We start from the raw sequence: 144,179 nt of genomic DNA on the forward strand, positions 1-144,179 counted from the left end.
TTTTGATCAATCGAAGGTCTAGGAACTGCAACTCTCCTTCATTTGGAACCTCGTGCGTGAACTTGAGGCCCATACCACAATCCTTAAACAATTTTACTATGTCTATTATCCTGCGTACGGAGCTGTCACAGTTGTCCAGAATGATTAAGTAGTCGTCAACGTAACGAAAAGCCTTCCGAAACAGGCCAGCTGAATTCAGAAATACCTTCTTGTTAACACTGCCTAAGAACATACTACTAAGAGCGGGAGCTTCCCTAGACCCAATGCACACCCCTGCGCGCTGCACGAAAAAACGGTCACCAAACCCAATTACCGTAGACTTCAAATAAAATGACAGAATTTCTAGGAAGGTCTCAATGGACACACCACACCTTTCAATAAACACCTTTTCATCATTGTCACCAGTAATGCATGAATGGACGGCCCTCATCAACTTATTGTGCGGCATCGAATAATAGAGGTCCTCTACATCGATTCTGAAGAAATGGCACTGTCCCGGGTTGTCATCCATCAGGTACTTGACCACGGCTTCTGAGTTCTTGATACTGTATGGGTCATCTACCTTCAAAGATCCTAAATTTGTCTGTAAATACTTTGCGACGGTATCCTGCCACGATTTCTTCTCCGAAACAATGCAACGGAAGGGCATACATTCCTTATGCGTCTTTACGCTGAAGAAGGCTTCCAGATGGGTTGCCGAGGCTGCCTTCACTGAAGACGCTAGGCATAGAAGGTTGTGGCTCTGAAGAAGTGTCACTGCCTGCTTCTTTACTGCGTTCGCTCTGAACTGTACTTCTTTAAAATTCTTGTGTACCGCTGCACTTGCCTTTTCCTTGAACGTGCCGGTTGGCATGACGACGAACACTCCATCCTTGTCCGCTACCAGCAGCCGCAGGCCGTGTTCCAGCATATACTCAACCAGCTGGTCTGTACTCCCGTGCTTCTTTTGCTTCTCTTCAGTCCTCTGGAGCACAGATAGGCATTCGTCCGCGCATCTTGGACGAAAGTCGCTAGAGACGCGCCCATACACGGACTTTGAGAAAGCAGCCGACTTTAAACACGAGACCGTGATCCCATCCTTGATGAGCTTCGAGTTTGCTGACGCATAATTTAACAGGCCTTTCGCGGAACGCGGACGGTAACTCCAGCAAACATGGTCTGGGTTTTTAATCAATCGAAGGTCTAGGAACTGCAACTCTCCTTCATTTGGAACCTCGTGCGTGAACTTGAGGCCCATACCACAATCCTTAAACAATTTTACTATGTCTATTATCCTGCGTACGGAGCTGTCACAGTTGTCCAGAATGATTAAGTAGTCGTCAACGTAACGAAAAGCCTTCCGAAACAGGCCAGCTGAATTCAGAAATACCTTCTTGTTAACACTGCCTAAGAACATACTACTAAGAGCGGGAGCTTCCCTAGACCCAATGCACACCCCTGCGCGCTGCACGAAAAAACGGTCACCAAACCCAATTACCGTAGACTTCAAATAAAATGACAGAATTTCTAGGAAGGTCTCAATGGACACACCACACCTTTCAATAAACACCTTTTCATCATTGTCACCAGTAATGCATGAATGGACGGCCCTCATCAACTTATTGTGCGGCATCGAATAATAGAGGTCCTCTACATCGATTCTGAAGAAATGGCACTGTCCCGGGTTGTCATCCATCAGGTACTTGACCACGGCTTCTGAGTTCTTGATACTGTATGGGTCATCTACCTTCAAAGATCCTAAATTTGTCTGTAAATACTTTGCGACGGTATCCTGCCACGATTTCTTCTCCGAAACAATGCAACAGAAGGGCATACACTCCTTATGCGTCTTTACGCTGAAGAAGGCTTCCAGATGGGTTGCCGAGGCTGCCTTCACTGAAGACGCTAGGCATAGAAGGTTGTGGCTCTGAAGAAGTGTCACTGCCTGCTTCTTTACTGCGTTCGCTCTGAACTGTACTTCTTTAAAATTCTTGTGTACCGCTGCACTTGCCTTTTCCTTGAACGTGCCGGTTGGCATGAAGACGAACACTCCATCCTTGTCCGCTACCAGCAGCCGCAGGCCGTGTTCCAGCATATACTCAACCAGCTGGTCTGTACTCCCGTGCTTCTTTTGCTTCTCTTCAGTCCTCTGGAGCACAGATAGCCATTCGTCCGCGCATCTTGGACGAAAGTCGCTAGAGACGCGCCCATACACGGACTTTGAGAAAGCAAGCTTCTCCGCGGGATGAAGAACGGGTTCAAAACCAAACTTCGGTCCCAACTGTAACACCTTCCTGTGTTCCGCTGTGTTCCGATAATAGACATAGTAAAATTGTTTAAGGATAGTGGTATGGGCCTCAAGTTCACGCACGAGGTTCCAAATGAAGGAGAGTTGCAGTTCCTAGACCTTCTATTGATTAAAAACCCAGACCATGTTTGCTGGAGTTACCGTCCGCGTTCCGCGAAAGGCCTGTTAAATTATGCGTCAGCACACTCGAAGCTCATCAAGGATGGGATCACGGTCTCGTGTTTAAAGTCGGCTGCATCAAAGTCTTGTCACCATCGCATCAAGGAAAGCATCGAGTATCAGGTGGAAAGACTGAGTGATAGTGGTTATCCAGGTCACGTGATCGGCAGAGCCAGCGAGAAAGTTATTCGCTGGGTGAAAGGCCAGGGAAAGAACGACACAAAAGAAGAGCACAGCAAACCCGTTGTAGTACCGTACGTTCATCGCCTTTCACACGGGATTAAGAAAGTTGCCAGCAGGTATGGAATCCCTGTCATGTTTTCGGCTCCCAAAAAACTTTCAACGGTATGCCCTGCGATTGCAGCTAGGGCGGAGCAGAGTGCAAAGAAAAGAAAAGGAGGATGTGCTGTCAGACATTTATCACCATACGTCGCTTGCAAAGTGGGCACAGTGTACAAAGTCCCTTTGTCGTGCGGAAAGGTGTATATAGGCCAGAGTGGTCGATGTTTGAATGTGCGGCTGATGGAGCATGCTGGAGCTTTGGAAAGAGGTGACACTTCAAATAGTATGGTTATCCATTGTCGTGACTGCAGCAAGCGCAAGAAGAAATGTTCTCCCATTTTTTCCAAAACGTGTGTTCTTTTTCGTCACCGAGATCGTGTTACGCGGGAGATTGTTGAAGCCTATCATATCGCGGAAACAGGGCATACATGTGTCAGTGACCCTTCAGTTGGATTGTCTGAAGGAGAGATAAGTTATTTGAAAGAGCGATTGAAATCCGTGTGTTAATCTCTTCCTGTACATCGGTCGGCAAGTGGCGTGCGATTACTTTGGGTTGTTTTGGTTTTTGTTGTATATATAGAAGCTTCTGAATAAAATTTCTTGTAGTTGCGAGTAGCGCTGTGTCCCCTCTGTGTCGTCGTTTGATAGCGCCAGGTTTTTTCATAATTTAGACTATTGCCAATTCGCCACACCACCTGATCATATGGGATCCAGCTGTTAATTGAAGAATGAAGTCAGAGGGTTTTCCAAAAGTTCATTTTTCTCGTTGAGCTCCGATAATATACTCTGCGATTCTTACACTACTACCAACTCCTCTTCACTTGTTTCGTCACCCTTGTTCAGAGTAGAGATGGCATGTGAGTGTGGTTGGAAAGTTCGCGGTTTATCACAAGGACACCATCAAATATACATGTTTTTCTCAAATGTTAGTAGTTAAGTTGATAATACATATCAAAAGCACCGGCAAATACACATGTTTTACTTGAATATTGGTAGTTAAGTTAATAATACATACCAGAAACAAAAAGCGACCAGGAGAGATTGCTCAGGGACGCCTGAACCCACAAGAGTTGAAAAGTTAGATTCATTACATAAACAACGTGAACGCCTAATCTAAATAACTACACATGCAGTAATGTAGTGGAAGATTTGCACTTCAAATGCTTAGCTTTCGTAAGAACAGTGAGTGACATGTTGTCAAATGCCTTAGCGAAATCAAGAATTCTACTGTCCGCCAGAGAACCTGCGAGGAGGCTTGCATGTAAAGTATTCGTCAATGTGAGAAGCTGAGTTTCGTAAGAGAAGAGTTCTCGAAATCTAAGCTGGTTACAAGTATGCAAATTATCCTCGTCAAAAAATTTAATGAGATGTGCGTAGATTTCGTGTTCTATTATTTTAGAGCGTACTAAAGAGCCGCCATGGTCACTCAGTGTATGAGGAGCTCGGCTGCGTACCCGGAAGATGCGCGTTCGATCCTAACAGCGGCGCTCGCATTTCGACGGCTGCAAGAGGTTAAAGGACCGTGCACTACGCGACGTCAATGCGCTTTAATGAATCCCAGGCCGTCGAAATTATCCAGAGGCTTCGCCTACGGTGTCCCTCATAACATGAGAAGCTTTAGAACGTTAAATCTTAAAAACCAAACCAAATAGACTACTCAAATATGACAAATTAGTTTGTGATCAAAAGGAGTATGAGTACTATCGGAGTGGCGTACAGGGATTTTCTGTTCCTACTTTCCAACTCAAGGGAAGATTCCAAGGTTATATGGCTGCAAAAATGGGTATTGCGTAGAAATGGACGAGCGTTCAGCAGTGTTAAGTAACAATGCAGTGGTGATTTCATCAACACCTTTGGAAGTTGTAAGTTAAAAACTTTCTTTGACACTTCCGACGTCCATTGAGTCACAGAAATGTGGCGTCCAAAGGATTAAAATTGCTGCGTCGTAGAACGGGTTAGTAATCGTTTGATGCAGAAGCTGGAAGTGATTGCACAAGCGCGCTATTCAGAACGCACCTGGTCGCCTAGCTATGTTAACGTGATCTTATTTTCAGGATTACACTTTACTACGCTTAGAAATTATTCGGACCGAGTTCAGTAAAAACGCCAGTGCTTTGTTTAGTAGTCTTTATTTAATAATTTCTTTACAGCGCTTCAGTGAGCAGCAGAAGTACTCTGATATGTAATCCAGAAGTACTTGCGCCCTCTTATGAGCCTCGCTTATCCGTATTGACTCCGCAAGCGCAAGCACGCTATGTATACATCTAGTAGCTCTTTATAAACACTCGGCCTTTCTCTTGATAGGCCACATTCTTCGGCCCAAGGAAGAACGTCCATGTCTTCGCTATTGTTACCAGTCAAGAAGCGCGACCTGCTTATTTCTGTTGGCAACGGTTGCAGTTTAAAATGTGCGCGCTTCTGTCTTGATTAACAGAAAATAGCTAGGCCGCAGCGTTCATTTGGTGATGAATCTCTCGCGATCAACCATTAACTGCATGCCACCTCCCAGGGTGGCAGGGAGGGCGCGCTGCCTATCCAGTGTGCGGAACGCAATCAAAGCAGGTTTTTGCAGTTCAACACCAACACCACGTACATGAAAGCGATATTGAGGTCTCCACTGGCCCATTGAGCCGGTTGTGCGCCTTTCCTTTCGTGTAAATGAACGGCCTTTGCAATGTTGTCAACGCCAATGAACTCTATAAACGCCGTCGGCTCACTCGTTTTCTTTGGTTTTTGAGGAAAGGAAATGGCGCAGTAACCATATCACATATCTCGGCGGACACCGCACCGCGCCGCAAAGGAAGGGATAAAAAAGTAAGGGAAAGAAGAAAGAGAAAAATGAAAATTGAAAGTTGCATTTTGAGGAAAGGCGCGGCGATGCGCAGCGACGGAACACTTATGGCTCGGTGCTACTAGTAGTGACTAGGGAGCGAGAGAGGGAGAGAAATATCGGCGGTGAGGCGCGCGTCGTGACGTCATGTGCTTCCTCGAAGCACCGCCAGGGCGAAATCTCTAGTTTGCGGCCAGTAAAGCTTTCGCTTTAAAAGCAAAAATGCGCCTACTGTGTTAGTGTACATAACTCGCACTCGGCCTAACAAGGCAAATCGACCGTCATTTTCGTAGGCACGTACTTCGAAGACATTTGTCTTATTCGGAGGAAGCGCGCTGAAAATAACTGTACTCACAGTGCTGCATTTGAATGGACAGTGGGAGTGCACTATTGGAAAGGAAAGCTGCGTGCTCGTTTACAGATTTATAGCCGGCACAACTGCTGCTTAAAGTTGCGGAAAGTAGACACTTTTGTTAGCTTTTCTAACACTCAAGGAACGTTTATATTCCGACTTAATGCGCGCGTGCGCACTAACCCGGCTCGGTGACGTCACGTTGGCCAAAACAAGACTCTCAACACTGCAACAGCGCTTGACCGCCGACGCGTTCGGCGGTTTCGGCGCACTCCGACCGCACTGGCGGAGACTTGTACCATGTGTGTATTTGGTGCTGAGTGCGCCCGCCGCCGCACGACCAACCAGACCTGTCCCACCTCTTGTCGGGGCCGCGCTGCTTCGTGAATCTACGACAGATGGCGCGTCTAAGGTACTGCGCATCATCTGCGCATGCGCTTCTCCAGACGCAGCCACTACGCCGCGTCGGAGCGGTCAGACTGTTCGAGGGCCGGATTTTCCCTTGACGCTGCGTGACCAGGCTGACGTGACTGACCATCAGTGGCGCTCGCCCGCGTGCCGACGACGTCGGAGTATAAACGCGCCTTCAAGCTACGCCGAATAAAAAAACGCGGGCTATATTTGTAACTCTAACAATACAAAAACCGCACTAACAACCGGTGTTGTGGATGAATCGCCTGAGAGGAAACATCACACGAATGCAATTTATGCTGTGTACTTATCGCTCAGTGCCAAAGCAATAATTTTGTGCCACTCGCAGAGACTGCGTCTATAACCGCCTAATAGAACTAACCTGAAGTCGAGTCCGTAAATCATCGTAATCAATATGAAAATCATTTATAACCTCCGCAAAGAGGCATTTTGCCTCATGGTTTCAGAGGTATTGTACATGCATGCACTGCCCAAATGTTCTTGCCTAAAGCCGCTCAGCCCTCTTTTTGGCCATGGCTATATTCGCGATTAGGAATTCCGCTACTAGCGTCCAGTTTCACGACAGCACAAAATTCTTAGCGACAGCAAATGTGATATGCGACACACAAAACACAGCCAGCATCATTTCTCTGTGCAAGGAGTACATTGCATAAAACACCTCCTCTCACTAATGCTAAGGCTTTTATTTGGGCTAGTTGGTTGTAGTTTTGAAACATACTGACTAGCACATACACAGACAGAGACCAAAGTAAAAGAGGCAAGACACGCTTGGAAAATGTATAAATACTGTTTCAAGTAAACTATTTAGTTGCAAGTCTAGCGTGTGTCCTGTCTCTTACTCTTACTTTGATCCCTGTCTGTGTATGCGCTAGTCAATATGCTTCTCACTAATGATTGTATGAAATTTGAGCTTCTGGATTCTGCTTTTGTTAAGCAACCATACCTGCATCTTGAACATTTGTTTTCTTTTGGAGGTGGGCTCGCTGCTAAGCAGACACTTCTACAAGGGAGCCTGTCCGGGTCCGTAGTGAGAGAAATTTAAAAAAAAAGCCGAGATAAAAGTGAGAAACACACCATGTGTGCTGCATATCAACAGAATGTACTTTATTGAACTACATGCACGCAAGTGTCCTGGCAGGAAAAATAAGACAAACACATAAAATAAAACAAAGACAAAGATAGATAAGTTTCTTCAATGAGTGACAAAGAAATGAAGTTTTTCGATTCAATATTAAGTGCTTCAATGATTCGGCGTGAGTATCAGAGCTTTATCTCCAAGTAAAAAGTTGATGGCAAACGGTAAAACGTGTGGTTACCATATATTCCAACGTGCGCGCAAAAGCAGTCATTGAATCAAGCGTGCTATCAAGACGGCGTTCAATCTGAGTGCCACTTTTTCCTCGTCTGGATCTGTTTCGCACACTTATTTCCTGCAAGTCTCCCGACTTGCAGATCTGCTTTCCAGCAGCAGTTGCACAGTGAAAAGCGTGATCCCATCGCCACAAACTGTTTTTTGTGTCATACATTGTGCGGGCTAGTCATCAGGAAACTACGTAATTATCAAGCCAATCGTTCGGGCACCTTTTGGCGTTCCAACCAGGGACTTTTTGATGCATCCGCTATGGAATGAGGTGCTGGAAGCAATTCGTGACGTACATAGAAAGCTGCAAGGTTTCCAATGTCAGTGCTGTCCGGGGTCTGGTGAAAAAAGGTTGCTCCCAGGAGAGATTTTCACGGAGAGGTATACGCTGCAATTACGGTAGGGCCTGTGTGTGATTTAGTCTTTGAAAGGAAAATATGCGGGTAATTAATTTTTATGCTTGCGTCTTCAGCAACACTAAGCGGAAGCCTGGCTCTGAATTTTGTCCGTGTGAGGCGGTGAGCTGGCAGTGTCAACGCCCGGTTTGGTGCCTATGCTGAAACTTCTCACATGCCGGATTTCGTGTAAGTCCTTCTCAACTTAGAGATATCCACATATTTCATTGACAGAATATTTATTACAGCATAGTTTGTGCAGGTAAAACCCTAAATGAAGCTGTTAGAAATATGTGCAGGGCCAACTCGGCAACCCTAGTCTATGTTCCATAGGTGGACAAATCTCTTGACTTCTATTTTGCACGGGTTTACAACAGATATAACAAAAGTTAATTGAGGAAATCTTAGTAACATTTTAATATCTTTTACATGCAAGTCCTTTCAGTGCCCTCATTAATATATAGTCACAAGGCTTCAATCACTGCATGGACACAGACTGGCTTATGAATCAATCTGTTCGCCACATTTCTCTATTCTTGACAAATATATACTATTCGCTCTTGCGGATGCAACGATACTGGCATATCGCACAGCCACCTGTGCTGACTCCGTACCTCCATCCTGAAATCAAAGAAAATATTCCATATTTTTCAGGGGCACTGTGGGTGAGGCACCTCTAGCCTGAGTTATACACTCACTCTCTGGTTCTGTTTGTAGGGTGGTAAGTCATTACTTGAAGCTAGCGCCTTTATATTCTGGGTAGCGCAATAATTTGGTTCAGCTGGGCCTCCGCCATTACATCTAAGTGTTTGGGGGAATGTAGCCAAGAAAATATCTGAGTCTGGGTTGAAGTTCTAGCACATAGGGATTCAAGAGGACGAATCCATCAAAGGTACCGCCGTTTTCTTCCCGCTGGAGAATGGAAAACGTGGGAATGTTCAGGGAGCGCACCGCATCTTCAGAAAGTTATTCAGTTGAAGATGTTTATATAGTAAAATGTATAGGTTTATTAACATGCGGGTGTCGACAAAGTCTTTGATTATACGCGATGGAAGTCGCAGTGGCACTATGGGACTAATATGGGCTCTCACCAGCTGCTCTGATTTTTTTTTGCTCACTCGTCCTGCGTCACAGCCATACGTCGACTGAGTCTCCTTTCACTCAAGGCACCAGCAGGAGGGCCTGCTGCGTCAGGTTCCTTCTTAAGCATGCAGAGCAGACTGCCGACCATCACAGCGACCCCACCGCCCACGAGAAGCACGGCCGCTATCTTCCACAGCCCGCCGCCAAACAAACCGCCAGCTTCTGCGGAATCGCCGATGCCATCAGGGTCGCCCGGTGTGTGCTGCACGACGAAGAAATTGTTTCTATAATTAAACAGAGGAAAAATGTGGACACAACAACACGCTATTTATGTGTGTCTTCTTGGTTGCGCATATTTTAGTACGTGTAAAATAATGAACGGGGTGTCGAGTCACTCTCGGTTTTAATACAGCACATTGGGAAGTTATTTTGCGCATCCCTGAGTAAGCTTTTTGCACATTTTTATTAAGGATTCCTATTATCATTACCAAAAGTGCACTCGAAGCAAAGTGATGTTTCACTTATCATCAGCGGTTTCAACAGCCATACATTGACGGTTCACCATTCAGTTCTATTGAAGTCTCGGGGTTTGCTTGTACTGCTGTGCCAGCTTCATCTAATGTATAATTCGTATCAGATTTATTGCGTGAGTCTGTGTAGTTCCAGCAACAAATTTTACTTTGAAAAAGGTAATTGAAATATGAAAAGCAGCCTTTTATCTCTGCCGGCGAAAGCTCAGTACTACAGCAGACGGACAACACTTCGGAAGTGATAATCGACCTCACTTGTACTTCCTATCAAGGAGCTAACATTTCTGCGTTCATGGAATTGCATTTCAGTCGTCTTGTTCGCGTATGACCTGTTACTGATAGTAAACAGTAGTAATGGAAGCACCATAAGTACATCATTCTCTTCTGTCCTAAAGAAACATGTACCAGCCGGCCAATACCCGTGCTGAAGCTTTAACCTTTCGAGTATCCTACAAATGCCCACCTAGGCCATTACAAGGGATCATTAAATATGGTGAGTAGTGCCAAGTATGCAAAGGACTAACTTAATCAGGAACTCTAGGAGAAGGCCGCTGGCATCACTTTCTCGTTTCCCTAACACGCCTTTGATAAACAGCTATGTAGTGATTGACGTCCCGACGCTGCAGGTCAGAACCGAGACACACCGTGGGGAATCATTACTGTAACCAAACGTTATTAGAATCAAAAGAAGGCTCTTCCATATCTCGTCTTACATCGACATCGCTCCCTCCTACTGATACACCACGTCTTCACGCTCGTCTCCTGGATAGTGCAAATGCATAGTCGATAAGCGATTCGCTGTGCCGGTCTGTTTATTTGCATATCGCTGGCTCAGATATTTCTTCGGGTGACCTATACGACGTTCGAAACTCAGTTTGATTTCTTCACTTCTCAAAGTTCAGGTGAAGAATTTACGTAAAACATTTACCGGTCATGGGGTAAATGCGGTTGGCATGTTAAGCTGACACTAGCCTAACCAGTAATTCAAGAGAAAGGGGCTCATGCTGCATTTTTGAGCTCCTTTCACTAAGGAGTTCATTCTGACTGAATAAAGCTGGTACTCTATTCTTCAGAACTTTCGCCTGTGGCACGTAGCCTGCGATGATGACGGCGGCCACTTTTTTGCTTGGTTCTCCCCTGGTCCAAATACACAGTGGGGCGCGGCTTGTATCGCACCGGTAAGGGTCAGCCATCGGGGTGTTCGACTGAGGACTGCACCCAAAGTAGACGGCAAAAACTAAGCAAATGTTTGTACCACTACGACCATGCAAAATGGTGCTTCGAGAATTCTTCCGCAGTTGCATTCAGAATAACAAGATCCGAAGTACCAAAATACTAAAAAAAGAAAACGCCAGAAAATTGCAAGTATTCTAGAAACTGCTACCACGAAAATGTGACCATAGATCTAATTTTTCCGACCAAAAAATAGTAGTATTATTACTTCAGACAGCATCACTGATGCGGCCAATTCACAGGAAGACTATGCGTCCGAGAGCTACCTCAAGGAGCCTGCACAAGGCGGACTACGGCAATATTTAAGTTATTCTTATCAATTCTGGCATTCGGTTAATATTGTTGTAGTCTCACGATTAAGTACCCCTTTTGGGAAGATTTGGCGTGCTGCTAGTGATAGAAGGTTATTTGCTGTTCATTTCACAGCCTGTTTTTTCCAGAAAAGCTGGCATTCCTTCCAATAATTCTTGTTGTTTTGTTGGAATGATCGTTCCCCGATTTCTCTGTGCTATCCGCCGAGTTAGTATTGTCTCTGCATATTCAGAAGCGCCTTTTCATTTTTGCTTCGCGTAGTACGCAATTCTTTGTTTCGCTGAAAAATACATTGTAATGAAAACGTGAAACTATATTCAGCATATGTTACTGCTCCACTCGGGTAACAGGAACATTAAAGACAGCTTCAAATTCTTCGATATGCAAAACAGCAATTTCCAATGTGCCTACAAATACGATCTCGTGTAACAGCGACTTGTTTGGAGCTATGGTGCATTCTGCCTGACCACAGATTGGGTTTCTTAGCCGGCTAGTGCTGCAGTTTCTTGAATAAAACGAATTCACCCTCATGCAAACCTAACAGATCTTTACGCATGCTGGTTGGGTTAACGCCTTATGTGTTTCAATGCCCAGGTGGTCTCTACAACTTCGTTTCTAAGGACTTAAAAAGATGCTTCTAGAAGTCATAGATCGGGCATGTTCTGAAGTGTTTTCTGTCTACATTAAGGCACAGATGATGTCACTTGATGATTTAGAGACGATTTTTTTATCACTTCAAGATAACAGGGTAACAGCCCACGGAACTCCATGCTGGAGGAGATTCTTATCGGCAGTTTTCTAGACTGCAGGGGGAGGGGGGGGGGAGAGGTAGGGCACACAAATTAATCGAATATGGCGGCGGTATAGAGGAATGCTGCTGAAGTCACCTGAGGTCAGTGGCTCGGTGGTTTTGGCGCTCGGCTGCTGACCGCAAGGGCGCGGGTTCGGTACCGGTCATGGCGGTCGCATTTTGATGGAAGAGAAATGGTATTACCCCGCGTACTGTGTGACGTCAGTGCACGTTAAAGAACCCCAGATGTTCGAAATTGTCCAGAGCCCTGAACTACGGCGTCCCCATAGCCTCAGTCGCTTTGGGAAGCTAAGCCCCATTAAATCAAACAAATAAACCAAGTAACTTGCACACTGTATGTTCCTCCACTATGATAAGATGTCACCACGCATCCTCACTTCCTACCTCTATGCTCCTTCTCTTTCCTACTGTGGAACAACAGGCGAATGCATTTTTACCTAGCCGACCTATCCACCCTTCCTCACATGAAACATTTCTCCCTTGCAAGGAACATTGCTGCACTGTACTTGATCAGAGAAAGAAAGCAGCTGCCTGATGCAAAACCCTATAAACTAAACTATGCAAAATAGTGCTTCCTTTACACTTTCGCACAAAACACACCCTTGGGTTTTCATGGAAGCAGCACCGAGTGAGTCAAACCGTCCTTATTCTTTAGGGCGCAAAAGAATAAACGAGAAAGAAAGCATAAATCGCTGTCCAGATTTTTTTGTAAGAGGCCGACGTAAAGGCGATCCGCCAGGCCGGTGGCTTGCGCTTTGAAGACAAATCCAAACAAATAAGATGAACAAAGAGGTTTGCATAGCGTGGGAATTAAGAAACCAGAAGACCAGGTAGCGAAAACAACCAGATATTAATTTGTCAAGCTGATTCACCGAAAACACGCTAGAAAAAAATGCAATTCGCTGTCGCTTTGATTTTGCTTGATATAGCCGCGCCATTTTTCCTTTTTTTCGTGTAATGTATTTTAATAACTAGGTGAAACAATAATAGACTACATTTTGAATTATGTGCACAGATGGAAAGCAGGACTATCGAGATTACCTTTTTTCACGCGCTGCTTTCTCGAAGCAATTACCGCGCTTTGTAGCGTCAGTTTATTCGTGTGCGGTGAAAAAAACGCGCACAATAAATTTAAGCTCGTCATAATGCGAATATTTGTGTTCAATTCCATTCGATTATTCTCATCCGCTCGGGTATCTTACTGATTCCTGCTAGAGCGAGTGCGCTAGGCAACCTAAGTGCAAAAATAACAAAATAATACCGAATTCGAATGCTATCATCAGCAAGCTCATCTTTCTCAGGCAAAAAGTTTGAAAATGGGACAATTGTAAGACACTGCTATGAAACTATAGAAAGCAATTGTGCATTATTCTGGTATGTAGGAAAATCTCTCTTCTAAAGTGTTTCAAGCGATCGCATCGAACACGTGAGACTGCCAGAGAAAACTAATTGGGAACGGTTTTGACGATAGCAAAACTTGAATAGAAAAAAAAATAGAAGACTGCCATCGGGTGATGTGCGGATAAATTCATTGTTGTAGTGAAATATCAGGAGAAAAAACAGCGTTCCTAAAACGTTTCCCGCTCAAAAATGCTTTTGTCCAGAATTGCTGGGTATGAGGCCCATCCGTTGAGTAGCGAGCACCTCGTCACCTACACGAGGTATAACGCCCGCGGTGCAACGCCTGCCCTGCAAAAAAATGCTTGGCACCGTACATGTGCGTGTTAGGCATTTTCGCTTGGGGATGTTGCTTTAACGTATAGAGCTTCGCGATTACATGAGCCCTTCAAGTGAGGACAAATGACCTTTCTAGGAATATAGGTTGAGTGCCGGAGAAGAACTGTACTGCCATGGTCACGAAACCGTTTCCCTGCATCGCGGAAATCTCGTGCGCTTATGCTCTTCCTACTGATGGAACCACGAAAGTCAAGTCTCGCAACTACATTTGGCGGCTGTCTTCTCTCTGTAACTGGCAGATATGCCAAGAAATATTTATACAGAAAACTTCTGAAAACATAGTCTAAATGTGCCGAGGTACCACTCAGGCAACTCAGCAAACGACGCGGTTCCGCGGGCCAAGAATTCTTTTAACTCCTTCGCCGGGCCGCAGCAAACGTGCAATCAACTTACACACAAACCGGTTGCCTCATCGCAGGTTGTGTCTGATGGACATTCACTGCAGGTCTTGCCTACCTTGTACATAGATGTTCGCAGTACGTTCCCGCTAAAAGAGAGAAGAACAATCCTATATGCGGATCAATTGCTTCAAAACTACATTTTTTAAACCAAATTTGAATTACACGTGTACCAAGTCTACTGAAGAGTAAAGGCACACGCTACAGTCGAGAACCACAATTAGTTCCATTTCTTAAATGAACCTTCAGTCCGTATACCCGTGCAACACTGCAAAGATGGAGCTTGAAAAAGAATGAGTATAGCACATGTGCGAATTCCTTTGCAGCAGTAGAAGTAGTGGAAATAAGACTTAACTATTAGTTCAGCTCAGTTTAATTTATTACATTAATGTTCACCCGTAAGCGGGAATTGTACAGGGTTAGCTCTTACAGAGAGAATATTACATGTCGCGAAAAGTAATCACTGAGCAAGGGTTGTCAAAAAATTAGGGGCACTTTGGTGATCTAAAGTGCGATGAGGCGAAAGCTTTTTGCGCGGTGTTGCTGCCCCTGTCGCTGTTTCTGTGCTGAAACTACTAATATAAGACTACGCGATTGTTACTCATCATTGTGCTGTCTTTATTCGAGTCCATTGTCTTCGGTTAGGTCCATTCTTAGTTCCAGGCCACATTCAACATGTCCTGCGTTTGCAGTTACAAAATTCTACACCAAATAATTATCTTCCGCAGATCATCAGTTAAGCGACTGATCAACTAATTACCAATTAAGTATCAACTAATTACTAATTATGTGAGTTAATAACTGGTTACTAGTACTAATCAGGCAACTTATTACCGAATTTTAATGCGCTGAATAACTAATTGCTAATGAACTGCACTGTTACTATACATATAGTCAGTGATGATTTTGTGGTACGGCATACTACACCAATGATGACGTCATCAACGACGCCATCAGTTAGATTGACAGCTATAGTCTGACAAACGCGACCGAATACGATGGCGAGTCATGAGCCTATAAATGCTTTCGCCTTAGTAAATGCTGGGAAGACAAATATGGGCAAGTGGTACTAGCGATGTAACTGGCGAAGGCAGTTCCAGTCCGCGGAGGTTGCGAAGTAAAAAGAGGCAGGGAAGGCAGTGGGTGAAGGACGCGGACATGCAATTTCAAACGGATGGTTGCCACAGTGAATTGTGATGTAGGGGGCTGAATGCGGGGAGAACTTTCCGTAGAGGTACAGGCTGGCAGTGTGGCGTCGACCAGGGGACGTTGGCATACCGGATTACGATTTTAAAGATGGAACGCTGACGTCATACAGTTAAATGCATAGAATGAATCTTGAAGCAAGATTTTGAACGTATTCTAATGAGTCGATGATATATAATATTTATGTTCATACAAAAGAGGTGGCGGTTTGAAACGATTCTGTGTGCAAACTCTCTTCAGCGCAGCCCTTAATCAAAAGTTCCATTACCCTTTCTAATTGATGCTTTTTCTGAGGAAAATCTCTAAGCTCAGCGCCAGGACATGCCGAGAGCCGGCACTAAGTGCGCGAAGTAGTTTTTCATAGAAAAGCGGGGGCTCGGGTAATTTTCTCGCGGCACGAACATAGCCTATGCATGGACATAGGGGGAATCCCGCAGTAGCAGACTACACCAATGAAACTTCTGTTTTTCACGACGCAAAAAAAATAACCTTCTAAAAGTGGTATTTAGAAAATCAACGATTTTGTTTTGCAAAAATATTTGCTCTGAAACGCGTGTATGTTAAAGTAAAAGAAAAAAATATTTTCCACTTTTGGCTTAGTTTGGCGGCATGAAGAGAAAGCCTTCTCTCGCATGGGCGAAATCTGTGCTTGTCTGCTTTTCTGCTCATTTAGAGCGATATACAGTTACCATATTTCATTACAGGACATAATAATTGCAAAACCATGCTTCCTTGCAACACATAATTTCTAAGATTTTGTATTTCTGCAGTCGTACTGATGTCTTAGGGCCAAGCCAAGTGCGCCTTGCTCTCTTCTCGGCAGTCCTACGGTGGATGAAGTGCTCTTTCATGGCTCCTTCGGAAACTCGCATACACGGTGGCGCCAGCGTTCCCTTTAGGTAATATTTAGAAAACCTATGGGTTTTGGGGTCTACTATAGGCCCTCGGTTGGCAGCGTTAGGGAACTCTTATCTGGAGTAATATGCGATGCGTTCGAAGCCACATCAGGGGCCGTACAGGGGATATATCGGGTGGGGTGAGAGATATGCTTCAGCGAGACAAAAAAGGAACGAGTGCGTTTGGACTTCATGCCATTTGGGGTCCTGCTCTAGGGCCACTTTGTTGTGCAGGTGTTGAATCTAGCAGCACAGATTCGACAGCCGAACATGTGCTGCACCAAAATGTGGGCATAAGTGTAGGGAACCTGTCCAGCGTCATCCGGGCTCGACGGCCTTCCACCGATGCGCGACTGGTGCACCAATGAAATCCTGAATGAGGTTAATAAAACGGCCGACCAGGGTTCCAGACTATATATGTCTGCTTTAATGATGGCTTCCTACCATGTTTCTTATAGAAGGCTGCAGGTGGACAAGTGAAGATTAATCCATGCGTAAACTTTCGACACGCTTCCTGGCAGTGCATGACGTTTATTGAACCAGGTCTTTCTGGTTTTTGCCATCGCAGGGGCGCTGGTGCACCTCAGTACAAATGTACTTTCTGAGAGCTCTTACAACAATTCTATGACTTTCCTAGTTCGGTTAATCTTCGGCCACGGCCCATCGTGCAGGCTTCTTTCTGCGTCCTTATATGCGTTATTTGTGTCTTGATTGTAGGAGCGTGCAAACGCTTTAACTTGGGCTCCGTGTTTTCCCGCGTGACACTCTGGGTGCATGCAACGATTACGGATGCGCGAACACGTGCTCGATGTGTCTTTGGAGAGTGGCGAAGCAAATGCGGTACGGCGTGCTGAAAAACCTCGCTCCTGCGGTAGTCCTGCGGCAAGTTTTGGTTGCAGAGATTGCCTCAGATTTTAACGTCGGATTTAACTTTGTAAGACTGTTGAATACGCGTCATCAGCAATTCGCTGAGTTGCTTTACTTTGGCTGCACTTTACTTTTATCACGGCGTCATGGACAGTCAGTAAAGCGGCGCTATAGTGAATAGCTCTCATGTTATTCCTTTCCTGGTGCACATGTCGTTGTGCTCGTAGCCACGAGGCTTTACTACGAATAATTAAGCGCACGAGCCTAGCTACACTTTATGCTCCGAAAATTTGCTGTTCCGCTATCAGTAGACCTGCGTCTTTAAGCTGAGGTCCGCTTAACGTTTGTAAAAGGCCCCGATTTAGTGTTAGTGCTGCGTGTTTGCTGGCCTCACGTTTGTTTTATTTATACTTGCAAATTTTCATTTGCGTGCTTTAGCAATGCATTTTGCTTAATCTCTGATACTGTAAATAAAGGTTTTGCCCATTTTGTTCGGACAACATATACAGTTGTGTTTTGAACATTTGCATCGTATTACTTCTCCACATTTCTTACGCAGTCAGAAAAACGGTCATACAGGGAGCAAGGTTAAGTGGACTTGGCTATGACACTGCCAAAAACTTATCAGACTTTTGAGCCACAGAATGAAATTCAAAACATAATGCTTTTATATACACCACCGAATAATAACGAAGAGCAGGGGAGGAGTTTGTTGCTGGCTGCCGAGATTGTGTTCATAAGGCAAAAGCATGAAAAACATTTATGTGTTACCCATATGTGTGCTTTTTTCAGCTTTCAGCTTTGCATTTTCAATTAATTATAATAAATTTTTAAAACTTAAGCTGCGATGCTTCTTTGATGTCTCTGTTTTTTTAAATGCATTCACAAATAATTTAACATCCCTTGCATAGTTGCTACCTTTCTATCCCGCATTCGCTTTTATTTCGGAATTTGCGGAGATGAAAATTTGCGTTATATTTTGATTCCAACATCTCAACTGAATTGCGTCATTGCACAAGAACGTCAAAACTTGGCGTTATTCAAATTATTTTTTTAATATATATTTCTTGCCTACTGAACTATTTTTCAATGTTGATTAGAAGTATCTTGAGTACATAACCAGATTCATGCGTCTAAATTTCTCTAGTGTTCTCTAATAATAATAATAATAAACACCTTTATTTTCAGACGGCACATTTACAATTCTTAGGACAAGTCTGCCCAAGCCATAAAAGCTTGTCGGGCAGTAGTCGGCAGTCGGTGAATGACATATGAGAAACAGGTGTGACAAGCAAGCAAACAATGACAAACCTTAATATGAAAAGCAAACAAGGAAAAGAAAACAGATTAAATAACCGACATATGGGTTTTTAAGAAGTTCCTTAATTGTGACAGCGAAGAAATTGAAAAGATCGAATCAGGCAAAGAATTAAAAATTTTGGGTATGTAATAATTACGAGTGAAGTGGCCATAATGAGTGTAGCAGCGAGGTACCGTAAAACGGGGGTGATGTCGAAAAGAACTAACAGGAATGAAAGGAACCAAAAATTCGCTCTCCCAAAAGTGAGCACGAATAACTACATGATGGAAGAAGGCATCAAGAGAGGGCAGCTGTAAAAGCGAAAACAAATTGCAGTCAGGTGAAGCATCCGTGTTGTATGCCACGGATCGAAGGATGTTTCTTAGTATGGCATTTAATTTAATTCGCCAAGTTTTTGATCAATGATAATATACAGTGACTCCATATCTGAGGATACCATAAATAAGAGCATGCGCAACAAGCTTGCGAGTCTGAAAAGGTAATAAATATCGAACATTGTATAGTACACATGATAAACCACGAAGCTTGTTACATACTACAGTAAGGTGACTGTTCCAAGACATAGCTCTGTCAAAAAGTATACCAAGCTACTTAACACTATTTGAAAAATTAATAGGAATTCAACAACAATTAAGACAATGCGAAGAATGTAAGAACAATGGTTCAACAGACGAAATCTTTTTAAGGGGATTATGAAAACAAATGAGTTTAGTTTTTTGTTGATTAATTGAAATCGAGTTATTTAAAAACCAGTCCATAACATGCACCACATCTGTTCTAAGAGCCTCCATGGCCAGAAGCAACGAAGCATTTGTTGACAACAATAACGTGTCATCGGCGTATTGAGAACCATAACATTCTGTCACAGCATTTGATAAATCATTTACAAATAAATTGAAAAGCAAAGGCGATAAAACAGAGCCCTGTGGAACACCTGCCGATAGAAATGATTCAGAACTTCGATGCCCGCTGATCTCAACAACTTGAGCCCGATTAGAAAAATAGACTTTCAGCAAATTATTAAAAGGACCCCTAAACCCCACGACATCAAGTTTCTCAAGCAGTAGGTCATGCCGAACACAACTGAAAGCTTGGCTAGCGTCCAAAAACAGACCACATGCGAGTTGGTTATTATCAAAACATGAGTAAATAATATCAGTAAAAGTTTCTAATAACAAAACAGTTCCTTTACCTGCAATGAAACCAAACTGTGCCTCTGATAGGATATTATTCGTGAAAACAAAACTGTACATAACATGGAATAGGTGCTTTTCAAGAATCCGCGCAATCGCAGGTAGAATTGAAATAGGCCTGTAATTTTCAATATCTTTTAAAGAACCACTTTTGTGTAATGGTTTAACTATGACAACTTTTAAATTGTGTGGAATGAAGCACTCAGTAATGAAACCGTTCAACATAAAAAGAAGTACCGACTGCAAATTCGTAAAATTCCGTTGGAGGTCACTCATTCTTATATTGTCAATACCTGCAGCTTTCTTCGAATTGAAGCTAAAGATTATGCTATGAAGGTCCTGGGGTGTAATAGTCGAGAGAAAAGCTGAAGAAGCTGTGCAATACAAAGACCGTGGAACCTCATAGTGGGATAAAGGAAACTTCCTGGAAACCTGAGAGAAAAATGCATTAAACTCAGAGGCCGCAGAGGGCAAATCTTTGAAGGATTTGGCAAATGAATCGCTAATGGATTGTTTCGGGTTTCGTCCAAAAAGGCAATTGATAGTTGACCAAGTTTTACGTGAAGAGTGTTGGTTGTTACGAAAAGCCGAATTGAAATAGTTACGTTTCGAAGCTCGAATCATGGCAGTGACTTTATTTCTAAGCAACCTGAAATTACCTTTGAGGAGTGTGTTATTGGGACTACGCTTGCAACGTGTCCAAAGGGCGTCTTTTTCTGCAATGGCCTTCAGAATGTCACTTGTTAACCAAGGAAGGTTTGGGTTGCGTTTTTTGATCACTTTGACCTTTTGTGATGAGGCTATTATAGAACTGACAACCTGCACAAACCTGTCATACACGTTAAAAGAAATAACTTCCTCGAGGAAAGAGACCCAGTTAAAATTGGCTATAAGGTTATCAAATGTGGCTGTGTCTGTATATGAAATTCGCTCATTATTGGGGTATGATTTATTTAAAGAAGGAAAAAGACTATGAGAAGCTAGAAAGTAATGATCTGAAAGTTTATATGTAATTACCGAAGAGAAAGACTGGGCAAACGGAGCTCTTATATTGATGTGATCAATACAACAAGCTACGAAATGATGTCCCAGGTACTCTTCTCATGTGTAGTCTTTTATCGCTGGTTCAATACCATGTTTTGCCAAGATATTTAGGTACTCGCAAACAAATGAACGTGCTGGTGACAAGGTGTCAATATTGAAGTCTCCTATGAGGCATATAGAATGATTTGGCAATAGGGAGCCCAAAAAATTGTCGAGCTCAGAAAGAAATTCTTTCACATTTTGGGAAGGAGGCCTGTAAAATCCTAGTAGAGTAACCTCCGAACTTACGAATGGTATCTGCAATGCAACGCACTCAGCAAAGCAGAATTTGGATTGTAAAGGGTAGGCATTCCATTTGCTGTGAACAAAAACAAGAATTCCACCGCCTGGCCGATTTGAGCGTGTGAAAGAGAAACTAGAGTAGCTGGGTAACGAAAAAGAGGAGAGAAGTGTGGAAGGGATGTTAATTTCGGTAAGTACAAATGCATCAATAGTATTTTTAGAGTTGTCAACAACAGCCAAAAATTCATTCCAATGTTTTCGCAAGCTACGTATGTATACATGAAGTACACTGAACGCGTCCTCCTTTGGCGAGACTAAGTTACAAAATTCATCAATATTGGTGCAATGGGAAAAGGTAGAGTTCATGATTCAAACTAGTTTATCTAAATCGGTAGAATCATGGATTCGAAAAATAGAAGAGACTTCGGTCTTCCTAGCAAAAATTTTTCCATGTTTGACCCAAACAAATTTAAAATTATTTGCCTTGCCTTTCTGCTTAGCCTCCCAAAGTAGTTTCCTGTTTGATGTGGTGAGGTTGTCGTTAGAGTATATTTCAGATAGCTCCCCTTTTTCCACTAGGGGCATGATCTGGCTTCGATGACTCATCCATTTTTCTTTCGCAGCGACAGAAATGAATCTCACCAGCAGAATTGGTTTTTTGTCTTTTTTCTGCGGGAGAGAATGAGCTGCTTCAATATCTGAGTCAGTTAGCTCAACTTTCAGCTTCTCTGCTAAGTTTTTTAGTGCGTCAGACACCTGCTCACCTTGCTTTAAGAGAGAACCCCTGTATTTTTAAGTTCTGCAGCCTGCTATATTGCTCCATGTCGTTAATCCCTTTCTGAAGGTGTCGTAGTTGTTCATTTTGGCCCGCCGCTGTGGTGTTCAGAGTAAGCACTTCATCTTGAAGCTTCTGGATCGTGGTCTTTCCAGACTGCGAAAATATTCAACGTCGCAGTGGCTTTTAACAACCTTTTTAACAGCCTCGAAGCCAGAGGTTGGTCCCGTCAATACCTGAGCTCTTGACTCTCTATTCTGGAAGGTACCTTTCGGACTTATCCGGACATTACATTATGCCGTGAAGAAAAGCGGTTGACAGGGGCTTAAAATCCCCATTTGTAGCATAAAACACAGACCTTGAATATTCATACCCGCTCACTGTACCTCCAGATTTGTGAGCTGATGAACTAAATCGTAAATGATAAAATCTATTCATTTGTACGGATAAATATTCCCAATAAACATACCGGGTCAAAGCAAAGGCAAAATAAAAGCTGGTGACTGATAATTTTTCACCAAGCCGCATACCTTGTCCTATAACTGACATGGTCCAAGTTTTAAAATCAAGCCCGCCGGAAAACTCCACGCCTTCGTTTCAGATGTGCAGCTTACGAGTAGAGTAGTTTAAAGGGCTGCTTTGAACAATGTCAGTTTGTATGTAACTTTTCCGGCACCTCTTCCACCGCATGAGGGCTCGCACAAAGCGCATCGCACACCACAGAAAGTGCAGAGCCCATCTCTGAAAATTTTCCTACCCTTTAGTTTAGGTGCCACAGCACCCTTTGTCGTTTTGTTTGGATCTGACCACTTCAGTGAGTGTTTCGATTTCCAAAAACTTGATAAATCTGAAAAAAGCTCACATTCTGGCTTGCGGGCATTTAAGCATAACAGCACTCCTTCAACCGTTAATTACGTTTGACTTGCAAGCGTTGAAGAATGGTGTAGTCGTAGTGTCTGTTATTCAATCATTTCAACAGCGCGTGCTTGCAGGAGGCGTTTGAATATCTTTGCCGCTCTGTAGTACAATGACGCCAACAGGTCGGTGCTGTGATTAATGCAGTTTCCACCACTGTGAGTGACTGGCCTTTATAACTGGTTTGTGCCATTGAGAACAAAATAAAACGACTTTTTGTGACTAGTTTTCAAGAACCAGAGGCGTCACAAAGTTATGACCCAGCAGTTGCATCACAGAAATTCAGTATATTCTTTTACTCTACAACAAAGTACAAACAACATACCCAGGCGCATAGTTGCACGCGAACAGCTTCTTGAAAGGGAATTGCGGCTGAGGGTCATTTTGAAGCTTGTAATGCGTGTAACCGCAGCCAACGTACCTTGTTTGCGCCCATGTTACCTGCAAGTCAAGAAAACAAAACTTGGTTTACGTTCTCTGCTGGTAAAAAAAACAAATAAAATCCTGCCGAAAGATATGAAGGAGTAGTAACTGCAATGGTGTTGCCGCTACAGCACTAGTAGAATTCCCTTACAATGGGCCCGAACCATAACGGCCAGTTCTCGCACCCAAAACGCCTGTCTGGCTCCACACTCGCAAGGACTTGTTCTCCAGTCAACCTTGGCTTTACCATAACCCCGTCGCCATTCATTGGTCGTGATATATCTTCCCGTCCTGGGCAGATATAAACACGGCGCCGGGCGGGTCTTTTCTGCGCTCGGAAGTTGCGTGCATTATGTTCTTGGGTGCGCAGCCGGAAAAATGATGTAGGAAAAAGAAAAGAAGAAATGAGTGCATCTTCAAGCGCAAAGCCCCGTTTGTTGCATTTGGCGTCGGGGTTTTCTAAGAGTTGCCACTGTCCTGAGGTGCTTTAAACATAGGCCAGACCGGAAGCTGTACTATAGAAAGTTTAGCAGATCCCAAGAGAGTACTTGGAGCGGATTCTCTCAACCTGCCGAAGGATTGCCGCACGTACGGTAAAAAGACCTATTGGGTCGACTTACATATCGGGTCTTCAAGTCATGAAATTCTTTCATATGCGCCTAAATAGTGCTTACTGCATCACCCATACTTCCGTAGGATTGACTAATTGAGAATTCGAATATTTAGTCTCATGACTTCACTTTCAGTGATAAACTTTGTGGTTTGGTTTTCTACGCGTGGTGTAAAATGTGGTTATTGCTTTTTTGTGTTTTTGTGCCGTGTAGCGTACCTTTCTTGGATAAACTTGAGTTGCGATTTAGCACTTCTCATTGTAATTTATTTCTTCCCCCGTGTGTCGCCTTTCGTGCTTTTTTTCAGCTTTGAAGTTTTGACAAACCTTACGCTCGTCCTATCAGGCCTAACCCTGCACTAACTGGCGGAGCAGCTGCCGGCGGCGTGGCGCCGTGGCTCATCACGTGGGTCGTCGAGTGGTTGGTCACGTGACCAAGTTATACTCGGCCAGCTGTAGCTATCGCGTCACTCCAGGTTTATCCAGAGCTAAACCACCGCCGATGTTTTTTTTTTTCAGCATGATAGGGAAAGCGTTTTCCTCGCTAAATATTACAACACTTTGACACCCAAATAAAGAAAATTTTCAATGACTCACGACACGATCTCTGTCATGAATTCTGACACGCATCTGAATTTTTTGCACGAAAGCACATTAAGGAAAGTAGCTTGCGCAAATTCTTCACGCCTAATGATCCCCTAGAATGTCAGAACTCTATGGGCAGCAGTTGGTGTGCCTCGGTTTTCTCACCACCCCCAGTCTCTGGTGCTCACGACCAAACTATTCCATCCGGGAACCACTGGCTTCTGCTGAGTCGCACATAAAATATCTTTCGAAAAATGTTCCGACTTTTTAAACAGGCACCACATTTAAACACGCAAAAGTAACCAATGAAATATCCACGGCACACTGACCTGAATTCTTATGAGTTACATTTAGAGGGGTCCAATGGTTCATCATCAACTTCAATACGCCCACTGCAGGAAAAATGCCTCTTCCATTCCCCTCCAATAAACCCTGTCATTTGCCAGCTGCGCCCACCATATGCCCCAAACTTGTTAACCTCATCCGCCCACCTAGATTTCTGCCGCCCCCTGCTACGCTTGCCTTCTCATCGAATCCACTCCAAACCTTAAGAACCAGTGGTTATCTTCCTTTCGTAGTACATGCCCTGCCCAAGCCCATTTCTTGCTCTTGATTTCGACTACGATGTCACTAACGTGCGGTTGTTCCCTCACCCGCTCTGCCCTCTTCCTGTCTCTTAACGTTACACATATCAATTTCCATTCCATGGCTCGCTGTGTTGTCCTTAAGTTGAACCCTTTTCTTTAGCTTCCACGTTTCTGCTGCATAGATGAGTGAGCACCGGTGAGATAAAGCAGTTGTATACTTTTCTCTTGAGGGACATTGGTAAAGTGCCATTCACGATATGAGAGAACCTGCCATATGCGCTCCACCCTTTTCTTATTTTTCTAGTTATTTCCCTCTGATGATACGAATCAGCGGTTACTAACTACCATAAGTGGACATATTCCTTTACCACTTCCAGCACCTCGCTACCAATTGTGAACTGTTGTTCCCCCCTTGCAAGACTGTTTAACATTACTTTGGTTTTCTGCATGTTAATTTTTAGACCCACCGTTCTGCTCTGCCTGACTAAATCACTGATCATGATTTTCAGCTCTCCTCCTCAGTGACTCAGCAAGGCAATGTCATCAGCGAATCGCAGATTATGTAGGTATTCTCCATCACCTCTTGTCCCCAATAGTTCCCAATTCAAGCCTCGGAATGCCTGCTGTAAGCCGGCGGTGAACAGCGTTGGCGATATCGTGTCTACTTGCCTGACGCTCTTCCTTATTGGAATTTTATTGCTGACTTTACGGACGACCATGGTAGTAGCTCTGCAGTTCCTGTGTATATCTTCCAGTATTTTCACATCAGGCTCGTCTACACCCTGATTCTCAATACATGTACGACTTTAGAGATTTCCACTGAATCAAATGCTCTCTCGTAAACATTGAAGGCTATATATAGAGGTTGATTATATTCTACGCATTTCTCTATCACCTGAATGATTGTGTGAATATGATCTATTTTGGAATATCCTTTACGAAAGCCTGCCTAATCGTTTGGTTGACTAAGACTAAGGTTGCGCTGACTGTTATCGATTACCTTAGTAAATACCTTGTAGGCAGCGGACAGTAAGCTCATCGGCCTGTAATTTTTCAAATTTTTGGCGTCTTCTTTATCAAGAATTAAGATAATGTTAGCGTTCCTCCAAGCTTCTGTTAGGTTTGGGGTCATAAGGCATTGCGTATGCAGGGTGGCAAGTTTTTCCAGCACAATCTCCCCTCCGTTCTTCAACGCATGTGCTGTTACATGACCCTCACCAGCTGCTTTATCTGGTTACATCCAGGCAACTATAAAACCAGACAAAGCTGAATTGAAGCCAAAGAATGATCACCTTCTACGTCGAGCTATAGTCAGGAACTAGCCCTTGGCCACAGAGTTGCGCAGTTTCGGTTTTACGGCCTTAGCGGAAACAACCACCATGCTGCAATGCAAGATATGACACACAACGTGCGTTACGTACCTGCGTGAAATGCAAGACAGCTGGGCCTCTGGCTACTTGAAATGGGTCGACATTTTGAGGACTGAAGTCCTTGTACTCGTCGAACCAGTCTTTAACGCGTCCGGCACCATCCACAGTACGTGTGTCACTCGATTCATAACTGAAGGCAAGGTTCTGGCCAACCACCTGAAATTTGGCTGGTTTGGGGCAATATATATCACGTAGTATAAGTGAGAGGACGCAACGAAACTTTTGAATCGCATTTGAATAAGTATCAGTCGTGACCTAAAACAAAATTATTCTTAACTTGGAACTCCGTAAAAAAAATGGAAGTAACAAGACACCGCTGACGGCTGTCTAGCACGCCTAATTTGGTAGCCGCCGGTAAGAAATTAAGGATTTGGAAATTCTCCACACGCAGACCGTTTCGTAGCTGCTTTATGTCAGAAATTTTTAAAACCTTACTTGTTCTACGCTTCATGTTTATAAATGTGAGCTATTTTTGCACATATTATTATTAGCGATGACGGTACTAATGGCTGTTGAATTACTAGAACTTTAGGGCGCACTATACCGAAGCGAGATTTTGTTTAAGGAGCAGTGAAGGTAAACGAAGGGAGAAATGGAAGCCAGCTACTATTTTCACTAGCGTGTGCGTGTACTTCGTATAATATGAGCGGAGATACAAAAACAGATTGCTCAATAACGAACGCCAAAGAAACTACAAAGTTTGAGATTAATCTGTAAAAGCACAGAAATTCAGAATGCAGACTTCATATGTAAGTCTGTACACACGTGTGTCCGTAAACCTCCGGGAAATGCTTTTTAAGCTTTAAGCTCTATGTAGGCTAAATAAAATGTTAATCTCTAAAGGACAAGTTGGCGAGACTTCTCGGCTGCACTATGCTGCTTGAGGACAAAATGCAGTGCGCAAAGATAAGACGATGGTTTCAACTGAGCTCAAAAGAAAGATATGACACCGTCATGACGTCTTTTCCTTCAATACGTGAAAAAAAATCAAGAAAAGAAAGAACAAGAGCCCAAAATAAAAAACAACAAATTATCAGACCTGAGCGGACCGGCTTAGCGCATTCATCGGCGAAACCTCATTGCCATAGGGGACGGTGGGCCTGTTGTAGCAGGCTCGTTTAGGTTTCACAAGCGACTGCCCCGTCAAGCCTCTCACAGGCCCGTTTTCGTGCTGATACGCGCACGTCATCTGTTATTCAGAAGACACGATGTTCCACAAAAAATTCCAATTTTAAAGTTGTCGAAGTTTTCGCAAAGCGTTCGATTTAAAACTTTCTATCTTTGTATCTATTACGTATTGTTTATTTCTGCTTACTGCAGATAACCGTGAAGTATACGACCTTATTATTTGCTGGCTTCCGCGCCGTGATTTCAATGCTCACAAACTTGCGGGTACAATAAGGTGTAGCATTTATCGGGTGCGCTGCCGCTTAACAGACTGCAGGGCAGCAACACAGGCATTGACTGGTGATTGACGATAGAGATCGGCTTTCCTGTTGCAGTTCGCGATGGTGGTAAGCAGACGCAGAGCTTAACGCTCGCGCTGGAGTAAATCGCACAGCCAATGCCTGTGTCGGGTCTTACGTGGCAGCACACCCGACTAAACGATTTGTTAGTTTATGCACGGAAGGTTTAAGAGCGCTGACACGCGTTGGACAAGCGGCTATGTCACATGGTAAATTTTTATATTTCGCGGGCAGTCGAAGGAAGCGGGAAAAACTGATACGCAATAGATGGAAACTTCAATGAGTCGTTTTGCTGACCTTTTTACGAGTTGCTATTTGGAATTTTGGCTGAACTTCATTGCTTGCGAAGTTGGCTAATCAAGCTGGCCTAATTACCCAATTAAGTAGAATAAAAATAGTGTGACTTGTTTTATGCGGCCGCGAATCTTTGTACTGCTTGTGCATTCTTCAAAGCTTCCGGCACGCGGATTTATCGTTTTATTTGTAATGAAATACACTCCCAGATTTATCTCGGTTGATCGCATTCCTGTGGAGCCGATTCTACGTTGCTCCAGGCTGTTATGGTAATTTTTCATGCCGTATCTCGAAAGTTCGCTATCAGCTTTGAACTGAGCACGGGCAAAAGCGGCAAGCATACAGTTCGACGAACGCCGAGCACGCTTCCTGCTACGCAGCCGCCGAGTCTTTCAGTTCTTTGTGGGAGCAAGCCAATCTAATGCAGAGCTTCGTTTGGAAGCCTTTTTCGCTGTCTTTCTGCACGCGGGACTGCCGTCACCACTACATGACATCTGGTGGAGATGCGGGGTAGCCGTTCATACACCAGAAACGCCGTTCAAGTCGTGACGGCAGTCATCTGCGCTTCGCATCAGAGAACGAGCCCGCAGTTCACCGAACCAGTCGACGTCTTCAAGGAGCGCAACCTCAGTTCGGGACCCTGCTGAGCCGCACCTGACAACGAAAAGACGCGGAAATGTCCAACATGAGCTCGCCACAGATGTCGAACGCGATCATCTTGCCGCAGCCGCGGATGCCAATAGCATTCAATGGCTCCACAAGCGAAGTCCGTTGAAAATGGTTGGACTAATTTGAGCTCGTCGCATCGTTGAATAGTTGGGATGATGCGACAAATACAAAGCTCGTCTTTTTCTCTCCGTAAGACTCAGCACATACATGGTAAAAAAAACCTCATGTCTTCTCTAACGACTTGGGGCCTATTCAAGCCGGAACTCTTGAAGGCATCCGCGATCGTCGTGGGGCACAAAAGAGCTGTACGAGTCCTCGAAACCAGAATCCAGCTCCCGAACGAGTCAGTCCTCGGTTACGTCAAAGATGAACCGCCTCTTTGGTCACGCCCATCTTGAGGTGACCGAGGAAAAGGAGCTGCATGCAGCTTCTAATGCGCAGCGTCAAGGAGCATTTCTTAGTACGCATCGTCTTCCAGCCGCCAAAACCCGTCAAAGAGTTGACGCAACAGCCGCCATGATCGAGAAGACCGTCGACGTCCGGACTCGGCATTACAACCACCCGGATCAAGTCTGTGAAATTCATCCGGACATGAAGAGAACCACCAGTGAGAATTTGCGGGGAGTTTTATCTGTGAAATCGTCCGCGAAGAGTTACAACGACTGCTGCCGTTATCCCCACAGCCGCAAGCACACACTCTCATGGATGCGGTACGGAAAGAACTGGAAGCACTTGACACCCCGACTAGGACGTCCACAGAACCACAGGCCATCCCCCACGCCGCTGCAGTACGCACTCCTGAGCCACAGCGACACCCCCTACGTCCTCTCCAACATGAAAGCTCTGACTCTCGGCCGATGTCGAACATAATGTGAAAACCTGCCGAGATTGTCAGCGACGAAAAACCCCACCCACACGAGCAGCAGGATTTCTGGACCCTATTGAACACCCTTCAAGACCACTCCAGCAAATTGGCAAGTACCTGCTAGGCCATTCCCCGAAGTGAACGCCTTGAAAAAAGGGAATTGTCATAACCGCCGAGTACCTGACCCGTTACGGCGAGGCAAAAGCCGTACTGAACAGAACCCCACATGAAATCGCCAAATTTTTCCTGCAGTGCATTCTTCTGCGACACGGCACCCCCGATGTAGTCATCACTTACAGAGGAGCAGCGTTCACGGCGTAACTGACGCAAGCCATCTTGCGCTGTATTCAGCCAAACATGCCACCGCAGGACAACTACATATTATCCACAGGCCAACGATCTGACGGAGCGCCTCAACAAAGCCTTCGCTGACATGCTCGCCATATATTTCGATGCCGAACACAAGACATGGGACGTCATCCTTCCTGACATTATCTTCGCCTGCAACACGGCAGTGCAGAAGAACACCAAGATGACGCCTTTTAGGCTGGTCCATGGTAGGGAGGCCACAACCAAGCTAAACTCCAGGCTCCCCAATGTTACCGAAGATAATGCCGCCGCCTACCTTCAGAGCGCAGAAGCGCTAAGACTGGCCCGAATACGGATCAAAGCCCAGCAGTGACGTGACGCCAGACCCACGAATACCCAACGCGCAATACAAGCCAGGAGATCGAGTCTCGGTTTGGGCGCCCGTTCACTGCCGCTGATGTAGAGAAAAGCTTTTGCGCCGCTATTTCTTCCAATATACAAGGTTCTTCGTCGGCCACATGAAATGTACTATGAAGTAGTCCCTGAAGGAGTGACTTCATCCCAGCGACACCATGTACGTCCATGTCTACCCTCTAATTAAGCCCTACTATGCGTGCTAAGGAACCATGTGCTTCTACACTCGGTGTTTGTAGTGCACAGCCAGTTTTATTTGTTTCTAGTCACCCTATTTGGTTTAAGTCATTGTGTAGATGCTTCTTTTAAATTGTAGTAATGACGCCAATCCTTGTATTGCTTCTTCATTCTTAAGAGCGGACAGCACGCGGTTTTATCGCTTTGTTTATGGTGCGAGACGTGACCACACTTATCTCTACTGATCTCATCCAGGCGGAGCCCATTTTACGTTATTTTTGACTGTTGTGGTAACTTTGCACGCCGTATGTCGAAATATCGCTATCATCTTTTTAAACTTGAGCACGGCCGATAGCTGGTGGCATGCTGTTCGGCGACCGCCGAGCACGCTTGTTGGTACACCGCCACCGAGTAATTCAGTTGTTTCTGGGCGCGAGTGAGCCTGATAAAGAGTTTCGTTTGGAAGCCCTTTTTGCTTTCTTCCTGCACGTCGGACTGCCGTCACCACTATTTGACAATATATCTGCCAGCAGCTTGCAACTGATACCGTCGCCATCATGCGCCTCGAAAATGTTTTTACACCCTGGCTAAAATTAGCTAGGATGCCCTGTATAATCACTATCGGTTTCAATTAACTGCAGCCAAGAAACTGCATCACGGTTCGATCCCCGGAATACGGGCTTGAGCTTAGTACCGCACCTTTTATTTATACTTGTCTATTATGGAATATAAAAAAACCATATATAAAATAAACCGATGTAAACTTGGGCCTCGCTGACGATGTGTGTTAGTTCTATTAGGTATATGACACCAATGTTCATTTTATAGTGATCTCTGTTCTTTTTATAGTAATCACTGATTACGTGTCGGACTAACGGTGCACGCTATCAGGTAAGCAGTGTACGAGGGCTGGAGTTTATTATAGCTATTGGGCGTTATTTTTGGTGTCCGATTCAAATCCTTTACGCTGACATCCCACTGCTGCTTTTACGGGATAGCGCAGGGGTGAAGTTCTACAGAAAAGCCGGCGCCGGCGTTGCCACTTTTTTTCCTGCAGTCGTTTTCGAGAAACATAAAAGGTATTTGTGTTATATATCTTGGTTCAACAATTTCCGTTAAATCCAACGTCTATACGATTACGGACAGAATGGCTGCCAAGAGTTAATGTTTGGTAGTCTGTGGAAGCTTACACGTAATCCGCTCCTGTTTATCGTCGTGTTTGCTGTCGTCGCATAGATCGCTGAACGCCTGGGCTACTTCAGCGAGCTCGTCGTCCCATTTCTGCAACATAAATGAGAGCGAAAAAATGTAAAAGAATGTTATGAACCCCCTTCTCTCTGATGCTGGTGCTACGAAATTGCTTTATTAATCGCGAAAGTTGTAGAATAAGCAGCAAATTACCAGATTTATTAGAATAAAACGTATGAAAAGGCGGTGGCATCTCGATGACTTGCCCAATTCGATGTTTTGGTGTTATGAAATGACGCTTAAGTGTCGCCAACGCAACGTGTAAGAAAAGTTTCACCGGTCTCCTCTGATATTGCTCTCCGTATATTTCGAATAAATCTCAAGTCCACTACGGAGGCAAGTGGTCCTGGTCCAGCGGATGGTTTATCGTTTATGCTTTATTGGGGTTTATCGTCCCAAAGCGGCTCAGGCTATTCAGGACGGCGTAGTGGACGGCTCCCCAAATTTCCACCACCTTGGATTCATTAACCTGAACTAACATCGCACAGTACCCGGACATCTAGAATTTCACCTCCATCGAAATTCGACCGCCTCAGCAGGGACTGTACCCACGTCTTTCGGGTCACCAGCCGAGCGCCGTAACCACTGAGCCACCGCGGCGGCCGGTTCAACTGAATTATCTGTTCTCTTTGCGGGAAATCATGTTGGACTGGAAGCTGCTTATTCTCGGGACGCACACTATTGCGAAATGCCGAGATCAGGCCTATCCGCGAAAATGAAACCCATCATTTTCTTCCGCATAGTTTTTCATTCTTGGAATAATACCGAAAAAAGGTCGGCATTAATACAACCTAAAATTTAATTTCGTCGAAAATAGTGCAGCGCAAATCGAATGATGTCCACTTGAAAATGTCGAGTAATTACACGCTGGCTTCGTCAAACAATGGCTCAGGCTACTAGGCACAAATCCAAAATTTCTCAAAATGCGGTCAGGTCAAAAAGTAAAGGCATGAGTTGTGTTGCTGCGCATTGAACTGCCGCCCGAGTACGTTGCAGAATAATTCACTTTTTACAACAGTTCCGTTAAAACTTGTGAAGAGGGCCAATAACATACACATTCGAAACTCGCAATAAAAAAGCGCAGTCCAATAAAATAATGAATATAACGCAGGGGAGCCAGTTACTCTTCAAAGCTCGCGTAGAAACCTATGCATCTTATATCATGTTTTTACGAAGTAGAACCTTCCTTCAGCTAGATATAACGCACCCTCAGTAATCCCCTTTAGGAATGCTTCCATACAGATTTCACGCAGTAGATAGTCGCGCACAGCCTGCTCTGTCGAGTTACCCTGCTCTGTCGAGCAACGCACAAAACATGCAGAAAACTTAATTGCCTGGACAGAACTGCCATAGTGGTTGGTGTTCCCGTGTTCTCCTCGCTGCACACTGACCACAGAGAACTCGCGCTGCTTCGCTAACTCGAGATGCACTTTAGTTTCGAGTTTTTCAGCATGATCACAAGGTTCGAAGTGCTTGGCAGTGCTAGGTGCCGTTAATAAAGACTTATAACAAACATACCGCGATCCGCGATCCGTTAACGTGATCCACTTCAGCAGGGCACCACCAGTACGCGCTGATGCAGGCGGGCACGCAGCTGACGGGAACGTGGCGCCATCTGGGGCCCCCCTGGCGTTCTGAGCGCTCGCAGTGGCGCCCGGAGGAAGTGGTTCACGGTAGTGGATAGCGGATCCCGCTATGCTATAACCCTATAATATCGAGATCCCGCTGGATGAATACGCAAAGGGGCGCCAAACCAAAGTCCAGACATTTTATATGCCCAATTGGCGGCAATCATCAAAATCCTCCTATCTGGCGTATGCATTATTCACAAGATATCTCTCATGTAGTGAAGCGTTCAAGCACGCGTGCTAATGATCTCCGCGGTGAATGTGATTTCGCAATAAAATTACTGGAGCGCCCGCTTTTACATAGGTCCGTACCGGCTTCAGCATCCCAAAAAACTGTCAGTGGCTTAAATTGGTTCACCCTGGAATTCAGTGAAATCCAAGGATGCTTGCTTAGCTTCTGTCTGTCTGTTGTTGCCATGAAGAAAGAAAAGGAAAGTGCACAGGCCTGCTCACTGGCTCAAGCCGAGCCACAATCGCTACCACGTGCAGATAGTAGGAGAGTTGAAAGATGGGATAGAAAGACAGGACAGTAAAGACGCGTGGTATAAACACCAAGGCCGATCCCGGAGGCACTGCAATACCGGGCCAACCGGTGGCGGAAGTGAAGCAACATTCAAACTCTCCGCCACATTTCCAAAAACAAGTCCATTTGGGGCCCGTAACAGATATTCTACGGGGTCCGGACAAGTGCTAAGCTTCTGAGGCTCGTCCAAGGCAGCTCCGCTACACGCTCGCCACAGCCGTTCTTCTCCTTTCCTTCTTTCACTCCCTCTTTATCCCTTCCGTAATGTGCGGTTCGGGTGTCCACCGAGATAATTGAGACAGTGCGTTATTTCCTTTCTTAAAAAAACAATTCTACAAATGTAAATTACCTCACCTAATCCAGTGTATAAAATGCGAAAGCTGTCGGCGTTCAATGTGTTCATTGGCGTTGCCGTTGTCAACGTTCTTGACGTTGATGATCTTCAGGGCAGGAAGGGCGCATAACGGATTCCTGGGTCAGTGAACGCCTCAATGGCGTTTACTCGCCGCCGTGGCTCAGTGGTTAGAGCGCTCGGCTCCTGATCCGGAGTTCCTGGATTCGAACCCAACCACGGTGGCAGTGTTTCGATGGAGGCGAAACGCATAGGCGCCCGTGTGCTGTGCGATGTCAGTGCACGTTAAAGATCCCCAGGTGGTCGAAATTATTCCAGAGCCTTCGACTACAGCACCTCTTTCTTCCTTTCTTCTTTCCCTCCCTCCTTGATCCCTACCCGTACGGCGCGGTCCAGGTGTCCGCCGATGTGTGAGACAGATACTGCGCCATTTCCTTTCCCCAAAAAACAACCAAAAGTTACATGGCGGTGGTAAGGGAGAGATGTGGGCTGCATGAATTAGCGGTGACAACGTTGTGCAGACACGCGGCACTGCAGCAATAGGCCGCCGCATTCATTTGGTGACCAACCTCTCGCGATCAACCATTCAGTGCCACCTGCCAGGGTGCCAGGGTAGGCGCACTGCCTATCCAGTGTGCGGAACGCAATCAAAGCATGTTTTTAAGTTGGACACCAACGCCACGTACATGAAAACGAGATTAAGGTCTCCACTGACACTCGAAGCCGGTTGTGCGCCTTCCCTTTCGTGAAAATGAACGGCCTTTGCAAAGTTGTCAACGCCAATGAATGCCGGCGCCTCACTTATTTTGATTGGTTTTTGAGGAAATGAAATGGCGCAGTGACTGTCACATCCTGGTAGACACCCGAAACGCGCCGTAAGGAAAGGAATAATAAAGGGAGGGAAAGAATAAAAGAAGAAAGAGGAAACTGAAAAAATTAAAATGAAAATTGGTTTTGGGGAAGAGGAAATGGCGCAGTATCGGTCTCACATATCGGCGGACACCTGAACCGCGCCGGAAGGGAAGGTATAAAGAAGGGAGTTAAAGAAGAAAGGAAGAAAGAGGTGCAGTAGTGGAGGGCTCCGGAATACTATGCACCACGTGGGGGTCTTGAACGCCAGTTCCTAATCTCAAAATCCAATATTCAATTTTCAATATAACGAGCACTGACATCGCACCGCAAACGTTAAGGCGCCCGTGTGCTGTGCGATGTCAGTGAAAATTGAAAAAATGAACATTCGATTTTGAGATAAGGAAAAGGCGCTGTATCCGTCTCACATCTCAGTGGACACCTGAACCGCTCCTTAAGGAACCCTTGTTTGAGATGAAGGTCGTTTCAGGTCGTTGTACTGCCTATTCAAAGACTGCTTTACTTTGCGTAGTGAAGCTTTTCGCTTCAAGGACGGAGCTAAATATTCTTAATCGCCCTTTCGCTGTACCCTAGGACATGTTTCGACAACGCTCAATTTCAAGCGCTCAAGCCCATGTAAAACGGCCGCAAAAGAAATGGGCGCGTTCGCACGGCACATTATTCGGTTAGCTAATGTACCAGAATACGCCGCGGTGGCTCAGTGGTTAAAGCGCTCGTCTATTGAGCCGGTGTACCCGGGTTCGAACCCGACCGCGGCGGCCGCGTTTCGATGGAGGCGAAACGCAAAAGGCACCCGTGTACTGTGCGGTCACGGCACTCTCTTCTTTATCCCTTCCCTTACGGCGTGGTTCGGGTGTCCACCGAAATACGTGAGACAGTTACTGCGTCATTTCCTTTCCTCAAAAACCAATTTTAATCTTCTCATGTACCGCAAGCAGCGTGGTGGGCCTTCGCTGCACGTTTCACAGGGACTCATACCATCTATCGGCAGTTCATAAACGCCAGCTATGCTAAACTCGGTATGCATTACGGCAAATTAATCGGTTGGAAGGCTGCAGTTTAGCGAAGGCGCTTACGGCTATAACAAAGCCGCATCTTTAACCTTGAAATGGTGGGACCCATTGAACTTCGTAATAACTGGACTCAGATGTAAACTATAAATATCAAATACTTTCTGGACAGCCTACCATGTCTTTCAGTGCCTCCGTAAATCCATCAATATTTTTCCTTTGTTGAGCGATTCAGGTGGTCTGATTCCCAGGATTCACTAGGGACCAAAGTAGTAAAGAACGTATATAAATGCACGTTTATAAATGCAAAGGAGGCTCTCTATTGCTGTTTTGTTTGTCGTTGTAGTCAACCACGTAGCCAGTGCCGACAGCCGTTTCAACCTTCACCTCTTTCGGGTCTGCGATTGATCAGCTAAGCAGTTAAGACCTCTTCTCCAAACAGATTTGTCCGCACATTTTGCGCAGGACTGCCGACATCAATGTCTGCACCGCTCTTTCAAGAACCAGGCACATGACCGCACACATGACGTTTAATAATAATAATAATAATAATAATATTATTATTATTAATAATAATAATTGGTTTCTAGGGAAAGGAAATGGCTCAGTATGTGTCTCATATATCGTTGGACACCTGAGCCGCGCCGTAAGGGAACGGATAAAGGAGGAAGTGAAAGAAGAAAGGAAGAAAGAGGTGCCGTAGTGGAGGGCTCCAGAATAATTTCGACCACCCGGGGATCTTCAACGTGCGCTGACATCGCACAGCACACGGGCGCCTTAGCGTTTTGCCTCCATAAAAAAGCAGCCGCCGCGGTCGGGTTCCAACCCGGGAACTCCGGATCAGTAGCCGAGCGCCCTAACAACTGAGCCATCGCGGCGGGTCACATGACATTTACACAAGATAAAACGCTGCAGATCACTTGCCGTGGCGCCTATTTTTACTCTACATATTTCGTCTCCCGGCGCACCTCTCTTTATGCAGCCGCACCCACTGCACGCAGGACGCTGCCCAGAAAGGAAGGCTACTCATTGTGTCTTAAGTCGCAGCCGTCCTCTCTCGCCACGCGTGTACACTCCCATAAATATCTGCACCTGCTACTCCACTCATACAAAATCACCTTCAAGCTCCTGGAGGCATAGCAGCAGAAGCTGGAACTGTTCCTCTCAAAAACAGCTTATGCCGCGGAGAGAAAACGTTCTTTTGAATGGAACCATATGTAGCACCACTATGTTCTAAAGCGAGCAGCATCCGCTGCATAGTTCTTTGTATCCATCAGCAGGTCGAATAATGACGTGAATTTATCCGCGTAGTTCAAGCTATACATTTGGCGGCTGAAACAAACAAGGCGGCAGAAACGCACAAGGCTTGTCCTTCCTGGGGGTAACCTTAACCCTAACGTCCACTTACGCTGGCTACCAAAAAGAGTTACTCTCCCGCATGCTTACCAAGCGGTACATGTTCGTCGCCGGTTGAAAGCCAGAGAGCCGCCCCTGAGCCAGCTGGGAGCGGTAATCGTTGTGGGCCTTGAGCACCTCGGCTTTGTCCGAATCGCTTAGCCCGGCAGCGACAGAGATGCAGTTGGGATTCGGTGGCTTGCAAGCGGTGTGCGTCAGGCCGCCAGGCAGCTGTTTGTACTCCGGACGACAGTCGGCGGACGCCGCACCACGGGGGCCAGCCGCGGAAGCTGCAAGCACGGCCACAAGAAGAGACCTGGTCGCGTCGTTCTTCGTCCTGGTTCTCATCATCTTCTTCTCCTGCTGACGAATCGGCACGCATTCACGAAGCAGACTGCGTCCTTTTTTTCTTTCGTTTTTTTAGTGGTGAGAATTGGTTCTCTCTATTTTAAAATGCGGCATATATTTGGTCGCAATGGCTAAAAGTTAGTTTGTCCTTGCCGCCAATTACGCCAGTATGCTTTGATGCGCACCATAGGGTCAGGTCTCTTGAGGTTTCATGGCGCACAAGATGATAGGTAGTTTTAATACCAATGCATCAGAACCCCTACGTCAGAAAAAAGCGTCCCTCGTTTTTTGAAGCGTCCATCTGGAGGGTGAGCAGAAAAGTGAGCTCAGGATAGGAGAGGAGACAACAGAAAGGTGCGTTCGCGCCTTATGCCTCCCCTCTCATGTAGTATTTCCGTCCGAGCAACTTGCAGAAAAGAGCGTCGATGGATACTAGCGATCATACATGGGCTAGAGGAGCAAGTTTGCAAGAGAACCAACTGTAAATGCATATCAAGAAGTCTAAGTGTGCAGTACATTTGGATGCAAAGAAATATGCGTGATGTGCCAGGTTATGCAAAGACGAATTAGTCTAATGTTGCGCTTTTGCGTCAGATCAACCCACCGATCCCCTGCCATTTTTTTTTATTTGCCTAATTATTTTTTATTCATCGTAACTCCTCTTGCACATGTGTGTGCTAAGTGCTTCAATTTATTAATAACGATAAAAGCGCCAATTGGTTTCGTTTTTACGCGCGATTTAAACTTCGCAGTAATTGTTGATTGTGTACTTTTCTACACGCATCACAAACAAATAAATTTGTTTTGTTCCAGATATTATCATACGAAAAGTTCCTTACTGCACTGTGAAACTTTTATACGGCTCTACTCTTCCCTCTTCTGAAATAACTCGTCTTTGTGACAGTAAGAGCTGGCTCCTGGGTGTCATTCACCATAAATAGCTGAAAATATTTCGATGCTAGTCTTTATGAGAAGGACAGTGCGATATCGCTCGTTAATATTTTGCCAATTTTTTCTGTTGAAACAACCCCTGTCTATGACGTGCGTAAATATAGGGCTATAAGTATTTATCGAAAAAAATCGCAACTGCATACTTATAACTTTCTCCTAACACGTTGTCTAGATAGATGACGAGGAACCTAAATAAGCTCAATTTTAGTCATTAGAAACATCTGTAATAAGCCGATGATAGGCTCATGTATTGACCAGCTTATTTTCTAAACACTTTGTTCAAAAATTTTATAGAGCCCTAGAAGAAGCGTAGCCTGAATGGATTGTGCTAAGAACGTTGTTATATCGAAAGAACAAACACACGAAGGAAGCCAACAGTCAACGAAACCAAGGTGCATAGGGGAATGTTTCTTTTTTTAATTTGTAGTGCTGATCAGTGGTAGAATAATACTACGATTAATATGTCGCTAAAACAAAATTACTAATAAAGCAGCAGAAAAAACAACCATGCCGCGAGTGGGATAAGAAACCCACGACCCCCGAATATCGCGTCCGGTGCTCTACCAACTGAGCTACGGCGACGGCTGTCCAATCTGCTGCTTTCGTGGGTATTAATATTTTGCGTGTAAGCTAACGTTGAGAGCGTTCACCAGAGCTACCCTCGTCCATAGCGAGGGAGGTAGCACGTCCTGTAATACCGTGAGTGTGCCGTGGAACGTCATCCAACGGCGAGGGCGGAAATAGTGCGAGAGCCCTCTTATGCTACCTATGGCATCAATATATATATATACAGTCCTGAAGAAGACCGCATCGCGGTCGAAACGTTGATAAATAAATGTGTCTTTGTAGAAGTGCCCACTTCTCTTAAATCTTTATTTTGCGGAGCCAACGCAACCTACTTCCGGTGTGTGTGTGTGTGTGTGTGTGTGCGTGTGTGCGTGTGTGTGTGTGTGTGTGTGTGTGTGTGTGTGTGTGTGTGTGTGTGTGTGTGTGTGTGTGTGTGTGTGTGTGTGTGTGTGTGTGTGTGTGTGTGTGTGTGTGTGTGTGTGTGTGTGTGTGTGTGTGTGTGTGTGTGTGTGTGTGTGTGTGTGTGTTTTACAGGACGTGCGACGTCCGCCACTATGGACGAGGGTGGCGCTTCCGAACACTCTCAACGTTCGCTTACACCCAGTAAACAGATATACCCACGACAGCAGCAGATTGGACAGCCATCGCCATAGCTTATTTGGTAGAGCAGCGTTGAGAGTTGGTAGAGAGTTATGGTGACCGGTCATCAAGGTTAAATGTGTCTCCTGGCGTTCCCTAATGGCCGATTTTAACAGACATTTTATCTTTTGGTGGAAAACAACGACAGTGTAACGGGCAAAACGTTCAAATCTTTTGTGCATTGGGTGTACTTTTTTTTTGGGGGGGGGGGGAGGGGGAGGGAATGGTTGGGGTGGGGGAAGGAAGGGTTGGGCGCAAATACGCATACGTGAATGCCCGTTTTTTTTTTACTCCGTGAGAAACTCTCAAGGCCAGCATAAGCTAAAGGAGTCTAAAAAATATTCACTGTACTTTCAGTCTGAGATGGGCATTAAACATCGAAGCGCACCTTACGTCACCACTTCAAACAAATTAGTACCTGTAATTTTTCGGGACGCTGTTAGCGACGCTGAAATCAATCGCGTCGCCAAACTGCAGCATTTTTTCACGGCAAGTACTGAAAGTAAAGCCCGTGTTTGCAGTTTGAAGCAGCGCAAGGTAGGCTTTCTGTAACGGAAATCGCAAAAGACAAACCAGATTTTATCCGAAACCAAACCTTTGGAACACACGGCCATTATCTGGGATCTTCATCAGCAGCAGATGAAATACAAACGAGCTAGAACAGAGACTTGTCGTAGGGTTTATGTTTTACCTTTACGAATGATAGGGCATGCTGAATGAACATTCTTTATGAACTGTATGATAATAAACTCCATTTATATCCTGGCATGTACATGCGGCCTCGCGGAAGATCACTGCCCCTGTCACCCACCTGCTTGCAATTACGAGTTACTCTTTTACTTGCCAATGTTCTAAAATTTGAAATTTGAAACTCGTCAGAGTATGAAGTTGGGCTATTTGGTTTTGCATGGCTATAAATTAGCCCAAAGGACGAGGTTCTTCTTCTCGACCTGTGCTTTGCACTAATTTATTCCATGAAACTCAAATTTGTACTTTTTGTTCAAAACGCACTCTTGTTTTGAAGCTTGTTTCTCGCATACTGTATTATGATTTGAGAAAACATTGGAACTGGAATATTTATTATTCGCTTATTTAAAGTCAGAGCCGAATGTTTGTGAAGTGTCTTCTAAAAAAAAATCTGAAATTCTACAAATCAAAATAAAATTAAGGACAAAAGTTGGATATTTCTTGTGAAAAAATAAAGTCCCAAAGCCCTACGTGCCTTTCTCTGGTAGCGAGTTTCATGAAAATGCTCCTTGTTGAGAACAGTGGCGTTTGGTTGTACGAACATTCAAAGACAAGCGATAGATACTATTTTATAGCTTCGCATTACGATGGCTGTGGTAAACGCTATCCTATTCTGTCTATCAACACAGATTTACGGAGGTTATCGGACGGCCCGTTTGTTTGCAGTGTCCAAAGTGCATGATTCGTATGTTGGACCCACTGCACGACTTGGAGCTCTCACAGAAATCAAACTCACGACCTTGGGATCTGCAGTGGAACGCCAAAGGCAGTGATCAACTGTAGCTGCAGGTTTCAGTTTCCGGTATCCAAAACACGCTAAGCAAAATTACTGGACACTTAAGCTAGGCCATTTATTTGCTTTATTTGTTAATTAGTACATTTTATTAATTGCACACACTGATTAGAACGCATCAGTAGGCAGAATAGACTACGTAACACACCACACGACACATTTCTCTCTTTAACTAAGTCGAACGAACGTGCCTCAGTGGCCCAGGTTCAGTGTGACGGACTCGCAAACAAAGGAAAATTGGCTTTATAATCACCTAATTATCGCACACTCCTTTTATGCATATTTGATTTGCTTTCCATCGTCAGATGTCATGACATTTAAATCATGGTGCTACCTCATAATCATAATTTAAGTGACGTTTTAATAATTTTTATTGCACGCAATAGCGTGTAACGTCAAGACTCTCTGTACCAAAGATGAATTAGTGGCTTTTCCTCGGAACGTCCACTCTAACGCTGTAACGTTAATAGCATATACATGAGCAGTAAGTGTGGTCTTACTTCCTCGAACATAATATTCAAAAGGGAACCTAGAGCCAAATTGAGGATTCTGTCAGAAAGATGTAAAACAATGGTAAAAAAGAACAGACATATGACTGGAGGCTCACAAAACTACATTCTTCTGGTTCACCAGAAAATAGGGACGCCGAAAAGAGGGAGGGGAAAACACGGAGGCATGCTGCGCACTGGCTAGATATCAGCTTTAGCACGTTAAAGTATAATAAGACGAAAACATGAAACGCGTAAATGCCGAAAGCTGCTAAGCGACAATTAATGCGTCAAGTAGAGCATAAACACTGAAAGGGAAGATAAAACGAAAGTATCAAACCTTAAACCTCATCAGAAATTGAAATTTAAAGTAAAAATACAACGTAATATGATCTGTTAAGAAAAGCGCCCATGAATTATATAGTTTTTTAAACTGGGTTCGCTTGCTACATAGGAAAGAATATAACTGATAAAAGTGTATTTCTTCTTCTAGCAAAAAGCAACAGATGTAATACTGGTGCCCGTGCTGCTGCCGTGTCGAATATTGAAAGCTTTCAATACTTCACGTGCTGAAAATCACTGTTCTTGGCTGTGAGATAGGATGTGACGCACTGCCTGAAGTATGGGGCCAAATTTCCCGTTAAGATGGGTTTTATGGACGCTGCGTGGTCCTTCGCGCGGTCGCCAGTATGCCATTTGCCGACACAAAGGGATGTAGCTTACTCACTGCCCGTTGCCAGAAGAAACATTATTGCATGTCGAGTTACTTTTCTCACTAGTTCTCTGTCCTCCTATTTCTGACGTGCATTCAATTCTGACGTGCATTTCTGACGTGCGTAATACCCCCTGAAGGGGGTCTTTAAGGTGAATAAAGTGAAGTGAAGAAGTGAATTGGATCGGTTTGTCGGTGGGTAATGCAGAGAATTACTGTCATACGTTTGCGCGATCTTGAGTCAGTGGTAAGCTAACGGACACGGCGGTTGACAATGTCTATTTGCCTACCGAAGTGATTATTTATCAAGAAATTAAAGGTGCGGTAATTCTCGCACATCTTGGTGGACACCTCAACCGCACCGGGAGGGAAGAGATAAAGGAGGGAGTTAACGAACAATAAACAGGTATCGTAGTGGAAGGCTCCGAATAATTTAGACCAACTTAGAATTTTTAACTTCCTGTGACATCGCACAGCTCACGGACGCCTTTTGCGTTTCGCCTCCATCGAAACACAGCCGCCGCATGCATTCCGAGAAGTGCTGCGCCGACCGTAGAAAGGAGTGTTGCCGGCTAAGCGGCTTCTTCCAGGCCGCTGGTCCAGCAGGCTGAACTATGACCAATATCACATCTTGACATAGAAATACCGTTGAGCAGAGGAACAGCCGCAGTAAACAAGCATCATGTCAAGGTAACGAGCTCACCAGTTCTGTAAGAGTTCCAATGAGAAGGTTAGGTGAGTAGAGATAATTGGAAGGTCTTGATATGACATTTTTGCAGCGACACTTAATCTCTAGAACTTCAGCAAGCGATGGACCGAGAAAATCATGACTATAACTAAAGATAGTACACACCTCCCGCGCCAAGTATTCAGATTATTTCTCCTATAGAGATCCAAAAATCACTCATGCAGCTCAAGGGCCACCCACAGATTTATACAATAGTACGTTTTGGGTGTATTGCTTTCCATCGAAGTTCACAACTGCACACCTTGATAGGAGTTGCTAGGCATCTTAAGGAATGCAAACAATCAATCAAGCGATGTTCTAAATCAGGTTCATACACTGTTATTCTCCGGGTGGCAGGAAATCGTGAAAAAGCCGCTGAGTAAGAAATACAGCGTAAGAGAGGTCTTCAATATTAGTGGAAAAGCTCCAGACAACACTCACACCCTGCTCCTGAAGAAAGCCCGTAATATGGCTATAATTGCGTACTTTGCTCATGCACTGAAAAGACCCATGCGGCAAATCCATTTCTTGAGACATAGTTAAAGCAATACCAGCGATGAGCAGAGTTTTATTTTAGTTTACGTAACATGAGACATGCACGTATGCTAATCTCCAAGAGTCATCAGCTGTTCATATAAAGAGACAAAAAGCTGACAGCAGGCTTTCATGCCATTTTCGCCGTCTGTGTTCCCATGAAAGGAAACTGAAGAAAGCAGCGTATGGCATTGAGCGCCGCAGGCAACCTTATGCGTACAGTTTGTAGCCAACCACACACAGCATTGACGATTTTCACAAAAAGTCAACAGGTACCGCTTGTTACGTGGCCTGACTGGCTCACCGGCATATCAGTCGTTGTTGTCAGATCATTCCTGTAAAATATGCCTTACATAGATAATTGCACACTGACGAGGTGTACAATTCCACGGAACGAGGTGGTGGGGCAGGATTCTAACATCATTTATTATGATTCATTTGCGCCTCAATTGTCTTCTGCCGTCTGTTGCTGAAATTAGTCACAGATGGCTAAGAATCAAATAGAACCAGAGGAAAATAATTGTATTATAGTTGCCTTACAAACATTATATCCTTCCATTCATTGCATAAAACAAAATCATAGCACAAGACGTAGTGAATTTTACAATGACGTAAAAGGACAAAATGTGAACACAACTGCGCTTTATTTTCGAGCTTTATTTTTTAATTTTATTTGAGGGGACTCTTACCCTCTGTGGTCGAACAAATGTTAAGGTCAAAGCAAGGCAAACACCACACTTCCAACCGCACTTCCTGAGCCCGCAGAACGAGTGCTAGTTGGATGGTCTTGTCTGGTCTTCTGAGGAGCTGGTTGCATATTCCCACAGGCTTTTAGTCGTTGTATAGGTTTACTCGTTTTTGAGCACTTTTATCCTAGTATCCCATTTGCTTCGTCGTTTCTTTTCTTCTTTTTTTTTCTTTCAGAGTTGCACTTTAGCAGTGTCACGGTTTTAGCCTTGTTGATTTTTGTCCTTGATTCACATCGTTCTTGCTGAGTGTTTTTTTGATGTCAGATTTTTACCGCTTTTTATTGACCCCCCTCCTACTTTTTCTTGTTTTCGTCTTCCCTCTTTTTAGTGTGAGTAACGATTACGAATTTTGTCTCGTTTCATTCTTGTTTAACTTTACGCATGCATACCTCTGTCTTCTTTTCTTTGTCCGTGTACTGTCAAAGTGTAAAAGGTGTGGTTCGGTACTCATGAAAAATAAAGCTTTTAGTTCAGCCGAATTGTGTTCCCTTCTCATTTATCGTTGTCCGCCAGCACTGGCTTTCTCAGATTGATGGCCGGCCTACTCACTAAAGCAAAACAGCTTTAGGTTCTTTGCAAGGAGATGAGAGCGCGCAAAAGAAGGCTAACAGATTCTTCACATTTTACACCGGGGCACGCGATTAATCTGCGTTCCTGCATAGAGCAACATCTGGTTAATGTTAAGCACGCCAAAACGTCAAAAGGCGCAATTTTATCAGTTACTACGCGTGACAGTAATTGCCAATTTCCAGCTTGTTTTCTGCAAAGCAGCACGACAAATTGGCGATCACAGTGCGTTGTTTAACTCAATTTGAAGTTTTTCCACTGATACGTTCAACAACAGCCTTAAAAGCGCGCGTAGATCTAGGGCTCCGGTTTCAGGCAGGAAGTTTCCAAACTGCAAACAGGGATTTCTTCGTTGTAATTAGTTTATTTGTTTACACTCTTGAGAAAAGACTGTTTGGCTCCCACGAGGTCGCCACCGCAAACAAAAAAGCGTTTGTACATCGTGGCACATTACAACACCGGCGACAATATCTTGCTGACCCACGCAGGAGTCGTCCTTATCGCCTTCATATGGAATAAACTGAGGCGCCGCCTCTGGACCGGGAAAGTAGGCAATATTATTTAGAGATTAGAGGGCCAATTAATGCCGTAGTAATAGTTTAATTGTACCGCGCAGTCCGTTGTCGAATTTCAACATTCCGCCTTTTGGAAGAGAAAATAAGCAAACTTTGAGCCTTCTCTCAAGGTGATGCGCAATGTGCCGTCTACATCAAGATCATCAGCCTGACTACGCAAACTGAAGCATAAAGGCCTCTTTCTCCAACATCTTTCGAATTTACCCTGTAGTGTGGAGCCGCCGGAAACGTAGCTGCGCAAAAGTTCATCTCATCGTCTCACCTAAATTTCTTCCACCGGCCGCTATCCTAGCCTTCTCTATGCTTGAAGTCCGTTACGTTTAACGACCATCGGTTATCTCTCCTTCGACTGCCTCCAGGCCAAAGTCCATTTTTTCTTCATGATTTCGTCTAGGATGTCATAACCCGCTTCTTTTCCCTCACACACTCCTCTCTTTTCCTGTCTTTAAAGTTGCGCCAATCATTTTTGCTTCCATAGGTCGCGGCGTTGTCCTCATTTTAATTTCAATCCTTTTCGCTCCCCTTCCGCGTTTCTGCCCCACAGGTGAGTACGAGTAAGATACAGCTGTTAGGTTCTTTTCTCTTGAGGATTGTTGATAAACTGTCATTCATAATTGGAGAGTACCTGTGAAATGCGCTCCACGCCATTCTTATTCTTCTAGTTACTTCACACTCCTGATCCAGATCTGCGGTAAAGATCTCCCGGGATTGTTGAACGTTACTTTAGACTCCTGGATATTATTTTTTCGACCAACCGTTCTGCTCTGCCTGTCTAAGTAATTGATCATGCGTGATAATTCATCCCCTGAATGACTTAGCAAGGCAATGCCACCAGTGAATTGCAGATTACTAGGGAATTCCCCATTCATTCTTATCCCAAATGCTCTATATACAGCTCTCTGGCTACCTCTTGTAACGAGGCGGTAAATACCATTGGCGAGATTGTTTCCCCCCCCCCCCCTCCTCCCCACTTGCCCCTGGACCAACACAAGTCCTCTTTTTGAAACGTTGGCAAGCACCCTGCGCCTTCCACTTCCGTTCTTCAGTTTGGGGGATTTGCACTACCTTACTAAATTTTATTGCTGTCGTTATGGAAGAATGTGGCGGCTGTCCAGCTGTTACAGATATATTTCTGTATTTCTGCACAAGGCTGTTCTACATCCGCATTCCGTAATGCCTGCACGAATTCTGGGGATTTGAGTGAGTGTAATTTATAAAGACTATATGTAGGGGTTGGTTATATTCTGCGCATTTCTTACAGCCTGATTGTGGGAATATTGTCTATTTTCAAGTATCTTTCAAGAAAGGCTGTCTGGTCATTTGGTTGAGTGAAGTGTAAGGTTGCCCTGGTTCTATTAGCGATTACCTCCGTAAATACCTCGTGGACAATAGACAGTAGCTCATCGGTCTGTAATTTTTTGAATACTTGGTGTCTTTTTTCCTTCGGTTTAAGATGGTGCTAGGCTTGCTCCAAAATTACGGTCCGTTAGAGGTCTTTAGGCCGTAGTTCAGCAGGTCTACTGTAATATGATCCTCACTAACTGCTTTCACCCTTTGCGTTCCGCCTGATGCTTACTTTACTAACGTTTTTTATAGCCGGGCATTCAAATTTTTGTGCACGAATGCCCTCTAATTAGCATCCTCTTTACTTTGGTTACTGTAAAGATGTGCGTAAAACTCTCTCCTGCTGTTTTTACTTTCTGATCCATTTTGTTAATGACATTGCCCTCCTTTTCTCTTAGTGCTCACAACCGATATTTCCTTATGCTTGGTTTCCTCTTCACCGGTTCTGTAGTACCTCCGTTCTTTAAACAATGCTCGGTTCTCTCCATATCAGTCGCCTGTTTCTGTTACTTTGCGCTTATTGATTAGCTTTGATAACTGTACCAGTTCTATTCTGCCTGTGTGGTTAGAGACTTTCATGCTTTCGCATTTCTGAATCGCATCTTTTGCTTCCTGAGAGAGCTTGCCAGTGTCCTGTCTACCCGTCCTACAGCTTACTTCTTCTGCGACTCTGTTATGATAGCAGTGAAATAGTCGTTGTGTGCTTGAAAATTAACATCGTCATTCATAATTAGAGCGAATATATAGGGTCTGCAGTGATATCCTGAATTCCTCTACTCTCTTTCTTACCGCTAACTCTTTGATGGGTTTTTTGTACCCTAGTTTCTTTCGTTCCCGCTTGAAGTCTGGACTAATTGGAGACGTTTTCATCCTATACTCACCACATCCCACTTTTGCTAGGACATTCGCATCGTGCACGTTGCAAAACTGAGCTCACAGTATGAAGTCCATTTCGCTTTCAGTCTGGCTACTGGGGCTCGCCTATTTGGTGAAGAAGGTATTTATTAACAGTAAATTATTTCAAACTGTGACCTCTACTGTTAGCTCTCCCTGCTCGTCATAGAGACTATGCCATAGTCGCCCATGCGTGGTCCGTGTCCTGCTTTTGCCAACATTGGGATTTAAGTCGCTCATCAATACAGTGCACTGTGTTTTTACTTTCCTGATTTCCGATCCCCAATATTCATAGAAGCTTTAGATGATCCGGTCCCCATGGCAGGTTGCAGGCGCGTAAGCTTGTACCACCTTTATTTATTATTTCTTTTTAAGCTTAATTACAGAGGTGGCAACCTCTTGTTAATACTATAGATTTTCTGTACGTTATCAGCTATATTCTTAATGATGGGGAGCCCCAAATCTCGTGCTCGCCTGTCCTCAAATCTATGACAGCTATATACAGTATAAAGTAACCAATCTATATACAGTAACCAATTCTCCACGAAGCACTGAACCTCAAGACAGTGCAGTTGTTTCCAGTGTTTCTCGTCCTACGCAAACTTTTACTCATTTCCTGGGTGATGTCAGTGTGACAAAGTGGGCAGCAGGAGCAAACCGGGCCTTGCGTTTGTAGAGCACAGCACCGACCTCTGCTGCGGCCGTGGCGCCCACAAGCGTGAAAGCCAGGATGACCCACGGCCAGGTGTCACCCACAACTTCCCTGTGCCGTCGAAGACCCCGATGCCGTTAGCCTCCTCCGGCGTGTACTGCGCACACAACAGATGGGGCCACTTGTTCACTCGGCGCGAAAGTAAAAAAGAAACAACATGCGTTTGGAAACACTTCCTCCGTTTTTTATTTCACTTTCATTTCAGTCATCACTGATTTCAGTGGTCAGTCACAGCCGCTTAAAGGTAAATGAACAGTTGCAGGGAAGCGAGCGCATATCATTACGATATTTTTCATCCATTTTTAGTATAGTATAAATACATACGGACAAAAAGAGCTGATGTGGCTTCCATAATTTTATATACTGCTCCATAACATTGTACGTTGGCAACTTCACCTGCAATTATTTTCACAAATTTTCTTCACAATTTTTTCTCTTTGCCTCTGAAAACGTCAATAGCGATCCCGAACAATATCTCGAAGCATAGCGCCGAAGTGAACTGCGTCGCCTGAAGATACGAAGACTTTGCGCACTACCTCGATGTTGTAAAAAGAGCCGCGGCTCGCTGTTCGCGCTAAGAGAGGACAAAGCCTAAGTTCGCTAATCACGACATTCCGTTGTGTCTTTGTGGGGAAAAGCGAAACGTGCAATTCGGGGCCAGTCAGATACAGGCTGCTCGTATTTTCATGTCCGGACATCCTCGCGCACAAGGCTTGAACGTAGCTCAATCGCTGTCGCTCTAACGCGAAGCAATTCCATGCTGCACCAGTGTTTGCAACTGAGTTCAGGCTGTCAAAATTCTACCACTGCTTTCAGCCTGTTTGGGGGAAAACATTGTCACGGATTATTAGTAAGTTGTTTCTGAATATGCTAATTGGATTGCAGAGAAAGCTACACAATAGAAAAAGTAATCAATGAATTACAAAATTCAACAGCAAGTCTGTTGTCAAGATGCTGCGGTGCAATTACGACGGCTCAAACAGCGAACACAACAGCGCGCAGAAGAGTTTTCGGGTGAGAGGCAAGGCTTTCTATTAAAGCGCATTAGCTTTCACCCAGCAGATAACGCTCACATATTCGCGTTACACACTCGTACCTTCCTGTGAGTTTTTTTTCTTTTGTCGGCAATCATCTTCCTCGATTAGACCCGTTTCTCAGAAGAGGCTGACCATGTCCAGAGGGCAGTATAAGGGCTCCTCACAGAATCGGTCATCCTCCGCAGGTTGTGACGCCGCGAGTTAAGCCTACGCCGATGGCTTACATCGTCTGTCATCAGTACCTCTTTACAAGTTTTTTGCACACCTATATAAGGCCACCGACCCAGCTCTTTCCAGTAAAGCGACATTATATTGCCTAATCCACCTTGCTCGTACCAGTCGGCCAAGTGACAAGCAGTGTACCTACATCAATTATTTTTAACCACATCTGTCAATTATCATTATCTCGGGATTTCGACATGTAAACAGAAACACAAAAACCCCGTTAACCCCCAACTCTAACTTAATGTAGCAATACAGGGTTCAAGTAATCGTCGTACAATTTTCCTTCCCTGTAGTGAATGTTTCACATTGTTCATAATAATAACTCGGGGAGATATCAAGCACTTGTGCTAAGAATTTCTGTTAAAGATCTTCAAAAAGTGATGGAGAAGTAATGCAGACACGTCGACGTTAGAATCTGGACTCTCCGCGTGTGCTGCTATTCAGGAGCTAAGCTTGTTTCCGAGAGAAGTGGAATTTTGGTTTTTTCTCCAAGCACCAGACACTGGTGGCCCTTGTGGGTCCCACATGGGCATGTGGGGCTGGAACAACCTCTAGAGCACCTACGTCGGCATCCAGTGGGAAATAAGTAGGCCAGCCCATACTGAAATTACCTGGGCTGGTTCTACGTGGGTCCGATATCAGTGTTGCTAGGGCCACCTCACACAAAAATGCTATATCTTGCCTAGAACGGTCGCTTGTGGGGAACTTGAGAGCAAATGAAACATCAATATGTTCTCTATTCTCAAAAAACCTCTGCTAGCCCAATGGCGGCTGCCCACAAGAAAGCGCTGTAGTTCCCACGTAGGCCGTGGCGAGACTGGGGAGCGGGCGTGCCCAAATTCTGCCCACATTGGTGCCTCGTAAGGTGCATGACGGCAGTTGCAACGTCAATGTGGGATCTATGATGAAAAAAACCTCTTCTAGCCCAAATCGGGCGGCCTATGCTAACCTGCTGTACCTCCCACATAAGCGATGACGGCGCTGGAAAAGGGCGCGCCCACATGCTTCCAAACTTGGTTCCTTGTAGGATACTGTATGGCAAGTGGAACATATATAGCTTATGTGCTCTGGCCGAGGCAACCTCTTTAAGCATAACTGTGGCTGCGCACATAATATCGCTACGATCTCACGTCAGCCGCTCCGGGGAATGAAAGAGGCCGAGCCCACAAGCTGCCCACATCGGTCTCTTTCGGGGTCTTTTGGGTAGATGCAACAGAAATGCGGGCGAAATGTCAGAAAAAAAGCGGCAAGCGCAAATGGCCGCCTTTGCGCTTGAAATAGCGCTTTGCGCTCTGTCTGCACAAAGGTCAACACTGGCTCATTGTGGGCATCCCACATAGCCGATTTGCTCCAGAGTTTACAGAGAGAAGTTCGGTGGGTTGCTTAGGCCAGACTGACATTGAAAAAATGCTGTCGTTTCGGGTGGGTCTGCCCCTAAAGAATCTACATCGGTCCGCTATAGAGACGACGTGGACTGGCCCCAAATGGACTTGCCACAGCCCTCCCATACCGACTTCGGAGGGGCTAACTAAGATAAAAGCCTAACGTTCGCCATGAGGGGCTTTTCACATCTCACAAAAACAGGACTGATGGAGTCGCTCAGTGGGGTACTGATTATAAGGTATGCAGGCCGAATGTGGGCAGTCCCACAAGGACTACCTGCATCGGTCCCAAGTTGGACCTGTTGATGCGTATATGGGCAGCCCACTGGGGGCCGACTAGGGCCCGTGCTGCAAATCTCACATTGCTGCCACCGGGACTCACATGGGCTACTCACATTGGACCTGCAGGCGGCCTCACCTCATAGCCCGATTTGTGCTTCATGGGTTGTTACTGTCAACACCGTTCACCAGATGACGGGTGCTAGGAACATGCCTCCAGTTCGCTAGTCTACGCTCCTTGGTTGGGTTTCTACTCAACCGTGAAACCAAGTGATGTAAGAAGCACCTATCCCACAGATGTGCCAGTAGAGACCCCCGCTCAATGTCTAGCTCGTAAAGTCAGGAAGTTAGAGTCAAAACGCCTCTACCCTGATAACACTGTGGGCTGTGAGGAACACCTCAAAGGAGGACTTCAGACTGATTTCGGCAACGCGCGCTTTCTTGAAGGCACCGAATCGCAGTACTGAAGGCATTTTTCATTTTGCATCCGTTGAAATTTTGCTGCTGTGCATGGCAGTACACACGTGATCTAGCGATCGCTAGCAGAACGCGATATGCTGTGATTCACCAGATGAGTTTTTTCATTTAAACTTAAACTAATTGCGCTGTCGGTTAACACACATAAGCAACAACATTACTAGTACCGCACAGATTACCAGTCGGTTTACACTTAAATATGAATGGCAAACGCAGTGTGCCTCACTGCCGCGAAAATTGGTTCAACTTATATTTGGCCATCTCCAAACAGTTGTTGCTGCCTTGGAAGTGCCACCAGAAACTAACTTGCACTTCCGAGTAGAACTAGTAGATTTATAGTCCCTGCTGTATTCAAAAGTTCTCGTGTCATAGTCAGAAGCAAGATATATAGCTTTACATTGTACAGGCCGCCATGCTGATGCATTGGTTATATCGCTCGGCTGCAGACCCGAAGGACGCGGGTTCGATTACGGCCGCGGAGGTCGAATTTCGATGGAGGCGAAATTCTAGAGGCCCGTTTGCTGTGCGATGTCAGTATTCTGATATATCTAGAATGTGCTTTCTGATTTAGTTCCTTACGAAAATACTGCTGGCCATCGCAATATGCCCAAGTAAGGAGCCCATAAATATTTTTCATAAGCACTAACTGTATTTATTTATTCATTTTACAAATTATTCGATTACTATAATTGGGTTCAATTTATAGAAATTAGGATATGTCACATAAAATTAAATTGAAGGACTTTCTTACAGGTATAACGACTTGATGCTGGACATTCTTGCCTCTGTTGAAGGTGGGGATCGGGGTCGCTTCTCGACACAACCAAGGTCAAGATGACGCCCACTCCGTCCCGGACAGGAGAGCCGCTGAGTGAAGGGGTTCGTAAGTGGAGAAAGAAGACTTGGTTTATTTTACATATTTACAAGCATCTGAGTTCAGAAGTGAGCTTCTCTCCGAAGAGAGGATCGTAAGGTAGGATCATAATGGAGGATGCAAAAGGAGGATGGAGGAGCATCCAAAATGGAGCATGATTCACTGCACTCACCGTCCAGTTTTATACAGTTCTTCGTCCTTAGATTCCCCAGGTTGAGGACGCCCTCGCCAGTGTGGTAGTGGCCTCAAACCTGCATCCTCGCGCACACGAACGGACACCTCCACACACGTGGACACACCTCCGCTCCGCCCGGAGTCATCCGGGCGACGATCTTCGGGGTACTCTGGTCGGGAACCTGCGAGAGATTTTTATCGCGTGGCTCGGAACCATCCCGAAGAAGCTCAGCGTTGACTTCCAGCATGTAAGAGTTGCTGTCTCCGTTGCTAATGATAAGACCGACTGGCGCCGGTCTTCACACCTCCAATCACAATGCTTCCTTTACCAGTCGGTGAAGTGAAAAACATGGCTTATTTACCGCCTGACGCCCCGCTATGGAGCATTTGTCCAAGTCCAAAATATTGGATACTAGGTATTGCGCCAGTAATCCTATGCCAAGCTAATCATCTTAGCGAATCCATGTTGCCCACTACCTTGGACACCCACTGGCTCCACATATGCAGCATTTATAAAATTAAAATTACACCGTTCAAATCCCCGCCAAAACAGCGCCCGAAAGAGGTCATTGAATGGCACGACTTTTGAGCATAATTTTTGTCTCCTGCTTGGGAAGCAATACTGTTTTAGTATTTATGCTTCATTTCAGGGTAAACTATTGCTTTGTATTAAAATTAATTATGAAACGCACGCGCAGAGAGCAATATGGTACGCGTCCATGCGCTTGTTTGGCGAAAAAATAACGTGTGCAGCCCCATGCTCCACTATATTCGGCACTTCGCTGAGCTGAAACAATCAGTACTATTAAAAAAATATTAACAGTTTTGAGCTTTGCTATCCTGCAGGCTTATTTCAAAAGCCTCAGAAAAAAATACACGTGAATCGATGTGCTTCCTTGGACTCAGGAGGGACTCCTGCCTATTTGGGGACAATCACCCTCTCTACCCTTGTCACTAATAATTTCCACAGAATAGAAAAACCGATTGCCCTGAATCAGAAAATAGAAAGGAAGCTCATTATTTTTAAAACGCTAGGCTCGCCTAACTTTCAAGTACGCATAGCGAATGCTGGAAGGAATGTTGTCTTACGCAGAGACCAGTAGCGCTGTCACAGATACTGCTATAAAGGGACATTCTCTGAAAGTCGCGATAACCTTGTACACCGGCAAACCAATGATGCTTCCGCTGAAAAGAAACTGGAAGAAGATTGAAAGATAGAAGGAGAATGCTGTAAACATTCATTCCTTGTGATAAAACGAGGAACAGTGGGCCAGCACATTACGCAAGCTAAAAACGCAAAATGTGTTCAGCAAGTTCAAAATGTTGGTAAAATACAAGCCCAGAAGGAGAAATACAGATTATAAAAACACCCTTCCATGCAGCTGGTGCAAGGCATGTGGTTTTCTCTCTCAGTTTATCTCGCATTCCGCTGCGTTCAAGAACTCTGGTCGGCAGTTGATAAAGCGAAAAATAGCGGGGAACGCCGTAATGTGATTGAGTTCTTCAAGAAAGAGCCACGCCGGCAGAATGTGCAAGGACACAGCGGGCCTTCATATGCGGTCGGATGGTGGCCAGCTTTGGGCAGGCGTTTTAAAACAGCCAGCAGGCTGATCAGCCCGTTCAAGCATCTGTACTGCGGAATTTCCCCGCCTAATGGAAGGCACTGTCACGACCAACAGGTAAATAAAGGCTCTTCAGTCTGCTGCACTGGAACTTCGCGTTAGTATTGAGTCCATAGAAATTACCTCGCAGGCATCTTTCAGTGTGTTCATGGCGTGTTTGCTTTCGGTGCATATAGTGTTAACATTTGAAAAGAAATATGCACAAAGCGTCGTACGATATGATACGACAAATATACTATTGCAGCATTGGTATTAGATATTGGTTTTGCATTGATAGATTCGTCATTGCGTCTTTGAATCGAATTTTACCATACATTTTTCATTCTGGTGCTACTTGGGCGGTTTCTGGGTGGAGGCTTCTGGAGAGTGAAGGCAACGCATGTATGATGGGAGGAGGTCTTGCGCAGGGTGCAGGTGGGTGAGGGCACACACACAGATACACGCACGCACGCACACGGACACAAACGCACAAAGAACAAGGAGTTATCGCCTACTGAGGACTGTAGTGCTAATGTAGAAATGACCGTTGCCATCAAGAATCGAACCCAATTCCACGTAACCTTCACCGCAGAAAACGAGCTACTAAGTAAGCCCCGAGAGCGAAACGAACAATCTGCGAGCATTAATTAAGAAATGAACTGCACATATGCCAATATAATTCAGAAGGGAAACAGGATAAGTGCAGACATTTTATACATTCATACCTGCGAAATCAGGCCTCAAACAGAGTTCAGAAACCTTTTTTTCCGATACGAGGTGATACACAGATTGCTCTACGAATCATCCCCTTCCTTGTGTATGAAAAAACCTAGTCGATTTCACGGGGCCTTGGCTCCCTCCCAAACTGTTCTCGTGTCGGCAAAGGTTGCCACTGTTTCTTGCACGCAACCTTACTGCTTAAGACCCTGCATTGTAATTCATACATAGCTGGTGTTCCCTTGCACACTCATTTATACAAGCGGTGTTTGGGCCAATTTATATCTTCCTGCATGCTCGGTGGGTAACATTTACGACACTAGAAAAGCACTCCATGAGCTAAGTGACATCATGCACCACGCAGTCGGGAGCACTCTTCCCTGTGGACATTATCAGTTCGGCCAACTTGCAGGGGGTAGAAAACACTACCGGTACACCGTAGTGATTCACCGGTCTTATAATTGTTGGAAGTTTCTGAACATCAGGAACACGTGGCGGCCTGATTTCTTTGGAACTGTCAGATTTTGTGGCATGGTGGAGCGTTTAATTTCTGCAGGAGCTTTTCCGTCACAGTACCACAGCCGTAATAAGGAACCCCGGTTTATCATTCTGTCAACGCAATTACAGAGGCTATTGGGCAACAGGTGTAAGCAAGACACTTCCATGGCGCTGTGCAAACAAAAACTTACCCGTGGCCCGTTTCACGGTCTTAGAATGGGCATATACATAAATACTTTTGGATATACGATTATTGTGTCTGCTTTTAAACGCTGTATAATTCTCGTTTTTCATTCCGTATGAAACTACAAAAATTGTGCTGCATGCTCTTGTCTATAATGGACTTAGGTGTGAAATCAGTGTTTACAATCTCTGTTCATCTTCATGGCAATCAAACAATAAAGGTATTTAATGCACATTCTGCGCAACATTGCGTACAACAAGATATTTGTGGCGCCACATAAAAATGTTTTCTCCACTCGAAAATTGCCTTCTTTTGGTACACTTTTCAGAAACACAGTAATAACAAGGCACTTTTGGTCAATTAGTTTTCTAATTGATCATATACCCACTCGTATATTAAGGCAACATGCACGATTTTCGGTTCGAGGTATTTTACCTCGTTATGGTCGATTCGTGAGAAATTATTGTGTTCCTGCACTGTCAGCGTCCTTCCTAACACATACGTTATACCCCTGACACACGGGCATTACGAAGGCCCTCGAACCGATAGTCTATCGACTCAAAGGCGATCGAGCGCTGCTACACGGGCAGTTTCAGTGGCCATCGCGTCAATAGCCTATCGAGTCAACGGAGTAGCGCAGAACTCCATCGATATTTCGAGGGCCTTCGAGCGCGGCACAAGGTTGCTAGCGTTTCTTCGAGCGGCGCCAAGCGCACTTTCGTACACGACACATCCACGGTACAAAAACATGAACAAACATTATTCGCATAAAATTTAATGCAAGCAGTCTGTAAAATTATTCTAAAATTATATTAGACTGGTTTTAAGCGCATTAAGCGCATTGATTTTGCGTTGCAGTCTTTGCGTTGCTTACGTACTTAACGTTGACAACATGACGGCACCCAGCCCGCCCGCTTCACAGCGATAACAGCTTCGTCGCCAATGCCTCAAAGCAATATCGTGTTCTAAGCTGGTGTATTCGCCTTCGATTTGCCCATTCTTACCCTCGCATAAAGCTTTAAGAGACAAATAGCTCTTGTTTTTCAGATATCATGGCGATTTCCCAGGTCGTAAGCCTGACGAAGCAGCGCTCCGACGCAGTTGGACTGGCTTGGTTTTGGCTCGTCTTGTATTAGAGTGGCTACAGCAGTGTCTGCACATGTCCGTCGCGTACGTGCAATTAAAAGGGTTTTGAACGACTTTCGCGTATGCGTATATTTCAGCATTTAGTATACATTTATCAAATATTTTTGTTATTTTTGCGAAATCCAAAGAAGCGATTGTGGCTCCACACATCCGTGGCGTAAGACACGAGAGCCATTTCAATGGTCATTGAGATTTGCCGTGTAGCAGCAACGAGTTCGATGGCGATTGAGAATCTCGAAGACCCTCGACTCGAAGGAGATTGAAACTGGCCGTGTGACAGGGGTATTAGTCACATTCACCAACTGTACTGAAGACAGATTTGCGTTAAAACCCCAGTTGATATGGTTTGGCGTTTTTTTTACATGCTGCAAATAGTTTGTTGCTTCTGCTCAACTGACTGCCGAGTGCATCCGGACAAGCCCTCAGGGCTTCGGATGACCCGACGAACTTATGTACAAGTTGATGTGCACAAATGTAAGAATATTTATTATTATTGTTATTGCTTGTGGCCCCAATTAATGAATATTTAGTTGGAAAGATCTGCACTGAAATCTTCTGATAACGACGCTCTTGAGTGCCGACACCTTCCTCTTTTCAATCGTCACTGCCTAGCCTTTGAGCACAAGCGACTGGAGCGGCAATCTCACTTCAATCGTTTCTTACTAGGTCTCTGAAAAGAATACCGCCTTGAAACGAGGTTATTCTAGCACTGACAGAAAAACTGTTTTCCTAGCTCCATAAGGCGAAGTGGTGCATGTTCTCAGAGCGACACACCACTACAATTCTTTAGAAAAAAAGGCCGCCACCGTCTGGAAGACGTTGAAGCAACAAGCGTTAGCTGTGTGGTTTACTAGATGAAGAAAGCGAAGAAAAACGCGCCGCTCGGGTGGAGAAACGGAATGCAATACGCTTTAAAATGGTGTGGATTGCCGCCATGCTCGGCTACGCGTGCACGCACGCCGCCTAGTGGAACGATCGCCGCCTACCGGCATCTATCAAAGAAATTACGATGATCGTCGAGTTGCATGCCTTTAAGATACGTCCCAAACGTTAATTGCTCCGTTTGGGGTTGTCAAGGTGGGCCTAGAATTCGGCTTGCAGTGAGATATGGTAACGCTTCAGTTAGTAATTGCATGTATACAATGTTTACCTATTAGTCAATTTTGGTTTTTATGTCTATACCACAACCCATGGGATTTTATTTGCCTACTAAATTTGGTATACAACTGTCTCCAAATGGGTGCCCGTTGTTGTCGTAGTATACATAGCGGAACGAATGTATACAAGGGGCGGCTCTGAAACCACCATAATATCTGATACCTGATTTAATATCTTCTACCGGTCCTATGGCGGAGTGCTCGGCTTGAAGCTCTCTCGCACGGGTCGGCACGGTATTGCACTGCCTCCGGGATCGGCCCAGGGCATATTATTGCGGGCCTTTTTTTTCTATGTTTACTCCTACTTTCAGCACGCGGCAGCGAGCGTGGCTCGGTGGTGGTGGTGGAAACTTTATTACATACAGGGTAGTTAAGGACGCGTAGGTCCTTGGGCCCCCGCACGGCCCCACTGCACTAAAACGTTCATGTCCCGGAGGCTAATAACGCTGGCAGCCCGGCCTGTGGCGATGGCTTGCTTGGCCGGGTCCTCGGAGCGCAGTAGGGTCTCCCAAGCCTCCCAAGTGGTAAGGGGCTCCGGGCCGCGCTGGGGAGGATCCGCCGGGCAGAGGAAAATGATATTATCGAGAGTGGCTTTGGGGTGCTGGCAGAGGGTACAGGAAGGGTTTGTGTGGACTTGGTGATAGTGCGAACGTATATAAGGCTTAAGCCAGTAGGCAGGCCCGTGCACTTTCCTTTTTTTCTTCCTATCAGCAACAGCAGCAGCAGCGAATGTATACATGTATAGCTGTCCCATAACGGGACAGTTTTCCTACCCGTTTTAGGATTTTTTTCTTTGGTGGGGGAGGGGGAAGCATGAGAGGGCACAACCAATTTTTATGGCCGCCATCTTGGACTCGAGAGACCGAAACTATGCCGCCATTTTGTCCCCTGATGTCACACTCACATAGTTTCACCTGTATCCACCATACTGGACCGTGACGTCAACATTTGCACGCGGCAAGAGGTCGTTTCTGCAATGATATTGTAGAACGCGCTAAAAGTCTCAATTCGAGATGCGCTGTTTTCTAGTTGCAGCCACAGATGGCGCTTTGATCTCACGGTGGTAGGAGACCTCACGAAATCTTGTAACGTGATGAGTAGTTGCTGCCACAGATGTCGCTGTGGTCAAGGGTGGTAGCAGACCTACGAAATCTCGAAACGTGATGAGTAAGAGCTAACGGTCTTAAAATTCCTCCAAACATCCTACTGTATCTTTCAGACATAATGACACGTCGTTAAGCGTTTTAAGGCATAATGACATACTGGGAACTTTCGCCAACTGGCGGTAAAACTTTTATACAAAACTTCACAGCTGTGCTGGAATGCTGCCTCTTTCACTTCAAAGAGTTACGCGCTTATTGATGTATTGATCATAACATTAAATCTGAAAACGCTGACGGCCTTGGGGCTTATATATCGAACAATTGCTATGGTTAAAGAGAGTTGGTTGAGCGTTATGGCCTCGGTGGGAACGAAGAGGCGGGGCAGGAGGTCCACGAGGTAGCCCCCCATTCAGAACAGCGCGTGTCATCACGGAGACGTTATCTCTCCCGCATCGTGCTCCTGCCACCGTTTGCACGTTGCACGTAACACTGTACGCGCGATAGTATACGCAATTGCTAAAAAAACATTTTGAGCAGCTGGTAAATGGGCCCGCATGGAGCGTCATTTTGTACCAACGGTCAAGAACTGCCATTTCTAAGTAGTCATTTTCTGCGAAAAGGGCATGGGGACATTTTTGGTTAAGATTACAAAGCTAGGTTCAACTGAACTCTGCGGTCGAGGCAGTTTGATGAAATAGGGTGCTGTGCCCACATTTTAGGAATAAAATATGCCACACAATGCGCAGGTCATCACGGAGACTATCTCTCCCGCATCGTGCTCCTGCCACCGTTTGCACGTTGCACGTAACACTGTACGCGCGATAGTATGCGCAATTGCTAAAAAACATTTTGAGCAGCTGGTAAATGGGCCCGCATGGAGCGTCATTTTGTACCAACGGTCAGAACTGCCATTTCTGAGTAGTCATTTTCTGCGAAAAGGTGGTGGTGGTGGTGGTGGTGGTAGTGGTTTATTTAAAAATAACATAAAAGGAAGGTAAAAGATTTTTGCTAGCCCCGGCATCTGCCATCACGTGCGGCGGCACCTGAGCTGGGGCAGCGGAAATAAAGGATAGCAGGCAGGTGGGAGAAATGAAATAAAAGAGGTGAGGGGACAGAAGAAAGACATGGGGGGAGGTAAATAGTACACTACATAAAATAGATATACACTGCATAAAAACATTAAAAGTAAACACTATAAATGCAAAATAAATATACTATATACATTATTTACACAAACAGTCAAAAAGTCAGTTGTCTTCGCGGCGCGCGTGTGCTGATGACGGGAAACTCGGCAGTCAATGGTCACGCGCGCCGCACTTTGCACGCAACAGCTGGTGTGGGGCGCCCAGCTGTTAGAGCGTCCGAGGTAGCACACACGAAGCGTTCAGTCACAGCACTGTACTACCTGGCGCAGAACAGGCGGGACGTCAAGCCCGCCTGTTCGAGAAATACACACAGGCTCACCAAGGTTCGCTCGCGGGTGCGCGCACTGCCTTGCGGCCACAGGAGCGTCTCGAGCGAGTCCGGGAAGATGCCCAGCGCTCTGTAGGCCGCGAGCATATCGCGACGAGCGTCAGCGAACGCGGTGCAGCGTAGGAGTAGGTGCTCCATTGTCTCCACTGCACCGCATCCATCACACACATCACTCGTCGCGATTCCGTGTCGCACCCGTCGTACCCCGGGCCACACGCAACCAACGCGCGCGCGGAGGATCATTGCGCGTTGCTGCCGCGAAAGGGCACGGCAGCCGTTGAGGCTGGGTATGCGCTCACCTCCGGCGATGCGCGTGTCCGGGTGCTGCTGTCGGAGATGTTCCTGGATCACCGCACGCACATCCTCCAGCGAGAGGGGGTGGCCACTGGCTGGCAGCTGGTGTGCGGCGGTCGCGAGACTGTCGGCCTCTTCGTTGCCCGCAATGCCGCAGTGGCCTGGCACCCACTGGGCCCGCACAACGCATCCTTGTTGCGCGAGCCGCGCGATGCCGGAGCGGATGGCTCGCACGAGTGGTGTGCCACGGCCGTTGCACTGCAGGCGGGTGAGGGCGTCACACAGCAGAGCACTTCTGGGTGGCGGGGGGGGAGATTGTGAGCAACAGGTCCACCCCGAGCTGCAGTCCGAGCAGTTCTGCGGTGGTGGACGAGCCCAGTAATGCTGCGTGCGTCTGGCTGTGCAGCCGCAGGGCGGGGATGGTGGCCGCCGCTGCGAGGGAGCAGCTGTCTCTGACCACTGAGCCGTCTGTATACACGAGGAGGTAGTCCCGGAGTTCCTCGTGTATGACGGCTCTGGTCAGCTGCTGCACAGCGCAGAGGGGTGTGCTCCGCTTTCCCGCGATGCCGACGATGTCTCGCTGTATCTCCGAGGCAGCTGGCCAGGGCGGGCAGGGTCCGTAGGGGGGGGGGGGGGGGGGCGGCATCAGTTAGGCGCTCGTACTCCTGCAGCGCCGCGCCCATTCTTGAGTGGGGATGCGAGCGCAGACGCTGCAGAAGCGAGGCGCCGTCCGGTGCGCGGTGCAGGCGATCAATGTGATGCAGTGCCCTGCGCGTTGCTTGGAGCTGGAGCGGCCAAGCTCCTGCCTCGGCCAGCGTTGCGGCGCTCTGAGAGTTCTTGGGCAGGCCGAGGCACACGCGCAGGGACTTGCGATGTTGCGTCTCCAACTTTCGCCAGCACGGTTTGCGCACCGTGACTAGTGGCAGCGCGTAGAGTGCCGCCCCCAGCGCTGCGGCGTTGTAGAGTCGCAGCGCGGCATGCTGGTTGATGCCCTGGCCTCGAGCGGTTAGCCTGTGCACGGCGGCGGTGGTCCTCTTCAGCTGCAAACAGGCCTTGGTCGCCGCGGGGCGGAAGGAGAGGCGCCAGTCGATGTCCAAGCCCAGGTACCGCACCGACTCTCGCCAAGGAATCGGAGTCCCGTCCAGTGACAGTGGCGCTGGGCGGGCGCGCGAGCGTGAAACGCAAGCCATGGCGACCGATTTGCTCGCGCTCAGCGACAGACCCAGGCCGCGCAAGCGGGCGTCAATTGCCGTCAGCGCCTCCTGAAGGCACCCACGCACGCGGAGCGCCTCGCCCGGTGGCCCACGGCACCACAGGGCAATGTCGTCCGCATATATGGACATGTACACATGGTGTCGGCCGCCCGCGGGGAGGCAGGCCGGCACCACCGACATGGCCACATTGAAAAGAAAAGGCGACAAAACAGAGCCCTGCGGCACGCCCTGTTCCACCCGACGAGGCTCGGAGAGCTTGCCCCCCACTCGTACGCGCATGATGCGCCCGGTCAGGAAACCGCGAACATATTGCAACAGGCGCCCGCTCACGCCTGCCCCCTCCAGTATCGCGAGAATTGTATCACGGAGGACGTTGTCAAAGGCGCTGGAGACGTCCAGTAGCAGCAGCAGCGCTACGTGCCGCGCCGCTCTAGCGTGCTCCAGCGCCGTGACAACATCCGAAATCGAATCGGCCGTGCACCGCATCGCGCGAAAACCAGTCTGCCGCTCGTCAAACAAATCAGCCTCCGCGACTCGCTCGTTCAAACGCTGCAACGCCATGTGCTCCATGAGCTTACCCGCTGCCGATGTTAGTGCCACTGGTCGATATCCGCTCAGCTCCGTCGGTGGGCGACCGGGCTTCAGGATAGGGCTGACGACCGCAGTGCGCCACTCCTCTGGTAGTTCCCCGCGTTCCCACACCAGGTTGACCTGCTGCAGGAGGACCTGTCGTTGCTCCGCATCGAGGTTCCGTAGCATCTGGTAGGTCACCCCGTCCGGTCCGGGCGCCGATCGACGGCGGCAGCGCTGCAGCGCGTTATTCAGTTCCGCGGCGGTGAAAGGCGCGTCACAGGGACCTTCCGAGGTGACGGGGGTGGGCGTGGCACCGCTTCTGGGGCTCTCCGATGCAACCATGCTGGCTGCGCCCGCGGGGCTTTGCGGCGCGAACCGATATGGGGACATTTTTGGTTAAGATTACAAAGCTAGGTTCAACTGAACTCTGCGGTCGAGGCAGTTTGATTAAATAGAGTACTGTGCCCACATTTTAGGAATAAAATATGTCACACAATGCGCAGGTCATCACTCTTAACTACAGCAATAGAGAGTTATAGCATATCGTTACCGTGTTTACTTTACCGTTTACAGTGTTACCGGACGCCGGATTTTCAGGTTAGCGCGGCGCACGCCAGAAGACGTTTTAGCGTACCGTCTCTCCCGTAACAAGTTACCGTAAGGCTAAAACGAGTGATGATGATTGCAGATGCCCAGCTTTTAACGATAAAAAATACGGATGCATTTCAATCATTTCTATGAAGTGAAATGCTACACTTTAATAATCTTTTTCTCTGCATATAAAGACGTACCGACAACACTTAAACATCACAGCTGACTCAGCGGCTTTTCAAATGTGCCCGTGAAGCTAGACACCTTTCCCTACCCTGGCCAGTAGACAATTCCACTACGTAGACCTCAGTAAGCTTGCATACACGGCGCGCTTTGCGTTGCGAGCGCTGTAAAGAAAGCACAACTACGACACCTGTTTGCCGTGCCGCATCGTCGCTTTACGAGTTTGGATGTGAACACTGTGGCGCCATCTAGTGGAAGTAAGTTAAAGCGCGCCAACTCCGGGCCGGAGAAACTTTTATGATGAAAAAACAGCGCAAGGAACGAGACGAAAACACGAAGGAAGAAGACACAGACACGGGCGCTGACTAACAACTGTTACGTTTCGCCTACGACGCGCGGTATAGCCGGCGCTGTTGCAACGGACGCCGGGGCTTCGTTCAAAGTGGCGGTCATTTTGGGCCAGTTCAGTGCTGCCGTAACGCCTCCCGCCAAGCGCGTCCAGGCAGGTTTCAATGCCACGTGTCGTCGTGTGTGTGTGTGTGTGTGTGTGTGTGTGTGTGTGTGTGTGTGTGTGTGTGTGTGTGTGTGTGTGTGTGTGTGTGTGTGTGTGTGTGTGTGTGTCCACGCTTGTCAAAGCGCGGGAGCCGGGGAGAGGAGCTCCCCAACTGGGAGGCGAGGAGGTCTGACCGGCGCCGGCCCGGCGGACGCGCACGTCATGTCTGAGCGTAGCCGTATAGGGCGCCTCATCCAGAGCCGTTCCTTCTTGCCCTCGACTCCGAGGGTATATAAGCCGCTGCCCCGGACGCCAAAGAGACTTCGATTTCTTCCTTCGAGTAACGTGGTCGCCCTGACCGGCTGCTCTTTTGCGATGCCAGAATAAACAAGTTGTTCTGTTGCCAGTCGACTCATCCTTTGCCGGGACCTTCGGATGTTTCCAGCTTTGCCCCAGGCCGCCAGGCCAACGCTACCCTTGGGGCTTGCAACCCTTTTGCAACAACTGGCGGCAGCGGTGGGATCCCGACAACGGAGGCCAGCAGCGAAGATATGCGGTCAACTGTATGCTGAGCAGCACAACGACCATCCGGGAGCAATGCAACGAGCCCTGTGTGATGACTGGTTGCGTGCAGCGGAACGACTGCGCTGAATTCTTGGCTGCGAGGTTTGGTGAGTGCGGGACTTTCTTCTTCTGAGTTTTGCCAGGCTTTTGTTAGTGTCAGAAACAGAGCTGGTAATTGTGGTTGTCGTTGCTGCCGGGTTAGTTTGTGGCAAGACAATAGTAGGCAGTAGAGAAAGCAGCATTCGGAGCAGCCATGGATTTGAAGTCGTTGCGCAAACCGAAATTGCTGCAGCTTGCAAGAGAGCTGGGTCTGGATGTCTCAGACAAACTCAGAAAACCAGAACTGCTAAGGGCTATTCTTGAGTTGGAGGCTGAGGATGACGAGCTGTCGGAATGCCTTGAGACCATTGAGGAGAGGGAGCAAAAAAGAGGAGCGCGAACGTAAAGAGCAAAAAGAGAAAGACGAGCGCGAACGTAAAGAACAAAAAGATAAAGAGAAAGAAGAGCGCGCTTTGGAAATGAAGCGTCTCGAGGTAGAGATGGAACGCGCTCGTAATGGAAGTCAGGCACACGGTGCAGGAGAACGAGTATCCTTCAAAATGACTGACCTGATGCGGCCGTTTAAGCTTGGAGAGGACATTGGTTTGTTCCTGGTTAACTTTGAGCGAACGTGCGAGAAGCAGGGGTTCTCTCGGGAAACGTGGCCACAGCGCTTGCTCACTTTGTTACCCGGCGAGGCGGCCGACGTATTCGCTCGCTTGAAGAGAGAGGAGGCAGAGGATTTCGACCAAGTGAAATCGAGTCTGCTAAAAAAGTACAGGCTGTCAGCGGAGGCGTTCCGTCGGAAGTTTCGGGAAAATGAAAAAGGCAGAAGTGAGTCATATACAGAGTTTGCCTACAGGCTTATGTCAAACTTGCAGGAGTGGCTCAAAGAAGAGAAAGCGTTTGGTGACCACGAGAAAATTCTGCAGTGTTTCGGGCTAGAACAGTTTTATAGTCGGTTACCTGAGAACGTGCGGTACTGGGTCTTGGATAGGCCAGACGTTAGTACAGTGGCTAAAGCCGCCGAGCTTGCCGAGGAGTTTGTGACGCGTCGGGCTCGCGGAGCTAAGGACGGTCAAAAGGGTGAATTTGGCTCCAAGTCTGAGAGGCCGAAGTTCACACCCATGAGAGCAAGGGGGGACACACGTAGTGCGGATGCGAGTGAAAGCAGTCCGACCGAACGTAAGGAGACGGCGGCAGCCGAAGCCGAACGCAGAAAGCGGTTCGAGACGAGGCAAGCGCGCGTGTGTTATACGTGCCAGAAGCCGGGTCACTTTTCGGCGCAGTGTCCAGAAACAAAAAGAGAAGTCGTGTGTTTGTCATTATGTAGCACTGGCGAGAACATGAAGCTTCTCGAGCCCTACATGCGAGACTTCCTCGTGAACGGGAAAGAGTGCCGAGTGCTTCGTGATTCCGCAGCTACAATGGATGTAGTTCACCCCTCTTACGTAGAACCCGATATGTTCACGGGCGAGTGCGCATGGATCAAGCAAGCCTTGGAAGCTCATAGCGTGTGTCTGCCCGTAGCAAAAGTGCTTATTGAAGGACCTTTCGGAGCACTTGAGACGGAGGCCGTAGTGTCATCTATGCTGCCCCCCCCCCCCCCCCCCAGTACCCGTACCTATTTTCGAACAGGTCCGATCACCTCCTGCGCGAGAAGGGGCTTTTGTTTTGTGAGGCTAGCGTTCAGGCCTTAACCAGATCGAGAGTTCGGGAGCTCGCTGCAAAGGCGGTAGTTGCGGGGTCGACGTTGTCGAACAATGAGAAAGGGTCGGAGGCGCAGCAAGCTGGTATTCAGAGCACGTCCGAACTGAATAAAATTGAGCCTGCAGCGTTGAAGGCACCAGGTACTGGAGAGGAAATGCCCGACACGGGAAAGTTAGAAGAGCTTCCGGTCGAGCTTCCGGGAATAGGCCCAGTGACGAACAGGGAAGACACTGATCAGGTCATTAGTGACTTAATCATTAAAGCACCGCTGTCGGCTGAGCAGAAAACCGAACTACACCAACTCTTACAAGAGTTTCAAGGTCAGTTCTCTGAGAGGCCTGGTACGACTTCTGTCCTTACTCATGATATAGAGCTTACCTCCCCAGAGCCAGTACGATCCAAGGCGTACCGGGTGTCACCCCGCCAGCGCGATATTATGGAGGCTGAGGTAAAGAAAATGCTACAGCTCGGTGTTATTGAGGCGGGTGAGAGTGATTATACCTCCCCTTTGATTTTAGTTGAGGTACCGGGCAAGGAACCTCGTCCTTGCGTCGATTACCGCAGGCTTAATTCCATCACTAAGGATCAAATTTATCCGATCCCTAACATCGAGGAGCGCCTTGAGAAAGTTAGTAGCGCTCAGTTTATTTCCACCCTAGATCTTGTCAGGGGTTATTGGCAGGTTCCACTTACAGAAGAGGCTAGTAGGTATGCGGCGTTCATTTCACCAATGGGAACATTCCGTCCTAAAGTTTTGAGTTTTGGTTTGAAGAACGCGCCATACTGCTTTTCAAGCCTCATGGACAAAGTGTTGCGGGGACAGGAAGAATTCGCTTTACCGTATTTAGACGACGTACCGATATTCTCCGCATCCTGGTTTGAGCATATGGCACACTTGCGGGCAGTGCTAACCCGGCTGCGCGAAGCGGGCTTGACAGTCAAGGCTCCCAAGTGCCAATTAGCACAGGCCGAGGTTGTCTACCTCGGTCACGTGATTGGACAGGGTCGTCGCCGCCGCTCTGAAATAAAAGTGGCCGCTGTGCGAGACTTCCCGCAACCGCGCACGAAGACCGATATTCGGTCGTTCTTAGGTGTCGCCGGCTACTATCAGAGGTACATCCCCAGGTACTCCGATATCGCGGCTCCCCTGACGGAAGCTCTAAGAAAAACAGAGCCCCAAACAGTCGTCTGGAGCGAGACAAAGGAAAGAGCTTTTAGCGCCCTAAAGAGCGCCCTAACAAGCCAGCCTGTGCTACGATCGCCAGACTACACAAAAGGGTTCGTTGTTCAGTGCGATGCTACTGAGCGAGGCATGGGCGTTGTACTGTGCCAACGGGAAAATGGAGAAGTGGAACACCCCGTCCTTTATGCTAGTCGTAAGCTGACCTGTCGTGAGCAGGCGTACAGCGCCACCGAGAAAGAGTGTGCGTGTCTCGTGTGGGCCGTTCAGAAATTGTCATGCTACCTAGCCGACTCGAGGTTTATTATTGAGACGGATCACTGCCCTCTCCAATGGCTGCAGACCATCTCTCCCAAAAATGGCCGCCTCCTGCGCTGGAGCCTCGCTTTGCAACAATATTCCTTTGAGGTGCGTTACAAAAAGGGGAGTCTCAACGGTAACGCCGATGGCTTAAGTCGAAGCCCCTAACGTAGGAATCCGCCTCAAAGTTGTTTGTTGCTGATGTTTTCTTCCTGGGGCAGGATTTTTAACATATTGCTTTTGTTTAGTGTTTCAAAGTGAATATGTGCTTTCTAGTGCAATTTTCCAATTTGTGGACGCGTTCTGAGTGCTGCTTGACTACTGTAAGGAACTAGGCAGTAGTATAAAAGGAGAAAGAACCTGGCAGAGCTTAGTGAGGGTTGTCTCGTACTTGCTAACTGAGCGGTTGCGTTTCGGCGTAGTTCTAACGCTTGCTGGGAACGAGCACAAAAATGGCAACTCTCCCGAAGTGACTTTGCAGTGTCCGGTGTGATCCTGAACCTGAGAACGAGGCCTTCTCTGTGCGCTGCGCTCAAGCAACGTCGAGGGACGACCGGTTTCGATTACGAGCATCATCGAGCGACATCCCTCCGGACAGCGGATGCAGTCCCCTGACCATCGGGATCTCCTTCTCCCGGCGGGGCGGTCTGTTACGTTTCGCCTACGACGCGCGGTATAGCCGGCGCGGATGCAACGGACGCCGGGGCTTCGTTCAAAGTGGCGGTCATTTTGGGCCCGTTCAGTGCTGCCGTAACGCCTCCCGCCAAGCGCGTCCAGGCAGGTTTCAATGCCACGTGTCGTCGTGTGTGCGTGTGTGTGTGTGTGTGCATGTTGGTGCCCACGCTTGTCAAAGCGCGGCAGCCGGGGAGAGGAGCTCCCCAACTGGGAGGCGAGGAGGTCTGATCGGCGCCGGCCCGGCGGACGCGCACGTCACGTCTGAACATGTCTGAGCGTCGCCGTATCGGGCGCCTCATCCAGAGCCGTTCCTTCTTGCCCTCGACTCCGAGGGTATATAAGCCGCTGCCCCGGACGCCAAAGAGAGACTTCGATTTCTTCCTTCGAGTAACGTGGTCGCCCTGACCGGCTGCTCTTTTGCGATGCCAGAATAAACAAGTTGTTCTGTTGCCAGTCGACTCATCCTTTGCCGGGACCTTCGGATGTTTCCAGCTTTGCTCCAGGCCGCCAGGCCAACGCTACCCTTGGGGCTTGCAACCCTTTTGCAACACAACTGAAAATTTTTATTTCGATGCAGGACACATATATAAAGTACAAAGATGGGGGTGTGTCCAAGGCGATCCTGCACAATCACCGAAACAGTGTGGTCACGTCCAAGGGTACAAACGATAAAAAGGTGAAAAGGCCGAAAGAAAGACAAAAAGGCGATAAAACCACGGTGTAAGAGGCCGGGACGGAAGGTGGAAGCGATGAAAACGATGAAAACAGATATGCACGCGCCAAAAGGGAAAAAAAAACAGCGTTAAACTAACGGTAAAAACGGGACTAAAATCGCGGCACAAGGTGATTAACAAAAAAGACAGAGAGGGGCATTTAAGAACAGGATTAAATGTTTACCCTGCCTCTAAGAAAATCCAATTCTTTTTCGACAAGCACAGGGAGGGTGTACTCACACATTGTTCCTTTGCGTTGTGGATTTCGAATGCTTCTACGATTTCCCTGGATATCCTATCCCGTCCTTTAGCAAGAATTGTGCAGCGATTGAAATCTGGGTAACAGGTTTCGTCCGGATCATCATCCTTACGTTTTCACTTTTTGCAGTGCTTGGCGAGGTGCCCAGAAATTGCCAAACAGTCTACATTATTCCTGTGCTCTTGAAGCCTAATGTTGAGGCACCTGCCTGTTTGGCCAATATATCTCTTCCCAAAGGATACGGGCAGAGAGTAGACGACGCCGGTTTTGCAGGGGACGAGTTGTTCCGGATGAGTCTGCCCACACCCACGGGCGATCAGAGGTTTGTTCACCTTCGGGCATAGGGCGGAAAGCTTGTTTGGCGCTGAAAAGACGACGTCAACCCCTGAACGCTTCGCGACCTTTTTGAGGCGGTGGCTGACCTCATTAATGTAGGGCATTACGACCACTCTTCTGTTCTCCCTGTTGGACGCCTCCTGCGCGTCATGTCGTCCTTGTTTCTTGGCGACGGACCCGGCAACGGACACCAGAACGTTCAGGGGATATCCGGCGGTTAACAGGCGCTCGACCTGGTTGTTGAAACTATCCTGGAAACTTCTGAAGCGCATTTTGAAAGCAAAGTCTTACTATCCCTCTCTTAACGAGTTTTGTATGGGCAGACATAAAAGGCAGAAGAGGTTTTTTACCCCTGGGCTGATAGGACCAGCAGGTATGCTGGTTAGAGAAATGCAGTCGCAAGTCCAGAAATCTGATTGAGCATTCGTGCGGTGTTTCATGCGTCAAAACCAGAGGAATACATTGGCCAAACATAGAAAGAATTTCGGATACCAAAGGGTTAAATGCTTCGTGGCTGCAATTCAAAAGGACGAGATAGTCATCCACGTAACGAAAAATTTTTACTATAATCCGTTTCATACTTAGCTGTCTACGCAGCCAAGGCTACGGTGCCTGTTTGCGATCCTCGTCCGCATCATAATATAGTGCGTCAAAAATAAAAATAGAAATGAATTGACAAGCAAAGTGAACAGTAGTTGATATTATAGTAGACCGATGGAAGTGTTTTATTTTTGCAAATAGATTGATTTTTCTTTTATGTTTTCCAGAACCGAGTGACGCAGATTTTTCGTTTTCTCAGGCGCCGGCTGTATCAGGTTTTCGCAGCTGAGCCGGCAGGTCTGTTTGTGAAAATGGCGTCGCTGTCACCTGCTCGCTTGTTTTCTTCCCCCGCTTCGACTTCGAAAACATCTCCTGTTCGCCTCTTTTCCAAGGTGAAGTCTCCAAATTTTTCTAAAGACTGCAAGGCGGTGATAGTTAATGTCTACGCAAGCATAAGGAAGCTCCACCCCGCGAAGACTGTGTGTGACGTTCTCGCAATTGTGGGCGAGATGACCGGAGTGAGCCCTCGGACAGTTGTGAGGTTTAAGAAAGAAGGTCTTTCTGGCGGAGTAAAATAATTGAAGCCACACTGAATTCTATCACCCCACAATTAATGATTCATTGTGTGCAGCATGCGAAAAAATCCGTGAACACCGAAAAACAGCGCCTCTCAGCACGACCGTTGCCAACTCTCACTTCACTTTCGTTTCCCTGCGGAAAAAGTTAACAGCACGCTTCTTATTAAAGAAGTCTTTTCATTTTGATAACAAAAAAGGCCACTTATATATGGCTCGCATTTAGACTTTCTATCTAGAGATTCGCCGAAAAAAAGATAAAAAAAAAGAACAAACCTAAGCTGAGGATCGAACCTGGGCCCCCTCACAAAATGAACAAACATGCCCCCGCTTCGTACCACTCAGCCACGAGGCGAGGCGGAGTGACACGTTTTGTTAGTTTTTTTTTTGACGGACTACTTCCGTACCTTTGGCTGTGTAAACAGCTATGTATGAAACGGAGTATACGCACGTATCAGCGATCCTGTCATTCAACATCCTATCGTATCTAGCAAGGAAGAGTTCGCTTAGGATGGGTGCGCACGCAAGAGCCTATGCAGACACCTTGTTTTTGTATATATGCATGTTCACCTGACGTAACATAGGAAGAATTCAGATAAAATTTCACAAGTCGTAGAAAATCACCGATGGAAAGCCCTACTTCAAAGTAGGCCTTTCCATCGGTGATTTTCTACGACTTGTGAAATTTTATCTTAATTCTTCCTATGTTACGTCAGGTGAACATGCATATATACAAAAACAAGGAAGTAGGGCTTTCAATCGGTGATTTTCTACGACTTGTGAAATTTTATCTGAATTTTTCCTATGTTACGTCAGGTGAACATGCATATATACAAAAACAAGGTCTCTGCATAGGCTCTTGCGTGCGCACCCATCCTAAGCGAACTCTTCCTTGCTAGATACGATAGGATGTTGAATGACAGGATCGCTGATACGTGCGTAGTAAAAATTTTTCGTTACGTGGATGACTACCTCGTCTTTTTGAATTGCAGCCACGAAGCATTTAACCCTTTGGTATCCGAAATTCTTTCTATGTTTGGCCAATGTATTCCTCTGGCTTTGACGCATGAAACACCGCACGAATGCTCAATCAGATTTCTGGACTTCCGACTGCATTTCTCTAACCAGCATACCTGCTGGTCCTATCAGCCCAGGGGTAAAAAACCTCTTCTGCCTTTTATGTCTGCCCATACAAAACTCGTTAAGAGAGGGATAGTAAGACTTTGCTTTCAAAATGCGCTTCAGAAGTCCTGTGAACATCGTTTCCAGGATAGTTTCAACAACCAGGTCGAGCGCCTGTTAACCGCCGGATATCCCCTGAACGTTCTGGTGTCCGTTGCCGGGTCCGTCGCCAAGAAACAAGGACGACATGACGCGCAGGAGGCGTCCAACAGGGAGAACAGAAGAGTGGTCGTAATGCCCTACATTCATGAGGTCAGCCACCGCCTCAAAAAGGTCGCGAAGCGTTCAGGGGTTGACGTCGTCTTTTCAGCGCCAAACAAGCTTTCCGCCCTATGCCCGAAGGTGAACAAACCTCTGATCGCCCGTGGGTGTGGGCAGACTCATTCGGAACAACTCGTCCCCTGCAAAACCGGCGTCGTCTACTCTCTGCCCGTATCCTGTGGGAAGAGATATATTGGCCAAACAGGCAGGTGCCTCAACATTAGGCTTCAAGAACACAGGAGTAATGTAGACTGTTTGGCAATTTCTGGGCACCTCGCCAAGCACTGCAAAAAGTGCAAACGTAAGGATGATGATCCGGACGAAACCTGTTACCCAGATTTCAATCGCTGCACAATTCTTGCTAAAGGACGGGATAGGATATCCAGGGAAATCGTAGAAGCATTCAAAATCCACAACGCAAAGGAACAATGTGTGAGTACACCCTCCCTGTGCTTGTCCACAAAAAAATATTGGATTTTCTTAGAGGCAGGGTAAACGTTTAATCCTGTTCTTAAATGCCCCTCTCTGTCTTTTTTGTTAATCACCTTGTGCCGCGATTTTAGTCCCGTTTTTACCGTTAGTTTAACGCTGTTTTTTTTCCCCTTTTGGCGCGTGCATATCTGTTTTCATCGTTTTCATCGCTTCCACCTTCCGTCCCGGCCTCTTACACCGTGGTTTTATCGCCTTTTTGTCTTTCTTTCGGCCTTTTCACCTTTTTATCGTTTGTACCCTTGGACGTGACCACACTGTTTCGGTGATTGTGCAGGATCGCCTTGGACACACCCCCATCTTTGTACTTTATATATGTGTCCTGCATCGAAATAAAAATTTTCAGTTGTTAGTCAGCGCCCGCGTCTGTGTCTTCTTCCTTCGTGTTTTCGTCTCGTTCCTTGCGCTGTTTTTTCATCATGGATTACCAACTAGCCCGGCATCTTGCACTTCAGAAACTTTTAATTTCTGCATTTACTGACGAATATACCAAGAGAATTATTAGTCTTTTTTTTCGATGAAAAAAATCAAGGAAATATAGAAAATGGTAAAAAGGGCACAAAACTGAAGAGCTGCAGTGTAGTCGTTGCTATTTGGGCATGTACACGACATACAGTCATGCTTAACTGCTCTAAAATCGGCAAATAATCTCAAAAATGTGGCCTAGTTGTTACTCAAACCTCAACGCATGAGTGAGAGTTTGCAAATTAAAAGCGAATGCCTCCATGTATAGCCAGAAATGGCGCCGAAGAACTTGGCGGCGGTGCTGTATTTGGTCCGAAGCGGCCGTGCAAGGCGCCGCCATGTTTGTTTACGAGCGAACGCTAACTTTCCGCAACGTTAAAAGAGATTCCGTAAAGTGCTTGCGGACCTGTAAGTGGCGGCGCATGCGCAGACGTCGTTTACCGGGTCCGGTAAACGGTAAGACGGTAACGTAAACACGGTAACGATATGCTATAACTTTCTAATCATTCTCCTAACGCAATTCATTTTCAACTCCTAGCCGCGGCGCATAATTGCAAGCGAAGAACTTCTTGAAATAATGAATCGTGTCGTTCTCTTTGTAATGAGTGTAACCGCAGCCCACGTATTGTATTTTGCCCAGATGGCCTGCAAGACGGTAAAGCGCTAAGAAAACGAATTATTTTTCTGTCGGCCGCCTATATATGCGCCAAAGGTTTCTCTCTAATGTGAGTGAATCTCGAGTGTTTATCACATAAAAGATATTGAATCAATACTAAAATGCAGCATGTTCGGGTTGGCGCAGTGCATCTTTTATCATGGTAAGTGGCACTCAATATGAACGAGAACGTGCTTCTCCGGTCAATTTATGCAATTTATGTCAAGACAGGAAGCATCGATTCGAAAAATTGCGATGCACAAATTTTGCTGCTCTCTCTTTTCTCATTATATGGACACTCACCTTAATCTCACAGGGGTGCAGGCACAAAACTTCGAACGCAGACGAATCGTATTATTTCTTCATCGCCTAATGAGATTCATTCTAGAAAGTTTTAGTCGCTGGCTTTGAGTGGAAAATAATTTAATATAATTTTGGAAGGTGTCCGAGGAGGCGCTCAGTATTCCCACCCGCATCGAGAGATTCTTGTCCAAATTTTTTCCGCATCACCGAAACCACTGGTTAATCACAGGAACAACCTGTGCTCCCCCGAGACGCATACTTCATCAGGAATGTGGCAATCCAGGTTGGTCGGTGGACCGTGACGTGATGATGCCATTCAGTGCTAGCGCCGAGCGACGCCGAAATCGCCCGTTTGCATATAATTATTCACTGAGCTCACTGGTCTCGTGAGCTTGCTGTCATGGTTACTATGTCGATAGGTCTGTTTGAAGGCAAAAAAAAAAACGGACACCAAAATGCGCTGTTTCTGTATCATTTTTATGCATTATGTATGGTTTCATGTCTTAAGTGTTCAGGCACATTTCGAACAAAGATACACAACTATGAATGTCGACCGCCAAATTAGCTACTAGCTCGAAATAAAGCTAAGAATTTCGAGCCAGCTGCCGTCTCGGCCATCCGGAGCTTAATAACTAGGATGTCGGCCGCACTATCAGCCTGATCGTATTACTTGCGAGTGTTCGTTTCTTAGAAGTCTTCCCACAGCGATATACTTAAATCTAGCGCTGCTTTAGTTGCGTTCTTTGGTCGCTACGTGCATCGCATCCGCTCAGACCTCTCACGCCCCAACTTCTCTTTCTTAGTACGCTAACGTAAAACACTTCGCCTATTCTATCCTGTGCAATCTCCCCACTTCTTTCACCCCTCTCCATACTCCTGGCGTGTCCGGCCGGCGTCGGTCCGAGTAGATAATTAGCGAGCGCTGGTCCGAAAGCCATCGACTTTCTCAGCTTTTAATAACATTCTGAGAGTTCAGGCGTTTTCTCTCCATTTCCCTCGTGTTTCGCTTCTTACGACACCTTCACATTATATCACAGAGCTGTTCACTTTCGCTAGTACCACAGAAGCCCGAGTTCTGATCCGGACAACAACTTTCCTCTTGCACGGCATGAACACATATTCACTGCATGAAATGTTGCAGCAGAAAGCCAGTCCCGATTTTTATGAGGCCTTTCTTACGATCCGGCGGACAAAATATCCCAGCCATTTTGCTTAACTCACCACTTCTCACACTTACAGTGTAACAATGAACAAGTACGCAATTTCTTTCCTTCAGAGCTAGTGCCCTAGCACTGTTCACAGAATGCAAGACAGAAAACAAATATCAGGAGATTGTAAGCCTGGACTTAGGCGATTATTCGTCAATGGCGCCAAGTAGCGTTACTTAACCTAACTACACTTCTGATGGCTCGCGCTACGCAGCGAACGGCGAACTTTATTATACCGTGAACAGTCTTATCTTTATTTAAATATTTAAGCCTCCACTTGCCTAAGCTATCATAACTCCATCCTTAACCTAATTCCCGGGCAATTGGGCCGCTCCTACTGTTAAATTACGCCCAAAACAGAGTGGCCGCTTGTGGTGGCACACACCAAACTCGTCTTCGGCAACCACCACACTGCACCGACCTTCAGCCTCAACCCACCGATCAAAAACAGGGACACGACCTGGTACCCGAAATGAAGGTCTTTTACTCTTTCGACGACAGTATCGGCATTTGAAACAGTTTTTTAAAAGGTGCTATGTCTAGAAGAAAATAAGATACTTTTACGTTCGGTTGAAAGCTTCCGATAAAGATTTCTGTGTTCTTTTCAGTTTACTTGCGTGAAATGCATGACGGCTGCATGTCCGTTCACTACAAAGGAATATATTTTGTGCAGATCTGCGTCTCTGTACTCGTCAAATAAGTGTTTGACTCGTCCGGCACCGTCCACAGCTGGTCGGTGGTCCAGGTCGTAGCTCCAGACGTAGTTCTGACCAACGTACCTAAATATTGCTGGGCAAGGTTAAAAGCAATTACATTCCATCAAAAAGCGCCAACAGTCAGGTATCACAAAAAGACACACACAAGGCCCACACGCACGTACAGTGCATGCCCAGGAACTGAGAGCCGAATGAAAGGGACCCTTCAATAATACCTTGATTTCATACCTATGTAACTTTATCAACAACAGAATAGCTCCTAGCTTCACGGTACAATCGCCTGGTTTTTTTTTTTTTAAATGTAATTTGCCCGCCGCGGTGGCTCAGTGGTTAGGGCGGTCGACTACTGATCCGGAGTACCCGGGTTTCAACCCGACCGCGGCGGCTGCGTTTTTATGGAGGAAAAACGCTAAGGCGCCCGTGTGCTGTGCGATGTCAGTGCACGTTGAAGATCCCCAGGTGGTCGAAATTATTCCGGAGCCCTCCACTACGGCACCTCTTCCTTCCTTTCTTCTTTCACTCCCTCCTTTATCCCTTCCCTTACGGCGCGGTTCAGGTGTCCAACGTTATATGAGACAGATACTGCGCCATTTGCTTTCCCCCAAAACCAATTATTATTATCATTGCAGCATAGTGTGATGAAAATATGAAAATCTAGTTCATAGGAAAGGCAAGGGAAATTTTTTTTTCTCCCTAGTTCTCTTTGGCTAGGTAAATCTGCTAGAGATCATAGGATGAGGTAAAGAAAGTGTTGTTATTATTTTTTTCAAAGCATGGTATGCTTCTAGCTCTAGTTGTCGTCACTCAACACCAGACCTTGCCGCCAGAACGGCGAGGGAACACGGAGCCAACCGAAGGGAGAACACGGAGGCATAGCTAAACGAATTTGGGTGAAACTTTCCGCCTGCCCTCTGGTGCCTATGTTCTATGCTGCCGTTGGAGCAGCGCATGCGTCTACAACAGCGTCTTCCTATTACTGTTGTGGGCGAAGTCAGAGTGCGGAGCGAAAAAAGCTACACTCTGCCCTGCAGCCCGAGCGGCGCATGCGCAGTCCTCGCGACATGTGAGCTGTGCGAGAGCGCAACGCAACTCCGCGTCTGTTGCGAAGTCTGCCAAGGTAGATGTTTGCTGGCAGTTCTTTCCACCGCCTACTCTTTTTTCAACGAGTTCCGCCTCACGCCGAAAGATGGCGCCATGGCCCCGCAAGGTTGTCTTTTTATTTTGCTCTCCCGCCTGAGCGACCCTCTGGGTTGATTTTTGTGTTTCACCGAGACGCCTTGCCTTCCAACGAGATTAAGTCTCTAGAATGTGCTACACAGATGCTGCAAACCGTTTCATGTTACTCCTGTTCTCGATCACGAGAGAGAGCACATTTTTTCCTACGTTGCAAACTGCCGCACATTGCCTCCGTACCATATCCCACAGACAGTGTTTCCGTTTGCGCTGGGCTATCGTTCTTCTCTTTCAGCGGCAAATTACGAAACGCTTGTAGGTCGAGATGACAGGTGTACTCTCCCAGAGAAAAAGTAAATGTCATATTGCGGTAGCCATAAATCAGATAAATCGCAATGCTGGTATACCACCACCTGTTACCGCCAGTCTAAATAAAATTCTTCCAGGTTGTTCATTCTGGAACGAAACTCATCCTCTGATACCTCTAGAAGACATGGCTGTAAAAATAGTCAGCCCATGTTGCTGTTTAATGGCAAAGTGCATAAATTATTCGTTGGCTTTGCTTAGCAGTAGACGCCTTATGTTTCCGATGAATTTGATGCAATAAAGGATATTGACGCAATAACAGGCGTACGTGAAAATAGAAGACAATATTTACCTTTCCTTATATTCCAGCCAGCTTAGTAATGGCATAAAGAACGAAGAAATAAGCGGTCATAGCATTACATCAATGTATTAAAACATCCGTCTGTGATCCTCGTAGATTTTTCATTTATTGTTTTAGCCCCATGCATTGCGGCGCCCTGCTTTCCCTCTCCGACATTGAGACAAACCAAACCAGTGATGGTAGGTGCCTGCTTCCCCTTGAGCCTACCAAATTGTACCTAGAAAAAGAAGAAAAACGTATGGCGTGTAAGAAAAAAAACAGAGATCACTGCGGTTACCCGCATTGGAAAAATGCGAAAGCGTTTGCACCTCTTCGACACTGGACGCCTTTCAGATTTGGCGCCATGATTGTTTTCTCGTTGACTTGATTGATTGGTTATCAGTTAACTCTTATTATATTCTCGTTTCATCCCAGCAACCATTTCGAGTTTTCAAATCTTCCGCCACGCTTCGTTCCGGCCCATTCACTATGTACCCGTCAAGTCTATTTACCCGTCCATTCACTTTTGCAAAAGAGCGCCAAGAAACAAGGTATTTTTCTTCTACACCATGCCTCCTGTGCCCACCGCTTTAGTTCAAAGCAGTAGCGATTCCAATTTAGCATTTCACGCCACTACGAAACAACATGAGGCGAAAAAAATGCCCTGAACTGTAAATTTATCGCTAAATGGTTTCTTATGTTTCCAGTCATAACTGCAAGCTTTTAGTAATGCGGAATGGTTTGGTATTAAAAATGCTAAAATGTGAATATGTCAACACAAGGTTTAGAACCCCTATTATGCTCTTACTTTCTTACTTTACTTGCTTTACTTTCTAATTTAGTAGAATAAACATTGTGCAATATCGCACCACTCGTGTGTTATTATAAACTCCAATACACTTTCGGCTTCCCTTTGGCCAGTGTTTACGATGCTATCGCAGTGAGGCTATGAGTTAAACTTACATCAAATACGCGTGTTTGGATTCCTCAGCGTGTTTTTCGTTCTGCGCATTAAATCGCTCATGGCAGTTGTCAGACATGACAAGACAGCAGCTTTTGTTTATCGACAGAAATGCCACTTTACCGTCTTTGAAGCCGCTAGGGGGTGCTTGCAAAGAGGCGAAATGTATCTTCACACCTACGAGAGCAAACTAGCGGAATCGTTTGTTTTGAGTGCTTGATAGGTTAAAGGGCGCCATAATAATTGGGTGCACACTGCCGCCTCATTCCGAGCGTGGAGATTTTGACAGCTGCTGTAAGACAAACACTTGTTATTCGCTTCCATAAGGGCAACATGGAGAGAAGCGGAAGTATAAAGCGGCTGCATATTCAGTCATTCTTGACGCCTTGTTGTCATCCTTGGATGACATTTCTCTCTCAGATAACGACAAGCGTGTTCCTCCCAGGGTGCCGCCCTCCTCTCATATTGTGACATAAACAAGATTGTCTCAGCATGCTTTTCACGTGTCGCTTTTCTTGTTTATTTTGTGAACAGCCAAACACGGTGACCAACATGCACATTGCTGAGCTGCGGCGCGTTCTTTCGATAAAAAAATATTAAATTCAGCTGTTTACATCTAGGACAACTTCCGGAAAATGTTCCCCACCCACAGCCGGAAGTGTAAAACCCCAAACACAAAAGTAAAATTCGAAAGCAGTTGAACTTTTCTAGTTGACGATCAAAGCGAGGAAAAGAACCTTTTCCGAAAAATTAAGCCCGCACTTACTTTTTAGGCAGTCTAAATGCATGGCATAATTTACACCGGCCTCCACACAGTCAAAACATGTAGCCCCTTGAAGATATAATGAAACCAAATTTCCACGCCGTGCGAACCCTGTAGCAGTGGTTCTAGCTAACATTACTTCCACCTTGTATCAATCACTGCTGTTGCGTAGAAAGTATTATATACTGAAGTAGAAGTTTGCAAATTACTGCAGACCCACCAGTCAGGACATGTTGATTTCGACACCATTTTGAAGTAGATATCATTTCAGTATCCCATGAAATATCAACTTCGTTTTAGACCGCCAGAAGGCAAGCAACAATGACATCAAGCCAGCCGCCACAGCGTGTTTTAACGACTTACGAAGCTCCAAATAAAATTCCGGCCGGAACCAACAACCAATTTATGGAAGCAAACAGATGACGGCGCCACCTATGAATTAAAGCATAAGCTTTTATCGGAAATACAAATGCTTTTGCTAGGTTTAGTAGTACGCGTTAGAGCTGAAAGTGGCGTCATAATCCTCAAGCACATATAATACATGAGCCTCGTCGTGATTTTTTGATGCAGTATGCGAAAAGAGCTTTGTACTTATACGAGTTGGTTGTCAGGTCTTTCTTTGCGCCTCACGGGGCCAATGTGCACGCATACTTGACTTCGCCAATCTTCCTACCTTCAGAATGATTCTATTAGAAACTTAGACTTACAGTGTCGTTGCCGCGCGGCCATCTCTCGCACTGCCTAAGAGTTGACAACGGAAAACTGCATCCGTCTTGGTCATGCGTCTACAGCCGAGCTTCTGTTCTGTCCTCTCTGTTATGTGGCGTGTTTGCGTATTATTGAGTTCTAGACGGTACTGCGCAGAGCGCCACAGTGACATGTTAATACAGCACCCACGTGTGCGAGTAAACCTCCCAGTGCAGAAAGTAAACACAAAAGCAATCGCAAGCTGTGTTTATACGGTGACGGCCTCTTAAGCCTGCGTACATGCCATCTTGATTATATGCTTATGAAGAAACAGCTAATCAAGTCACCTAAAATCTCACTTAGGGCAAGTCATTTACTAAGCATGAAAAATTTAAGTCGCCTGCATAAGGAAATACGACGAAGAAACGCCCTAAAACACCGCTAGTGCTGCTGTTGTTCAATTGTTTCTGTGCTTCTTGCTCGTCCTTGATTTTCACGCCGCTTTAGAGCTTCATTATACTCAAGGGTCGTATTGAAAACCCTGTGACGAGGACCACGACGGTTCGCAGAAAGCATATCAGCCTCAAAAGCATTTTTGAAGCAGCACCGATGAGCAGCAATTTTTACTCGCGTAAATTGTGAAACAGCCTCCGAAGAAATATTTTTCAGCTCAGTTTACTGTGCATTCAATACCATTTAGAGAAACAAAAAGTTACCTATATGCGCGATTAAATGTATCTGCAACGCTTGCAATTCAACAGTCAGCATCGCACGAACTCAGAGTTAGCACCCAACCCTACACAGACGTGGAGCTAATTCGGCAGCCGGCACCGGCAGACAGAAGAAGTTGCACGTTGGAAGCAGTACTTACTGTTTCTGGCGTGATGGCGTTAGACCACCCGTTCGAAGCGAAACTCTGTGTTTGAGGGTTGAAAATCAGCATTGCTCCAAGGCAGTATGATGTCAAAACCCTCGTAGTGAACCGTGTTTGCCGATGACATCAGAGGTCACATGGTAGTTTTCGCAGTCTGACGGCACACCAAAGGTTAAACGAGACATACAAAAAAATTAAAAGGATATACACAAAAAGTTCATGTAGAACTTTGTCCGTAAAGTTCCGAGACTTAGTTCATTAAAAAATTGCGTTTAATATTAAAATCATTTGTGCATCACCCCTTCGAAATAGTCTCCCTTACACTCTATACACAGCTTCCAACGCTTTTTGGGGTCTTGGAAACAGTCGGAAAACGCTTCTTTTGGCAGGGCTGTCAGTTCCTTTGTCGTGGCGTCTTAAATGGCCTCCACGCTCCGCATCCAGCGACCTTTTAGGGCTCTCTTCACACGAGGAAACTGGAAAAAATCGCATGGGGAGAGGTCAGGTGAGTATGACAGGTGGGGAAGTACTGTAATGCTCTGCTTGGCGAGAAATTCTGTCAAGCTGAGAGCAGTGTGCGGCCTTGCGCTATCGTGGAGAAGGCTCCATTGTCCAGATGTCCATAAGTCAGTCCGACGGCGTCGCAGTGCATCACCCATGTGTTGGAGCATGCGGATACAAAACTCCTGATTCACCGTCTGCCCTTGTGAGACGAACTCATGGTGTATGACACCATTGGCATCGAAAAAAAAACAATCAGCATCGTCTTTGTTTTGGTCTTCTGTCGGCGCACCTTTGTCGACTCCGGAGAGGTTGTAGAGCGTCATATGGCGCTCTGCCTATCTTTTTTGAGGATCGTATTGAAAACACCATGTTTCGTATTCAGCAATGATGCTGCCGACGAATGGAGCATCCTTCTCGATCTCGGAGAGCAAATCAGCGCTCACTGATCTCCCCCGTGTCCTTCTGGTCTTGTGTTAGGGAGTGCTGCACAAGTCCGGCATTCAGCTTTCGTTTCCACAAGTTCTCACGCAAAATTTGGCGGCATATTGTCTTACTAATGACGAAAGCATCTGATAGCATGCGGACTTTAATGGTGCGGTCTTGTACGATTTCTATGATCCGAGACACGTTGTTTTCATTCCGTGAGGTTGAAGGGCGCCCCTGCCTTGTGTCGTCTTCCACCGACGTTCTCCCCGAAACGAACCCCTTGTGCCTCTCGAAAACTGGCGCCCGCGATAATGTCTCGTTGCCGTAAGCGTCACGAAGGAGCTCATACGTTCGTGTGGCTGTCTTGCCAAGCTTCACACAGAATTTTTATGTTTACACGCTGTTCGTGGTGGACGTCCATCTGTCCACATTCACTCACAGTAGAATGCGCCGACGACTAGTGACAACGTACTTTTCCGCATGTAGTGCCATCTAGCGGCCGCCACAGCAATTAACATAAATCAGTCAGGTTAGCCCGGGAACATGGCGCTACACATCGCACCAAGGTTTGTTTTGGGGAATCATTTCTAGAAATGGAAATAAATCAGTCTCGAAACTTTACGGACAAAGGTAGTATGTTCCGTTTTGCTTTAAAATAAGCCTACAGGCTTAGCGATCATGGAAATTAGCTCAAAAGAGCTGTATGCATTGTTCAGAAATCAACACAAACGACTTTGTACAGACAGTTTCGGTCAACACAAACGACTTTGTACAGACAGTTTCGGTCTCGGTCGGCTCCAATGCTGATGTGCAGCAGGACGTCATGGTCGATTAGGCAACCCCGACTACGGTATTCCTCATGATGCCAGAGTCGCCGGCAAGCGTTGATTGGTCCGGTGAGCAACACTGGGCTCAGTGAAGTCACAATAATCGGGCGAGCGTAGAGTAGAAATGGCGAGCAGATGTTCGGACGCTCAAAATCATGCTATATTACGTTCGACTGAACGCCTGCGAATAAAAGATTCCAGAAGGCATCTTCCTATGCCCCTGAAACAAATATCGCTTCTTTGCGTTAAAGCTTTTTCTCAGTGCCCCGTTAAATTAAGTTCTTTTCACGGTAAAATAAATTTGTTATATATTGGGAAGTGGACATCGAACTTTGTTTCCTGTGTTGCAAAGTTACCGTACTACTTCAAAGTTACAGACATACATGCGCTCATGAACGGTAAAGGGAGGCAATGAAGTTTGCAAAGCACGATGTATGCGAAGAGGTTTCCTCGCGTCTGGCACCGCGCAAGCTGCGCGCATGCCAGAAAGCAGAACCTGACCCCGCCGTGGTGGATCAGTGGCTAGGGCGCTCGGCTACTGATCGAGTGTTCCCGGGTTCGAACCCGACCGCAGCGGCAGCGTTTCAATGGAGGCAGAAAACAAAGGCGCCCGTGTATGTTACTGCACGTTTAGAACCCCAGGTGGTCGAAATTATTCCGGAGCCTCCACTTCACCACCTCTTTCTTCCTTTCTTCTTTCACTCCCTCCTGTATCCCTTTTCTTCCGGCGCGGCTCAGGTGTCCGCCGAAATGTGAGACAGATACTGCGCCATTTCCTTTCCACAAAAACCAATTTTCAATTTTTTTTTTAAAGCGATGGCATGCGGGGATTCCTCCGCGGGAAACACTTGCGTGAAACCCTTTGGAACGATTCGGAGTCCGGCATGGAGTGCAAAGAAACAACAATGAAGCACCGGACAATGAATGGCTGCTAAGGGTTTGACGCAGAAGAATCTTCCGACGCTATCGTTATGAGATCTCACTGGGATTACTGAAGAGGAATCCAAGTTTTCATTGTTCAGGATATACATAAATAAAAATCGCTGCACAGCGGCGCCGAACCATAAAGGAATCAGCGCTGCTGAAATGCGCACAGCAGACGATCGTTGCTACTCTGTTTCCGGGCTTTGTTTTTGTATACCGAGTCCACGATCTGATCAAATAAGATACTGCGGACCTCATCTCCATTAATCAGGATGACCTCAGTACGGCTTTCTCTGAGAGAGCTTCTCCCACTCGTATAGGAGAATACAGGCAAACCACAATTTAATCCCTCGGAGGTTATCCAGAGATAGAGAGAGAGAGGGAAAAATTTTAATAAGAGGAACGAAGGGTCGGCCGTTGGTAACATGACCCTGACCTGGTGCTTCACACTGGGGAAAGGGGAAGGGGAGGAAAGGGAAAAAGCGAATGAAGGTATGTTGATGATGGCATAATACATTGAGTCATGGGTGATATCCATACACACACACTGGCTGGCGCTTGCATAGCGGTGAGTAGACGCACCTGAAATTCATGTCTTGAACACACACATGTCTGAACACATATTAAGCAGGGGCTCCATGAAAACACGGTTGTGCACTCTCACGCATGTCAGACCGTAAACCGTGTAAACAGTGTAAACTGTATAAACCGTGTAGGCAGTGCACAGGCGGTCACAGACGGGTATCCATGCCTGTTTCACATGAAAACTTCACACGGCCTTCGTTATACACCGCCAATCAGGACGTTTCACCCTGGCGGCTAGAAGAGCTTCTTCAGACAGAGGGCGAGAGTCCAGCTGTCTCACGGTCGAATCCAGCGTTCTCCTCTCATCACTGTAGCTCGCGCACTCGCAAAGAAGGTGTCCAATAGTCTCTGGAGTGTGGCACTGTACGCAATTTGGGTTAGTTTCTATTCCAATCTTGTGAAGGTAGTGTTCGGTGTGGGCAACGCCAAGCCGTAACGGGTGGAATAAAGTCTTGAAGACGTATTACTCTAGATGGCAGACGAGATCATGAGCCGGCGACAAGCTGGATGCAGTCCTGTTGATGGTTCGCATCGTTCCAGTGCAAGTGCATTGCGGTTCGCCTAAATGCGCCAGCAAGACTCCAATCTCCGATCTGAAAAAGGCTATTTCATTGAAAGCACCATCAGCATGTGCTAGCCGAGCCTCGTCACCAGCTCGTTCGTTTCCCGCTTTGCCGCAATGGTTCGGTATCCGCAGAAGCTTTATGATATGGCCGCAGTGAAAAGCCTCAGCTAACAAGAGCACAGTTTGTTGAACCAGCTGCTCGCATGTGCTCGGGTTAACGTAATTATGTATGACATGTAATGCCGATCTCGAGTCGCAGATTATAGTCCATTGGGGCGCTCACTGGTCATCAATATAACGGATGGCCTCTCGTATGGTTGCCAATTCGGTTGCCATAGATAACGTTTTGTGCATTGGCCTGAAACAGGGACATAAGGCATTTCCTGGCACTATCACCGCTGCAGCTGAAGAAGTGGTCGCCACAGGTCCGTCCACAAAAACATGCTGGGAATCACCATATATAGATGCAATGTATGACAGCGCCAGCTGTTTCAGACCGACTGTTGGGATGTGCGTCTTTGTAATCCCTGGAATTGTTGCACGTATACACGGTTTCAGTACTGCCCAAAATGGCATCTCCGCAATCTGGTGTGGCATGTAATTCGTAGGCACCGTGTTGCTCTGCATCCAGAGTGCTTTGGAGAAGGCTGAATCTGGAAGCACAACACTATTATTGGTGAGGGGGTGATGATCATGCCTGGTCGTATGTCGCAAATGCACTCGAAGTGGCTCCTGTTGAACATAAGTTCGTGCTGGGCAGGCGCCGGTCTCGTAAAATGTGCTCCATGTGGAAGTTTTGCATGGCAAACCCAAACATACTCTTAAAGCACGAGCCTGTTCGCTTGCAAGCGCACGCAGGCCTGATAGTCTGACCCCTGAGAGAACGGAAATAGATAGGTTTCATAAATATGCAGGCTACCTACACCTCCAATAAGCGGGGTGCATTTTTTCCTATTTCCTGGCAGGTGGAAAACCCTCATTTCGTAAAACAAGCTGGCCACTGCGGCAGCCTCTCTTCCCGCACCGCATTTGCAAAGAGTAACGAGGTGACGCATTGCAATTCTTAGCCGTGCAGGGGAGCGCTTGTGGTACACTTACGCTCCAAATTGGTTTAAAGTAAAGATATCTCTTGTACACACTAGCTTTAGACATCTTTTTTTTCTTTAAGGACACTATAAGGTGTTCACTACAAGGCTGAGAAGCAAACACCGTTGCATGGATCCTTTTGACAAATACAATTAAACGTTTCAGTGCTCTCAAATACTTTTCGTTCATGTACTAAGAAGGAGAAGCTCAGGAAACCGTCCTGTGTTCATTTCCTTGAGGAAACATACGTCATTAACGCAGCGTGAGCAACCAAAGATGGGAATTCAACTTCTGTACGTGCCCTCGAGGCTCCATTCCAACGAACGCTGCCTACAAGCTTCGCTTCGCAGCTTCGCAGACAAAACAACAGGCATTTTGAGCAGGAGAAAAATGCAGTATAGTCTGAGACAAAGCACCCATCGCATGATTGAAAAAATTGATTCCCAAAATGATGAATTATGCACCATTTACGCAGTCCATGCATTAGGACCAAAGAACAACTTTCTGCAATTTCCGGCTACATTTAACGTGACAGCGTTAAGGAACTCGTCGGGCAGAAAAGCCGGCATCGTCGACGCCCCACAATCTAAGGCTGCCGCGCCTGCGTCGCGTTGTTATTGCGGCAAAAACTAGTGCAAGCATTCCTCCACTCGCAGAGGCCACTAGGAGCACTGTGAGTGAGGAAGCGGAGTCGAAAGTGACCATTGCGCACGGGGGCTTCTAGGCGCAGTGCGGAGGGATGCCGTCATGTGCATGAATTAAAGAGCGGTCGCTTGCTTGCTCCTGACACACGTTTGTGATAGAGCCGGTAACGTCTGATAGTGCGGGACTTTTTTCTAAGACTGTGCCTTCCCTGAATGCTGATGTACCATCTATATAGGCAGGTGTTCGACCACGAGAAAACGCTCTCGCATTTCACTGTGAAAGCGGAGCTTAAGTGCCTCGCAAGTTTTTGCAGGAGCCGCGGTCCTCCATTGTCTGGCTGTGCACCAGGGCCTACGTACTGGCGAAGCAGAAGTGATGGCTACCGCGGGCATTCCAGTGACTCAGAGCCTGCAACTTCTTATGGCAGTTTTCTTCGCAGCAGCAATGTCACGGATATAAACATGCAAACTCACAGGCCTTCAGGTAAAAGCGGCGACCTCCGTGTCAGTCTGGACAGCAGGAGCTGCCGAAGAGTGGCGCGGCATTGTCTAAGCGAAGCTCGAGTAATAGACGCCACCTTTGCTCTCTCTAGCACACGAAGCTGGTTTTATATAGAGAGTAAGAATGAACGTGAACCGGTCAGGTGCAATTAGGTGCTAGTGGTCGCTGTGTTTCCGGCTCGTTCCTTGCGTTCGCTCCTTTCCTCGGTGCGGTAACTACGACAGCGCGGGAAGCAGAAGCAGAACGGGCGGTGCGTTTGTAGATCATTGCGCCGACACCCGCGGCGGCCGGTACACCCAGGAGGATGAAAGCCAACACCAGCCAAGGCCAGACATCACCCCCGCCGTCGCCAGGGCTGCCGAAGTCATCAGATTCACCCGGCACACGCTGCGTAGAAAAAAAGCCTAAGTTGCACATTTTATCCGGTGAAATAAAAAATGATCAAAATGTACGTTCCTGAGATCTGAATTGGTTTATTCGCTTTTGAAGTTTTTTTTTTTACAATTTAATGCAAAAACGGCCCAGAATTCGAGTCGCGCAGTTATATGTTCCCGTTTTATCTCCATTGTCAAGCATTTGAGCATTTTTGAGCATTCAGCATCACATGCTGCAATCGTTGCGCTTCAACGATGTTGTAACTCAGATAAGTAAGTACTATTTCCTTAAAAAGACTTAATCCTGGCAGGCGTTCAGTAATAATAACCTCTCCGCTTGTTGAGCGCGCGAAAGGTTATTAACGACATTAAACGGGTGGAAGGATGAGAACTGTTCCGCACAGTTTTGCTTACCGCATTTAAAACCCGCACCAAAAAACATAAGCTAAGAATTTAGCCACTGGCTATCAGGAACGCTCAATGGAAAAAAACTAGACACCTCTGAAAACAAAAATTATGGGTATAATTGCAAAGTCAATCCCTACTATCATGAGTGAGCGCGGCCAGCCATCGCGGATCACTTCCGTGTTAGCAGGACAAGGGAATTAGAAAAAAAGAACGCTTTTAAGTTGTGCCAATGATTAAGAGCTCATAATGAGCACTTTAAGGCTTGGACTGATTAAAAGAAGTGATGAAAGCGTTTTATGCAAAAATAAACATGAACATAAACACGCCCACCATGGTATGTCTCTCTATCAAATAAAGGAAGGTGAAGAGCTGGGCGAGTTGAATTGGATTCATGATGAAAGCAGCACCTAACACGAGGACGAAAGGAAGAAGCAAGTCATGACACGAATCGCCCTCGTCTTTCGCGCTATCTTCACCATGAACCTATGAGATGTTTTTGCCTACGTTTACATTCTACAACACACTCATGTGTCGCCCAGGCCATCGTTTGCCTCGCAGTAGCAGTCTTAAAGCAGTTCATTTCCATGGGAACGTGAAATATATTCGAAATCACCTTTTCTGTAAAATTCATGGGAGAGAGAGACAGAGAGAGAGAAAGATGGTCATTTCAAAGAATGGAAGATAGGTCGGCCTGAAGGGATCATCTGGCCTGCTCTTCTTGCAGAGGGTGATGGGAAAAGGGGAAGAAATGTGGTTATTGTGGGTCACGATGTGGATAGGTAGGAGAGAGGCGGCAGTCTACACCAGGTGACGTTTTTTTAACGTTTAAGCAATATTATTTTAAAAAGTGTGAGATACGTCAGTGTTGTCTGTGCTTGTGAACTGTGCATCATTGTGTATGTAATAGAGCTCAGTTATTACAGGAATAATCAACTAAGTTTAACCAATCAACTGTTTTCGGTCGAGTTTAGGAAGCATGCTTATACTATAAAACTGAAAGCCATCCGCATCGAAGGTGAGTGGAGTTTTGAAATTTTCTTTATAAGCAATGTGGATTCAAATACCGAACTTAACAAATGCGTATTTGGAAGCTTGTTTTGTTGACTTGCCCGCGCTGCACGTTTATAAATTGGTCCCGTTAGCGTTTCTAACGTAGCAAATACAAACGCTCTTTGTATATTTGATGACGTCTAAGCAGTTATGATGATTTCAACGGCGATACTACGCGCATCGACATGACTTCATAAATATGCAATGCGAAAAGCCAACTGAACGAGCTTTGAAATGCGTAATATTGAGGTTAGATATTTTGAACGACGTTGCCGATCAGGAAAATTTAAAAAAATTTGACACATCTTCGTTGTTGATGGTTTTCAGTTTTTGCGATACAGTCTAGCCTCATAAAATGAAAACTAACCAATTTGATTAGTTAGATTCACTTATTTAGGCGTCTTATTACTGATATCTATCACGTACATAATATCCCCCTTGCTGTAAAATCCACAGGCAGAGACTTCGCCGACGACTTTCTCGGTGTTTTTAAAATAAAAATCTGCAAAGGTTAAGAAAATCACCCTGCATGCCTAACATCATATGTCGCCTAACTGAAACCGCTAGTCCATACCCGTGTTGCTTAAGAAACGCAACAGCATTCGCGCGCCTGGAGATCTTTCCATCTCTCCTGCCAAGGGTCCTGTACATGTGGGCTCTTCTCGAAACGCGCCAAGGACCCGTATAAAGGCCGCGTGCGGCCATCCTTGCCGTGCCTAATGAGGGAATACCGCAAATGCATGTTTGAGTCTTCGGTTCGATCCCGACCGCGGCGGTGGAATTTCGATGGAGGCGAAATTCTAGAGGCCCGTGTGCTGTGCGGTGTCAGTGCACGTACGTTAAAGAACCCCAGTTGGTCGAAATTTTCGGAGCCCTTCACTACGGCGTCTCTCATTGCCTGAGTCGCTTTGGGACGTTAAACGCCCATAAACTAAACCAAATCATGCTAGAGTGTTTCCCACCCACATTGTCTTATTAGTGCCATATTACTAATTAAGGAAGATAATCAAATTAAGGAAGATAATCGAAGACGAACTCTAACCGCTATAACTGTATTTTCTGCCTATAAGTACGTTAAAAAGTATAAATAACGTATACACAGATACCTACGACAACACAACACTTGTGCACACGTTTGCGGTAATCTTCCCAACTCGTCAAACTCGTTTTGTAGCCAAGGGCCTGCGATCGGTTTCCAGTCCGATTTTGTTATAGCGAAAACTCTACTTCACGACCAGAGCTGCAAAAGCCTTTTCATCGCCATTTTCTTTCCCTTAAAGCATATAATAAAAACCAATTGCTGAAACCTCGAACATGATATTCACCCTGAATAAATAAATAAAATCGATATTGCCGCGACTGGGATCCGAACCCGCGGCGACGCGAACAAGCAAGCGAAGCACTTTGCTGTCGCCACTTTTTTTTCTTTATTGAACTATGCTACCGTCAGAGCCGATCACGCCTTGGGTTGAACTACAGCAACCTCTCGCACTGTTAATTGCAGATCGTCGTCTTCATGAACCTCCATCTGTAGCGCGAACATATGAGATCAGGCTAACCGCGATGAGTGCTTAACCTGGGCCTAATAATCGTCGGCAACAAAAAATTGTACGGTTTTAACGTAATTAAAGCGGCTAGACCTGCGAAAGCTGTGTTTAGCTTGATCCGCTGGTGGTAGTGTTTTTCTGAGTAGTGCGCAGACGATGTTTTGTTGGCACAGCATAACACATGGTCGAGGCGCATGCCTTCATTCCATTGGGGAAAGGCTCCCGGATAAATTTTTTAATTTTGTTTTAACACTGGGGTAAGAATATCAAGCAAAAAGCTCTCACAAGAGTGAACGATGTTTAATACGTAATCCACTGTCCACTGCTGGAGAGCCCCACCTATAATTGCGTAGGCTACCGGTTAAAACGTGTGTGTTCGTAGCAGCAGTAGTAACAGCCGTAGACAAAAAGCTTCGCCGGTTACCCTGCCATGGCAGTGCGCGTTAAAGAAGCCCAAGTGGTAGAAATCATCCCGAGCCCCCCCCCCCCCCCCCCCCCCTTACGGTGCCCTCATAGCCTATGTTGTTTTAGGCCGTTAAACCTTATCCAAAACTAAAATTTTGAGGGGACACTTAAGCTCCGTCTTGAGGGTATGACGCGATAGCATAGTGTAGTTAATTGCTATATACGAGGAATGTCATTCTCACTTCACATTCATAAATCCCTGGGAGTCCTCATACCACTCCTTGCGCAGTGGTGCAGCGGTCAAGGGATTCGCAACTGCCCTGCGATGGCAGGTGCTGCCACCGGTGGGGCTTGTGTGGCCCAAGTTGGTCTTCCGGAGCGATCTATCATTGATTTAACTGCCATCTTTCAACGTGGGCAGGTTAGGATGACGTCGGAATATCACGTGACCTAGGTGGCCCACCTGTCTCTTAGGTTGCTGTCAAGGGACCACCCGCCACAGCCATCCACGTGGTTTTTCGCTCACAACGCCGACAACGGCGACGCCGGATTTTCTAGAGAGGGGCCTTTAAAGCTATTGTGTCCAAAACGTCCATACACTCCAGTTTGGCCGTATACAGGGATACTGGTAAAAGAAAAGGGGGCACTGTGGCAGGACCAAGCGAGCGTGATTTCGTGACCACACCGTGTCTTGCCCCTCGCGTTAAATTTCGCTGTAGTAGTTCATGGCAAAGGTACATTTGTGTCCCTAAGTGTTCAGCATCCGTGCCATTCAACCGTACCGGGACCCAGGGGGAAGGCAAATCGCACGGGCTGCATATCACCGTGCTCAATCATTATCGCGTGCAATCTAGCTCTAATTTTCGGCGTCATCCGTTGTGCAAGCGTCATTCAATTTGTTTTTTCTTTTGCATCTAAAACAATTGTGAGGAAGGGTTATGTCCAACACTCTGGGCTACCAAGCGTGCTTAATGGAGGTACCTTAAAAGCGATTTTTTGCAGACGACGTTATTTAGCATTCAGCGAAGTCTAAGTGGCTTTTTTTTAACACTTAAATTGAGTCCATGTGCGGCGGCAGTGATCTTTATCGGATCAACGGTTTTGCCGAATGTAGCAGAACGCGACAAGCTGGCCTTCACCACGATAGTTGTTTTGTTGTTGTGGAATGAGCTATGTTTCTTCGTGTGGTAGCTAGAAAAAATCAGTTTTTCCAAATTTTCAGAATTCCTCATGACTTCCAGACGTTACTAGGTACACGCTAAGAAATCAGAAAAGAGCAGCAAAGATTGAGGTTCACTACATTTAAGAACATTTCTCGGCGAGGTACCATCAATGGGAAAGCAGAGCGCTCTAATGAACGGGCCCCCCCCAGAGCTGCTGCTCCGGTAGATCCTCCTGCACGCAAGCATATGCAGGGTGTTTCACTTAAGACTTTACATAATTTTTAAAAATAGGCTTTTTGAGTCAGAAGATCGATTGTTGGGCGCAGCTTTAACAGAGGTTTTGTGCATCACACTGCATCTAAAAGGTGCTAACTAGTAGAATGCTTAACTAATGTTGAAAAGTTAACTTTTTAACTATTACTGTTAGGCTCCTTAAAGGGGCCATTAAACACAAGTTCAGTAAATTGTTTTTATTGTTGGTCCCATAGAGCGAGTTATAGTGATGCTATTAGCATCGATCGCACAGGATATATATCAGTTTTAATATTTTAATTAGCACGCAAAAACAAATTCATGGCTCTGAGGATGTCACCACACTGCGACGGTTAATAGTGGATATGACATCATTGGGAGGGGGGGGGAGGTTTATGATCGGACAAAGAATAAATATACTGCAAATTGTGCTAATAAATGAAGAAGCGTTTTGCTAAGTTTTTGCGTTTTCCATTAGATCAACAAAACCTACACTTTCTCATTATGTAAAAGCAATGTAAAGCAAGTAAAACAAAAAAACCACCAAAAGCTCTGGCGATTGTTTTGCATCTAAGGACTTCGCACATCTCTGTACACATCTATGACCTAGCACAAAGCACTTATGGCTGCCCTCTATGTATTTGAGAACGGCTTGGCAGACAGAGGAAGGAAGCGGCTTGGCGGAGTTGGTCTGACCGAGCCACTGCATTCAACAAGCGTTTGTTTCGATCCTATGGAAGGGCGCAAAGGAAAAATCCGTTCGTTTCAGAAGGCGGTGCCAGAGAGCGCCACGCTCCCGCCAACAGTAGGGTGCCTTCATGTCCGCTCGCTGGCCATCGAGGCACCCCATTCAACAGGGCGCCCGCCCGCCGCGTCGGGACCAATCAGTGCGTGCGCAATGGCGGAGCACGGCACGCCTCAAGCGGTCGCGGTAGCGGCAAGCGCTATGCGAGGATTATCTTGCGCACGTCGCGCTCGAGTGCGGATAAGTCAATTTCAAAGGCATTGAACAATGTTCCTTTCTGCGCTGTTGATGTGACAATGAAGCATCACTGGGCCAGCTGGGCGTCCACATGGTTGGTATAACCTTGGAAACGACGCTGCCAACCATAGCAAGGAGGAGTTACAGCTAACAAGGAAGCATGGTGGGCAAACTTCCGCGACGTCTCAGATAGGCTGTTTTGATTGGTCCCGCCCAAAGGCGTCATTGTGAAAGGGAAATTAGATTAAGAAGCACCGCGAAGATCGAGTTGAGGCAGTATTCCCAAGCAGCACAGGTAATTGCCCCAACATTTTAACCGTACTGGCAAAGGCCGGCCCTGCAAAGGACCAGGATGGAACCATCCTGTTGCAATATTGGGCCGATTATTTGTGCTGCTTGGATTTTGATTGCTTCTATTTTGAAATTTCTTCATTGAATAACTCCCGTTCCTCTGCACCGATTCCTGTTATTATTTTTGAGTGAGCATCTTAGTGACAATGAATTCACCTGCAGTATTGCCGGCATCCCTTCAAGCAGTGTTTCACAGCCCTTCTAATTATTCACTGGCGTGTATCCCAGTGTAATCAACATCCATATAAGTTTTTAAAATATCAAGTACGCAGTCTCCGTTGGCGCTGCGGCCTAATGAACTTTGGCTACATCGTTCCAAAATACAGGCGCTTTCGCGAAGCTTGCAGGCAAAGAAATTTCTTCAGTGCACGTACATTGTCGAAATAGCCAAAATGTGTTGATCCACAGCGTCGAGGGTAACCGCGATTTCGAAATTCTAAAAGCTGATACAGATACTACTTGCGATGGGCTACATCCCTCTCAATAATTGAGGCGCCTAAAGGTAATAGTTCAAAGGCTATTCATTCAATATTACTTAAACAGCCTGCTAGTTAGCGCGTCTTAGCTATATTCAAATGTATGATGTACTAAACCACTGACAATGATATGACGAAACAAGGGCTATTATAAGTAAAATTTGTAACAGAATATTCAGAAATTGTGGAAAGTCCTAGGTGAAACTCCCTGTACAGTAGCACTACACTCAGACGCGCTACTTAATGATAAAGAACACTTTTCCAACATTGCTGGCAAGGATTTGAGTTCTATTTCACAGAGAGTAATGAGTTTAAAAATTGACAATTTTAATCGATGCATTTCACTAGTGGACCAAACTCTTGCAATGAATATTTTTTTTCTTTTAACCAATTGTTGCTTTCAAAACCAGACAATACCTCAAGCTCCACAGAACCTACAATACCCAGTGGATGGTTGTCGGCTGAGCCCAAGGTTCACCTATTAATCATTCTTTCTTTTCGAAGAAAATCAAAATTTCATGCTAGTGCAAAAGTAATGCTTGCAGTATGCCCAAAACATTTTCCCAAGTATGTTTTTTAGGTAGTGCTAGCCGGTGTACTAGCAGCAGCAGCACCAGCAGTTGGTCATGGTTTTAAGGCGCTGTAGCTGTCAAGGTAATAAGCAGACCTATATAATATATGAATTAATTAACAAAGTCAATCAGTCATTTTCCTATGTTTATACTAAAGAACTCCTGATAAACAATATCGACTTAACACCAGTGACTCATTACCTGGTTACATCTTCACACAGAGGCTTCGATGCTGTTGTATTTGGCCCATCATTCCCCGCTGATTAATTTGCTCATTATTTTTAGACATTGGACTTTTTAGGCTTGTTACCCTTTCCACGCAATATTTCGGAACACGCGCCGACCGAATATCCTAGCAGCCCCTGTACGGATTTCGCAGACGTGTGAGTACCGGAAGTATATTTCCATCCGTGACTTCTCATACTGTGATTAAGTATGAGTGTATTCACCAGAAAGAAACTACTTGTACTTTCCCATTAAGCATTACAATTCTGTTTTCAACTAACACTACAGCAGTAACAACGAAATAATAGGGAAATCCGGAGCAGCCGTTATTTCATCGCGCTTTCACAGGGCACGAAATCCTACCAGGTCCAGAAAATAACTGACAAATTCTGAAATCATAGTCTGCTGTAGTGGAAACTTGAAGAACAATCATTCTTCATCACAGAGAAGCACTAGCATGGCTCAATGCCTTGCCGGCCATCAACAAAATGCAGGCGACTTTTTATTTTACCAGAGTAGCATCCTTCCTTCATGTTTACTGCTGTGCTTGCCCGAGGAACGTCCTGCAACCCTAGCTGGTACCGTTGGCTGAGGGACACGCTTACTACAGTTACGTCTGTGGTGAACGACCACGGCCACTACAGGCTAGTTAATTAGTGCACGACGACGCTAAAGCAGCGGAATGAACACAGGTGGTTAAATCGTTTATTTTCCCACTTACACACGTTCCCTTATTATCATCGCATTCGGCTACGTAAAGCTGTCGCGTGCGACAAAGGATCCTTTATCTACTGCCTCAGCCGGCTCCACTGCACAGCCACGTCGCCGAGCATTTGAAAGAGCAGCACCGGCGCCTTTATTTCTCGACGCTAGCCGCGTCGTTCACTTCGTAATGGGAGCCATTCCGAAGCCTCAGTTCAGTTAGTTGCCGCGATGTGGCGGTACCTCGATGGAATGAAGATCGGCTGATGCCACCAATGCCTGAAGCTGCATGCAGCCGCTTGCGGGTGCCTCAGTTCTGTGTTCCAAGCAGCCGCGGTGACTCAGTGGTTATGGCGCTCGAGTGCTGACCCGAAAGACGTGGGTTCGTTCCCGGCCGCGGCGGTCGAATTTCGATACAGGCGAAATTCTAGAGGCCCGTGTGCTGTGCGGTGTCAGTGCACGTTGAAGAACCCAGGTCTTTGAAATTTCCGGAGCCTTTAACTACGGCGTCCCTCATAGCCTGAATCGCTTTGGGACATTAAACCCCCATAAATCAATCAATAAACCAACCAAACCAGTTCTCCGTTCCGTCATGGGCGCCTTCAAGACAGTACGCGCCTCCAGAGTCATGTAGCAGGCGCGTGGCTAGCCGATGGGGAAGTGCGTGAAAGAACCACACTAGAGGGCCTTGATCGGTCGGGTCAGCCGTATCTGGCTGGCAATGAAAACAAAGAGAAGGTGTTGGCTGAACTTACGATTGAAAGACGCCGAAGACGGTGTTTTAAAACATGTAGCGCGAGAGGCTGTTTCAGCGACTGAGGGGTCTAAGGTATCAAGAACCGAAGCTGCTTTGCTTGCGCCGGCACTCGAACATTCGACTACCGCTCGGTGTAGCAGCACGACACATTTTTTTCTGCTGGGGCGGTCACCGTTCATACGAAAAAAAATTCGCAATGTTTCGCAACAATTCGGCTAAAGGCTGGGCTTCAGTTAGGCTGTTTCTTGGCCGTCCGTCTGAATTACGCCCAGAATGGCAGATAAAAGCATCTCGTACTTAAAAATTATTATTCCTACGCGCCACAATATGCCTTTAAAGAGCGTTCCATCTGATCTCTGTTCTCCGTCTTTTGTTGAGATAAAAGGCTGACTTGCGCACTAAACGGTTCCTGTTTCAATGCGTAGTACTATAAATGCGCAAGCGGTTCGGACCTGACGCCAAATGCTGAAAAGATTAAAGCGAGCTTAACACCGCCACGACAATCAACATGAGGCCAAGTACCATGTTCGTCTCATTTAAGCCACACTACGCACTCACGTGAAATGAATTAAATGAAGATTTCATAGCTTTAATATGTTGTGTCGTAAACGAATCAGTAGTGGTGCGGGCGGGTTTTTCTTGTTGATCTCATTCTACGATCTCTGTATGGCCTAAAAGTAGCTGGCGCTGCTGTGTTCACTGCTGATTGATTTGAATTTTATGTTTCGCGTCTGGCCAGCGTAACAGATTGTGATTTACTTTTCACTCTGGCAGCCATTTTAATTCCGCCTGAACGCTATTCTTCATATCCTTCTGTATGCTTTCTCAAGGTTAGAAGCTAAATCCGCAGGGTAGTCTAAGAGAGTATGTCGCATTCGGGGATGTTAAAGCGGTGTTATTCAACTACTGACGAGTGTTTCACTCCGGGCTGAGGATCCTGCCGCGGCTGAAGCCTCCGCCATCGCCCTTTCCATAAGGCATTGTGATCTGGCGGACAAATCAGCTCATATAATAACTGACTCGAAGCGAGCCTGTCAATATTACATCACAGGGAGAGTCCCAAAAATGACAAAGACTCTACTCATACCGTCGGGCCTCTCACCTACACTTCAACGCCCCCATAACATTACTTGGACCCCGGGCCATTCAGGTCTTGAAGGCAACGAGGCGGCAAACGATCTAGCTCGTGAGCTAACAAACCGAGCGGATCCTTGCCCGTACCTCACCCCTCTACCATTAAACTATGGGGAACGGCTGGAGATGCTTAGATTAGATCGTAGGATATATCCCCCTCCCCATATTAAACTCACCACAGAAGAAGCCACATTTTTGAGGCGAATACAAACGAATATCTTCCCTAACCTGTACTTGTACAGCTTCATTCACCCTTCCAAATACCGCCCCTTCTGTCCAGGGTGCGGCGATAAGCCTACGCTGTTTCACATTTCCTGGAATAATCACCAAAAACCACCTCATCTAAAAACATTACACACATCATACGAGCAGTGCATACGAGCAGTGGGAGGCAGCCCTGACCAGCAATGGTCTGGAGGACCAGTGTCGCATCATCAGACTGGTCCAGGCATCCGCCCAAGCCACCGGAGTCCTGAACTGAGGAGTCCGCCTACCTGACTCGTAGAACACTTCAATGAAATAATAAATGTTTTATCTCTCTCTCTATTTTTTGAATTAAAGATTGAGTGTTCTTAGAGCAAGGTTGTTCCGGAAATTCCTAGTACCTTTTAGGGCTAACTGAGAAGACATTCAGGGAGACGAAATATGTCAGGAATTCCAAAATAGCAGAACCACCTATCTTTCCACGCGATCGCCTCACCAACACTTTAAGTACTAGGGCCAACAAACTCAGCAAACCCTGTTCACTTACGCAGAGACCAGTGGCCACATTACAAGTTGTGTCCGATGGGCAGTCGCTGCAGGTCCGGCCGGTATTGTACATGGATCTTCCAATGATGTTTCCCCTGAAAGCACAGAGGAATGCTCTGAGGGATAGCACAGGCTTCATAAATAGAGACACTTAGTGGTGAAATCTGCTGCTGCAGGTGCCTTCTTTTGGTCACATGCTTCCTGAAGTGTGTTTTGTACATTCATATGTAGTAAGTCTATATTCTTCCCCAAAACAAGCATACATTTGCAGAAAAACACACTCAGCTGCAGCAGCCTTACGTCAAAAGGGCACTTGATGGGACAAATGGACAGAGCATATAAGAGAATGGTTATTCCAACTCGCTGCTCGCGACTTCTTATGGTGTCTTCGACTGGTCGATTTAGATCGCTCTAGAGCACATCGAGAGGCGACCGCACATTCGGCTGGTCGAAACCGGACGCTCTGAATAGATTGGGCTGGCTCTTTCTGAGCGCTCGCCTCCATGCAGAGAGCGCTCTGACGCGCTCCGAGAAAAAAGTCGGAGTGGCTCCTAGATGAGTCCACGTGACAGAGCCACTTCCACCATTTCGCGAAAGCGGTGCGAGGTCTCGGCGTCCCCGGTGCATAGGCAGAAGCAAGTGTCGACTTTTGACGCATTCACGCAATTGTAGCGTCGTTGTGTTTTGTGGTAACGCGCTGTGTAAGGCAAAATGCTCAAGGGACGCCGGATCAGCATACGCTAGGTACGCGGTCTGTGTTTCCGTCACATATGAAAACAGCGATTCCAGCAGCAGCTCAGACGAGGACGACAGTGCTTTCCACAAGGCGATGTTCGAAAAGTGAGCGTCCCGTGGGACGGAGAGCCGGGGTAGCGATCGATACAGGCTAAGTGGCGACCGTGACCACATGCGGCTACTGTTGACGCCAGCAGCGGAGCCGCGGCGGGGTTCTGGAAGTTACGTCCTCCTTCTGCTTCCTGCGCTTCCGCACTAACAATTCGCTGACCATTCGGCTTGACTAGTCTCGCTATGCGCTCGGAGCGAGAGCGGCTCCCACTCTGCCAAATCCTAACCGGATCACGGGAGCGACCAGTCGAAGACGCCATTAGTTCACCATGACTATCGATGTCGGTACAAAATGTTCATATTGAGTTAAAATTATGCCTTCCATATCCGGTTTCGCGTACCGACATTTTATTTTACTTTGCTTGATCTATCGGATTTTTTTTTTTGCACTGGTTCTTCACGTAAGTCAGAATGGATGAATTAAAAATGCGTGCAATGGCCGATATGAATTTCCCGGAACCTCACGTGGATGCTCCCACCGTTTTCTTTTTTCACTTTCTGTTGAGTGATATAACGTTCCGGCTTGGCGCTCGTTCGTTCGTATAATCACCGCTCGACTTTTGCAGCGAAAGCTGTTAAGGCTTTGGTTCAGCATTGTAGCCCAGCATTGTACCTTGCAATATAAAGCAACAGCCTTAAGGCAGTAATTACTTCTGAAATTATGCATTTACATAAAATAACTAGTCATATTTCAAGTTATTGCATTTAGTGCAACTAAATTCAAATTCATTGCCACCTGCCAACGGTGGCAGTTGAAGTTCCGCTGGCCTGGTTTCAGGTGGCAAAATGAAGAGAGGAGGGAGAGGCCAAGTGTGATAAAGAAAAGAGAGATTGAGATTGAAATTAATAGAGATTCAAATTAAAGGCCACGTGTGGCCAGATTAGATTTCGCTGATAAACATAAGTAAGCATGGCTAGGCCTTCTTTCACGGCTGACGATGTAGATTCCACGGCCAAGTACTGGGCTAGATGGCTAAACAAAGCTCTAACAGCTTTCCTTGATTTCTTTATTTATATATGTATCTGCATTTGCATCCAGGGGCATATCAGTAAGGAGGTGCAACAATATACTTTTCACAGCTTTCACGCCGAGGAATATAATGCGCAGAATAGTGGAAGCAATTACACAGCACCATTCCAACATTTCGGTAAGGACATGAGATCAGCATAGGCACAATGTGCTGGCGTAAACAAGCACTTATAATGAAATGAGCTTAGCCAGCAAGCCTAGCTCTTTCGGTGCTTTTTCTTTCTGCAGCGCGGCCAGGTCAAGTGTGTCGGGGTGCTGTAATTGAAGAGCCAAACATCTGCAGCCTTTGTTCTCATGTTACTGCTTAGTTAGAGGGTTGAAGAAATTATAAAACAGAAACAAATCTTCAAAATTTTTACACCTCTATAAACGAGAAGATATGCCTCCTAATATGGTCAATTTTCAAAAGATATTTCGCGTAAAAAGGACGGCAGCACTGTTTCTTATGATCTCACTGCCGCGTGCTTTTACAATATAAGAGAACATGTTTTTAAATCTATTCCCGCTTTTTTATAAGCACGAACAGGCAGTCGAGTTTTTTTCTTTCCCTGAGGTAGTTTTATGCAATGCAGAAATTTCTTCACTGATAGCTGTAAGGTAACAGCGTCTATACTTGAATGAAACAAAACGCAACAATCAATCAAAGGTGATTACAATCTATTCCCGAGCCCACAATATATAATTTAATGAGCATACTTCCCAAAAATCTTCAGAAGACAAGAAGCGTACTTGTGGCTCCAGTTACTAAACCATGTGTAATTTAGCATGGTTTAAATAATGCATAAAATGCACAGCATTTCATTTAAGTCATCTCTCTTCCCATGCATATACACTCGAGCAACTTACCCTGGCGCGTAATTGCAAGCGAACAGCTTCTTGAAAGCATATTTCGGGTCATTTTCTTTGTAATGCGTGTAACCACAACCCACGTAGCGCGTTTCTGCCCAGGCGACCTGCGATACATTGCAGAAGAGATAAATACACGTGATCCATGCTGCCGAACATTTAAATACGCGGTTAAACTGCGTCGGTCATGTGCAAGAAACTACCGCAGCAATGCTCGAATACAGCGGGATCAGGAGAGGAACTGCGTCCCTATACATACGCGTGACACAATCATTTTCGCCCCGAAAGGAGATCCCCGCCACTGATGCGCAGAAAGGTAGGGCGCACTACTGCACCTATCTCTATAGGCGTCGTGGTGCTTTTTTTGCGCTGCTCTTCAATGGCAATAATGTCATGTGGCGCGTTTTCATGTTAACTAAGCGCATTTAGACGTCTTATCAGGACGGTGAGTGTACACAACGCTTAATTTCCATTTATCTTCCAGTAAGGCAACCTAATCGCACATGAGCAATGCCTTAGTCCATATTAACACTCTTAACCTCTGACATACCGCTCAGTAATAATCTCCTGATGGCCACACGCAGCAGGAATGCCTCCAAATACACAAATTCATAATTTCGGTTTCAATGGATAAAGCAACGCGTACGGCGTTGAAATATTCCATTTCCAAAGTTCCGTACATTGCAGTGAAATGTTTCATTGTTGAACTAAAGCGAGTGTGGAGAGCACCACGAAAACACTGTTACATCACAAAGTGGAGGTCTGCTTGTGCAAGGCTCTACCCGCTCATTTTTCAGAAAGAATCATCATTTTCACTAGCCGAGTTAAGTTGGCTGCAAGGCATATGCCACTATCAGTCATTATTCGCGTTATGCTTTAGACAGCCCAAGCTATGTAACCCTGCACGAGTTCCAAGATTCTCCTTTGCCTAGGCATCCCACGCCACGACAAAATCAATCAGTAAACGCTCTTTTCGACCTAGGTACGCTGCATGGTACATCAAGAAATCTTAACATTTGCATGTAATCACCTCCGATGAGACGTTTGAAAGCAAATCGTTTGAGAGTGTGTGCATACTTCTAAGAGCAGCCGTGTTAGTCAGGCATGAACAACATCGGAAATCTCAACTACTCGGCCTAGACAGGAGAGCGCTGCTCAGCGGAGTGCCACGTTTTCTAAATGACTGAACACAACAACTGCTTTAATCCGCTGCACTAATTAAGATAGCCACCATGTCACCTTCCGTTATATATGTTAATATTTATATGTTATCCTTCATTATGCAATGTTAGTATTGCTAAGAGAATCGTTATTAATAGATCAGCTGGTTGAGAAATATACCGGGTTTTACACCTAAGATCTTCTGCAACTTTTAAATCTAGGCCTTTTCAGGAAAATTCTTGTCACCAGCGCAAAGCATGAGATTACATCTACAACTGGCTAACTAGTATACTGGTTAGGCAGTATTGAATTGTTAATGTTTTACAATTACTCTAAGTCTCTTTATTTAGGCGGGGAGCGCATCGTAAGCAATATCCATCACAGGTCTTAGAATTTTGAAAACGCAATGTCCTTCAGCGCTCTGGCCCCCAAAAGTCTATTTCGACGAGTTACGTGCACACTAACAGCTTTTCAAAAGTGTATGAATTATGGCGAGATGTAGGAATAATTTGCTGAGCCATATAGCAGAGTCTAATTGCGTTTTTGAAATTCTAAAAACTGATAAGAATATTACCTTCGGTGGGCTACACGCCTCATAATAAGGACATTAACACTATTACCTACATAGTTAACTATTGAATACTCATTAACTAACCTACTGTGAGCAAGTCTTCACTGTAATGTGATTCGCTACACCGCTGACAAACCTTTGCTTAAAAATAGCACTTCTACCACAAAAATCTTCTTTTTAAAAATTGCACAACTTCGTAAGCGAAACGCCCGCAATAAAAACGACACGGGCGTGGTTTTAACCACAATAAGAAACCTTGCGTAGAAATTTTCAGCATACCTGTGTGAAATGCAGGACAGCTGGTCCTCGGCTCACTTTGAAAGGGTGCACATTATTGGGCGAGAAATCCTTGTATTCGTCGAACCAGTCTTTGACGCGTCCGACACCGTCCACGTTTCGCCGGTCAACGGACTCGTAATTCCAGGCCAAATTCTGACCGACCTCCTTAAATTTGGCTGCGAAGTGAAACAACGCAGGTTGTAGAGCAGATTAAGAAAATAATTGTCATCGCCCGCGGCTGATTTCACGAGAGGTTCAAAGAACGTAAATATTTATTACTTTTATTTCCTTGGCTATATTTCGGCGAAAAAATGATGAGCAACGTCGGGGCACAGGCGGAGTTCTCAAGCACTACGCCACTTCGCGACTTTGCTTCCACGTTGCATCGAGCCATACAGCCCGTAATTATTGTACTGTGGTTATTTAAGTAAATGTGAGAAGAAACTCACAGGACGGTGACCACTGTGTAACGCGAGGTTCAGCGACAGCAGTGGAGGTATTTTCATTTTACAAAATGTTTTATACTGAAGAACTTGAGAGAGACGTGCATATTCGTTCTTGAACTAGCTTTCCTCTCCAGCCCGCCTCTACAGGCGCGCGGTGCTTGCTTCGCAGCAACCCCCGCGGACGGACCTGGCTAAATTCCTCCGCTCTGGGCATACATTTCTTTCTACTTCACCCGTAGCGAGCCTGCGGGCAGTTCTCGTGGCTAGCAACCTTTCGTTGCATATTTCTCCGCTCTCCCCATGCCCCTTTCCTTCCACGGCAACCCTCCACCTACCACGGCAACCGCACACTGATTATTTCACGTTGTTACCGCCCTTTGGTTACGCCAACTATTACTACTATTAGGACGCTCAACTCAGGGCACGTGACATGGGCCACTGAGGCTGTCAAAAAAATTTAATTGGGGGGTTTGACCTCCCGAAGCGGCACAAGTGCGTAGACAGCTGCCGTATTGAACGGCTTCGGATTAATTTACATCAGCGGGGGTTCTCTAGCGTGCTTGACGTCACAGGACACGCAGGCTTCGTTTGTGTTTGCGTCCAGCGAAACAAGGCACCCGCTACCAGGATTGAACCCGGGCCTTCTGGCTCAGTTGTCGACCGTCCGAATCACTGGGCCGCCGAGGCCGGTAGTGGAAAGAAAATACCTGTTAGGGATGTTTCCGCCATTGTAAGAAGTAAGCACTTTTCACAAGAGATTTAAAAAAGGTAACAAAATTTAAATAAAGATACACTTAAGCATTTTTTCTCGACGATTATGATTCACAGCGTCTAATAAAGTGCAGAATACATAATCATCTGTGAGACACGGGAATAAGATTAAAACGGGAAACGTCATTTTTTAATAGACTTTTTGAAGAATGAAACAAAAGATCCGCACCCTCATTTTTTCTTAAAAAACTGCAAAACTTGTATGCTATTTATTCACTTGCAACTAATGCACAAAGCGGGCCAGCTGGCTACAAAACATTAACGAGGCATTCCTCGGAAATAGAAGGCTACGTAAGAAAGACTTCCGAATTACCGGCTGGAAAAGGGGAGCGACCTCGGAGGTATCGGCGGCGAACGTTTGTATGCGCCGATAATGGCGGCCGGGTTTTCCCGTGCGCGCCGCATTCTTGGGGAAGAGCCATTCCCGAGCATTTGCTGGGGAAAATGAGGAGAGCGCGTTTGCTGCGCTCGCTTCGCTGCCTGGGACCAAAGTCCCGCGGCAAGGCACGACGGATCTCCGTGCGCCTTCCGCGGAACGTGACGAGAGCGTGCGGCTGCAACCGCTCGTGACGCTGGCCGGATCCCGAAGAGACATCTGACATCTCTCCGGTTCCGCAGATTTCCGCGTAACCTTCGAGGTGGCGCTCCCGTCGCTCTTTCTGTCCCCCCCCCCTCCCCCTGATGGAGACTTCCCTCCTCGCCCAGCCGGTGCTGTCCTGAAGCACGGTGGTGAAGATGGGCCGCGTCGAAATGGAGGGAGGAAACAGGTTTCCACAAGTTTCAGATGGAGCGCGTACGCCTTCCAGTCTCCTAAATTTTCGATATATACTGAGATTTCGATCGCCTGGTTAGACGATGGAAATATTAATTATAATATTTTCGATAAGGCGGATCAATAAACGTTAACTGTGAAACAATAGGGCAGAAAACCAAAGTATGGAAATAGGACAGCCCACAGTTTACGAGGCAGATCTTTTCGTGCCTGCGTTTTTTATTTGCATACATCAGGTCATATAACCAAACGAGAGTTTGGGCGTGCTGAGCATTTTTAGGTACTGTAAGCATTGTGCGTAAATCTCATTTTCATGTGTCAATATTGTAACGTCTCTGGGAGCAGTGAATGGTGCCCAAAGACCTCACCTGCATAGGACGCGGAGTCTAGTTTTCCTGGCTGTGGCGATAGGAGCGCCGCCGTGGTGACGGCGAACCGCGCGCACGAGAGACGGGCGGTGAGGTAGGACCTCAGCCAGGGGCAGGGGAGTGATGTCGGGGTGCGTCCTCTTCAGGTCCGTAACAGTACTGCTTTCGATCTCCCATATTAGTCGTCGTCACAAACGCCACTTCTGCCGGTAGAAATCAAGCCTTCTACGAGCGTTCTCTGTCTCATAATATATTATTTTCACTGAATAACAGTTTACAGCGAGCACTTGGCGTGCGACGGCGAAATGTGACCCAAGCGATTGCGATGATTTTCATGAGCAAAAATTATTAGAGTGGAAACGCTTGCCATTGGTCCAAAGAATACTTTCACTGTATGCGCCTATTTACAGGCGGTATTCCGATGCCTGAATTGGGAACAGTTCGGGATCAGAGTTAATAGAGAAAAGTTTAATAATCTGCGATTGGCTACTGACATTGCCCATCTGAGTCACTCAGGAGCTGAAATGCAAATTATGACCAATGAGTTAGACAGGCAGAGCACAGCGGTGGGTCTACAAATTAGCATGCTGAAAGCCAAAGTAATGATCAACAGTATAGCATGGAAACAGTTGTTCACAATCGGCCGCGAGGTGCCGGAAGTACTAAAGGAATACGTCTACTTAGGACAGGCATTGACCGCTGATCCGGATCATGAGAGGGAAATAACTGGAAGAATAAGAATGGAGTGGAGTGATTATGGCAGGTTTCCTCAGATCATGAATGGCAGTTTACCAATATCCCTCAATAGAAGAGTATACAACTGCTTTATATTACCGGTACTCACCTACCAGGCAGAAATGTGGAGGCTAACAAAAAGGGTTCACCTGAACTTAAGGACAACGCAGCGAGCTATGGAAAGGAAAATGGTAAATGTAGTGTTTAGATATGAAAAGCGGGCAGATTGCGGGAGGGAACAAATGCGGGTTAATGACATCCTATAGTCGAAATCAGCAGGAAGAAATGCGCTTGGGCAGGGCACGTAATGCCAAGGCTTTGTAACCGCTAGTAAGGCTAACACAGTGGATTCCAAGAAAATGCAAGCGTAGCAGGTTGCGGCAGGAAGTTAGGTAGGCGGATGAGATTAAGAATTTTGCGGGCATACAGTGGGCGCAGCTGGAAAAGGACAGGGTTGATTGAAGAGACATGGGAGAGGCCTTGGCCCTGCAGTGGGCGTAGTCAGGCTGATGATGATGATTATTATTATTTTGTTAGCGCCCAACTGTTAATCATTGAAAACAATCTAGACCTAAAACACGGCCAGTGCATGAAACATTGTTTTCTGAAAGGAAAAGGCCGCCACGAGATTTGCCATCGCAATTGGCGACGTCCTGTCTTCATGCCTCGGCTTCTCGCCCTTTTATTTTGCAGGCTGCAGATTTCTATATCACTTAGAAATAATTAATATTGCAAATGTCAGCCCAGACGACCGAAATATTTGCATATATGAAAAATTTTATGCAGCGGAATTTATGCTTGTTTTTTTTCCGAACCTTTACTTATGTTCTGTTAGCAATGTTCGGGAAGCTGGATATTTGACGTTTAATGGCAATTATGGAAATAAAGTTATGCAATACGCTTTTCATATATCTTTTGTTTCCAGGTGAAACTTCCACGCAGTTCTTTAGGTGAACTGAAGATGGGATTTTTTCCGAGTTTTTTTTAAAAACGACTACTGAAGTAAAGTTTGGCAGGATTGCAGTAATACCTCTTATCGTTATCTTTTTATAACATAGATACGAACATACTTCTTTATCACCTCTATGTCTATACTTTCTGCAAATATAAAGTGGTGCGCCACATAATCGCTGAGAAAACATTCGTAAATATAGCTTAATTTATTCTAACTTTTTTAATTTTCACACGCTATCTTAAAAAGCAATAGCTTCCTCACGAAACTTGAAACAAGGTTGACATAGTTCTTGAGAACTCTCACCTTAGCGAGGAAAACATATTGTTCGTCGCTTGAATATCTCGACTCGTACATTGTTATAATGTTCCCAAGGAGTGCAGTGCGCGAAAATTCTCCGCTGCCCCGCCGTTGCCCAAAATTTTTTCCACAAAATATGCGCGTCCTCGACAACAAAATTCACTATTGACATCCGGAGCAGTGCCTGTATAACGTAAAATCTCCAAAGACCTTAGAAATAAAATATTTAGGATGTTGCAATCCCGGGTAACACCTCTACCTGGTTTTAATAAAAAAAGGCTTCATGTGGCAACCATTGCAGAGCGCGTAGAGAATAATTTTTCGGATGAATAAATATCACTCTCGAAGAGTAGCTTTATTGCGCGCTGTTTCTTGATGTAGGTTGTCAATAAGTGAATGCACATCCCTGTCTCAGTTAGCTTGTTAGAGTGCTTCACACTCTTTTTTTCAGCAAGAAAATAAATCTACTGAAGTAACACCATGATAATTACGAGTAGAGCATTTCACAACACCCTTCACATCAAGATTCCAACTTCATGCCTAATCCATTAGTGGTGCCAGTTATTATTATATATTTCAGTGTAATTGAGATTTTCAATGTCTACTAAAAACCGCTATGGAATACTTAGACGGTTGTGGCAGTGTTAAGGTCACAGCACATGAGAGACTGAGAGTCCTTGTGCTTTCTTCTACTGAGCGTAATCGTCTGAGTGAGCTTACAAGTGATGCGCTGTCGCTTGTCGTCGTGCTTACTGTCGTCGCAAAGATTGGTGAACGCTTGGGCCACCTCAGCGAGCTCCTCATCCCATTTCTGCAAAGTAACGACGGGAGCAAACTTAAGATCCTGCGCAGCAACCCTTTCTTAATGCTTATCAACTCGCCCCTTTGAGTTACTGGCCGTGGCGTTCAGTTGCTTAGCCCAAGATGTCGGGATCTTGCATTTAAATAAAGACTAATTGCAAAAAATCGATGAGTTGGACGAAGCGATTGTACGTCCAGGAACCACAATGGCAGAAATTAGACCGGAGCCCTCCACTACGCAATCTCCCAGTACGCATATAGAGCCTTGCAACTTTAACACGTACATACTACCTTCGTGCTTTATTCACATCAGTCGACTGCCATCAATGCTTACAAGGCACTGTTTTGTTTTTTATAAACGACTGCCTTCATTGACAGATTGTGACTACATGTGTTTCCCGTTCCATCTCTCTTCCCTTTTTATTCCCCTCATTCCCTGCCGCAGTGCAGGGTAGACACCAGGAAACCTTTCTAGTTAACATCCGTGCCTTTCCCTCCCTCTCTTTATCTATAGTTTATCTATCTTTCTATATCTATAACGCGAAGACTATAGTTTATAGCAAGGGCTTCTGATACAGCTTTGCTTTTTTCTGTAACTGGTTCTCGACAGCCGCACTGTGTCCTCTAACATGCCTACCCAGCAGCGCAAACAAAACTACACTTAGTCACGCTCCGTATGTTAAGAGCACCTCGGACGTGACGTGTCCCTAGGTACATGAGGTTATTGAACATGTCCAATGGCTACCCGGCGCGGTAGCTCAGCGGTTTTGGCGTTCCGTTCCTGATGCAAAGATTGTGAGCTTAGTCCGGGCTTCGGAGGTCGTATTTTCATGAAGACAAAAATACAAGGCCACCCGTGTGCAGCGCAGTTTCAGGGAACGTTAGAGAAGACACCCCCCCAAGTGGTCTAAATTATTCCGGAGCGCTCCTCTACGATGTCCTTCATAGCCGAAGTCTTGCTGCGGAAAGTTTATCCTCAAAGTTTAAACACTTTTCAACTTAAACATGACCGATGAGCCTGTACAGCAGCTTTAATAATGGCCGTAGACATCGCTTTATTCGATGTGAAAGGTGAGAAGCGCATAAGCGTTGGTTAGCAGCTACTTTATAAGGTGACAACATCGAATCATGTTTATTTTCCTCGATATTTGACTTTGAATTGTACGCGGTCGGACAGGCATTTTATTTCATGCAGATGGCATCACTCATGATTAGCTGGCAGACTGCGCTTACAATAGAGAAGCGGAGCCTTGTTCTTGTACGGTATAGGTAGCAGGAGCCAAGTGTTAAGTAAATTTTGCACACTAGGCTCCTTGCACTACCACTGCTTGTAAAGCTTTCCAGACTCATTAACATCCATTTTTCTAGCCCTCTGCTGGCGTTTCTGTTCAGGGCCCACAAAAGACAATATTTCGCAATATGCTAGGCCCGCTCTAAGCCTTACATAATGACAGAGGTCTACGCTGACCGGCTACTGAACGGTAATCATAGCCATAGCGCAGACTTGACTATACGCTGTTAAAACGTGTATACTTACCAAGCGGTACATATTTGTCGCCGGTTGAAAGCCGGACAGCCTCCCCTGAGCCACCTGGGAGCGATAGTCATTGTGGGCTTTCAATACCACTGCCCTTTCGGAATCGTTGAGGCCGGTCACGACAAAGGTGCACCGCGGGTTCGGCGGTTTGCAAGCTGTGTGCACCAGGCCGCCTGGGAGATTCCGGTACTCCGGGCGACACTTGGCGAATGCCGTTCCACGAGGGTCAGCCGCGACTGCCGCAAGCGCAACCACTAGAAGAGATCTCGCCGCTGCGCTCTTCACCCGACTTTCCATCCTTCTTCCCTCTACTCCAGTCGTTCATAAATGTCGCTGCATATCACGGATGCCTCATTAGTCCCATCCGAAGCTCACATCTCCTCACGTACCGCACAGCTTTTCTTTGTCCGCCGCAGTTGGGGTAGCGATCACGTAGACTGTCTCAAGTCCCTGGAAACGTTAGGAACAAACCACGAAGGGAAGACAGTTGCGTAACAACAAAATGACATGCTTGTCTGAGGCCGATGATAGAGCACCGCAGATAATGAAGCCATAAACCTCGGGGGCAGTTCACAGTCCTGCGTACCGCAGAAAAACCGCGGTGAATAAGGGGAGCGTCAAAGCCGCCTGACGTGTTTTCAACCGCGATATGACGTCTGGAGGTGACAAACCGTTCCTCTTCGACATACCGCTCTTTGTTTCTTCATAAGGCTATCAGTGACTCTTTCGCGTTGATACAACTATCACTACGATACACGGACTGTTGTCCCTTTATCGCGCAAAAGGAGGGTGAAAAGTGAGAGAGTCTGTTTCGGTCACGTACTTCCTAAGCAGCCTTCCTGCATGTGCGCTTCCCCCGCTTTCTTTCGCCGCGCCCGTAAGCGTCATTTAAGTATCAAACTCGTTTCGGCTCCTAGTCAGCTTGCGTTTCACCGAGGTCTTCACATTCACTTTGATATTTCACATCATTCCGTACTCGCAATGTCAAAAATCTTTGGCGTGCATGCTGGCGCATTGCCTTTGCTGCATGTTACAAGGAATATGGGACAGCAGTGTAGTTCACTTGTTTAGTCACGATCTAACGCGTGACCTTAAGATGAAAAGTGCACGTACCTACGTAAGGAGTGGAGAAAAAACATGGTGGTAGCGAAGATTCAATCTGAGGGCGCCTCAACACGTTTGCTGCGGCGTTACACAACTAACTTACGCGCAAATAATAGGTTACAAGTGGACACATTTTCAAATAAATATGCAACACGAGGTGCTATGCTTTTTCTGATGATGAAGCCTGTCTGGCGTGCACCTCTTTTTCTCAATAAACATGGACTCACGAATAGAAATTTCACTATCTGTTCTAAATGTAGCTGCTGAAAAAAAAATTGTTTAATATGTACGTTCCCCGGGAACTAAGTTGCTGTCATCGAAAACGCGCCTCTTAATTTTACCCGCTCCCGTAGGCTCCCATTGTTTAAACTTTTCGTAAATTTTGGGATGCATGTTCGGCGAGGCAGCCTTACAAAAATGCTTGTTGAGGTCGTGTTGAAGTTCTACTGAGCGAACTCAACATGCTATCTTGAAATCATGTTCAACCAGGAAGGGCTTGCGTTGGTCGAATGTTGAGGCAGCGTAGAATGTCAACGGAAAAGTGGCTACCCTGCTAGAGTTGAGCATTCTCAACACAGTTTCTGCATTGCTTCCATATAAACTTCATGATTAAAGTACTGGAGTGATTCAACATACCATTCTCAATGTCGGCTGCGGTAAAAAAAGTTCCTAGGAATACATTGGTATTGCACAAGATGGATCAACTACTGTTGCAATTTTCAGCGGTATGTTCACATTTATTGCTGCAATTTCTCGTTAACGTGACACTGACAGCCCAGGTCGTGTAGTGCTCCACACATACGAAAAAACGCGCTTATGCGTATGTATACATAAATACAAACACTCGCCTCTATACAACCATCAGATGAACAGAGTGGAGCAGTATTGCACACGGGCCATAACATTTAAGGGCTAAGAGTTGACAACTATTAACTCTTAAGCGCCATCTCAATTTCATCCTTTGTATTCTACACAGGTGTGTCCAGATCTGCGCAGGTAGTGGTCTGCCGATCCGCAATGTGATATCAGTTATTACTGTTGCTATTTAATTATTTTATGTGTAGCAGAAGTAATCAACCTCTCATGCGACGTTCTGCTAGTTTAAGACATGAATCATTCATAAACAACCGAAATAAGCACTAATTAAGCGTCTTATTATGAGCGCACGTACGAATCCTCCGAAGAAGGTACGCCTGAAAGAGCATATTACTCCAATAGCCTTTTTCCTGCGCAAGAAAAGAGTTTGAGGGGTTTACTAGAGTCTTAACAGGGGCTGCATGCGTTCTTAACATGCGTAATGTGATACGGTTGTGTTTACACGACGCATGTCGAAGTTAGGCCTGATTTCATTTAGTATAGGACAATGTTTTTAGATAAGGGCAGTTGGAAAACTGCGGCGGCGCGCCACGGAGCAGAACGGACCAAAAATGGTTGCCGCCTAGGCGGTGGCGCTGCGGTCTCTTTGTCTGCTACTTCCAGCTTGAGGAGCGTCAGCAGACGGTGACTCGCGTGCGTACTGAAACGTATTTATAATAGTTACAAACGAAGTTGTGCCTTCATCTCTTCTGCATTAATGAAACAAGACGGCTTAGAAGCATTTATAACCATAACCTTAGCCGGGCACGTTTAAGATGCCTTGACAAACAGCTTATCACATGCGTATTAGATACGCGTTCAAGTAGAGGTACCGTGTTCCCAGTATCGATCGCTTTACTTAGAAAATGCCTCCACCACCAGGACGATTATATTTCATCTCGACGCATTAAAACAGAGATTGTGGCTGAAGAAAAAATTAAAAGTGCGTATATACTGCAAGAAAAAAGAAAGAAAAAGCATTTCGTGTCTTTTTAAGCTTTTTGCCGGTTTTTTTTTAAAGACACTCAACATTTAGTGATCTAATCAATAGAGGAAAGTTTACAGTCTACTTTGCACAACGGCATATTAAACACGCGACGAAGTCAAACTACGAGGGGGTATGCAGTACATCGTGTTTCTCTGATATGGCCGCGTGGAACCGCCGAAAGAAGGGCTTTAAGTTTTGGCCGATATATACAGCCAAAAGCTCAACTACGAGCATCCTGGCCTCTCGTACCGCAGGCGTTAAAGCGCAAACTTTGCAATACGTAGGCGAGCGCGGCTTGAAGCAGCTGCACGCGGCGCAGACGATTCGAGGCGCGAGCCAGCGTGGACAGGTTACGCAGCAAACATTCCACGTGACAATGCGCAGCCAATGGGCGTAGCGGCGGCGAAGAGAAAACCAAGATAACTAACGTGGTGCTGTCAAAACCCTAGAGATGGCGCTCGCGTCTCTTTGAGATGAAAGCGGCAAATGAAGTGCACTGACAACGCACAGCACACGGGCGCCTTAGCGTTTTTCCTCCGCCGCGGTCGAGTTCCCGGGTTAGAACCCGATAGCTGCGATAGCTGCGATGTCAGTGCACGTTAAAGATACCCAGGTGGTCGAAATTATTCCGGAGCCCTCCACTACGGCACCTCTTCTTTCCTTTCTGCTTTCACTCCCTCCTTTATCCCTTCCCTTACGGCGCGGTTCAGGTGTCCAACGATATGTGAGACAGATACTGCGCCATTTCCTTTCCCCCAAGAAACCAATCATTATTATTAAGTGGGCCGATTCCCGGGGGCAAGTTTCCCTACTGACCTTATCTAAAAACGCTGGTATAGGCTTAGGCACGACTGCCATGAGACACGATTGAACCTATATACAACAGAAATTACTTAATAAATAATGTGTTGGCTAGGTTAAACAATTATTTTGCTGAAAGCACCATGACCATGGTCAACAGCCTGCTGGCTTTGTTCATTTGCTATTGTGATGCAGAAGATGGTGAGGCAAATATTGCAAACAGAGCATGAGTGATCTGCTTGGTTTTCCTAGCAGCTATAGAAGAGAATGTTTTTCACTTCATCGTCGTCATCATCATCATCAGTCAACCACGGGTTAATTGCCGCTCACAAAGCCTTCCAAACAAAAGCCGAAAGCAGAAGTAAAGCTACCGCAGAATGTTCTTGCGAGCTAGTTGGTTCATTTCGAAGAAAGTTAAGACTGCAGGCGAGTAGAACACGGAGAAGAGGCAAGGAAATGAATACCACTGCTGCGCACGCGTGAAGTTGTAATCGTTTCTTTGCCTTTTCTCCTCGTCGTATTTGCGCAGTCTTAGCTTTACTAAAGTTAAAGTATTCAGGGTTGCGATTACAATATCTGAATACCAGTTAGCTAGCCAAATATTAATGTGTGGGCTTCCACAGGGTTTCAAGAACCGAGAACTATGTATGCATGAAAAAATATATTCTCTCTATCGGAGAAATCCGCTCATTATGAACAGTTAGATGATGTTACGTGTTAGCACAGAACAATGTCATGTTTCACAGTGCTTATAACTATCACAACATATGCAGCTTTCGCGCAACTTGTCATGCATGTGAGATTGTACACCTAATTTATCGAAATTTGCAATGCAAGACAGGACAAATCTGCAATTTATTATAATGTCAGAAATTGAGGGCATCAGAAAAGACGCCGGAATGCATACGGAGAAAAGTACTACAGCCACAAGCATTGTTATAATAGCCATTTTTGAGATGCATGTCTCACATGGTACCTCTACCATAATAAAACCAAAGACAGACCCGCAAAAAAAGAACTTAAACGGGTGCTAACGATCTGTAGCTTTGCTACAAGTTGATTACTACAAATCTAAGTTAATTTCTTCCTTGAGGGCAACGGAAGTGTAGTGGGAAATCTGGTCTATGTCCAATTTCTTTTTATCTTTGTTGATTAAACAGTGCTTACTATTTCTTCGTTTTCCCAACGCCTTCGGGAATAAAATAGCTCTAATGCTCTCGAAAGCACTCTGGGGTTAACAGCACTGGAGTCAATATAAGAGAAGCGAGAAGGATGCATCTTTCCCAAACACAGCATTTCAGATGTAGCAGCTCAAAATATTTAGAAGACAAATCGTATAGTTGATAATCACACCACAGGCAAAAAAAAAGTGATAGCAAATGTTTTTTTTAAAAGAAGCACAGAAAACAGCCCCTACAAATACACAGAATATATTTGGACTAAAAAAAAGAGAAACAAATAACAAAAATGTGTTCCAGCCCGCACCACTCTAAGTACCGACGTATATTGCCACATTTTAGCCGCTTCTCGCTAGCTGGAAACTCTGACCGAAAGTTTTCGTGCAGAACACGTTATTGTACACAGCATGCCAAGGTTGCACAAGCATGAGTAGACAATAGTCGTTTCGCGTAAGGCACACTGTATATAGCAGAACAAGGTGTTAAGTACAGTACCTGAATAGTTCGCCAACAGCGGCTACCCCGTGAGCGTCACACTACACGATTGCCATCCATGAATGAATTCGAGGGCTCGGTCGAGAAAAACGTATCGCAAAAGTCGTCCTTAACACTCAGGCACGAGGCAGACGACAGCCCTCCCGAGTGTGCTCTACAGATCAGACTCTGTGGCAAGAGAGCTCGGGTTGCGGAAACACAGGAAGGAAGGAGGGGTGTAGGCGGCGGTTGGCGTCAATCACGGAGGCCTCAGTACGGGGCTAGGCCATTTCCCCTCCGGAAGCATTGGTGGGGCGGGGGCCCGTCCCGGGACATCGCCGGGAATGCGACCGTCGCGATGTTTATACAAGCTGTCATATACGGACTGTGGATCTTGTGCACCCTAGTCGTGTCATTTCGGCACAGTGGGCCTACATTATTGGTTAAAGTAGATTAGGCCAAGCTCATCTCCAATAATTTCATGAAAAAAATTACTCTTCCCACCTCTGTCTGTAGGTTTCAGAGAAACACGGCGATTTAATGTTAGATTGAGCAGGTTCATTATATGCGATAGATGCAAGCTTGAAGGTACATTTACCGGCAGCTACCAGAAAATGGGGCTGAAAAGGAAGGGGAGGAAAAAAAACAGAGGATCGAATGTTTGCATAACGGGTTTTGATCATCTCTGTTGAAAAAAAAAATCTAAGTTAAGGTCCCCGCACCTAGCAAAGCGACAGCTGTCGCTAGTAATAGCAAGAAATTCGAAAAGCGAGTTTTTTGTACGGGGTATTTTTTATGAGGACAATTTTTTCATATATCATTAGACAGCGCCATAACAACCAATATATCCGCAGTTGTTCCTTAAACCGGGCCGCAGACCTCCCCTGTGGACGCTTATAGTCTTCCGCTGCTTTTTTAAAGCACAGTTAGCTGCTCATTACGAGCACGGGACAAACTTTAAAAATAAACTTTTGCTATTCATCGGAAGACTACACCATTCCTATTAATATGTTTAAGACAGTATCTTACAATATTTTAAGGTTGACTTACTATTATTGTACAACGCACCCCATTTGTTTCTGTGCCAGCCTTTACTCGGTGCGACTGCAGGACGAACATTAAATGCAAGGGTTTGCTACAAATTGGGAGGTTAGGCCATTCCAATCAATATGCTCATGACAGTATCATGTAATCTTCTCAGTTTTCTCACAATTAAAAGTGATGCCCAATAAATCTGGACTTGGACGTAACAGCCATAGGTTGCTGGGCTGCAATAGAAATATGTTGCTTGGTCGCGGTACAGAAAGGTTGGTTTCTCCACATGGCCTGCGATCCCCTGGCCGCAAAAGCGGAGAGGCAACTGACTGCTCGCTCACCGCGTGAGCCTTTTATCCCCCTTGCAGTCACATGCAGCGTTATGGCTTTCCTCTCTTAGCATGCACTACATACATGTTCACGATCAGGATGACGCTGCCAGCTGAGCATTCAACGTGCTCACGCGGAGCATCACGCGGACATGCAGCGGCCCGAGATACTTAGCTGCGCAAAACAAAGCTCTCATGTGGCACCCGCCCCCTCTCATTCTCCTTTTCCTCCCCTAGACTTTAAACTCTCCACGGAAGCAGCATTACTAGACGCGGTGACAGGACGCTCGGCTGCTGAGCCGGAATACCCGGGATCGAAACTGGCCGCGGCGGCCGCGTTTTTATGGAGGCGATCGCAAAGGCGCCCGTGTGCTGTAAGATGTCAGTGCATATTAATGATCCCCAGGTGGTCGAAATTATTCGAGAGCCCCGAACTGCAGCACCTATATCTCTGCTTCTTTTTTTTACTCCCACCTTCGTTCCTTCCATTACGGCGCGGTTCAGGTGTTCGCTAAGAAGTGAGACAATTATTGCTGCTTTCTCTCCCTCGAAACTAATTTTTTTTTGTGTGTGGTCGATCAGCGTGAAGACCACATGAGCCCACAATAACGAGAGAGAGACACAGGCTTGAGCGGCCTCAGCTGAAGCGCTGAAGCAAAGCGCATAGCCGACCTGAGTCGAATTTCCCTTAACATGAGTGTAACAGCTTCTCTCCGTAAGAAATGGGGACCAGCCTGTTTTTTTCACATGTAAAATTACAACTTGAAAGAAGTCACCACTTAAATCCACCCCCGTAATGAAACCTCCACATAAGCGTTAAGCACCAACAGGAGCGCCACATTACAGAGCCTATAGTGAGCGGAGAAAGCAGCCCTTTTGTTGGCATCGTCGCGGTTTGGGTACGCTACCCGCTACCGCCTATCTCGAGGGACGGGCACCGGTGCTCAACGCGCTCTACTGGAGCCATACATAGCACGCGTCTGCGCGCCTGGCTGACGTCGCAGGGACGTCGGGCTCAACAGGAAGTGATCAGGCGTAGCTTTCCTTCCGGAGCAGAACACTTCTCGGTTTAGTCTCAATGTCAGGGGATATCGGCGGTCGGTGTACGCAGAGCAGTCAGAAAACAGCAGCGCTGCCTAGGCATTGACGAGGGGTGGTACACCACGAAGAGATTGATAGTGCGAGCTCACCAATATTAGTTCTCATGAAGGAGCAGAGCCCAGCGTCGTGTCTGTTCGGTCCGGAACTAAAAATACCCCCTATGATGCCGCTCAAAATGGCTCCCTGCGCTAAGCGCCAGAGATAAACAAACAGAAAGGTATGTTGTGGCTGGAGGGGAGGATTCCAAAACTCTGCATTCGTCGACCGTAGCTCTGCTTCTTTCATGTGGAAAATTACTGACTCGCAGAGACTCTGCAAGTTCGCAGCATATGCATACTCATGTACAATGTGTTTCACATAGAACTTTATACATTTTTTAGACATATGCTTCTTGATTAAAAGAGCGCTTTTTTTCCAGCATAGCATTCCCAGTGGTGTAGTACATCTGAAAACACGACGTACTAACTTGCAGGCTGGTTAACTAATATTTAATATTTAACTTTTTTACTAGTATTGTTAGGCTCTTTAATTATTTAGATCCATGTAGCACACCGTAAATAATATCCATATTAGTTTTCACAATTTAAGAAGCACGTCAACCCTCGGTGCACAGGTCCAACAAACTTTGGCTGTTTCGACGAGTTAGATGCACTGAAAAAGTTGGATTGCCTGCAAGCTTCTCGAAAGCGCATGCATTTTTGCAAAATGCAGCCCAAATTTATTTAGCCACAGTGCCGAGGGTAAGCACGCTTCCAAAATTCCAGAAACTAATATGGATATTATTTACCGTTGACTGCACACCTCTCAATAATGGAGGTGCCTAACAGTAATAGTTAAAAAGCAGACTATTCATTATTAGTTAACCAGCCGCTAGTTAGCTCACCTTAGCTGTATTCTGATGTACTACACCACCTGACAATGCTATGCCGAAAAAAGTGCGCCTGTAAATCAAAAAGCCCATTTTCAGATAGTATGTAAAGTCTTCTGTGAAACGCACTGTATATGGCAACATTTCTTTTCCTGGCATTGAACTCCTCAGCACATTTAGCAGCAACTGAAATAACTAGTCTAGAAGTTAGCACGTACTGTCACCTAGAATGACGCCACTCAGTGCAGTACTTAAAGGTAACTGAAGTAATACTAGCGTTGTTCCGAGAGATAGACTCGTATGTTCAACTATAGGTGCAGTACTGTGCAATTCAAAATAGCAGCACTCTATACCATGTGTCCCCAGCTCAAAATAATGAATTTTTTAAATAATACGGAGTGTCCTAGCCTAGCGAAACGAACTGAGCGCCGCTGAGAGCCGCATATCCTCGCCTACAGTATTTTTGCTCTCCAAAGTTAATAACAATGAATTGCTATTTACTTAACAATTCATAGATTCGTTTCAGTAGTAAAGTATGAATTAAGAAGTTTTAGGTGGACTTAAAAAAAACAGCTGTCGATATGCTCGGACCAAGCTACCATTTACTGAGCTTTATTTGGCGGTTTTAGCAGAAAGCTACAACGTGACAGCTGCTTACGCATGTCGCTCGCCATGTGCGCACGCTAAGCCCTGGCGTGGAGAGTGCTACGGAAGAAAGGACATTTTGTTTCCTGTGACGCATCTTGTAACGCTGTAGCAGAACCTCTGCCACGTGGAAGTTTTTGTATTTGGCAAGCGCTTTCGAGGCGAGTAAAAAAAGTTATTTCACGTTTTGGTAGATCGGTGCAGATATTGCGGCTGGCGGTTTTTAAAGACGATCTGCGACTTCCGCACAGGCAATTTAATCCTGGCACCAGTAATTCAAAACATAGCTGATTGGTCTTTACTATAGGTAAATCACTTTCCAGAACAAAAATACCGCGGCGGGCAAGGCTATGCGACTTTCAGTACTACTCAACCGCTCTGCTCGCCTAGTACGCTTCGACTTTTTAAAATCGTGACTAGTGTTACCTGGCGCTCCCAATATAAATAGATCGAAGTGGTACCCCACCGAAGACAGGCTGCGTAGAAACACTGCCAAGGTTGTTCAATTTTCTTTGAAACATGTTGGTTACGGAAACACGAACGTTATTGAAAGAAAAAAAAAACAAAGCCGCTAATTCTAGACAAACAGTTGCTTCATCCAGTTCTCCTTTTGTTCACCTTATGGTGAAGAGAAATTTGGGGACGCATTTGCAGTGGGAAACATTGCCTCTCAAGGAAATTGGCCTCGTTATGCCATGTAAATAGCATTTGCCCCTAAAACCTCGCAGAAAATAAAAATAAACACACTAACTGCCTTCAACCCAAATGTGCTCCCAAAAACAACTTTATAGCCCAGTAGATCCAAGCAGTGCACCTTTCTGCAGACGAAGGTTTCTTCTGCAAAGAACTAAGTATTTCTCAACTTTCTTCACTCGAAGAGTTATCTGCGGTTGCTTACCTAACCGTGGCACCCATAAAGCTTGCCAGGAGCCGCCACAAAACAGCTACTGGAGAACGACACCATGGAATGTGCTTACTATAGCACAGTATTTGCTTAACGTGAGGCCGGAAGAACTTTACGTCTCTGCACCATATGTATCTAATTTAAGAACCTGTTGGCTCAGTACACTACTCAGGTATGAAGTTCGAAACGTGCAATGTCTGTCAAGCGCAGTAGCATGCAGGAGAAATAAATCCTAATTGTGTACCTGTCCCCTGATCGAAAAATCGAATCGTATAGTAAAACTGGGAGATGTTCGTAGGCGCTTTCTTTAAATTTTACCTGCCGGATGCGTTCACGCGTAAGTAATGAATTTTTTATGCGTGAGGCAGCACTAGGCCGATTACTTCATTGCTATTGCCAGGCTGCGCTGTCCTTCGTCACAAACTTCAGTTCTGGAGTGCAAGCGCTCCGCTGTTGGCTCCCGTCTCGCCTGCAGCGGCGACAAAAAGGACGACAGAAAAAGCTCGCCCTTTGCCTCCGACTCTCGTTGATAACAACGTCGGGCAATGTGTCGCGCTGCTTTCCTGTTGTTTCGCCGCTTGGCTCACTTCCGCGGCGGAAGAACGCTTGGGACAAAGAAACGCGGTGGTCATTGTGCAATTCTGCGCAGCGATGGAGCGCTGGCTGAAGGCAGCAAAGCCGCATTGAAGTTAGACTTTGTTTTTCATGGGTGAAGTACGTCGTCGCGTTTCTTTATTGAACCACACAGGCCCAGGAGTGTGCTACTCCTTTCGTTTTTTCCTTATTCTTTCGCCATAGCAACATTCGCATGACGTGACGTACAGGTGCCGAGTAAGAAGAGGGGGGCTTTTCTTTTTTGTCCTGAGTACTGGGTCTGTGGACGTCTCGCAGGAGCGAAAGGGACTTGGCTGATGTTGAATGGGCGTATGTTCTACATAAGCAAATGGCAATGTCCATGAGCACGTTAATGACAGCGTTGAAAATATCTGGCCGCCCATGAAGCCACATAACAACTACTTGAGGAAATGATCGGAATGGCTAGCACCAAGCAAGAACGGAATCAAGGTTGTGCGATAGGAGTTAAATACTCCATGATTCGAACCCTTCTCCACAAATAAAGTTGCAATACGTACACTGGATATCCACAACGACATCACTCCGACATTCCTTTTTTTAGCTTTGATATTAGTCCATAATGATGACGTTGTATTTAATTCTTCCTCATGCACCTTACAGTGGGGTTGCACATAAATATATACATTGATTACAAACACAAATCAGCGAGAAGGTGGTACTTCTCCAAACGGCCCAGATGCGTGCTGCCCGTCTGGGGGCACATGAAATCATCGCCGCTTTCACGTGTCTCCTCGGCACAGGACCGCCTCCGATGTTCACGGCGGTTAACAGAAACAAGGTAAAGGAAACAGGCACTGCCTAGCCTTACATTCCTAAGGAGTAAAAGGCAGCAGGCGAATGCAGAAAACCTGGCATCGTGGCGCGCCCTTCCGGAGCATACGCGTTCATACAGGTGACGAGCAGTGGTATCCGCTGAAAGCCGCGAATGAAAGCGCCTCTTTGCTTTTCTTATATTGCAAACTCTTCCTTCTCCCTCCTCTGCCTTCATGAATCGACTATTCATTGAATTCACTGGCGCATCGCGCTGACCAGGGCTGTTCTTTTTACGTTCACCTCACCAGTGGCCTCAGAGAAGCAGCACATGTTTTACTTTAGGGCTCAGGTAGAGTCTCCCACGCATTTGTTCAGTGCGTATGAAACGTGCGCTGTCAGGAACGTCGGGTGCATTTTAAAGGGGCCAGAAGACTAAACAAATTATTATACTCTACGTGCGCTGTTCTAGGACCTTGGTTTATTGGATGATTTCAAAAAGCTATTTGGGTGCTTTAAAGAACCAGCGCACAGACTGAAAAGGCAACAACAATTAACGCGCAATGATATGAAGATGCGCTAATCAGTACTATCACACTTATGAAACGTCAGTAAAATCAGGCCTTCAAGGGCAGAGTAAACGTAAACAGGCAAAGAAAAAACGAATAAAGAAAGCTCGGAATATAATCAATAATCAGCAATTACAAAAACAGTCATTATAAAAAATGGTGCTCAACTAAGTGCCCAGTGAACATCTCTGCGACGCTGTGCCTTCCAAAAGCTACGGGACTGATCTTGAGTATAAAGTTGGTATCAAATGAATTTACCGTAAGAAATAGTCAATGGCGTGAAATGGTACCATTCTAAATTGCGCACATACCTGAAATAGGTTTATTCACACTTTCTGAGGATGTGCGGAAAAAAGGCTGCACGTTTCTTACCTCTTGGTGGCTTGCCTCGGCTTCAAACCTGTTTCCAAATGTGTCCTCATGTTTGTAAAGACGGCCCAGTCCCGGGTGAGACACGCCCTACACTATGGCGGGCTGCCTTCAGACTGCTTATGGTAGCGAGCACGCAGAGAGCCTCGCCCGGGAACGACAGTTTATGGTTTCCAAACGCCGCGATGCGAACAACAACAACAAAAAATAGGCGGCACGACGCACGGGCTTCCGGTGAGTATCACCTAACAGGCTTGCGTTTTCACGGTACGCGCACACCTGCGAGATGGAAGGAAGTTTTTCTAGCCTGCATAGTCAAAGGATTACGTCATACGATGGAGTTAGCATTAATTAAGCGAGAATTTTAGTTGTATCACGAGTTCAGTTAGAAAGTTTGCTGCATCGCCACTCTGTGGATATAATAATACGTACTCATAATGCTAACCTCAGCCACACGACATTATCCTACACGACTTTGCGCAGTTTCTGCCACTAGTTCACCATGTGCAGTGCGGAATATAGCCAACCCATTGAGATAACCTTCAAATATCACGAGAAAGCATTTGACTCATTCGAAACTTCAGCTGCCATGCAGGCATTGCAGAATCAGGGTGATATGAGCCATATCTAAAAGTACTGTAACATGTCACTAGCGGATGCACAGACGCCATAGTCTTCCATAAAGTCACCGATAAAATTCCCATAAAGAAGGGTGTAGGGCAGGAAGACACAAACTCGTCTATGCTATTCACTGCCTCTTTACAGACTATATTCAAGGACCTGGAATGGGAACAGTCGGCGATAAGAATTAACTGATAATACCTCAGAATTCTGCCGTCCGCTCATGACATTGCCTTGCATAGACACTCAATCACTATTACATGACAGCTGCCTCTAATTTTCCACATCGTCAGTTGTCTAACCATCATACAGTTTTTTTCAGATATTCACATTTTTAAACAACTTATTATGATCTCTTTCACAGCAATGACAACATTTTCTCTCCTAACAATTTCGCCGCTATAAAAATTACGAATGCATCATTTTTCTGCGTTTTACCTCTTTGTATATACAAGCTATACATGCTAGTGAAGATTAGCTAACTGTTTTAAGATATTTGTGCGCTAGTTTCTCACTTCTTATTGTTAAGTTACTTTTTCTCTATTTTTCTGTTCGATTTTAGTGTTGTGCGGTCCGCAGCATCCAAAGGGGGTGCGGCCCCATCAGGCACGTCTACTGCCTTCTGTCGTGCCCCTCAACGCATTTCTGTAACAAAATGTCTTTATTAAAGGAAAGAAATAAATCTGTGCTAGGAAAGAGAGCAGATTGGACTAGAAAAACTTGCCACCCTGAATACGCAAAACCTCATGACCTCGAACTTACATAAAAATTGGAAGAACGCTGTCATCTTTATCTATACGAAAGGGTACGCCAAATACATAAAACAACAGGCCAATCATGACAGCGTGTGTCGCTTTCACAGTACTTGCTAAGCCAGTCCATAATAAAAAGCGAGGAAATTTAGATTGTATCATCCGAAGGCCCAGTCCAGCTTTATTTATTTATTTTTATTTATTTATTTCAGATACTGTCAATCCCATTGGGATTTTTACAGGATGGGCACATAGTAAGAAGGTACAAAGCGAATACAAATGGAATACAAATGGAAATGGAAGAACACTGTTGTTTGCAAGTAATTACATGAGTATGGGAAAAAAAACACAGATAGCAGAAAATAAAACACATAACGAAAGAGTATATTTCACAGAAAAGGGTGCGATTTTATACATTGTAAGTAGTATGTTCATACAGATGCTGTTATATGCAGTGATACGAGCGGTCTGTTGTACTTGTATAATAATTATTTATTTATCTATTTTAATTATCGCGCAACTGTTCTTCTACCAGAGTTACAAATTTCTGCAAAGATGCATTAGTAGTGATAGAGGGGTTCAAACTATTCCAATCTTTTATGGCAAGCGGGAAAAATGAATATCTGAAACAGTCGGTTCGGAATGCGTACTCTCTAAGGGTTAATGGGTGCTTATGCCGGGATGGTCTCGATTCATCTACAGATATATATAACGAAGTATCTATGTTTAACGAGTTATGAACTAATTGGAATAATAATTTTAGTCGTGCTAGTCTGGCGCGTTTCTGTAAAGTAAGAATACATGCTTGGTTTAGTAGTTGGGATGGTGAATCACTGGTCCTGTATTTGTTAAAGATAAATCTAATTGCCTTTCTCTGTACTCCTAGTTTGTTAATGAGCTGTTGTGTGTAGGGAAACCAAATCGTGTTTCCATATTCTAGAACTGATCGTATAAATGTGTTATATGCTAACAGCTTGGTCTCCGGTGGCGCTTCTCGAAGCCGTCTTCTAAGGAAGAACAATCGTTTTAAAGCAGATGATACTATACTGTTAATATGTGATTCCCATCTTAGATCATGTGAAATGATTAATCCAAGGTATTTGTGTTCGTGAACTCGGGTGAGCGGTATGTTATTGATGCTGTACACATATTCGGACCTTTGTTTTTTACGGGTTACACATAAGAAGGCTGTTTTTTTAATGTTCAATTCCATTTGCCATTTGTGACACCATATTACCACTTCATGAAGGGCGCTGTTTAAATCATCGTGGTCATTTACAGTGTTAATTTCGTTGTAAAGTATGCAGTCATCGGCAAAAAGTTTAATTTTAACTTGTATGTTAGAGGGCAGATCATTAATGAAGATAAGAAATAAAAGTGGAGCAAGGACGGACTCTTGGGGTACTCCCGACGTAACGAGCGCAGTAGAAGAAATTTCATTGTTATCTACAACATACTGAGATCGGTTAGTTAAGTAGTCCTCGATCCAGTTTATAATAGGGCCGTTACCTAAAGTTGATCTAAGTTTGCTAATTAGTTTTTTATGGCTTACTCTGTCAAACGCCTTAAAGAAATCAAGTGCAATCAAGTCAACTTGCTTTTGGTTATCAATGCTCTGGAACAAATCATGTGTTAGTTCGAGTAATTGGGTGATAGTTTAAAGTCCCCTTCGAAATCCATGTTGAACAGGCGATAAAATGTTTTCTTGCTTAACATAACTGGTGATATGCTTTAGTATGATGTGTTCCAATAATTTTTCTACCGTGCACGTTAGTGATATTGGTCTATAATTTGAAACGTCATCTTTGCTTCCTGTTTTGTGTATAGGAATAACTTTCGCTATTTTCCATTCATTAGCTAGACTACAGGTTGATAAAGATTTATTGAACAATAAATGTGAATATTTCGCGTTGACTTCAGCATATCTTTGCAAAAAAGTGTTTGGAATATTATCAGGACCATTTGCTTTTTTTGTGTCTATTGATAATAGTAGGTTGAGCACGCCTGTCTCAGTTATTGTTGGCATGTCTAGCGGTGTTTGAATGCGCTGAATACTCTCCGGTGTGCAGCCATCGTCAACTGTGAACACAGATTGGAAGTATGTATTTAAGGAATTTGCAAAATTTTGATTTTGTCCTTGCCAATTGAAGTTGTCTTCTTGTGTTTTGGGGCTGAGGTATTTCCAAAATTTTCCAGGGGAGTGTTTTAAAAAATTAGGAAGCGTAACTGAGAATTAGTTTGTTTTCGCTGCCATAATTTTTGCTTTCATTTCACGGATGGCGTTCGCGAGCTTATGTTTTACCTGAGAGTCATTTTTTGATTTTAGTAATTTCCTTAGTCGTTTTACTTTGCGTTTCCCATGAATGATATCGCGTGTTATCCAAGGGTTACGCGTATTTGTTCGTTTGGACTTCAATGGTACAAAGGTTTTGATGCAGTGCGATACAATGGCCTTGAAGCTTCCCCACAGCGTATCTATATTTGTACCTTGGTAATTAGCGAGTTCTTCAAACGATTCGTACTCCGAAATGAGGTAATTAAGTATGCTTGAATCATCAGCGTTTGTGAAGTCTGGGTAAGTAGTTTTCGAGATAGTACGAGCTGCTGTTGCTTGAATGGGTGTGGTGCACAATGTTAGCTTATGATCTGATATGCCATCGAGGACTGCTAAGTTGGTTTGATCGATCGCAAAGTGATTGCTGAGGAAGATGAGGTCAAGAATGTTAGATGCACTACCTTGAACACGTGTAGGCTCGTTGATAACTTGGAACAAGTCAAAACTAAACATAATATCAAAAAGAGTTTCAGAACACGGTGAGCGGTACGACATGCTTTGCCAATCTATATCTGGTAGGTTGAAGTCCCCAAGAAGGATCAGTCTGGATTTTTGAACATATTGTTGCATATATTCATACAGCGAGACCAATGCAGGCTGATCTGCCGAAGGACTGTGGTAAACAGAACCTACAGTGACAGTGTTCGTTCCAAATAACAACTTACAAAAGAGTGCCTCGCCACCCTCAACTTCTGGTAAGATTTCGAAGGGAATTTTTTTGTTAATTAGTATAGCCACTCCTCCTCCACGTGTTATCCTGTCTTTGCGCACGATAGCATAGTTTGGTGGGGCAATTTCTTCGTCACTGATATCGCCAGTGAGCCAAGTTTCTGTAATCGCTATGAAGTCAGGTTCGAGGCCGATAAGGAGAGATTCTAGTGACTCAAGTTTATTAAGTATACTTCGCGCATTTACATTTGCAAAAGCTATCTGTTTCGTTTTGTGGGATGGCGGGGGCGTAGGTTTGGTGCTTTGCCATGTTCGTTTTTTTGGCTTGTACTCGCATTTGTCTCGGGACACGAGTTAGTTGTCGCGTTTGTCTTTGCCTTTGCGGGTACTCGGCAGTTGTTTTCTTCATCCCATTGGGACATTTCACCGTTTATGCGTATTTTGTCGAACACTAGTGCAACCTTTGCCCCGGAATCTTTCAATGCTTTTGCACTAATCCACAACTTTTTCCTTACGTCGCGTACTCGGGCTGAAAAATCTTCACTGATCGCATATTCACTACCTTTAAGTTTACTACAGTTTTTTAGCACAAGAGTCTTTTCGCGATAGCCAAGAAGTTTAAGTATTACAGGCCTGGTTTTTTCAGCTGAAGGCTTTCCCAACCTATGTATGCGTTCAATGGCGACAGGTTGAATTTTAAGGATATCTTTAGCAATGCCTTCATTAAAAATCTGTTCTAAGGACTCACTGTTTTCATCAGGATCTTCTGTAATGCCGTATACTAAAAGGTTACTCCGCCTCGATCGGTTTTCCAAGTAATCAAGTTTGAGTTCAAGTGAGGCAACGACTTTTTGCATGTTGGCGACCTGGTCTATGCAGTCCAATATTTTTTTTCAAGGGCAGCCATGTTTACCAATTTAGCTTCAATTGATGCTAGTCGTTCCTCTTTGATGCTTTTTTATGTCTCCGGCAATTGCCTCTAGCTGCTTGGAAATCTGAGCGAGATCTGGACCGGGGTTCGTCTCGATGTCCCCGGCCAACAACAGCAAATCCGCCACATGCATTGCCAGATCACACAGTAAAGGACATAGCTGCGTTGGGCACGGCAGCACAAGAAGAAACGGATCATTTGAGCGAAGACATTTGCCGTAACGTCTTCTTACCTGCACAAGATAGACGAAAGGATTATGCATCCGCATGCCGCTGTTGCTGCCGTGCCCAATGATGTTCGCGCTGGTCTGTCCTCGCTTTATGCAGAATGGGCTCCAGTACGCCATCTAGGGAGAGCTGGAGGGCCCGTCGATGCACAGCGTCGTTGACGTCTCTCGTAGGTAGCCGAAGGTGTCGTTGACCACCGCTGTCACAGGCTGGAAGCAGCAGGAGTGGTTCGTCTGCTGCAGCAGTACGGTCTGCGTCACGAGGCCAGGGCTGTGGTGTGGCGTCGATATCACCAGCGTAGAGGCAATCAGCTGCACAAGATAGACGAAAGGATTATGCATCCGCATGCCGCTGTTGCTGCCGTGCCCAATGATGTTCGCGCTGGTCTGTCCTCGCTTTATGCAGAATGGGCTCCAGTACGCCATCTGGGGAGAGCTGGAGGGCCCGTCGATGCACAGCGTCGTTGACGTCTCTCGTAGGTAGCCGAAGGTGTCGTTGACCACCGCTGTCACAGGCTGGAAGCAGCAGGAGTGGTTCGTCTGCTGCAGCAGTACGGTCTGCGTCACGAGGCCAGGGCTGTGGTGTGGCGTCGATATCACCAGCGTAGAGGCAATCAGCTGCACAAGATAGACGAAAGGATTATGCATCCGCATGCCGCTGTTGCTGCCGTGCCCAATGATGTTCGCGCTGGTCTGTCTTCGCTTTATGCAGAATGGGCTCCAGTACGCCATCTGGGGAGAGCTGGAGGGCCCGTCGATGCACAGCGTCGTTGACGTCTCTCGTAGGTAGCCGAAGGTGTCGTTGACCACCGCTGTCACAGGCTGGAAGCAGCAGGAGTGCTTCGTCTGCTGCAGCAGTACGGTCTGCGTCACGAGGCCAGGGCTGTGGTGTGGCGTCGATATCACCAGCGTAGAGGCAATCAGCTGCACAAGATAGACGAAAGGATTATGCATCCGCATGCCGCTGTTGCTGCCGTGCCCAATGATGTTCGCGCTGGTCTGTCCTCGCTTTATGCAGAATGGGCTCCAGTACGCCATCTGGGGAGAGCTGGAGGGCCCGTCGATGCACAGCGTCGTTGACGTCTCTCGTAGGTAGCCGAAGGTGTCGTTGACCACCGCTGTCACAGGCTGGAAGCAGCAGGAGTGGTTCGTCTGCTGCAGCAGTACGGTCTGCGTCACGAGGCCAGGGCTGTGGTGTGGCGTCGATGTCACCAGCGTAGAGGCAATCAGCTGCACAAGATAGACGAAAGGATTATGCATCCGCATGCCGCTGTTGCTGCCGTGCCCAAGGACTACTCAGGAATAGACCATATCGATATCGTTACTCACATGATAGAGAAATAAAAACGACCAGCCCCCTACATGTTGCCTTCAAAGATTATTAAAAACATTTTACCACACTTAAAACCTCAGCAGTAAAGCAAGTATTATGGAGCAAAGGTGTGTAAGAGGCATATGAAAGGACACTGGAAACTGAACACAGCTGCTGCACAGTCACCATAGGCCTCCAAAAAGAAAGGAATAAAATCGCAGTTATAAAGGGTGTAAATCAGCGAGACGCGGTAATAAATGCTACTCACTGCGTCTTTGCAGGAGGCATTAAGAGATTTACATTTCAGAGCTTGCAATGAAAGCAAAGGGAGGAATTTTTAGGTTATCGCCGATTTGCTTATCACACTTACTATCAAGGTAACTGACAGAATTACACAGCATGAACGAGGACTTAGACATGCAAGGCACACCGCTGCACTAAAAAAGTGATATGGAAAAAAAAAATCTTTCATCATTCAATAGTCTCAAAAGGGCATAGCAGTTTAGGGTAGGCAGAGATGCGTTGAAAACTATATACCTATTACATAAAATTAGGATATGTAGCAACCGGCGATTAGAACGTCGTGAGTGGAATAGCTAGGAGAATAAAAATGGCATGTAGTAAACCTGGCGGGAACTCTCAGGTCGTGAATAGCCCAAATCAGTATCTCCAAGGAAGACAGGACACAACAGGTGCAAATCACCAGTACTGGCCCATGGGGAGAAATAGGACGGCTAAAGAAAAGGCTCGACATAAAGAGAGGACAGCGCCGCAAGCTATCGAAAAATATTGGTAAGATTAATATTACACTTTAACGTTAACATTAACAGGAAGATAGGAGGGTGGGTCCGGGAACAAACGCGAGTTGATAATTTTCTAGACGAAATCAAGAAGAAGAAAGCGGCATGGCCAGGGCATGTCATTTGAAGACGGATAACAGGTGGTAACTTATGTTAGCGGAAGAGAGTCAAGAGAAAGCAAGTCTGGCGGGGAGGGGCAGAATGTCAGGAGGGCGGATGAGATGAGGAAATTTGATGCAATAAGGTTGCACCAGTTGGCACAAGACAGTATTATTTGCGTAAATATTGCAGAGGTGTTTCTCCTGCAGTGGGTGTAGTCCGGCTGATGATGCTATTTTTATATATTAAAAAGTCGGTCGTCGTATGGTAAGCGGTGTTTATATTATGCCTGTCGATTCTAGCAGTTATTGATTCCAGCAGTGCTTCGATCAGAATGAGGCGTTTGGTGCAGGCTTAAAAAAGGGAACTGTTATTGTGAAATGCATATAGAGTAGCTGTTCATGCTGCATCGCTGCAAACTGGCCGTCTGGAAGATAAAGGTAGCGCTATATGGTGTCCGAGGCGCGTAATGTCTACTCGCAAAATTTTTCATATCAGAACAGCATTAATAGTAAGTAACTAAACCTCTGTATTTGCCTGATTGCTTTAATATAGGATAGTTTTCAAATAATCTACCTTTTTCTGGCTCGAGAAAAACATTTTCCTGGATCGCGTTGTACGCTGGCCACTCCGACCTCTATAGGTTACTATAGGTTTCTATAGGTTACTTATGATCTTATTCCAAGACGGCTATGCAGAGTTGCCATCGACAGCCAGAACATGTAGCCTGCATCAGATATTCCCGGCTGGGTTTGGCGGTCTCCAGGAGAATAGCCTCGACGTATTTATGCAATTAGCTTGTGCTCCTCGAAGCATAATTAGATGCAATAGGGTTGCACCAGTTTGCACTAGACTGTTTTATTTACAGAAATATTGCAGAGGTCTTTGTCCTGCAGTGAGTGTAGTCCGGCTGATGATGATAATATTTTTTATATATTATATTTTTACATTATATACATATATTATATAATATATTTTTTATATATTTATATTTTCCTTAAGTCAAACAGAAGCCGCTCGGAGCAGCCCGCAGGAATGTGGCCAATGAAGTGTTTCGCGACCTAATAGCGCAAACACGCGCGATCGTTTGTTTAAAGATCGTGATAGGTCACAGGCCGCGATACGCATTGGCTGCACTCACTCGCCTCGCAACGCGCGCGGAGAGAGCAGCAGCTCCTCGAGAGTCAAGCAGTCGTTGTCCGCTTCCTTGAAGGCAGCGCAGAGGGAAGTCGAAAAGAACAGCGGCTGTGCGCTCAATCATTCTTGACGATCTGTTGATTGTCCCTAAATACCATCTTTCGCCCTGGGATTGCTGCCGGTGTGTTTTGGTGCCTCGGTGACAACATAAACACGGCGCACTCGGCCGAGTGCTCATGCGCTGCTTTTGTTTACTTTTTTCACTCTTCGAAACGGGGACAAACGATGGCAAACAGGCAAGCAGAGTGCGACGGGACGCTGTTGTTGTGAAAAATCGTACATTTAACGAAGATGGATTTCTCTCACAAAATTTCCGGATACTCCCACAACTGTTTCCGCCCGAAATGAATATGAACAAGCGTAGGAATACAAATAGAAAGCACATAAAATATTGTCCAAACACAGTGAGTGTTGCAGAAATAAAAAGCTGTACATAACGGTGCTGATAGTTCGGGCTGTTTGTATATATATTTATTGAGTTAAATATTCTGCAGTCTAAGAATTTTAGGACTTCGGACGAGAGCCAATACAAAGCTAGGACATGAAAAACAATGCAGAAAGAAAAGGCAGCTCAAGAGGTCGCGAAGTGTACAACAAAACAATCCAACGCCGAATCAGGGAAAACAATGTTCTTCAAAGGCATTGTGACAGCTAAATGTCTGAAAAATAACCCTGGGAAGAGAGTTCCCAACATAAACGGTTCACAAAACCAATTTGCTCGAATGTTTTCGCCCAAACAAAAATCTGCTCTAAAAAATGAACTGCGAAGTTGCTTGTTCACGGTGAGCGTTGCTGTTTAAGAAGGTGGAGGTATCTTTAGTTTATGTGTTAAAAGGTTAGGCATAAGTATTAAAGGGCGAACCTTTCTCCGCACTTCAAGCACCTTGTGATATGGTTCGCTTTTAGTAATGGCGTATGTCAGGGGCCCCAACTCATATTGCTGTCCGAGCTGCAATGAAAAAATTTCGCCTCTCGTCGGCCAGAAGCCAGAAAATAACAGAGAAGCAAAGAGTGGGAGGGAGTCAACCACAATGGCTTTTTTTTTTGTGGGGGTAGTGTTAAGAGACCCAGTCCTGCAGTGCATTAAATAAAATGACGAATATAAATGGTCTTCACCAGAAGAAATTTTATTTTTTAAACGCAGGAATTACCTTTCAGTAATAACCATGCTACAGGCTGTGTTTTAAAAGCAAAATACAGCGCGAACTGAGACGATGGATGAAGAAGAGGTGCACAACACAAGCGCTTGTGTTGTGCACTTCCTCCGTCGTCTCTGTTCGCGCTGTATTTTTTCTTTTAAAACGAACGTAACCCAACTAGCACAGCTTTCCTTCCTTCAGGCTGTATGTCTGGCGAAGCTTAGCAACGACAACGGATGCAATATCCGGCATTAGATCTTGTGCATATGCGATTCGCGCGTTGGCTCTGAGGTGGTAATATATCATCTATGATAAAGAGACTATAAGAGACGACGTAGTTTTATAAAGAAATTAAAGAAACGAGGTTCCCGCTCAAGTATGTACCTCCGAAAAAAAGGGAATCATTCTTGTCGCATGGTGCCGCAGAGTTGGAAAAATTCTTTTCTCAAAAAGTGTAGAACTCCGGGACCCTGCGTCTTCTAACTTCTGCCTTAATGTGGTGATTGTTTCAGTTCAGTTACCTCCGTTTCCAACTCAGACTGAATATTACCGCACTCACAGAAAATATTTTGACTGAAGAGGATGTAATTGTCTCAAAACCGAGTTTTAAATTCTTTTTCGAGATTGCGGAGCAAATTCGCGAAAACTATGGCCAACCTGTCCTGGTGACTTGATATTTGGAAAGCGGTCCCGCTCATTCCTTTTTTTTTATATGGCACTGCCAGTTGTAATTTTACCTAAAATGCACTGAAGTCCTCGCTGTTTTTCGCTATGATTTTTTGTATCCCTTGAAGTTTTACGTTCGCGGTGGTGAGTTGATCACATATGTCTCTCAAGAACGCAGGGGTACGAGACCTCTTCTTATTATACAGCTCAGCATTTTGCTTATTTTTCTCGTTCATGAAGCTGACGATGTCCTCTTTGAGGTCAAAAAATCTCTTCAGAACTTTTCCGCGGCTCACCCAGCGGACATTCATGTCATATAGATCTAGTTATGATTGCGTTCTTCCTCTTGTAATAAAGACATGAACGAGTGAAGCTCACTACACCAAGCAATAGAGTTCATGACAGATTTGATAGTCAGTGTTTTGCTCCATAGTGCTTCTTGGTGTAAGACGCACAGCACCGCCACAAATTGTTGAGTGACTCCGACCCCTTCGAGCTTCTTTCGCAAAGGTCCTTCAAAACCGCCAGTGCTTCTGACATTGATAGAGCAAAGTCGGTTGCCTCCCACAACGTCCGCCCACTGAAAGCCGGCGCGTTCAACTCCTTCAAGCACTGAAATGATGTCCGCTCCTGAAGTGGTGGAATTAATAGGAACAATGTCCAGAAGTTCTGTTACCTCGTGTTATGCGTACGTCCCTACTGAATATGGCACACTGCGCGTTGTCTGTAACGGCGTTCGTTTCGTCAATGGGGACAGAAAAGAATTGGAATTCCAGACATCGGTTCATTAAGGCGTTTTAAACGTCGTGGCCTACCTAGTTAACACTCTCCGCAACCGTATTTGATGAAAGGCTCATATTTTGGATACCTTCTCATGCAGGACAGATAGTGTCTGCTGCTTCAATCAAGCTGTTACAAACAGATAACCCATCGATGAAAGGTTCCGCTGATATTGCAACGAGGTGGGAAATAATGAAGCTTACACTCCCAGTTACTTCCGCTGCTTTTGAGAACAGTTAGAAAACAAGTCTGGTGGTAAAGTTGACTCATAAAGCTGGCAAGAGCTTCCGGAGTATTAAGTGAAGCTTGAAGGGTCGGCGGGCCGCAGGCCACTGCTCTGCGGGCCGCGTGTTGGAGACCCCTACCGTAGTTGTAGTAGTTGCCATAAATATCTTTCTGAAGTACGGATCCCGTAATACGGAAACTTAATAGAACGCCCATATAATAAATTCGTTGTTCGCGCTCAACAAGCGCGTCTATACGTTCGCGCCTCAGAAAGCATAGTTTGGAAAATACTTATGAACAATTGTTGCTAATGGGCTGTTGATGTTAAGTCATCTGTTAATATAACCCCTGTGTATTTATCATCTGTAATCTCGGTAATGAAGTGATTTAAAAAGTTATAAAGAAGAATGCTGTTTGGTAAGTATGTGGAGGCTGTTTTAAACGAAACTTTTTTTTTTGTTCCGGCCGCCTTTGAGCCGGCTTTGACTGTTCCAAACGTGGCGTGAACAAAATGTATTCGTGTAGAATGGCCTCCAGGCTGTTACAACATGCAGCACTTTACACAGACATTTCGAATAATGTATAGCGGAGAGGTTCGGGAACATCACAACGTTTTTTGTGCTTGAAAGCTGTTCTTAGTTGCCAGCGGTTACACGGATATAGAAGCATAGGTGGTCTTCACTTGAGGGTTACTCATACCAAATTGGCCAGTCACTATCGACGTTGCTTAGTGACCTTTGAAGCCAAAAGCTTCAGCACGCTAGGTAAAGCAGTCGTAGCGTAGGCCGGAGAATGACCTTGAATGACCTGCCTCAGCACGTTAGCCGTCTATGACCATATGTGGCACAGTTATGTTGTCGAACCCTTCACCCCTGACCTTGACACATGATCTTTAGTTGACCTTTGGCATTGAGCGACCTTCGGTTTGATCTTTGACCTTAAGAAAATTCGATGGGGCAATGTGAAGCCACGTGATGACATGATATGCGGGTCTCGTAAGACCATGGGATACCACGTATTAGCCACGTGGTCGTGTGGGTATATAGACCGGCTGTCGCGAGCGTGTAGCGGAGCTGCCATGAACAAGGCTCGGACGCTAAGCAAGCCTCCTTGTTTTGCCAGCTGCGGCCACCGTATGACCGCAAGCTTTTCAATCTCATTAGCCCACCCAACGGTCCACCGCTTTCTGTTATTCTTGCCTTCTCTTGATATCCAATTAGCTACCCTTATGGGACATCGATTATCTTTCCATCAGATCACATGCTCTGGCCAAGCCCATTCCTTCCTCTTGATTTCGATTGCATGTGATTAACCCGCGCTTGTTCCATGAACCACTCTACCCTCTTCCTCTCTTAACGTTACACCTGTCATATTTCTTTCCATAGCTCGCTGCGCCGCTCTTAAGTTGAACCCCTTTCGTTATCCTCCACGTTTCTGCCCCATACGTGAGTACCGGTAAGACACAGCCGTTATATACTTTTATATTGAGGGTTATTGGTAAACTGCCATTCATGATCTGAGCAAGCCTGAAAAATGCGCGACAACCCATTCTTATTGTTCAATTTATTTCATTATTGTGATTCGGATCACCGGGGACTACCTACCCTTTATAGACGGATTCTAAAACTTCCAGCACTTTGATGCCAGTTGTAAGCTGCACTTCCCGTCCGAGATCTTTGAACCCTACTTTAGTTTTCTGCGTGTTAATTTCCAGACCCACCGTTCTGCTCTGCCTGTCTAAATGATTGATCATGCTTTGCCTTTCATCTCCTGAGTTACTTATTCAGGCAATGTCATCAGGGAACCGCAGATCACTAAGGTATTTTCCATTAACTCTTATCACCAACTGTTCCCAATACAGGCCTCGGAATACCATTTCCTGTAAGCAGTCGGTGAATAGCATTGGCGAGATCTGGTCTCCCTGCCTGACACCCTTCCTTACTGGTGTTCTATTGCTGACTTTACGCAGGACTACGGTGGCTGTGGCACCGTGGTCACCCAGGGTACACAAAAACATGTTAGAAGCCAAGGGATGTACGTTGGCCCGCCGTCTTGTGCATGCATGCATACCTCTAGTTGACGTTCTGCCTAGGCATCCACATGGCGCCAGGGCGGGTACGCGCGGCTTCTTTTCTAAAAAGCGTGCAGAAGGACTGCCTTCCAAATTTGTTTCGGTACCTTCCTCCAACGCTGCCCATGGTTACTAACACACGACGAATAATGCTCCTCTGTCTCGATGTATTCGCTTCGACTGACGCATCACGTTCCCACTTCTTTTATTTGCAGCATTTTCCATGTTCAGGAATTCTTCCGTAAGGTTATTTGTATGTGACAGTGTGCTGAGAGCCATTAGTCTGCCGTCAGGAAATGTCGCTTGGCTTTTATAGCCACCAGCGCGAGTGTTTTACTGTTGTCTCAGTTCAATGGGAGCACAAAACGGCACTTGTATAGAAAATCATTCCCTCCAGTTTCTGTGGAAAGGCACCCCATGAAGACATTAGCTTTTTCCGCTCTTCACATGAATCTTGAAACCCTGCGCAAGCGTTCACGTTACTGACTAGCCACTGCTTCATGCAGAGTGTCGAAACAGAGGATGTCTCCCGAAACTATCCCAAGAAGATTTTCGGCGTACAATTTTGCCGTACCCAGTGACGTAATTTAGAAAAACTACTAGCAAGGCCATAAGGAAAATTGTTTAGCTTGAAATGATGTAGGCCAAATCCCGAAATATGCGTACTAATTATTCCCTGTAGTCAGTAAGGTATGAGGCCACTTTGTGAGAAACCAGTTTATTTGTAGGAACAGTCAATAATTGAGCAACGTATTGCATCTCTTCAAAACTATATTTTTTGTTCTAACCAAAGCGTTCAAACACATGCAAAGACAAATTTTTATGCTTTTATTTTAAAAAAATGTACTAAATATGCATTTTACCCCCGCTGCCATAATTTTATTTTGTTCTTAGCAAAGCAAGCGGTTTTTGCAGTGATACAGCTATGGACTTGTGCTCTACGATGCATGAGAATATTAATGAGCGTGTGAATTTTGGTTGCATGATATTCCAGTGACCAAAAACAATTGTTTACATATGACATTTTTTGCTGACGGCGATGTTTTGACGTGCCGAAGCCACTCAGATTATGAAGGACGCCTTGCTGAAGGGCTGCGGATTAATTTAGACCGCGTGGGTTTTTTTAACGTACGCTGCCGTCGCACAGCGCATGGGCGTTTTCGTATTTTGCCTCATCGAAATAGGGCCGCCGTGGCCGGGATCGAACCCGTGACCCGGTGGTCAGCAGTCGTACACCATAGCCGCATAGCCACCTTGTTAGGCGTACGTAACGACATCGTTTGTGAGCAAAACCACAGTAACAATAATAATAATAATAATAATAATAATAATAATAATAATAATAATAATAATAATAATAATAATAATAATAATAATAATAATAATAATAATAATAATTGGTTCTTGGGGAAAGGAAAATGGCGCAGTATCTGTCTCATATATAGTTGGACACCTGAACCGCGCCGTAAGGGTAGGGATAAAGGAGGGAGTGAAAGAAGAAAGGAAGAAGAGGTGCCGTAGTGAAGGGATCCGAAAATTTCGACCACCTGGGGCTCTTTAGCGTGCACTGACATCGCACAGCACACGGGCGCCTTTGCGTTTTTCCTCCATAAAAACGCAGCCGCCGCGGTCGGCTGCGTTTTCATCAGACTGATGATTATCATACCCCATCTCAGATGTTTGCTGCGTTTAAATTAACCAAGCGAGTAACAATCCACAAAGACGTAGGTTTGCACCACATGCTTTCGCCGAACTTTTATCCGCATGTTTGCCCTTCGTTACCGCATTTTTGGCGTCATTAGTAGCTTCAAAATATCGTGAGATTGTGTCATAAAACAACTAGGAGGGCTTCGATATTCGTCCAATGAGCACTAAAACAATGCCGTTAATTTAGTCTCGCATAACTGCTCGTGATCATTATGGTATGCACAAACTGCCTCGGTGAACCAGAGGCGCACTTTTGCCACAAAGGACTTAATGTTTGAGGCTATTTCGAAACGTAAAAATTTTAGGAAAAACACCTGTACGATTTTAATTTTTTTGGTTGATTGCACAGCTACATATGTAATAAGCGACAAAGTTTCAATGTAACTGTTTTTCAGGAAAAAGAACCTGTTGTAACAAGAAACAGAAAAAGTGGGCCCTCAAGAAACGCCAAAAAAGATTGCAAACAATTCAAATGCCAAAAAGCAATGTCAAAAACAGCAAAAATAAAGAACATTTGTAGCTCAACTGCCTCTTAGAGTCCCTTTTCTTAGTTTCCGCTCTTGAGGTAGCTTGCTTTATCGCATCAAGTTTTTTTTTTTTGGATATCAGTAGATTGGTCCTGAATTTATGTTGTAAATTTTTAATGTTAAGACGAGAATAAAGGGGAAATGATGATGATAACAGGATCTTCCAATCCTCTGCAGGTGACCTTTCAGACAGGCTTACAGTGTCCGATCAGGTTTCATCTCATTGCGCTTGAGGAGGTCTAGAATGTTTTTGTTACCATTGTTGAAATGGCACATCGCGTCCTACAAAACAAACTTCAGTGTTGGTTGAATGAAACAACCATCCGATATGTTCAAATAGTCTTGATTTGTTTTTGTGCACATGTTAGATATTAAACAGAAGCAAGAATAGAGATAGATGATAAGAAGGAAATAATAATCTAGAACTAAAACAAAAAAGAAACGTTTATAAATGTCTAAAGATTATATAATTATTTTCTAGAAAACATATGCCTTTTGTTTCGCGAGGTGAGTAGGGGGTTAGAAGTTTGGCTGTATAATTTGAACGGTTTGAATTAAAAATATAACCTCGGTGAATTTCATTCTAAAATGAATCGTTACTTAAAGAAACAATATCCTACAGTTTGATTTTCCTAAAAATTTTACGTTTCAAAATAGCCTCAAACATTAAGTCCTTTGTGGCAAGTGCGCCTCTGGTTCACCGAGGCAGTTCGCGCATACCATAATGATCACGAGCAATTATGCGAGACTAAATTAACGGCATTGTTTTAGGGCTTATTGCACGAATAACGAAGCCCTCCTAGTTGTTTTATGGAACAATCTCACGATATTTTGAGGCTACAGATGACGCCAAAAATGCGGTAACGAAGGGCAAACATGCGGATAAAAGTTCGGCGGAAGCATGTGGTGCAAATCTACGTCATTGTGGATTGTTACTCGCTTGGTTAACATTAAACGCAGCAAACATCTGAGATGGGTATGATAATCATCAGTGTGATTATGAAAACTGTAGGACAATGTCCCTGCAAATAACCAATGGTTGTGTTAGCTGCGGCCATCTACTGCTCGCAGCCTTACTATTTGCGTCCACCCACATTACTTTCTACTACTCTCTGCGACAGTTCCCTTCTTTTCTTTTCTGCTAGCTTCCTAAGGGCACATCGGGTGTCTTGCCTTGGCATTACATGATCTGACTTGTGGCGCTAAAGCTTCTTGGTTTCAACTCGCTTTTGTTATCTGCATCATTGTAATCCCCGGTTTTGCATAACTTGCAGTGCTGTAGAGCGTTTTGTTAGGCACCAATTTTCTGCCCATTGAGTAAGCAGCGACAAGATACAGCTCTTTTATATTAATTTCTGGAGGGATACTGCAAAGGTGGTAATCATAACGTGGTTGTCAGCAATATGCCCTTCACTCTTTTCTCACTCGCCTAGTTACTAGGCGACAGCATAAACGTCCCGTATTGCACAAAACCCGCCGTGGTCGATGCGAGCTAAAATCCTCTTTGCTTGAAGAGGTAAATTGGCGCCATCAAGTGGCGATCACCAGAAAGCTCGTGCGATGTGGTGTACGCTGCTGTCGCAACAGATGGCGCGAGAGTAGTATAACGTCTTCATTTGATTTCTCAGCGTAGAACCTACGAATTTTAGTTACTTTTTGGGGGTAAATTCTGTCATTTTTAACAAACAATCGCGTACATGACAGTGTTAATACTATTGCGGCGTAATACCCTTGATGGTGGAGCTTAAGTGACCCAAATTTTTTCTTTCTCGTCAACCGGGGCAAGCGGTTACCACCTGCTCCTAGTAGATGTATTCTCTGACTTTCAGTGCCATACTGCCTAGCGTGAGCGATGGTGCCTCTCCTAGACTAATGAACATACCTTTAAATTCTTCATAATATTTTTGTTCCGCCTCTCTGTTTTGCCTGTCTAGACCCGCGACAGTGTTCTGCAGCTCGTCCCAAGATAAGCTTACAAGCCTAGGTAATCAGCGAATCGCAGAATAGTAAGGATATTCTGCTTAAATATTTATCCCCAACTGACACCAATTCAGTTCTTTGTATACCTCCCGAAAACACGGGCTGAATAACACTGCAGAAATTTTGCCTACCTGACTAACATTCATTGTAATTCGAATTCAGCCTGCAAGACGCTGACCGGATGTGGTTTGAGAATCGCGAGAGCCCATTGTCTACGTGACCGGCCATCCGCCGTCAGCTTCTGAGTACGTACGCCAGCAGTGACCACCGGAAGAGTGTGGAGCGTGCCCTCACCTCTCGCATTCAACTCCAGTACGAGGGTTTCGCACTGTACTTCGAAAATGTGACGTGACTTTGACACCGCGCCTACCAGGCCATGAGTGAAGGAAAGCTCCGGCACCTGATGCGTGACGTCAAAGATCAGCTCTTTTCCAGCATCGTAACGCGCCCAACACCGTCGCGGAATTTCTCGCTGAGGCTGTGCATACGGAGAAACTGGCGCGGCAGAGGTCCTGTCAGTATACCCAGCAACAGCGTCCAGCACCCACGTTGTCCACGTTGGACCAGGTCGACTACAATCCCGGGACAAATCCGAGCTCCCTTTGCGAACTCATCCGCTCCGTGGTCCGCGAAGAGCTGCAGCAACTCTAAACAGTGTTTCCCACAGGCGTCCATTGTCTGACTGGCGTCATCCGCTAGGCAGTCCAGCACGCACTCAGGGCACCGGTGGCTGCGGTCGTTCCAGCGCCGCAACCGGCCCCATCCGTTGCAGCGTCGTATGCGGACGTCGTGCCCCACATCCTGGCCCCTCTCCTTACACTCCTCCAGTGGTCGCGGTGCTCGCTGCGCAATCGCTCCCGTACTAGAATTATCGGCGCCAGGCGCCAAGGACGGCTGATCCATAGCGTTCCCCAAATCAATGACCTATCTGCTACCACTGTGGCGAGGCAGGTCATCTCGTCCGGCGGTGCCCTTATCTTCAACTGAGACTGCGAGGATTTTCCCCCACAGCCCATGTCCACGACCTGCTGAGCGGCCTCAGGACATCGCCGATTACTTCACCCGCCAGCGCAGTCCCCCGCCTTCAAGACGCCGCGAGTCGCGATCGCATTCGCCGTGCCGCGTCATTTCACGTTATGCCGCAGCACAACGTGGTTATTCTACCGCTCCTCGGGAAAACTAGATCCGGTGACCTTTAGAGGTGAGGCCGCCGATTCGCCGAAAAGCTTCCACCGCAGCACCAATAAATCACCCCGACGTCGAACGCCCCGCTGACACACAGTTTTCATCGACGCACCGATCCAATCGCCCCGACGTCGACCGCCGCACCACCGACCAGTTTTCTCCGCAGCGCCGCTTGAACCACCCGACGCTGAACCCCGAATCGCCGACGAGATTCCGCCGCCGCAGCGCTCGAGTCGCTCCCAACAGCCACCGACAAGCCGCGCTGAAGGGCCGATCTCCTTGGACATCCCTGCCCTTGTCGACACGAAGGAGGTCAGCGCGTTGGTCGATACCGAAGCGGATTACTCCATCGTTAGCAGACGACTTACGATGACCCTGAGAAAAGTGACGACGCCGTGGGAAGGGCGACATTCGTATGGGCGGCGGACCTGTCGCACCACTCGGTGTGTGTACTGCCCGGGTTTCGGTGCGGGGCTCTACATTCGTCAATACTTTCTTCGTTCTGCGCGAATGCTCTCGAGATGTCATCCTTGGAATGGACTTTCTTTGGGGAGCACAGTGCCACTATAGACATCCCGAATCGCTTGGTGGCGTTTTCCACCAAAATGGCCGCAGGGAAGCTTGGGCACAAGGGTTCCCGATCCGCACTGCGAGTTGCCGCTGGTAACACCATGGTGCCACCCCGCGCCAGCATCCTTGCTAGAATTACCTGCGACGAGCCACATCGGGTACTCCGGGTTGTCTAGCAAACTGTGTCGCTCTTATTAATTATGGGATATTTTTGGCACGTGGTCTTGGCTTACTTCATGATGGTTGTACAGAAGCACTTGTTGCCAACTTTTTAATGAGCATCGCCATTTGTGTCGTAGCATACTAATAGCATACGTTAACCAAGTTCAGAAAGTAGTCCAATGCTTTCCTTGCGAGGAAACTCCTCCTAGACTTGAACCAGAAGTGGCCAATAACGTAGTCATAAATCCAGGCCTTCCACCCGCTCAAAAGGGGAAACTGCAGGACCTCTTGCTTGACTTTGGTGCGTGTTTCACATCGTCGTCCAATGTGGGACAAATATCCATAGTTAAGCACCGAATTAACACATATGAAGCCGCTCGGGCCATCCATCAGCAGCCCTATCGTGTGTGCCCTCGAGAGAGAGGAGCTATCCAATGACATGTCAGAGAGATGCTCGCAGGCGGCGCCATGCGACCGTCAACCTGTGAGAAAATCGCCTTCGCCACACCGAACGGGATTTACTAATTCCGTGTATTTCCATTCGGGCTCCACAGTGCTCCTGCAACGTTCCAAAGAATGACGGACTCCGTGCTCACAGGTCCGAAGGGGCAGACATGCCTTGTTTATCTTTCCGACGTCATTATCTTTTCGACAACGTTCACAGAACATCAGAACCGCCTACTGTATTCGAAGCCGTATGACCCGCCACCTTTCCGTCAAACCACAGAAGTGCGATTTTGGTTTCAAAGAATTGAAGTGTCTCGGGCCCGACGTGAGGGCTGACGGAATATCGCTGTCCCTGAGAAACTTGCTGTCGCTGCTGACTTTCCGGTCTCCGCCGAATAAAAACCAGTCGGACAGTTCCTGGGCGTCTGCTCCTACTGTCGTCCCTTCATTAAATCATCGCCCAGCTCGCCAGCCCTCTGTCGCACCTAAGCCGGGATGACGTATCGTTTTATTTGGGCAGCAAGCTGCAGACGGCTTTCGACGAGTTCCGATGCCGGCTGCAGTCGCCCCCATCCTGGCACACTTCGACGACGATGCCGTCATGCAGGTACTCACGGATTCAAGCAACGTTGGATTTGGCGCCGTTCTAATTCAGTGGCAAGCGACGGCGTCGAAAAAGTAATCGTTAACTCTAG

At 46.0% G+C, this 144,179-nt stretch overlaps 2 protein-coding genes and 1 pseudogene across 2 annotated transcripts; all 3 read right to left on the reverse strand.

The window, feature by feature from the left end:
• Positions 1-9,085: 9,085 nt before the first annotated feature.
• Positions 9,086-63,496, reverse strand: LOC144129760 (cysteine-rich venom protein-like). Its single transcript, XM_077663839.1, has 8 exons — positions 63,440-63,496; positions 61,590-61,781; positions 37,607-37,915; positions 31,720-31,810; positions 26,327-26,502; positions 23,026-23,141; positions 14,197-14,290; positions 9,086-9,442 (listed from the first exon to the last, which is right to left on the reverse strand). Exons 1-8 carry the CDS (start codon positions 63,494-63,496, stop codon positions 9,212-9,214), a joined length of 1,266 nt encoding a protein of 421 aa, XP_077519965.1. The 3' UTR covers positions 9,086-9,211.
• Positions 63,497-87,991: 24,495 nt separating this feature from the next.
• Positions 87,992-116,081, reverse strand: LOC144128220 (venom allergen 5-like). The gene is made up of 7 exons (XM_077661446.1): positions 115,899-116,081; positions 110,478-110,927; positions 108,860-108,950; positions 103,796-103,971; positions 101,785-101,891; positions 99,064-99,157; positions 87,992-88,301 (listed from the first exon to the last, which is right to left on the reverse strand). Exons 2-7 carry the CDS (start codon positions 110,772-110,774, stop codon positions 88,053-88,055), a joined length of 1,014 nt encoding a protein of 337 aa, XP_077517572.1. The 5' UTR covers positions 110,775-110,927; positions 115,899-116,081; the 3' UTR covers positions 87,992-88,052.
• Positions 110,859-128,747, reverse strand: LOC144129762 (uncharacterized; annotated as a pseudogene).
• Between the last annotated feature and the right edge of the window lie 15,432 nt (positions 128,748-144,179).

The sequence above is a fragment of the Amblyomma americanum genome, chromosome 4 (assembly GCF_052857255.1).
Source record: "Amblyomma americanum isolate KBUSLIRL-KWMA chromosome 4, ASM5285725v1, whole genome shotgun sequence".
NCBI classification, from domain to species: domain Eukaryota; kingdom Metazoa; phylum Arthropoda; class Arachnida; order Ixodida; family Ixodidae; genus Amblyomma; species Amblyomma americanum.

What these genes read in the sequence shown, in the direction of transcription:
- LOC144129760 (XM_077663839.1), bottom strand. Translation starts at nt 63,496, where the DNA reads ATGCTACGGAACCTCGATGCGGAGCAACGACAGGTCCTCCTGCAGCAG. An exon ending in TCCTGCAGCAGGTCAACCTG is followed by an intron (nt 61,782 to 63,439) that starts GTGTGGGAACGC and finishes ACCCGCCTGCAG; the next exon opens with TGCAACGGCCGTGGCACACC. An exon ending in TAAACAGGAGCGGATTACGT is followed by an intron (nt 26,503 to 31,719) that starts GTAAGCTTCCAC and finishes GCCCCAAACCAG; the next exon opens with CCAAATTTCAGGTGGTTGGC.
- LOC144128220 (XM_077661446.1), bottom strand. Translation starts at nt 110,774, where the DNA reads ATGGAAAGTCGGGTGAAGAGCGCAGCGGCGAGATCTCTTCTAGTGGTT. An exon ending in CAAGCGACAGCGCATCACTT is followed by an intron (nt 103,972 to 108,859) that starts GTAAGCTCACTC and finishes TTCACTTCGCAG; the next exon opens with CCAAATTTAAGGAGGTCGGT. An exon ending in ATGTGGCCACTGGTCTCTGC is followed by an intron (nt 88,302 to 99,063) that starts GTAAGTGAACAG and finishes TTTTCTACGCAG; the next exon opens with CGTGTGCCGGGTGAATCTGA.